Source organism: Pogona vitticeps, chromosome 14, assembly GCF_051106095.1.
Source record: "Pogona vitticeps strain Pit_001003342236 chromosome 14, PviZW2.1, whole genome shotgun sequence".
Lineage (NCBI taxonomy): Eukaryota > Metazoa > Chordata > Lepidosauria > Squamata > Agamidae > Pogona > Pogona vitticeps.
Window position 1 is genome coordinate 7,462,284 of NC_135796.1, and position 120,050 is coordinate 7,582,333.

The 120,050-nt window shown below is 41.8% G+C and overlaps 3 protein-coding genes and 1 long non-coding RNA gene across 16 annotated transcripts; 2 read left to right on the forward strand and 2 right to left on the reverse strand.

Annotated features, from left to right (window-relative positions):
• Positions 1–16,534: 16,534 nt before the first annotated feature.
• Positions 16,535–22,310, reverse strand: LOC144584747 (uncharacterized). Its single transcript, XR_013539179.1, has 2 exons — positions 19,662–22,310; positions 16,535–17,772 (listed from the first exon to the last, which is right to left on the reverse strand). It is a non-coding gene; the product is annotated as an uncharacterized LOC144584747 (long non-coding RNA).
• An 8,049-nt stretch (positions 22,311–30,359) lies between these two features.
• On the forward strand, positions 30,360–42,039 carry LOC144584734 (RIMS-binding protein 2-like). Its single transcript, XM_078381563.1, has 2 exons — positions 30,360–30,420; positions 36,432–42,039. Exons 1-2 carry the CDS (start codon positions 30,360–30,362, stop codon positions 41,675–41,677), a joined length of 5,307 nt encoding a protein of 1,768 aa, XP_078237689.1. The 3' UTR covers positions 41,678–42,039.
• A 6,647-nt stretch (positions 42,040–48,686) lies between these two features.
• Positions 48,687–58,320, reverse strand: SPRING1 (SREBF pathway regulator in golgi 1). The gene is made up of 5 exons (XM_078381643.1): positions 58,088–58,320; positions 55,194–55,350; positions 54,180–54,331; positions 52,133–52,246; positions 48,687–49,513 (listed from the first exon to the last, which is right to left on the reverse strand). Exons 1-5 carry the CDS (start codon positions 58,193–58,195, stop codon positions 49,430–49,432), a joined length of 615 nt encoding a protein of 204 aa, XP_078237769.1. The 5' UTR covers positions 58,196–58,320; the 3' UTR covers positions 48,687–49,429.
• Positions 58,321–58,773: 453 nt separating this feature from the next.
• On the forward strand, positions 58,774–117,199 carry RNFT2 (ring finger protein, transmembrane 2). Of its 13 annotated transcripts, XM_020813605.3 has the most exons (11): positions 58,774–58,864; positions 59,869–59,948; positions 60,381–60,438; positions 62,643–63,142; positions 66,925–67,001; positions 68,284–68,384; positions 70,953–71,106; positions 88,105–88,254; positions 96,989–97,054; positions 99,494–99,595; positions 115,270–117,199. In XM_020813605.3, the coding sequence occupies exons 3-11, from the start codon at positions 60,392–60,394 to the stop codon at positions 115,402–115,404; spliced, it is 1,332 nt and encodes a 443-aa protein (XP_020669264.1). In that variant the 5' UTR covers positions 58,774–58,864; positions 59,869–59,948; positions 60,381–60,391; the 3' UTR covers positions 115,405–117,199. The 13 variants fall into 13 exon arrangements, with proteins under 13 accessions (XP_020669264.1, XP_078237761.1, XP_078237765.1 ...); XM_078381635.1 differs by having other exon boundaries at positions 59,869–60,438; XM_078381639.1 differs by lacking the exon at positions 88,105–88,254.
• The last annotated feature ends 2,851 nt before the right edge of the window (positions 117,200–120,050 follow it).

Here is a 120,050-nt window from a genome sequence, read left to right on the forward strand (position 1 = left end):
GGAAGGAAGGAAGAAAAAAGAAGGAAAGGAAAGAAAGAAGGAAGGAAGGAAAGAAAGAAGAAAGAAAGAAGGAAAAGAAAGAAAAAGAAAGAAAGAAAGGAAAGAAAGAAAGAAAGAAAGAAAGAAAGAAAGAAAGAAGAAAGAAGGAAAGAAGGAAAGAAAGAAAGAAAGAAAGAAGGAAAGAAGGAAAGAAGGAAAGAAAGAAAGAAAGAGGGAAACAAAGAAAGAATGAAAGAAGGAAGGAAAGAAAGAAAGAAAGAAAGAAAGAAAGAAAGAAAGAAAGAAAGAAAGAAAGAAAGAAGAAAGAAAGAAAGATAGAAAGGACGGAAGGAAGAAAGAAAGAAGGAAAGAAAGAAGGAAAGAAAGAATGAGGGAAAGAAAGAAGGAAAGAAAGAAGGAAAGAAAGGAAGGAAGGAAGGAAAGTAAGTAAGAAAGAAAGAAAGAAAGAAAGAAAGAAAGAAAGAAAGAAAGAAAGAAAGAAAGAAAGAAGGAAAGAAAGAAAGAAGGAAAGAAAGAAAGAAAGAAAGAAAGAAAGAAGGAAAGAAGGAAAGAAAGAAGGGAAAAAAGAATGAGGGAAAGAAAGAAAGAAGGATAGAAAGAAAGAAGGAAGGAAGGAAAGAAAGAAAGGAAAGAAAGAAAGAAAGAAAGAAAGAAAGAAAGAAAGAAAGAAAGAAAGAAAGAAAGAAAGAAAGAAGGAAGGAAGGAAAGAAAGAAGGGAAGAAAGAATGAGGGAAAGAAAAAAAGAAGGAAAGAAAGAAAGAAGGAGGAAAGAAAGAAAGAAAGAAGGAAAAAGGAAAGAAAAGAAGGAAAGAAAGAAAGAAAGAGAGAAAGAAAGAAAGAAGGAAAGAAAGAAGGAAAGAAAGAAAGAAAGAAGGGAAGAAAGAATGAGGGGAAGAAAGAAAGAAGGAAAGAAAGGAAGAAGGAATGAAGGAAAAAAGAAGGAAAGAAAGAAAGAAAGAAAGAAAGAAAGAAAGAAAGAAAGAAAGAAAGAAAGAAAGAAAGAAAGAAAGAAAGAAAGAAAGAAGGAAAGGAAGGAAGGAAAGGAAGAAAGAAGGAAAGGAGGAAAGAAGGAAAGAAAGAAAAAAAGAAAGAAGGAAAGAAAGGAAGGAAGGAAGGAAGGAAGGAAGGAAGGAAGGAAGGAAGGAAGGAAGAAGGATAGAAAGAAAGAAGGAAAGAAAGAAAGAAGGAAAGAAAGAAAGAAAGAAAGTAAGAAAGAAAGAAAGAAAGAAGGAAAGAAAGAAGGAAAAAGAAAGAAGGAAAGAAAGGAGAGAAAGAAGGAAAGAAAGAAGGAAAAAAGGAAAGAAGGAAAGAAAGAAGGAAAGAAGGAAAGAAAGAAAGAAAGAACGGAAGAAAGGAAGAAAGAAGGAAGGAAAGACAGAAAGAAAGAAAGAAGGAAAGAAAGAAGGGAAGAAAGAATGAGGGAAAGAAAGAAAGAAGGAGAGAAAGAAAGAAAGAAAGAAAGAAAGAAAGAAAGAAAGAAAGAAAGAATGAGGGAATGAAAGAAGGAAAGAAAGAAAGAAAGAAAGAAAGAAAGAAAGAAAGAAAGAAAAGAAAGAAAGAAAGAAAGAATAATGGAAGAAAGGAAGAAAGGAAGGAAGGAAGGAAGGAAGGAAGGAAGGAAGGAAGGAAGGAAGGAAGAAGGGATGAAAGAAAGAAAGAAAGAAAGAAAGAAAGAAAGAAAGAAAAAAGGAAAAAGAAAGAAGGAAAGAAAGGAGAGAAAGAAGGAAAGAAAGAAGGAAAGAAGGAAAGAAAGAAAATAAGAAGGAAAAAAGGAAAGAAAGAAGGAAAGAAAGAAGGGAAGAAAGGAAGAAAGAAGGAAGGAAAGAGAGAAAGAAAGAAAGAAAGAAAGAAAGAAAGAAAGAAAGAAAGAAAGAAAGAAGGAAGGAAAGAAAGAAAGAAAGAAAGAAAGAAAGAAAGAAAGAAAGAAAGAAAGAAAGAAAGAAAGAAAGAAAGAAAGAAAGAAGGAAGGAAGGAAAGAAAGAAGGGAAGAAAGAATGAGGGAAAGAAAGAAAGGAGGAAGGACTAAAAGAACTGGGCATGTAAGCCTTGAGAACAGAAGACTAAGGGGAGAGATGATAGTAATTTTCAAATATCTGAAAGTAGCAATGTGACAATGGAACTAATTACCTTGGGAGGTGGTGAGCACTTCAAGGCTGGAGGCAGTTTAAAAAAGCTGGACAAACCACCTGTCAAATCTGCTTTTATTTGAATTCCTGCACTGAGCAGGGTATTAGCTTCAATAGTCTTATAGGCCCTTTCCAACTCAATTATTCTACCCTGCTTTCCCGAAAATAAGCCCTAACCCGAAAACAAGCCCCAGTATGATTTTTCAGGATGCTCATAATATAAGCCCTACCCCACAATGGTGCCCGCCCTCCACAATTGTACAGCAACCAGAAAAAGATGGCATGACTGTATTTGAATAAATGTAGATGATTGTACATGCAAAAAATAAAACATTACAGTACTTGAAAATAAGCCCTAATGCATTTTGGAGCATAAATTAATATAACACCTTGTCTTATTTTTGGGGAAACATAGTATGATTCCTCAGACTCTAAGCTGGTAGAAATTATTAATTCTTCTTGCGAGGCTGGGCCTTTATGTCTCTGTAGCAAGGTTTGAAATTTCTACACCCTCATTCCAAAAGGCTGTGTATTACCCTGTGATCACCCTGCACACACGCACACACTGCGTCCTTTAAAAAAAGTCACTTTCCCTGTCTGGGTAGGGAAAGTCAACACAAAGACTAAGCAGTTTTCAGCAGAAGCCAGGACCCACAATTTGGTTCATTTGCCACGTAGAAATAGCCAATTGTGAAAAATTGAAAGTCAGATTAATCTTTTAATGTAGTGAGCATAAATTCATACTCTGTTTATCTCTAGTTGATATCTAACAGTATGTTTTGCTAATGAGTGAAGTCACATTTATGATCTTAGGGAGAAGATTTCTATGACATTTCACATTTTCTCCGCAGCCTACATTTGAACCCATAAGCAAGTTCAAACATGCTTATGAATAATCTGGCCTTTCTCACCAGATTACTTAGAAATGTGTTCAAACCCACCCACAAGCTCAAACATTGGTTGCAGGAAAAAAATATAACATGTCATAGAAATCCTTTGCCTAGTGGGTCTTAAAAGATTTATAAATTACTGACTAGCCCATTGATCTCTACATGGCATATGCATATATTCTACAGTCATACCAAATGGCATTTAAACAATTAAAATGAGCGGGCAAAGTGCAGTACAGAATTAAAGTGATATAAACCTCAATCTCAATGAATTCCATGCATCTTTATTGTGCAACAGAGTCTATTGAAGCAGAATGGTAGCATAGATACTTTTTTGCTTCTTTTTTATGTATACCCAGGAAACAGGCAGCAAATACAGTAACTTAGTTTGAATTCAAGTAAAATCCAGTAAACGAAACAACTGCATCTTCCAGTTTTTTCTTTCAAATTGTTTTTTCCCTTTCCCTGTATCGCTCATTCATTTTACTTCCCCCTCCTTATTTTTCTAAACCTATATGCAAGACTTCTTATTCTGCCCTTCCATGTGTTATAAATATATACATACTTGGCATCAGATGCAGTCGCTCTTCAGTTACACAAAAACAGAAAACTTGAATTGTTCAAAGAGAGGAAGGATATGAAGGTTTAAATGGTCCTAGCTTCAACTAAACCAGGGGTCTCAAACTTGTGGCCCGGGAGCCATTTGCGGCCCACCAGATGATAGTTTGTGGCCCCTCCTTGCCTGCCCCCCCCCCGAAGCACCCATGTGTCCTCTGCTGTCAAGAGTCAAAAAAAAGCCTCACATCGCTTGTCGGCTCTCTCCCAAGACAGCGCCTCTTGCACCCTCCATCCGGAACTGCTGCCTGCCAGCCAGCCCGCCTGTCTGCCAGCTGGTAGGCTGCAGTTCCGGATGGAGGGTGCAAGAGACACTGTCTTGGGAGAGAGCAAGCGAGCAAGGCGTACTGCCGACCCTTTTCCCCAAGTGCCCAAGCCACCGCCGCACAAAGTTTGCTCCTCTGTCATGGTGGGGGTAGCTGCTGCTTTTTTAAGGGGGGCCCTCAGAGGAAGGTTGCTGGACCTTCGTGTGCGTGCGTACGCGCGCACACCTGTGGGCCTCCATCCCATTCTGTTTAATTTCGCTGTATCCTTTGGCAAGGCGAACTCTGTGAGGGTTATTTTTTTAATTTTATGTCGTGCCCTCCCCCCAGCTAGGCGGTTGCCGGCACCCGCTCCCTACTCCACTTCTTCCTCCTCCTCCTGCTGGTGGTGGTGGTAGTGAAGAAGGAGACGGAGGGGGTCGTGGCCGGCGACAATGGCTCGCCCCCCCCTTGCTCCTTGGAGCCCCAGCCGGGCTAAGGAAACTCCTGGGTGGCTTCCTCGGGCTCTTGGTCTGCTTGGCAGAAAATCTGATGCAGCCCAGCCTCACCCAGACTCTGCCTCCAGCGGTCCCCAGGTAAACTGAGTTTGAACCCCTGAACCATTACAACCCAATCTCAAGCTTACATGGTCTTGACAAGAACATTGAGAAGAATTTTATTTATTTCTTAATCCTGAAGAATCTAGTATCTGTAACCTAATGACTCAAACACTAGGGTTGGGACTACAGACTGAGGGTGTGACCTGTTTGAGTTTTACCTACCTACCTACCTACCTACCTACCTACCTACCTACCTACCTACCTACCTACCTACCTACCTACCTACCTACCTACCTACCTACCTAATATTCTACTCAGTAGTATGATGCACACTTTCTGGGCAGTTAACTACCAAAACATATAACCTACAGATAATAAAATACCAATTATAAACATTGACAAACAATATATTAAAAGTAAATACACTGGTGCCTTGACTTATGAAAGCCCTGACCTACGAACATTTTGAGTTACAAACAGCTCCGTTCACATAATTTTGCTTTGACTTGTGAACAGAGCTTTGACTTATGAACACAAAAAGGAACGGGGAAAGGGTGGGAAATTCAAATAGCTAGCTGTAGGTGGCGAAGAGGCTGCTTCTTTGTAGCTCTTTCATCCTGGCAGTTAGAGAGTGTGCGATCCGAGGAGGCTGCCTACTAAGGTAAGGTGCTGCTTTATACTTTTTAAAAACTGTTCTGAGTATTTTTGCACCTGGTTTTTGGCTGGGGGGGCAATGTTTCTGTGCTGTGATGGGTCTTGGGGGAGTTCGTTTGTTTTTTGGTTCCCCCCCCACCTCTGATGGGTTGGTTGCTTTTTGGAGTGTTTTTGCCCATTTCTGATGGGTCTTTGGGGTTTGTTTAGTTTTTTATTTTTTTCCCATTTTCGATGTGTCTTGCATGCTTCCCTTGATTTCTTGCTTCATTCTCTTTGCATTTCTGATCTGCTCCGTTTGTTTTCTGTGCTTTTGCAATGGTTCCTGCATGCTTCCCTTGCAAATCGGAAAAGTTTTGGCTTGGTTTAAAATGGGTTGGTGTAAAATGTGTGGGTTTAAAATGTGTGGGTTTAGCATGTGTTTTAGACTCCAAACTCTCTCCCTCCCCGATTGTCTTCTCTCTGTCTGTCTCTCTCCTTTCCTGCCCTTTTTTAAACCTAAGTCATCTTAGGTTAAAAAAAAGTTCTCCCCCAAGTGATAGAGGGCGGAGTAACTGGTCTGACTTACAAACTGTGCCTTGACGTACTGTATGAACAAAAACAGCCGGAATGAATTAATTGGGTTTCAATGCATTCCTATGGGAAATGCTGATTCGACTTACGAACGTTTTGACTTACGAACACCATTCTGGAATGGATTAAGTTTTTAAGTCAAGGCACCACTGTATGCTTAATTTTTTCTTACGAACACCATTCTGGAATGCATTAAGTTTGTAAGTCAAGGCACCACTGTACGCTTAATTTTTTCTAACGAACACCATTCTGGAATGGATTAAGTTTGTAAGTCAAGGCACCACTGTACGCTTATTTTTTTTCCAGAAAAAAAGGAATGCCTTGCAGTTATTCACATTCATCCATATATAACTGAAATGTCAGTTCTGCATACACTAAATATTAAAAGGAAAAAGGGGAGTCTAGTACATATTTGCAACTTCACATGCAATCTGTAGTTTGTGTGACTGTGAGGGTGAGGGTTGGTTCTCAGGTTGTCTCCCCTTCTCACTAACATCAACATAATCAGACATGGACATCATTTGTGGCTGTAACGGCTGAACATTTATTTGTGAACTATTGAATGAACAATTATAGTCAACTTGAACATAGTCTTTCTCTCTTCCCTCCAACAGGGTGGGAAGGGGTTTCCACTCTTCTAGAACAAAAGGGTTTCCAAAATTCAAATTCCAAGGGTCCAGCTGCTTGGTAGGTAACCAATCTTTTTGTTGTGTTCTTAAGATCAACTTCACTGTTGTCCTTTCCAGGTTTTAGTAGCAGCCTGGTGGTTGGGACAGCAGCTGTTGTGGATAACTTTCCCTCCCCCCAATTAGCATAGACACTGAGTAATTAGGGAGGGTTGGAAACCCCTAAATGAGGGGCGGGGTTTTTTATACATGTGTGTGTGTGTGTGTGTGCGTGTGCGTGTGTGTGTGTGTGTGTGTGTGTGTGTGTGTGTGTGTGTGTGTGTGTTCAGTGTTTTCAGTAAATTGTGTGGAATTACTACTGTGTCGTGGCTCTTATTTGGCATCGAACCCCACTATTTAACAGTGGCGACGAGGATGGGATGTCCTTGAGCTCCAGCTATCGGAAGGCTGTTGAGATAAGCCACCATTGGTAAGAGATGGCGACTAAGAGATTTTTGCCACCATTTAATCTGAAAATCCCCGAGCTGTGGGACTCTTGGGCAGATGGCTTTGCTTACTATCTAGCGTATCAGGAGATCACAGAGGAGGAGAAGAAGAAGGCCTTACTTGTCAGTTCATGCGGGGCGGAAGTCCTGGACTTAGTGAAGGATTTGATTCAGCCAAAGCAGCTAACAGAAGCCACCTGCCAGGAATTTATACAGGCTTTAGCAGATTAATTTATGCCACAACCATCTCAGTTGGTGCACCGTTGGGACTTTCGTAAGCGCTTACAGAATGTTGGGGAGTCTGCAGTGGAATATTTGACCGCCTTGCATCGTCTCACTCGCAGGTGTGGGTTCGAGAAATTGAATGAGGTACTCCTGGATCAGTTTATTTTTGGCCTGCAGAGTGAGAAGCTTTGCAGTAAGATATTTGTACTTCCCCAATGCGATCTCGCTAAGGCGGTAGATTTCGCTACTGGCTGGGGAAAGGGTCACCGTGGTGTTGCCCAGCGACCATCCTGCCACCTGGGGGCTAACCAGACTGCTCAAGAGAGGAGTACAAGTGACTCAGAGGGAGATGAAGTCTTACAAATGTGCCAGGCCCCGAAAGGGAAGAGCAACCGCCCAATATGGGCTCAGAATTGCCGGTTTGAAGGCGCGGCCAGCTGTGCTGGTTGTGGGGAGGAGCATGAGCGTCGTTTTTGCCATTTTCGTGGTGTTTCCTGCCATAAATGTGGGGAAAGGGGCCACCTCGCCCACATCTGTCGCTCCAAGCCTATTGAAAGAAGTACAGGAAGCCGCAAATCAGCACACTCGGCGCAGGTGGAATTGCATTCCCTTTTGACAAGTCCACTCCAGGTGTTATGCCTTCCCAAACCTTCCAGTTCAGCTAAGATAAGGATGAAAGTCGTTATAGAGGGCGTTCCTTGTGAAATGGAGTTAGACACTGGGTCTGCAGTTTCTATCATCTGGGTGGAGACTCTTCAAAGAATTTGTCCTGGGGAGGATCTAAGCTTCAAGACCCCAGCTACACCTTAATTGACTTCCAGAGAAATGCTGTGCCTATTTTGGGACAAGGCAAATTTAGAGTCCGATGTGGCGATTTTAATGGCAAATTAGATCTCCTGGTTGTTAAAGGGCGATGCACAAGCCTTCTGGGTCTGGCGTGGTTTGAGCCCCTGGGAATCAGGATAGAGGGGGTTAATAAGACTGCTGATATGGACTTTAATCCAGTTTGTGGCGAGTTTCCATCTGTCTTTGATGGCAGATTAGATTGTTACAAGGGCCCCCCATTCTCCCTTCTGTTGGACCCACAGGTCCGTCCGGTGGGGCTTAAGGCACGGAGGGTTCCCTTTGCCCTCAAACCAAAGATAGAAGAGGAGCTGAATCGGTTAGTAGAGCAGGGGGTTTTGGAACCAGTTCCCCACACTTTGTGGGAAACCCCGATAGTTACTCCAGTGAAATCAAATGGGGATGTGTGCATCTGCGGGGACTATAAGTGTACAATTAATAAGGCTTTGCAAGACCATGCTTACCCAGTGCCAGTGGTGAGCCATGTACTAGCTACACTTGCAGGGGCTAAGGTTTTTGGAAAGCTGGACTTGGCCCAGGCGTACCAACAATTGCCTGTAGACGATGGTACAGCGGAAGCACAGACCATTGTCACTCATAAGGGCGCCTTTTGGTTTAAATGTTTACAGTTTGGGGTGAGCATAGTCCCTGGACTATTTCAGAATTTAATGGATTCCCTTCTAAAAGGGCTTCCAGGGGTCACGCCATTTTTTGACGATGTGTTAATTGCTGCCTCTACTAAGGAGGAATTTGCCGACTGCCTTCGTTCTGTGTTAAAGCATTTTGAGACTGCCGGCCTTAAGGTCAAGTGGGGAAAATGCCTGTTGGGGGTCAATCAGGTGGAATTCCTAGGGTTTTCCATAGATGCGGTAGGAATCCACCCTTCTGAAGATAAGCAAAAGGTGATTCAGGATGCTCCTGCCCCTACAAATAAGCAGGAGCTTCAGGCATTTCTGGGCCTCTTGAATTTTTATCATGCTTTCCTCCCACATAAGGCAGCAATAGCAGAGCCCCTACATCACCTTTAAAAAAAATATTCCCTGGGCTTGGGGCCCTCACCAGGCTTCCACTTTTCAAGCAGTTAAAGAATTGTTGGTTTCGAACTCAGTACTGGCACATTTTGATGAAAATTTACCTGTTGTGTTAGCTTGTGATGCTTCTTCTTATGGCATTGGTGCTGTCCTGGGCCATCTGCTCCCCGATGGGAAAGAAGTTCCTGTTGCTTATTACTCACAGACTCTTTCCCCAGCGGAGCAAAACTGTGCACAAATTTATAAGGAGGATCTGGCGATTGTGGCAGGAGTGAAGAAATTTCACAACTACCTGTATGGACGGCCTTTTACGATCTTGACCGACCATAAGCCATTTCCGGGGTTTGTTTGCACCCCATCGCCAGACACTACAGGTTCTTTCCCCTAGGGTCCTCTGTTGGTCCATCTTTTTGGCAGTATATCAGTATGCTCTCCAGCATCGCTCCGGAAAGGCAATGGGACATGCTGATGCACTTAGCCACTTACCATTGTCAGAGATAGATCCAGATCTGGCACCTGCTCACCAAATTATGTTGATGGAGGAGCCACCTGATCGGCCTCTCCATGCGGCAGATGTGGCAAAGAGGACTGCCCGGGACCCTGTCCTCTCCCGTGTTTTGGATTGGATGGGGAGGGGGTGGCCTAAGGTTCAGAAGGGTCAGGATTTTAAGCCCTTTCCCTTCTCTGTGGCTCCACGTTCTCCTTCTTCTCTCAGTCGTCTTCTCCACTCTCTCGCCTCAGCTTCTCCCCAGTATGACAGTTTAGGGGGAATCACAGCTCTTCTTCTATGATCGTATTCTTCCCTGAGCACCTTTAACCTCTCCCACCTATGGGTCCAAGGATCTTGTAGCCAGATCCACTCCCAACCAGGTGGTAAGGCTCCTTCCCTCCTTATCTCCAACCCCTCTCCCACTTCTATCTCCTCCTCCTCTTCTCCTTTCCCACCTTTTCTAACTAGTCTTTTAGCTCTCTGTGACAAGGTCCTTCTCTGGCCGGGGGTGCACTAGTGGTATATATACCCAATTAATATACCCTCCACGCAACTACTGAACTTCCTTCTACGATGTGTTCTTTTACAGAGGACGGCACACTTTTCTCCACTCCTTTACACTCTCCTATCCCCCTGAGGCTCTTTCGCCCCCTTCCTCTTTCACCCTCTCGAGGGAATCCTCTGTGGTTTCTCTGGAGGAACTGCCAGTCCATAGTCCCCTTCACTCTCAGAATCCTTTGTGGGAATCGGCGAGAGGTGCCACCATCTCACCTTCTGGCTCACAGTGACTGGAAGGGACTTTTCTGGGTTGGAATGATTGTCTATCCACCGCTAACCAATTGTTCCTTCCAGTTTTTGAATTCAAAGTAGCCTGCCTCTTTGCTAAGTGTTCTTTTCCCTCTCTTTCCAGAGTTGGTGGCAGTCAGCAATCAGCTCTTCTAAAGGAATGCTTGATCGTTCAGACAGAGAGTAATTAGAAGTCTGTGCACCCTTCTTCAGCTAGGTCGAGTCCTGATAACCTCAGCCAAGGCCTGCCAGAAACCTCTGCTTACAAGTCGACCCTAAAAAGAATACTTATGCAACCTTAGGAAAATTCAAAAAAGGAAAACACATGAGATTTGTAGTCATTAGACTCACTGTGCTCAACAAGGTAGGACTCAGTAGCATAAATGTGGCCTAAATTTCCCTTCAGGGTAATGCTAAGACAGCTCCACTGTTCAGGAGACCAAATGATTTTTATATTTATTATTTTATTAAAAAAAGATAGAAAGATTTACAAAATAAAGTCAGTTTAATGCATAAGCAAGCATATTACCATTTTCAAGGCTTGTTACAAAATAGAAATGAAACAATAATTCCATTTAAATACAAAAACACTAAAAATCCTAAAAAATATCTAAAAAGCTATTTTAGGGTAGGCAAAAGGCACAAGCCCCCCTTTCTTCCTAGTCTCCCTACATCTTTCCCAGTCCTTTACCTGCATTGAGCAGCAGGCAAACAGACCTAGAAAAACTATGATAGAAAAATAGTCCAAGAAGGTAGAACAAGGTAATGGAAAAGAAAGGAATAATGTCCATAGTAAAAGTTCCTTTTTCAAGCTTTGCTGGAACCACCCTTCTCCTCCGTCTCTCACACTGTCATCCAATCATGGCACGAGGTCAGGTAAACAATCCCTCCTTATCTGCTTTCTTCTCTGCTTTGTTCTCTTCCCATGTGAAACAGGTGTTGTTTTTCTTAGCACATCTGCATCCACACCACAACAAATGCCCAGTCTTCTAATCTAGGAATGTCCTCCTCAGGCCTACAGGAAAACATTCCCACAACCTTCTGGAAAATACATTGTCAGCAAGCAGAAATCATTTATACAGAGAACCAATATGGAATCCTTTTTTACATTGCTCACTACTACATATCCCAATCTCAGTACAAGATTTAAGTCACATAAACCAATCCATGACAGTGGCAGTTGTTTATTAGTAAATAAGTAAACCAAATAAACAGCTGCCACCATTTTGGGAAAGAGAGAGGGGAAGCATGTCTGCAGTAAAGAAAACAGTATGCATACATGTAATTTCAAGCAATTGGGACTTTTTAAAAGAGAAAGGCAGGATTGATTGATTGATTGATTGATTGATTGATTGATTGATTGATTGATTGATTGAATAAATAAATAAATAAATAAATAAATAAATAAATAAATAAATAAATAAATAAATAAATAAATAAATGTTTTTATTCTCCTATAAATGTCTCAGAGTAAGTTACTGAGACTTTAAGTACCAGTTAAGGAAAAATGGGTGGACTCCAGGGAACTTTTAGCTAATCTCTTCTGTGAGTCACTGTACTTCTTTGTTGTATAGTCGTTGAGTCGTGTCCGACTCTTCATGACCCCATGGACCAGAGCACGCCAGGCCGTCCTGTCTTCCACTGCCTCCCGGAGCTGGGCCAAATTCATGTTGGTCGCTTCGATGACACTGTCCAACCACCTCATCCTCTGTCGTCCCCTTCTCCTCTCGCCCTCACACTTTCCTAACATCAGGGCCTTTTCCAGGGAGTCCTCTCTTCTCATGAGATGGCCAAAGTATTGGAGCCTCCGCTTCAGGATCCGTCCTTCCAGTGAGCACTCAGGCTTGATTTCCTTTAGAATGGATTGGTTTGTTCTCCTTGCAGTCCAGGGGACTCTCAAGAGTCTCCTCCAGCACCACAATTCAAAAGTGTCAATTCTTCGACGGTCAGCTTTCTTTATGGTCCAGCTCTCACTTCCGTACATCACTACAGGGAAAAACCATAGCTTTGACTATACTGACTTTTGTTGGCATGGTGATGTCTCTGCTTTTTAAGATGCTGTCAAGGTTTGTCATAGCTTTCCTCCCAAGAAGAAGGCGTCTTTTAAATTCAGGGCTGCTGTCACCATCTGCAGTGATCATGGAGCCCAAGAAAGTAAAATCTATCACTGCCTCCATATGTTCCCTTTCTATTTGCCAGGAGGTGATGGGACCAGTGGCCATGATCTTAGTTTTTTTGATGTTAAGCTTCAGACCATTTTTTGCGCTCTCCTCTTTAAGCCTCATTACAAGGTTCCTTAATTCCTCCTCACTTTCTGCCATTAGAGTGGTATCATCTGCATATCTGAGGTTGCTGATATTTCTTCCGGCAATCTTAATTCCGGCTTGGGATTCCTCCAGTCCTGCCTTTCACATGATGTATTCTGCATATAAGTTAAATAAGCAGGGGGACAATATACAGCCTTGTCATACTCCTTTCCCAATTTTGAACCAATCCGCTGTTCCATATCCAGTTCTAACTGTTGCTTCCTGTCCCACATATAGGTTTCTCAGGAGATAGATAAGGTGGTCAGGCACTCCCATTTCTTTAAGGACTTGCCATAGTTTGCTGTGGTCCACACAGTCAAAGGCTTTTTCATAGTCAAGAAGCAGAAGTAGATGTTTTTCTGGAACTCTCTGGCTTTCTCCATAATCCAGCGCATGTTAGCAATTTGGTCTCGAGTTCCTCTGCCCCTTTGAAATCCAGCTTGCACTTCTGGGAGTTCTCGGTCCACATACTGTTGAAGCCTACCTTGGAGGATTTTGAGCATAACCTTGCTAGCGTGTGAAATGAGTGCAATTGTACGGTAGTTGGAGCATTCTTTGGCACTGCCCTTCTTTGGGAATGGTATCTAGACTGATCTTTTCCAGTCCTCTGGCCACTGTTGAGTTTTCCAAACTTGCTGGCATATTGAATGTAGCACCTTAACAGCATCATCTTTTAAGATTTTAAATAGTTCCACTGGAATGCCATCACCCCCACTGGCCTTGTTGTTAGACAAGCTTTCTAAGGCCCACTTGACTTCACTCTCCAGGATGTGTGGCTCAAGGTCAGCAGCCACACTATCTGGTTTGTCCGGGATATCCAGATCTTTCTGGTATAGTTCCTCTGTGTATTCTTGCCACCTGTTCTAGATGTCTTCTGCTTCTGTGAGGTCTCTCCCATTTTTGTCCTTTATCATGTTCAGCCTTGTACAAAATGTTCCTTTAATATCTCAAATTCTCTTGAACAGATCTCTGGTTTTTCCTTTTCTATTCTTTTCCTCTATTTCTTTGCATTGTTCGTTTAAGAAGGCCCTCTTGTCTCTCCTTGCTATTCTTTGGAAGTCTGCATTCAATGTTCTGTAACTTTCCCTGTCTCCCTTGCAATTTGTTTCCCTTCTCTTCTCTGCTATTTGTAAGGCCTCGTTGGACAGACACTTTGCTTTCTTGCATTTCCTTTTCTTTGGGATGGTTTTTGTTGCTGCCTCCTGTACAATGTTACGAGCCTCTATCCAAATTTCTTCAGGCACTCTGTCCACCAAATCCAGTTCCTCAAATCTGTTCTTCACTTCCACTGTGTATTCATAAGGGATTTGGTTTAGATCAGTGGTTCTTAACGTGGGCGATAATGCCCCCCAGTGGGCGATTTCATTTTTCAGCGGGGTGGTAGAATGAAAAGGGGCAGCATGGGGGCACTGGAGCAGAAGGGGGCGGTAGGGGGGCGCTGGAGCAAGCCAAACCTGTGAAGATGGCTGCAGCCTTTTTACAGTGTGCATGAATATATATTTTCCTCCAATTTTAATTTAGTTTCAGACTTTTTGTCTTGAAATTTTTAGTTCCTGCATTTGTTTTTATGCCCTTTTTATATTTCTTTTTGAATGTGAAAATTCACTTGCAACTAAATCATTAAATGTTACTTTTTGGGGGGCATTTCATTTTCTTGGAATTTAATTTTGTTTTCAGGGGTTATTGGATTTAACTGTCTTAAATAAATAAATAAATAAATAAATAAATAAATAAATAAATAAATAAATAAAGAAAGAAAGAAAGAAAGAAAGAAAGAAAGAAAGAAAGAAAGAAAGAAAGAAAGCAAGAAAGAAAGAAAGAAAGAAAGAAAGAAAGAAAGAAAGATATCATCACCGGGGGGGGGGGCATGATAACTTCCTCAATGGCTCAAGGGGGCGTTTCTTTCAAAAAGGTTAAGAACCACTGGTTTAGATTATACCTGACTAGCCCAGTGGTTTTTCTTACTCTCTTCAGTTTAAGCTTGAGTTTTGCTATGAGAAGCTGATGACCAGAGCCACAATCAGCTCCAGGTCTTCTTTTTGCTGACTGTATAGAGCTTCTCCATCTTTGGCTGCAGAGAATATAATCAATCTGATTACGGTATTGCCCATCTGGTGATTTCCATGTGTAGAGTCGCCTCTTGTGTTGTTGGAAAAGAGTGTTTGTGATGGCCAGCTTGTTCTCTTGACAAAACTCTATTAGCCTTTGCCCTGCTTCATTTTGAAGTCCAAGGCCAAACTTCCCTGTTGTTCCTTTTATCTCTTGACTCCCTACTTTAGCATTCCAATCCCCTAGAATGAGAAGAACATCTTTGTCAGTTCTAGAAGGTGTTGTAAGTCTTCATAGAATTGTTCAGTTTCAGTCTCCTCAGCATTGGTGGTTGGTGCATAAACTTGGATTATTGTGATGTTGAAAGGTCTGCCTTGGATTCGTATTGACATCATTCTATCATTTTTGAGATTATATCCCATTACAGCTTTTCCCACTCTTTTGTTGACTATGAGGGCTACTCCATTCCTTCTACTGGATTCTTGCCCACAATAGTAGATATGGTAATCATCTGAATTCAATTCACCCATACCTGTCCATTTTAGTTCACTGACGCCCAGGATGTCAATGTTTATTCTTGTCATCTCCTGTTTGATCACATCCAGCTTACCAAGCTTCATAGATCTTACATTCCAGGCTCTTATGCAGTATTCTTCTTTGCAGCATCGGACTTTCCTTTCACTTCCAGGCACATCCACAGCTGAGTGTCCTTTTGGCTTTGGCCCAACCACTTCATTAGCTCTGGAGCTACTAGTACTTGTCCTCTGCTCTTCCTCAGTAGCATGTTGGATGCCTTCCGACCTGAGGGTCCCATCTTCCAGCATCATATCTGTAACAGCCACCTTATACCTCACAAAGGGGCCGTTACATCACACTCAATCACTCTTCGTTTCCACTGGCCACCAACCATTCCCTCAAATAAAGCTTCAGGCCAAAGTATGATTTCAAAATAAAAACTTAGGTTTATTGTGTACAAACAAAAGGAATGGTAAATCACTTGAACATAAATAATAAAGGAATCACTATAATAATATAACCATCACACACACACACTCACAGACCCTCACTATATAGCACAATTCTTATCTCACAGTATCTCCAAGCCCTATCTCCCTATCTCAACCCTATCTGGCCCTATCTGAATCACTCACACCATTCACTCCCCTTATAAACAACAGCTCCACCCCCTTATGTCCCACCCTCCATCACGCCATTGGCACATGACACACAGCTTCAGCAGTGACGGGCAGGTGATGTCATAGCTGTATGAAACAATATCTTTTAGCCCAGTGGTTCTTAACGTGGGCGATAATGCCCCCCAGTGGGCGATTTCATTTTTCAGGGGGGCGGTAGAATGAAAAGGGGCAGCATGGGGGCGCTGGAGCAGAAGGGGGCGGTAGGGGGGTGCTGGAGCAAGCCAAACCTGTGAAGATGGCTGCAGCCTTTTTACAGTGTGCATGAATATATATTTTCCTCCAATTTTAATTTAGTTTCAGACTTTTTGTCTTGAAATTTTTAGTTCCTGCATTTGTTTTTATGCCCTTTTTATATTTCTTTTTGCGTGTTAAAATTCACTTGCAACTAAATCATTAAATGTTACTTTTTGGGGGGCATTTCATTTTCTTGGAATTTAATTTTGTTTTCAGGGGTCATTGGATTTAACTGTCTTAAATCAATCAATCAATCAATCAATCAATCAATCAATCAATCAATCAATCAATCAAGAAAGAAAGAAAGAAAGAAAGAAAGAAAGAAAGAAAGAAAGAAAGAAAGAAAGAAAGAAAGAAAGATATCATCACCACGGGGAGGGGGCGATGATAACTTCCTCAATGGCTCAAGGGGGCGTTTCTTTCAAAAAGGTTAAGAACCACTGTTTTAGCCTTTTGTTTCTGATCATGGGGTTTTCTTGGCAAAGATATTGGAGTGGCTTGCCAGTTCCTGCTCCAGGTGGATTGCGTTTAGTCGGAACTCTCTGTGCGAGACCTGCTCGGGAAATGTGTGGGTGCTGTAAAATAATCACTCATGGACACAAGAAAAACTTTTGCTTAAGTTCTTTGTTAGTTCTTTACAGCATGGCCGGGGAAAAAGACTTTCTCTTTCTGTTTCCCTGTCTCTCATCCTCCCTCCAGCAGCTCTTTTTGTTAGCTAGGAAACAGACTGCATCTCTGTCTCTTAGCTTCTCTTTTCAGTGTCTCCTTTGTTCTCTCTCTGCATTCCTTCGTCCCCCCCTTCTCCACACACTGTCCGAGAGTGATTTATTGCCTCCATAAAACACCTCTCCAGCAGATTACAGCCTGTTACATGGTTTCTAGGCATATATATGCCTGCCTACTAACCTACATCACACAATACAAGAGGAAATGAGGAAATGTGCTTCTTCCTGTTGCCTCTTCGCTTACAGAGCAGGCTCACATGGCACATAGATATATGGAAAGTACATAGACTAAGGAAAAAATGAGACTAATTAATAATATGCTCTCTGTTCTGCCTACAGCAGAATCATTTCCCTACATTCCCTTCGTTTTTATTATATTTTGGATAAGCAAAATGCTGCCAGTAAGACTCCTGATGGCTTCTGAGTCCATGAAACCTCTTCAGTGACGGAGGGGAATGAATCTATGTCATCCAACCCATATCTAGTGCATCGGCCTCATCATAAAAATCCTCATCTACTCTATAAAGTAACACACGATATTAGATTGATACATTTGCTTAGCAGATAAAGACAGTGATTATACAGATTTTTGATAGCACTTAGCAAAAACATCAAGCAATGAAGGAATACATTATATAAAACAATACCAATTATCAGTAAAATAATACCATATGTTAGTAGTATGCAAAGCCATCCCATAGGGAAGTGTTAACATTATTGGTAATAATGGTATCACACAAATCAGCTAATTTATACTCAATAGAAAGCTGCAAATTATGGAAGCAAATAATACTTTGAGAACCTATTACAGTACAAAAGCCTGTATGAGTATGTGCAAGCAAATAGCAATGCTCTAACTGAAAGCTACTTTAACTGATCTACAGTATTTCACTCTGCAGATCTACCATAATTCATGTAGTAGCATTAACTGTTTTTTCCAGGCAACAAGTCAGACCCAAAATGCTATGCCTGTTCTTCTGCAGTAATGCCTGGATATGACCCTAGTGTGAGCACACCTGTAATAACATTTTGGTGCCCACTATTATTCCATCCTTAATATCTCCCAATGTGGAATGTTCCAGGCCACTGGGAATAAAGGAGGCAGTCAAATAACCAAACCTCCCCCTAGTCTTACCCCGGACCAATTTGCAGCATTTTTTAAATCCAAAGTGGAGGCCATCCGCCGGGATCTCGCTCCTTTTTTGAATACAGTGAGTCAAGTTGGGATGTCCAGCGCTCCGTCTTGCCCGGTGTCTTTGACTCTTTTCAGCCCGTATCGCCCGACACTGTGGCCAGGACGCTTGATCGCTGTCGTGCCACCACCTCCTCTTTGGACCCCTGCCCGGCCTGGCTAATCAAGGCAGCCAGGCCCTCAACAACGGAATGGGCTACTGTAATAATTAATGGGTCTTTCCTTGAGGGTAGATTTCCCTCTGCCCTCAAGGAAACACTCATTAGGCCCATAAGAAAGAAACCCAGTTTGGCGGCGGACGAAATTGGCAACTATAGGCCCGTCGCCAATGTTTCTTTCTTAAGCAAGGTAGTCGAGAGGGTGGTGGCCGATCAGCTCCAGGCGTTCCTGGATGAAACAGATGCCCTGGATCCATTCCAGTCGGGCTTCAGGCCGCGCCATGGGACAGAAACGGCATTGGTCGCCCTGTGTGATGACTTATTGAGGGAGGCCGACAGGGGCAAAGTGTCTCTGTTGGTACTCCTCGATATCTCAGCGGCCTTTGATACCATTGACCATGGTATCCTCCTGGGGAGGCTCGCCGAGTTGGGGATAGGTGGCCGGGCCTTTGCTTGGCTCCGTTCCTTCTTGGAGGACCGTCCCCAGAGAGTACAGCTTGGGGAGAATGTTTCGGCCCCGTGGTGCCTTAATTGTGGGGTCCCACAGGGGTCGATCATCTCCCCAATGCTGTTTAATATCTACATGAGGCCGCTGGGAGGGGTCATCAGGAGGTGTGGAGCGCAGTGCCATCAATATGCGGATGACACACAGCTCTACATCTCCTTTTTTCCAACTGCAAGAGATGCCGTTCTGTCCCTTCAGCGTTGCCTGGAGGCTGTACAGGAATGGATGCAGGAGAACGGGCTGAGGCTGAACCCGGACAAGACAGAGGTACTGAGGGTGGGCGCCCCCACACCTGGGGACATGGGAAACTCCCTCATTTTTGGGGGGGTGACCCTGCCCGCCAGGGATGGGGTCCGTAGCTTGGGTGTCCATCTTGACCCGGCGCTCACCATGGAGACCCAGGTGGCGTCCGTGGTCCGTTCTGCTTTTTTCCATCTCAGGCGGATAGCCCAGCTGCGGCCCTACCTTGATGTGGGGTCTCTCACCACTCTGGTGCATGCGCTTGTAGTCTCGAGATTAGACCACTGTAATGCGCTCTACGTGGGGCTACCTTTGAGATTGCTGCGGAAACTACAGGTGGTGCAGAATGCGGCGGCCAGACTACTCAGTGGGCTGAGAAGATACCAACATATATCCCCCACTCTGGCCGCATTGCATTGGCTGCCAATCCGATTCCGCATTGATTTCAAAGTGTTAACGCTTACTTACAAAGCCCTAAACGGTTTAGGACCTCGATACTTGGCGGAACGCCTTCTCCCATCTAGATCTACCCGTGTCACTCGCGCGAGCCAGGAGATAAGGCTGAGGAGCCTAACGCCGAGAGAGGCCCGAAAGGAAAAGACCAGAATCCGGGCCTTCTCGGCGGTGGCTCCTCGCCTTTGGAACAACTTGCCCCCTGAGATTCGCGCGGCTCCCTCGCTGGGCATTTTTAAGAAACAACTAAAAACATTGATGTATAGGCGGGCCTTCCCAACAGAAAACCCTTGACGATCTTTTTTCTTATTCTGTTCTTTATTATTATTTTTTTTATTATTTAAGTTTCTGCTGTAAAGTTTTAAAATTACATTGTTGTTTTTACTGTAAGCCGCCTAGAGTGGTCTAATATGATCAGATAGGCGGGATAGAAATAAAATAAATAAATAAATAAATAAACCTGCCTCCTTGTTGTGCTGAGAGCCAAAACTCATTGTCACATGCAGTATAATTCTTTAAAACTTTAAAACATTGTTCAGATGGAGTGAAACCTGGAATCTTGGCATTCCAGTTCTCTGTATGAGTACAACAGAAACACAAACCATGAATGTGGTGCGTAAACAGCTCCTAAGCATTAGTATAAACACTACAGCATTTCTTCATCCTATAAGATTTCTACTGGGCTTAACTTATACACCCCTATAATACCTAAATATAGAAAGATACATAGACATAGAAAACACCAGAATTAGCTAATAAGCTCTATGTTCTGTCCCATCAGCAGAACCATTTCCCAACATTTTCCCTCTGTTTTTAGTTTTGTTTTTTGTTTTTGAAACCACCCATCGCCAGTTATACACGTCAGAAAGTTCTGTATCTAGGGATCCACGTCGCTCAGTCATCAAGTGGCGGCAAAATCCATCTTTGCGCAATCAGCGAGTCATAAGCAGCATCTTCATGGAGGATATGATATTCAGCCTGATAACTGCTTAGGGCTAAGAGAATTAGATGACACAGTCCGATGACATAAGTATCACAGTGTAGATTAAAGAAAACGCAATATACATAACAAGAGTATATAATCATGTTCAGGAAAAGAAAACATATTGATCACTAATTAACTATTCCATTGCTAGGAGTGCATGATTAATAAACACAAACTCCGTTGCTTGAGATTTGCTTCTGCAAAAGAGAACTAAAAGTTAAATGTTCTCTTTCCACAATTGCTTGCCCTGTGGAATTAAAAGAAATCCCATGCAGTGTGATTCCCCACTGAACACACACACACACATCATGAATTTCTTGTATGAGACTTGATTGGAGAAATGCATATGGTAGATATGGATTGAGCAGTAGCTTCCATACATGTCCCAGGAAATGTACTTCTGGGCCACTAATTAAAAGGCAAGTAGCAGGTGTGCAGCTTGGCAAAAGAACAGCAAGTGTAGCCCCTAGAATCTGCCAGTCAAATCCTATAGCTGTTTTGTCTTTTATTCTGTACTGTGTTTTATGTTTATTTTGGGGGATGAGTAGGAAAAAAAGATAGAGGTGCTTGTTAGTGCCCTTTATATCTAAATTTAAATTAACTGTTGATGAATAACTGGTCTCATAATAAAAAGATACCTGTAAATATGTCCAGGTGGCATCATGGAGCTATGACCATAACACAGTCATATTCAGACTTGAATAGCCATCAGACTCAGAGCAAACTTACACCCATGCTGTCATGGCTCTTTGACAGCAATCTGAAATGATCATTAGCATATGTTGAATTGGCCCTAACAGTAGACACACTGACGCAGCTGCTTCAGGCAGAAAACTTTGGGAGCCATGGAAGGTTAAAAGTTGTTAAGTTATTTTGCTTCTTATTACCGTAAGAAATAGGAAAAATGCTTTTAGATTTTCTGCCTCATGTCCCTTATCTTGTGTATGTCCCTCAAGGGAATAATTTGATTCTCTGTCTCAGGCATAAACAGACAAAGTTTTCAAAGTTTTCAAGGAAAGCTTGTGACATATTTAGGAGAGAACCACAGTGAACTAAAAGTCTCTCCATCTACAACAAAAATAAATTCAACATTAGAAAAAAAGCTCAAAGGCTTTAAAAACTGCAGCTAATTCTGAGCATGAAAACGAAGCTCTGTGAAATTCAATACCCATTGCCCTTTAAGATCTGGCTAACTGATAATAGACAGAGGAAAGACATGTCAAGTGCTCTTATCAACATCACCCTGCAGAAAAGAAAACAAACAGTTAAATTTCTGTTCCTGACAATTTACAGCATCTGGAACAAGCATTCTGTCCCTCCTTTTCAGGAGTGTAGAGAAAAGCATTTAGCAGCCATGGAGTAGCCAAAATAGCACTTGAAAACCACAGCTTGCAGATGAAAAATCATGGAGAAATCAGTTGTAGCTCTCATTGATGAAGTGAGAGCATTACACAAAACCCATATTTTGCATGAGCTGTAAGAGTTGCCAGATGATTCTCTATTTAGATTGTCTGATACAATGGCATTCTGTAGGCAGAACGCCTGGAGTCACTGATAAACCTTGACACTGTTACTCCTGAAGGCAGAGACAGGAATGCAGGCTTGTATGACGTCCCATATGCTCAGCTACTCAGGAAACTCAGCAATGCAAGGTGTGATAGGATTTGTAGTTTTGTGAAGAACATGTACCGTCCAGGACATCATTTGGATCCCTTACAAGTGGCTTGAGAGTAAACAATGCTTTCTCCAGATTGGAAAGTTATGGGGGAAAACTTTAAGGAGCTGGTTCACCTCCTCCCACCCCAATATGCAGCATTAGTCTCTCTACTGGCCAGGTGGGGGGGGCAATCTTTCTCAGCTATGATATCAACTGTGATATCAGCACCTGTATCCACTAGGCTCTGGACTGGACGTCCTCCCATCTGGATGGTCAGGATCTGGATAACTGCCATGTCCAGCTGAGTAGGATTTTTCACCCAAACAGGATTAGCACATGGAAAAAGCAGTTCAAAACAAGCTTCATGTTGGGGTGTAGCAGCCACCCCCCTTAGATTCTCTTCCTCCTCCCCTTCCTTATATGATGTATCAAATGCTTGCAAAGCTGCTTTTGTACCCCAGCCCATGACATCAAAGAAATCCTGCAGATCCTCTATTATTTTCCCTGGGTCTGGGGGCGGCTCATAGTCCCATTTCTCTCGGATGGAAGTGGCTGTTGTTTCCAGGCCTGCCAGGGAGGGAGGCAGGCAGGCAGGTTGTGTTGCTGAATGGAATGTCTGCTGCAAAGCTTTTACAACTGGTTCTGCTGTTTGAGTTAGAGCTGCTGCCATGAAGCCTTGCTGAACAGCAGTAGCAAATGCAGCTCCTCCCATAAACATTAGCAAAGTTACAGCAACAGTATTAAATTCTGCTTGCTTAGTTAGGTAAATGACTCCTTCTGTTGGTAGAAAGGAATCTCTTATCAAGGCCTTGCAGTCATTAGGGACAAGCCATGGGGCAGATAAGGATTCCATCCCATTGTCCTTGCAACTGCTTTGCAATTCGCGGATGCCTTGAGCTGGGAAAAGTTCAGATCTGACAGGAACTGCTGTGGCAGATTTCTGTGCTACTGAGCTCCAAATGACAGAAGAAGAAATTACAGAGCCAGTTCCTAAAGCAGCACCAATCGTATCCATTAAAGGACTGTTAAAAATCTTGTTCTCAGCTGCCTGATGAACGGCAGAACTGGGAGGCAATGCTTTTAATTCATCTGGGGTGTTCAAGGAAGTCTTCCTAGGCTGGTCAGAATGAGACTGAGAGCGCAGCAGGAGAGCTAAGGAGGCTGGAGGAAGGGGAGGCAGAATTTGAGGAAGTTGTTTGAGCAGATCATTCTCAATTTCTGGATTGAAAAGAAGGTTACGTTGCATCGATGGGGCCATAATGTGTAGCTTACTTAGACCAACCTACTCACCCTGTGGGATCCTTTTTTAAAAAGGATGATTGGCGCGCCGAGCTCGTGCAGAGTGAGATGAGTAAAACAGAACACGGCTTTCTTTCTGTCGTTCTGTGGTCGTGAGCTGAAGATTTATGGCTGTTTATCACATTCTTCTATCACGTTCGATCACACGGAGCACCACTTGTCTGAGACCTGCTTGGGAAATGTGTGGGTGCTGTAAAATAATCACTCATGGACACAAGAAAAACTTTTGCTTAAATTCTTTGTTAGTTCTTTACAGCATGGCTGGGGAAAAAGACTTTCTCTTTCTGTCTCCCTGTCTCTCATCCTCCCTCCAGCAGCTCTTTTTGTTAGCTAGGAAATAGACTGCATCTCTGTCTCTTAGCTTCTCTTTTCAGTGTCTCCTTTGTTCTCTCTCTGCATTCCTTCGTCCTCCCCTTCTCCACACACTGTCCGAGAGCGATTTATTGCCTCCATAAGACGCCTCTCCAGCAGATTACAGCCTGTTACATGGTTTCTAGGCATACATATGCCCGCCTACTAACCTGCATCACACAATACAAGAGGAAATGAGGAAATGTGCTTCTTCCTGTTGCCTCTTCGCTTACAAAGCAGGCTCACATGGCACATAGATATATGGAAAGTACATAGACTAAGGAAAAAATGAGACTAATTAATAATATGTTCTCTGTTCTGCCTACAGCAGAATCATTTCCCTACAACTCTCCACTATGACCTGTCCGTCTTCGGTGTCCCTGCACGGCATAGCCCATAATTTCTCTGAATTACTCAAGCCCCTTCACCACGACAAGGCAGCAATCCATGAAGGGGCACTGTACTTCTACTTTGTAACAAAAGGGAATTTTACCAGAAATTGAATGCTCTGTAGTATGATCACATGGAGAGAAACGGTTGCTTTGCTAGCATAAATCACCCATTAAGTAACCTCTCAGTCTGTGCAAGAATCACTCCAGCCCAGCTTCAAAAAAGGGTAGTTATGTCAATAGACCAAAAAAGTTCAACTTCGACATGGAGCAGAGATAGGCTGGTTCACAATCTCCTATACTGTATGTAACATACAGCCCTGCTCTCACCTGTCCGTCACAGCTGGGCAATGGAACATCAGCCAATGAGGGGATGGAGGGTGGTGCAGAAGGGGGAGGAGCTGAAATATAAAAGAGGGTGTGTGAGGTGTGTGAGAGAGATGGAGAGATCGATAGATTGAGAGTTAGAGAGTTAGTGATTAGAATGTTTGAAGACCTGTGAGCCAAAATAGTCAGTGAGGAAAAATCTGTGTGATTTAATGAATGAGAAACAGTGATTTACAACTTGATTTACTACCTGTGATTTACTTATTTAATTTTGTTAAATCAATAAACAAGTTTTGTTTTGGAAGAAACACTTGTCCTTTTTGAATATTAAATATAAGTGGTGGTGGCAGTTGAAGAAGAGTAGTGAGCACTCCTGGAGGCCTGGGTTGGCAGAGGCTTCAGAGTGGCCTGCTACATATAATTGGTGTCCAGCATGTGGGATACAAGTGTGGTCCAGTAAAGCCTTGGACTGGAAAGGTGCCCAGAGCAGATCTTTAGTCAGGGAAGTCTGAGTGGACGAGTGGGTAACCTCCTAGGACTTGTCTCAAGGGGAGAAAGTCTAGTAGGAGGGCTCTGAAACTCAGATTGGGGGCTAAGATAGGGACTCTGGCTCTGTGGTAACCATTTCTGATGAGAGTTGCCCAAAGCAGAATCTGTGTCAGGTTGGCTAGCTTGTCCTGAGTTCAAGGGGAGAACTCTGAGGGGACAAAGCAGAGCCAAGGGCAGAGAAGCTGAGGGGACTCAAGTCAGCTAAACCTGGAATAGGGGAAGCTGGTAATTCAAGTGGTTTTGTTGCCTGAGGCAAAGAAAGAAGCTCTGTGGTGAAAGGCCTAGCTGGAGGCAGAGGCCTAGACACTGTAGCTAGCTTGCCAGTGGATGAGTGCTGGAAGCTAAGTTGTAACACAGACTCTCACTGACAGGAAAAAAGTGTACTTTTAAATTGAGGCTTGAAAGGTGAATCATAAGCTTAAGGAAAGGAAAATGCCTTTAACCAGGGGAAAGAAAGCTGAGCAAGTGCCTTGTGTAATGACAGTTGGGTCAGAGATAGAAAATGGGGATTCTGAGGAAGAATTTACCTCAGACCAAGAAAGGGAGACTTCCAGGGAGGATGACCCAATAGATTTCAGAAAGTGTAAATTGGAGCTAAAAATGAAGGCCAAAGCTGAGGAAAGAGCCTTAGAAATGGAGAAAGAAAGAATGAGACAGAGAGAAATGGATAGGAATGCAGAACTGGAAAGAGAAAAGATTGCCTTAGAAAAAGAGAGAATGGCATTTGAACTCAGAAGGCTAGAGCTGGCAGCTCAGGCCAATAATAACAATAACAACCATGGCAGTACTAACTCTGAGGGGAGACAGTTGTCAAAGGCAGATCTGAAAAGATTCCCAATTTTTAGAAAAGGAGATGATCCTGAATCATTTCTGGTGATGTTTGAGAGAGCATGTGAAGATTTTGAAGTGAGGGAATCTGAAAGAATGATAGTGTTGAGATCTCAAATTAGTGGAGGCCTGGCTGAGATCTATGCGGAGATGTCTATAGAATTAATTAAAAATTATGAGGAATATAAAAAATTAGTTTTTGCCCGGTATGGCATAAATTCAGAGCATCTGAGACAGAAATTCAGGGCTCTGACCAAGAAACCTGATGAGTCTTACTCTCAGTTAGGGGCAAACTTTACCAGATATCTGGACAAATGGCTTGTACAGGAGGGAGTCCAGACAGTACAGGATCTTAAAAACCTCATTGGTCTGGAGCAGTTTTATTCTCTCTTACCTGGAGAACTGAAGTATTTAGTCAGGGACAAGAAACCCAGAAATTTACAAGAGGCAGGGGAGGTTGCTGATTTTATTTCCCAGATTAGAAAACCAAGTGGTTATGAGGGAAAAGTTGTGAGGAAAGTGTGTGAGGACTCAAATAAGTATCCCAGAGGACAATTTAAGAACCAGCAGAAGGTTGGGGGCCATTTTGTGGGCAAGCCCTCAGATCAGAACCAGACCAGAAACCAAAATTTGAAGGGAAAAGGAGTTAAGGGTGCTGGGAATGATCAACTTAAGAACTTGTTTTCGGTGTGGTGAAAAGGGCCATATTGCGACCCAGTGTGGTAAAAATAGAGAATTTAGGCCACAGAAAGGAAATTTAAGTAAGCCTAAGGCTGTATACTGTGTGCAGCAGGAACAGGTTAATCCACCAAGGGAGGAGTTAGTCACCATGGCAACACAAGCTGAGCTCTCTACACAGGCTGATAATAGTGAACCTGATCTTCCTTTGGCAGAAGTTAGACATTGCTTTTTAATTAAAACAGACCAGGAGTTATTTAAAACAGCTGGAGACAATATTTATGTCTTAAATAATAAATACATGGCTCTGAAGGACTCGTGCTCACAAGTAACCCTATGTCACCCTGATATAGTACCTCAGAAATACATTTTAAAAGGGGAAAACATGTCTGTTAAGGGAATTGGAGAAGAAACTGTCATTTTGCCTGTGGTTGAATTACCCATTCGATATCAGGGATGGGAAGGACATTGGAGAACAGGAATTTCTTCACAGTTGCCAGCAGCGGTTTTGATTGGAACTGACCTCTCTGAGCATGTGGAGAGGGTTTTAGTTCTAACACGTTCCCAACAAGAGAAAGCAGGGACAGCTGAGGAAGGGAATGAAAGTCAGAGGAAGGGAATGCCTGACTGTAATGATTCAGCCAAGATAATTCGACTTAATATTTCCCAAAGCAATACGTTCACTCAGGAACAACAAGCAGATTCCACGCTGAAACGCTGCTTTGAGAACGTTTCTGAATTAAAGTTAACCCCGAAAGACCTGAAAAGTTCCGCATTGAACAGGGCTTATTGTACAGAGAGTCTCTGGTGAACCCCAAGAAAGGAGGGGATAATCTTCAAAAACAGTTAGTGTTTCCTGTGAAATATTGCCAGAAAATATTAGAAAGGGGACACTCAGATGTATTTTCTGCTCATCTAGGCATTAATAAAACCAAACAAAGAATTTATTTATTTATTTATTTATTTAATTTATATTCCGCCTATCTGGTCAGGTCAGGACCACTCTAGGCGGCTAACAACATAAAATAATACAATAAATGTAAATAAAGACAATTTTTACATGACTAGAGCATTAAACACAATAGAAGAAACAATAAGAAAGGAAAGAGAAGGGCATCAGGAATTATCTGATGGGAAGGCCTGCTGAAACATCCAAGTTTTTAATTGATTCTTAATTGTACAAAACTAAGGTTAATTGGGTTACACTACATAGTAAACCAGGAGTCTATGGACATCCTGGCTTCAAGAAGCATGTTGGTACATGTTGTTCAATTCCTCCCGCAGTGAGAGCAACTAAATAAAATATGGGTTTTTCTGTATGCTTTGGTGATTCCATAAACAGTGGCTGCCCTGGCTTACTTCCCTTGACTAAAAAAAAAGTTTCTTTATCTGGCTTAATGGTGGCAGGAAGGGAGAGGTAAACCAGAGTGGCATTCATCTAGGCATTTCCAAAACCGAACAAAGAATATCACAGAATTTCTACTGGCCTGAGATGGGAAAGCAGATAAAAGATTTCTGTCAAAGATGTGATGTTTGTCAAAGGCAGGGTAATAGTAATGACAAAACTAAAGCGAAACTGTGCCCTTTACCAATAATTTCTATCCCATTCCAATGCATTGGTATGGCTATTATAGGACCATTGCCTAGAGTCACCCAAAGGGTGAACAGATTTATTCTGACCATTGTCGATCATGCCACACGATACCCAGGGGCCATTCCTCTGAGGAATATTGAGACTCATACTGTGGCTGATGCCTTGCTGAGTCATATGAGCCATATGGGCTTCACGTCAGAAATAGTAGCTGGCTTAGGAACATCCTTTACCTCAAAGCTCATGCAGAGACTGTGGCAAATATGTGGGATCAAACATCTAAATACTTCCCCATATCACCTGCAAACTAACGGCCTTACATAGAAATTTAATGGTACTCTGATGTGCATGATTAGGGCCTATTCTGCTGAGAATCCTTACAATTGGGATCAGAAATTACAACTTCTGTTATATGCATATAGGTCTGTACCCCAAGACATTACAAGATTTAGTCCTTTTGAGTTGCTGTTTGGGAGAAAATTGAGAGGACCTCTTGACTTACTTAGACAAAGTTGGGAGAAAATACAGGAATCTGATCCTGAGAACGTAATATCATATTTAGACAACCTAATGAACACTCCAAAAAGAAATTTAGAGCTGGCTGCTGAGAATTTACAAGGGCAGAAAAATAAGAAAAATTCTGGTATGACAGGAAAGCCAGAGAAAGAAGTTTTAATCTTGGAGATGAGGTGCTTGTGCTAAGACCTCTCAAAGGGAACAAATTACAACTAAATTGGGCAGGACCATTCAGAATTATTGCCAAAATGAACGAAATTAATTATATCATTAGGGAAGATGGAGAACCAGGCAGGAGGGTGTTCCATGTGAATATGATCAAACCATATTATAGGGAGGAGAACAGAGTGCTGTTTGCCATGAAGGAAGCTGACAATGTGAAACATGACTTACCCTATTGGGAAGGGAGGGGGAAAGCAAAATATAACCATGAAGATGTCAAGATTAGTCCTTTACTGTCCCAAGAGCAACAAAGTGAATTGAGGGTCTTGGTTACAAAGTACCAACAGGCTTTCTCAAGCAAACCAGGCTTAGCCAAGGGAGTGGTGCACAAGATTGATACAGGAGATGAACCCCCACAAGCAGTTACTCCATATAGAGTTACTGGGCCATATGTTGATAAGGTGCGCAAGGAGCTAGATGATGTTGAAAGAAAACATCATTGTTCCATCATCCAGCCCTTGGTCTGCTCCTATAGTCTTGGTTGACAAGCCAGATGGCAGTGTTCGGTTTTGTGTGGACTATAGAAAGCTGAACCACATAACCAAGCCGGATGCATACCCTATGCCCAGATTAGACAACCTGATAGAGACCATAGGGGAATGTCAATACATATCCTCCCTAGAGCTAACGAAAGGGTTTTGGCAAATGAGAATTGAACCCAAAGACCAGGAGAAGACAGCCTTTTGCAGTCCTTTTGGTTTATACGAGTTCCATGTCCTGAGTTTTGGGTTAAGAAACTCACCAGCTACTTTCCAAAGACTTATGGACAAAACTTTACAAGGGCTTAGCGACTTCACAGTGGCTTACATTGACAATATAGGGATCTTTAGTCACACCTGGAAAGATCACCTTTGTCACTTAGAGATAGTACTGCAAAGAGTGAAAGCAGCTGGGCTAACAGTGAAAGTGTGCAAATGTCAGCTGGGTAGCCCAGAATTGAAGTATTTAGGTCATGTAGTAGGGGGAGGTAGGATCAAACCCCTAGAAGCCAAAGTGGAAGCTATTAGTAACTGGCCTAGACCCAAAACCAAGAAAAAGGTCAGATATTTTCTTGGGCTGGTAGGCTATTATAGAAGGTTTATTCCTAGATTCAGTGAGATAGTAGCTCCATTGACTGACTTAACACGCAAGAAGAGTGCTGACAGTATCCAGTGGTCCAGCAGTTGTGAGGAGGTATTCAGGAAGCTGAAGGAGGCATTGATAACCAACCCAGTCTTAAGAGCTCCGGATTTCCAGCGCGAGTTTACCATCTTCACAGATGCTTCCAACTCCAGGTTAGGAGCCGTGCTGTGCCAGAGTGACGACGGCAGAAATCTTCATCCAGTGGCGTACCTGAGCAAGAAGCTGCAGGGAGGTGAGAGACACCTGTCCACCACTGAAAAAGGAGTGTCTTGCTATTGTGTGTGCGGTTCAGAAACTTAAGCCATATATTTGGGGAAGACATTTTGTCTTGTGTACTGACCATTCCCCACTATTGTGGTTAAGGACTATCAAAGCCAAGAACAGCAAGCTGATGAGATGGGCTTTGATCCTGCAGGACTTTGATTTTGAGGTTTGAGTAATTAAAGGGACTCAGAACGGTGCTGCAGATGCCCTCTCTAGAAGACCAGAAGACTAAAGAAGAAAAGAATGGACTCTTAGAATGGTGAAAGTAATAAAAGTTTGATGTACATGTACCCATTGATAATGTTATTTGTTATGTAAGCAAAAGTAATTGTATGTAAGTATTTTTAAATGTTATAGTTTATTATTAAGTATATGCCTGAATGAGCATTGGAAGTGGTAAAGTATGGCAACTAGAGTGTAAGATTGAAATGGAAAATGCAGGTAAGATGATTAATTCATGTTTATGTAAATGTTTGTTAAATGTAATGGTGTTATTGGAATAATGTAATGTTGTTTTGCTCCTCGTTGTTCATGAGAGAAAAGCACTTTAGCTTTTCCTCCATGAAACAACTTGATAAGGGGGGAGGTATTGTAACATACAGCCCTTCTTTCACCTGTCCATCACAGCTGGGCAGTGGAACATCAGCCAATGAGGGGACGGAGGGTGGTGCAGAAGGGGGAGGAGCTGAAATATAAAAGAGGGTGTGTGAGGTGTGTGAGAGAGATGGAGAGATCGATAGATTGAGAGTTAGAGAGTTAGTGATTAGCATGTTTGAAGGCCTGTGAGCCAAAATAGTCAGTAAGGAAAAGTCTGTGTGATTTAATAAATGAGAAACAGTGATTTACAACTTGATTTACTACCTGTGATTTACTTATTTAATTTTGTTAAATCAATAAACAAGTTTTGTTTTGGAAGAAACACTTGTCCTTTTTGAATATTAAATATAAGTGGTGGCAGCAGTTGAAGAAGAGTAGTGAGCACTCCTGGAGGCCTGGGTTGGCAGAGGCTTCAGAGTGGCCCGCTACACTGTACATTGCCTGATTGTCAGAAAATAGCTTGCATTCTTTTGTGCCATAAACAATCCAAAATATGAACTATTACTCTGTCTGATTGCACCCTGACTTTAATTAATTAAAAGGGGCAAACTGAAGGGGAGGGAACATGTGCTGGTGCAAAAGCAGGGTAATTTTCTTAACAAGTGGATGAATAATTTGGTGGCACTACATGCTCAGATGGCATTTGGAGAAGAGAACAAATCATGAAAGTAAGCAAGGAGAGATAGATTTGTAGGCCTGATGGAAGGAACTGTCATAGATCACATTTTGAAAGCTACGCTTGGAGCCTATTTGGCTAAAAAAAGATGCAACTGCATTCATTCATTCATTTATTCAATCAATCAATCAATAATAAATTAAAAATAAAGGAGCAGCAACTCCAGAAGAGCTCTCTGGAAAAACTGGAACCCTCCAGTCCAGGCTCCCCCTTTTGAAATGGGGATCGAAGGAGAGTCTAGAAGAAGTCTCTCTGAGGCAGATGTGAGCGGCAGAAGGAGAAGAATGGGAGGCAGACCCGGACTTTTTTCTTCTGAAGAAATCACCATGCACGGACTGGAGCGGGTGCCATTTTTGGCACTGAGCCGCGAGGAACCCTTTACTGGGGGAGAGGAGAGCAATCAATATAAACTAATAATATATAACAAGTAAGTAAGCCGAAGCCTCTGATTTATGAAACAGCCTCATTAAGCTGAAATAAGAATGAAAATATTTGGCTGAAAGAAAACAAGCGGCGGCGGGTTTATCTTATCAGTCTGACTCAAAAGCGAAACCAAAGCTTCTCCAAGTGAACTCTTAAAACACCAGGCTGATTCTAAAGCCGAGAGTCTGAGAAGAATCCCAGATAGTTACACCATCTGACTGGATTTAAGGGACTTGAGGGTGGTGAATGCAGTTTGGCTGGGATACGTCTCTCTTCGCTTTTCCCTGGATTTTGTGAACTGTAAATAATAGAACTTGGTTCTCGGGAGAAGAAGGGAGCTGACGTGGTCGACTGGACTAAGGAGTATCGAGGGGTTAATGAAGATCGCAAGACGGGCTTCAAAGACAACTACTGGACAGTTTGAGACTTGGTGATTGTTGTTTTGTTTGTCGGATTGCGGACTGCGTGTGAGACTGATAATAGAACTTGCTGAACTCAGGAGAAGAAGGAAAAAAACTGTGCCATGGTTCTATTTGACTCTGTATTTGCTGGGTTAAAAGTTAATTTCACATTATAATATTTGGATAAAGATTGGAGGGAGATCTAAGGGGAGGTATATGATGAGGGGTTTGGATTGTTGATAAAATTGTGGAAACGGTGGAAGGATATTTAAGGGGTGATTATTGCAGTTAAGGGTATGTTACTGTCTATACAAACCCCAAAGCCTGAGATGGAACCCAGAAATTCAAGAGAACAAATGGAGACTGGCTCTGTTCAATCCCAAAGTTTCGGAACAGTGGTACAAGAAATAGAAGAGGAATGGCAGATTAACATTCATAGGATAATAAAAAAAGGGTTTCAGCAAGTGAATGAAAATCTTAGCAAAATAGAAAATTTGATGAAAGGCATGAAAGAGGGGACAGTAGATGCCAAACAAAACTTAAATGAAGCTGTACAAACTTTAGAACCGTCTGTATTAGGCATGACTCCAAGTAACATATTTATTTATTTTATTTATTTATTTTATTTATATCCCGCCTATCTGGTCGTGTGAGGACCACTCTAGGCGGCTATAAATGGTATAGAGAGTTACCCAGTGACCTATGCAGCTTCCAAAATTAAAAAGCACTACAGTGGTGCCTCGCATAACAATGTTAATTGGTTCCAAAAAAACGTTATGCGAAAAAATCGTTATGTGAAACACCATTTCCCATAGGAATGCATTGGAAACCGGTTAATCCGTTCCAATAGGCACGGATTGCCGTCCTTAAGCAAAAAAAACCATAAATTAACGAAAGGTCAGATCAAAGCCAAATCAGGTTTGCACACGATTTAGGGGGTCCTCTAACGAACCCAAGCATTTAGAACAGTTGCTGAGGCTTCCTTAATTTACGGTGAATTGTCAAAATCTGACAGTTCCATTGGTTCCTATGGGGGGGGAACAATTCACCGTTCGTTATTTTATGGTGAATTTTTTTCTCCCCCATAGGAAAGCATGGAGCTGTCAGATTTTGACAGCTGTCAAAAGTTGGGGGGAAAAATTCACAAAAAATTAACGAAAAGTCAGATCAAAGCCAAATTAACTTTTGCATCCGTTTTAGAGGGTGCAGAAGCTAATCCAAGCATTTAAAACCATTTTGACCCTTTTATGACACAATTAAATTTGCAAAAATTGACTTCGCAAAGCCATTGAAATGCATTGAGTCGGCTTCAATACATTCCAATGGAGGAAACATTGTATCGTTTAACGATGTTTCCTATGTTCGTGTGCAAACCTGATTTGGCTTTGATCTGACCTTTCGTTAATTTATGGTGAATTTTTTCTTCCGGCCCATAGGATCCAATGGAGCTGTCAAAATCTGACAGCTGTCAAAAGGTGGGGGAAAACAATTCACCAAAAATTAACGATGGCTCAGAACAAAGCCAAACTAAGTCAGCACAGGTTTTAGAAGGTCCTCTAACGAACCCAAGCATTTAGAACAGTTGCTGAGGCTTCCGTAATTTACGGTGAATTGTTTTTCCCCCCCATAGGAACCAATGGAACTGTCAGATCACATTGCAAAACGACCTTTAAATACCCATTCAATCAATGCAGATTGCAAAACGACCTAAAAAAAAACATTCAAACAATGCACATTCCCCGAGCTGTCAGAATCATCGCAAAGTGAAACGGGGACCTAAAACGTTATGTGAAGCATGGTCCCAAAATCGCTATGCGAAAATCGCCCATAGGGAAAATCGTTATACGAAGCACAATCCGACTCTGAAAAAATAAACGTTAAGCGAAAAAATCGCTAAACAAAGCAATCGTTATGCGAGGCACCACTGTATTTTAAAAATCTTAAGAAAGCAGAGATACTGAAACCAGAGAATCTTATGGTGAAAATATGGGAAGTCAAAAAAAGGGATATTTTGTCAGACTGTTTAATTCAAAAGGAAACTGAACAATGGGATCTATGGTATAAATGGCAGCAGCTACCAGACAGTGTTGGAGTAACATAGAATAAAACTAAAATTAAATGATAAGATAAAAGCAGGACAGTAATCAAACAGTGGAAAAGCAAAAAGTTGATTTGTATCTGTAATATGAATTAATTGGATGATGGTATATTTTATGTTCTCCTATCCCCCAAAACCTTTTGCCCTTTTCCCTATGCCCCCCTTATTTTCTGTACTTTCCATCCCTGTTCTTAAACAAATACTTAAAATGAAAATAATAATAATAATAAATTAAAAATAATGAAAACACACTGTGAGAGGATCACCCTAGCACCCTGAGTGAGCTGTCTGAGGCCACATGTCCCAAGCCTCTAGTAGGCAAGCAAGAGGGAGGGATGACAGGTGCTGGTGAGGGAGCTGGCTGATGAGGGTCACCTGAGAGAGGGAAAGGGCAAGCAAGAGGCTGGGTTAAATGAGAAAGACTGAGGGGACTTGAGGGTTTCCTTCAGGAATAAGGAGGCAGAGTTGGGGATTTCAGAGGAGGATGAGATGTGGAAAAAACCTTGATGTTAGGAAGGTGTGATGGCAAGAGGAGAAGGGGACGACCGAGGATGAGATGGCTGGACAGTGTCTGCGAAGCAACCAACATGAACCTGACACAACTCCGGGAGGCAGTAGAAGACAGGAGGGCCTGGCGTGCTCTGGTCCATGGGGTCACGAAGAGTCGGACACGACTAAACGACTAAACACACACTGAGATGTGAGGAGAGGCTGTTGAAGCTTGGGATCCCCAGTTCTGGGCCTTGGCTAAGTTGGAGAGTGGGAAGAGGAGCCCTAGGCGGAAGTCCCCAATCCCCACCTGTTGGGTAGAGGAAGGGGTCATGGATGTGGGATCCTAGGGCCAGGACTCCAGGAGCCTTCTGCACCTCCAACGATACCTTGGTACCCACATCATCTAACAGGAGCAATGGTACCCACTCTGACCCAGCTGCATTGTTGGTGACCAAAGTGCTAGTGCAAGAGACAGAGGAGTTTCCAGGGGGAGCAGGCACCAGTATCCCATCTAGCTCTACTGAGTGGCCATGCTTGAAAATCTTAAACCAGGGCTGGAACTTACTTTCCTCTCCTGCTTCCAGAGACCAAAATTCTCAGGGTACCCTTTAGCTTTAAGGCAGTGATTCCTAAACTTGGGTCCCCAGATATTCCAAGACTAGAACTCCCAGAAATCCTAGCTAGCAGAGCTAGTGGTGATTTCAGGAAGTTTTAGTCCACAACATGTGGAGATCCAAAGTTGGGAACCACTGCTTTAAGGGGACATTCTTGGAAGAACATTCCCTGAGAAAATAGTACAAGGGAGTTCCCAAAGAGAGTTGTGAGCAGTGTTCCTATCCCTGTTGGTTGCAATAAGGTCTGTTCCTAGTTATTCTCACAACCTGGAGCCCATAGAATGATTTCCAGACTTGTCCATTGCCAGCACCCCCAGAGGTGGGTTCAGCAACACTCATAAACTGAAAGTAATTATTTAATTTGTTTTTAACTGGCAGTGTTGGGAACAGATGCTTGGCAGGTTTCCTGCCTCACCTGCCAGTCTGCTCTTAAGTAATACATGAACTTAGGTGGGCAGTTTGGGAACTATTTTAAACAAAAGTAGCAGCTCCGTTAGCCCGTCTCAGAAGTTTGGCAAAAATAAAGTAGAAATGGGGAAAGGGAAGGGGAATCTCTTAGTTTTTAGGTGCCACAATCCTTTGCCTTTTCTCCCCCACCCCACTTGTTGCCAACAAAAAAGAGAATTCCACTGTAACATCAGCCCAGGATGATTTTTGGGATTGCTCTCTCTCCCCCCTCCTCCCCCCTCAAGCTATATGATAACCAACCAGATGAAGAATCCTGTGACATACAAAATCTAGCCTGTTTGTCAGAGTGCAGACGTCTAAAAAAGACATTGCGCTGTACCCACCCTCGTTTGCGGGCGGGCGGACGGGCGGGGGTGGGGGGAAGGGGTTGTGGAGCTTTGCCTCATGCAACCAAAAATGGGGCGCACCGGGTGACTAGTTTATTCTTTCCAATTCGCCTGCAAGGAGGGAGCACGCTCGGTCCGGAACGGGCAGAACACCCTTCAGGTAACAATGGGGGGGGGGGAGGGGCACTGGCGTGGGGGCGTTCGGACGTTCCATGAGGCAACGACAGGCGCCTAGGTGTGGGCAGGTGGCGGATTATTTTGCCCGCCCGTTCCTTCTGCCACGTCCCCCCCCCCGCACCATGACCAAAGACAGTCCCTCAGGAGGGGGCCCTCCTCCTCCTCCTCCTCCTCCTCCAGGCGCCCCCCGCCCCCCGCCCCGCAAAGCCCCCTCGCAACCAGTTGGCCCCGGCGTGGCTGCGGGTCACAGTCATGCCAGCGCCGGCGGCTGCCCCCCGCCTTCCTCCCCATTCCATGAGGACCACCGCCGGGAACTGGAAGCGCTGCGGTCGGAGCTGGAAGCCGAGCGTTTAAGGTCGCAAGAAGCCCGGCGCCGATTTGCCTTGGAGGCTCGCGAGCTCCGCCAAGCGGCCGAACGGGACCGCCAGCTGCTGGCCGACCAGCTCCGCTCCAAATGGGAGCAACAGCGAGCCCGCGAGCTCCGCCAGCTGCGGGAGGCCAGCCTCAGGCAGCGCGAAGTCGAGATCCGGCAACTGCTGCGTTGGAAGGAGGCAGAACTGCGCGAAGCCCAGGAGCTCCTGCAGCGGGAGCGCGACGCCGCCATGCGGCAGGCCAGGGACCTGCAACGCCAGCTGGCAGAGGAGCTGGTGGGCCGGGGCAGTAAAGGCACAGGGGTGTGTGTCGCGGCTGGCGGCGGATCGGGGGCAGCGGTGAGCACCGAGAGTCGGGCCAAACTCCAAGAAGTCCTGGGCAAGCTGCGCTGGGAGGTGGATGGCGAGCAAGCAGCGCGTATTCGGCACCTGAAAGCCGAGCTGGAACTGGAGCGGAGCCTCTTTCTAAAGTACATCCTAGAGCGCTTTGAAGGGGAACACGCTCTGCAGAGATACAGACCGGCCTCCTTCCAGCAACAGCTGCCACAACCACCGGCCAAACTGGAAAAGACCAGACCTCGCTCCTTAGAGAGTCTGGTCCCTGCCCGTGACTCCCCTCCAGCCGAACCAGCCTCGAAATCTCGCTCCCTGTACAACAACCTAAGTCTTTCCCAGTCTTCCCACCACCATCATCGGTATGACTTTCTGGATGGACAGATCCCAAAGGACAGCAGCCATTGCCTACTGCAGCCACAGAAGATGCTTGGTGATGCTTTCCAAAGAGATACGTTGGAGCCAGTCCCCAAGACAGATGAGACTGTGGATATCCCTCTGGAGGGAAAAGGGAGCAGCTGGGGGCCTGTAGAAGGAGCCCCCATAGCAGCTGGACAGCAGCCAGAGTCACAAGGCTGGCTGGCGGCCGGTAGTTTTGATCAGCTAGTGAAGCAGAATGAGGCACTGTTGAAAGTGTTGGCAGAACTAGAGCAACAATGCACCCTGCTCCGGGAAGAAAATACTCTGTTGAGGAAAAGTAATTTCCCAAAGATGGAAGAGAAAGTGAAGAAGCTGAAGAAGAAGAACACAGAGCTGATTGGGATTGCCAGGCGACTGGAGGAAAGAGCAAAAACACTCCAGGAATCCAGCCTCAAGGTGGGCAACACACCTGTAACACTGAGCCTGAGTTGCCAAGACATGGACCTCTATAAGACCTCATTGGCTTGGCAGCAGGCAGAAGAACTGAGTGCACAGGCTGGGGAGGCCCTGGGCAAAGGTCAGCATTTACCTTCACAGAGGGAACGTTGGGAGCTTCAGACCAAACGGGCCACAGGTATGAAGAGCCCTTGTTTGTTTAAGATAATTGATTTTGATTGCTTGCTTCGAGAGTCTCAGAGGGAAGTGTTACGATTACAAAGACAGCTCATGCTTAAGAACCAGAAGAAATCTCCTCAGCACTCTAAAATTAGTTCAAATGATGCTGCTTCATCAGTTATGATAAAAAACACATCATCAAATCTAGTTTCATGTTTAGAGGACTCATCCTTGCCAAAGAAGACAGCAAAAGCCTTGAACACATCAGTGGAAGATGTAGAATCCAAAGCATTCTCAGCAAAAAATGGTTCCAAGAACAATGAAAACAGCACTTTTGAAACAGATTCAGATACGGAACATCAATTGCAGATTTTGAAAGAGAAGCTTTCTGAAAAAGTTAGAGACTATGAAACCCTTAAACATGAAGTGGAGAAAAACCGGAAGAAATATCATGATTTGGAATTGCAACTTAATGAAACTCTGACTGAAAAAATCAGGATTGCTGAGCAGAACTTTCAACTCCATAAGAAAAATGAATGCAGAGAAAAGACTGAAAATGAAAATGAAGAGATAAAGGTGAAACTAACAATTGATGATCACAATTCTGTAATTCAGTTGGCTAGGGAACTTGAAATCAAAGTGGAAAATTTAGAACAAGTAATTAGGGACATGAAAGAGACAGTGGGGAAACAACAGCAGTTAGAATCTGAACATAAGGAAACATTGTTAGTGCTGCAAAAAAGAGAAGAAGAAATAAAACAAATGCAGCAAATACAGACAGAAATTAAAAGAGATTATAAAAAAGCAGTACAGCTACTTGAAGCTCAAGTGAAAAAGTCAGAAAACAATTGCCAGAGTCAGACTGAACAGTTTTACTTTCTAGAATCTGTGCAACTACAAATCAAAAAATCTGAACTCATAGAATCAAAATTACCATATACAATCTGCAGCTCCACAGCTGTATTATCTCCAGAAAAATGGGAGGAAAATAACTGTCATATTCTTCACTGTAGTGAGAACATAAATTTTAAAGATGCAGCATCAATAAATTCTTCAGGACTGTTTGGAAAAGCAAAGGAGTTAGAATCTCACTCAAATTCATCTGAAAAGGAATCCGTCCAGAACAGCTCTAAATCTTGTTCTAATCCAGAAAAAGATACAGCAGGTGAACTAGGAGAAATGGAGACAGATAACGTTTCTATAAACCTTATGCTAAAAAACCAGTGTTCTTCAAAACTTCGTGTCTTTTTAGCACGACACAGCTATGATCCTTTTGATGGCCCAAATAAAAATCCTAAAGCAGAGCTTCCGCTAACAGCTGGGGAATATGTTTATGTCTATGGGGAAATGGATGAAGATGGCTTCTATGAAGGAGAGTTGATGGATGGTAGGAGAGGAATGGTGCCTTCAAATTTGATAGAAGAGGTTTCAGATAATGATCTAATAAGTTTTGTTCCTACAGAGCCAAGTGAAATTTCATCACATTCATATAACGAAATGGGGTTTCCTTGCCACAGCACTAGCAGTGAAGAAAACAGTGACGGTGCTGAAGCGTTGTGTGCCGATGTGCTGACTAGCGGACTGCGAAGAGAACTGTATGGTGATCAGACAGCTGTGCCCTGTCCTCAGAATCTGACTCTCATCAAACAGTTTGCTAGATCTATCCTCATAGGCTGGGATCCACCACATATTCAAGATAACTGGGAGAAAGTGCACAGCTATAATATTTATGTTAACACAGATTTATATAATAATGTGAAACCCAGTAGTCATATGAAAGCGCTGATTGAGAACCTGGATTTAGAGTCATATACTTACCAGATCTCAGTGCAGAGCCTAACAGATAAAGGAAACTCTGATAAGATGCAATGCACTTTTCTTGTAGGAAAGAGTTTTTCTGCTGCCCCAGAATTCTTGAGGCTAAGGAGCCTAACAGCAACATTAGCAGAAATCACTTGGTTGCCAAGCAACAGTAACTATACTCATGCAGTATATCTTAATGGGGAGAAATACGATGAAACCAATACAGGCACCTATTGGTATACTTTCCAAAACCTCAAACCCAACAGCCAATACAATGTAGAAGTGGAAGCTCACCCCCCTAATGATGTGCCATTTCAGGGTAATTTGAAGAAGAAATCAACAGCCATTACATTTACTACCCCATCAGCAGGACCACCTAATCCTCCCCTTGATGTCCAGGTTCAACCTAGTTCTGTGGGATATCTAGCTATTCACTGGCTGCCAGCGACAATTGACTCTGCAGGATCATCCAATGGGGTAAAAGTCACAGGGTATTCTGTTTATGTTAATGGACAGAAAGTAACAGAAATTATGTCTCCAACAGCTGGCAGTGTCTCATTATCAGTTTCTCATTTATTGATTTTCCAAGAATCCTGGAAGGTTTCTGTTAGAACAATGTCAGCCTTTGGTGAATCGGAGGATTCTGTGCCAGCTTTAATTCCACCTCATCTCGTGAGCATTTCTGGTTCTTTACTGGCAAAGTCTGTTGCCTGCACCATGGCTCCCGATTTGACTTTCAAAGAATCTTTAGAGTGTAAAGCTACAACAATGAATACATCTTCATCTATTTGCACCCATGTCTTCCATGGTGATACCATTCACTTCACTTCTGAGTGCAAAGAGTCTACTGATCTTCCAGCTGTGACCGCGTCCTGGAATCATATGTTCCCTTCTGTAATGGCTTCTCACAATGCAAGAAATGAAAATGGGGGTGATTCTCGTCTACATTTATCTGCCTGGAAGAAATCATCAGAACATGCTTTTCCAGAGGCAACCTGTGGAGGATCAGCCAGTTCCATTCAAGTAGCATCAAAATCCAGTTGCATAAAAAAAGTAGCAAAAACATTTGCTAAAGACATGCAAAGAGAAGAATGTTTTCTATCTAAAAATATTGCATGTAAAAACCAATCAAATAACAGCAAGATTAAAGTGAATACAGTGAGCCAGTATACTAATATGATTGTAGAAGACAACTCTTTGCAATACCATGTTGAGGATTTGGATGCAAACCACTTGAGTCATGAGCCCAACATTTCTTCACCAGAGTTTCTGTTGAATAAGAGCAGTTACAGGAATATGACAACCCATAATGCCCATCTCTGGAAAGAATGTGATGGTTTCTTTGGAGATAATCACATAAAGCAGTTATGCAAAAAACTCTCTAATCTGAGTCTGTGTAACAATGAACCAGAAGAAATGCAAGTATCAAGAACTGTAAGGCATGATCCTCTTGGTGCCCACAATCATACTTCTGATCTCTTAGATACGGAGGAAGAGGAGGAGTACATTATGAGCACTTCTGGCAAAGATGATTTTACACCACAGAAGCAGCAGATATCTCTTTCAGAAGAGACAAATGATAAAGTTATATCCATGATGTTGAAATCTCAGCAAGCAACTCCTTCAGTACCTCATTCAGGTTCTCAAATAGGCTTTGATTCTGGAGATAAAGATAGCTCAGAAAGATTATTTGTAGCTCTTTTTGACTATGATCCTGTAACTGTGCCACACAATACCAAACAAGCTCGGGAAGAATTATCTTTTAAAGTGGGGCAAATTCTAAAGGTGACGAGTGACAAAGATGCCCATGGTTTTTATAAGGGTGAATGTGAAGGGAAAAAAGGGTATATCCCATGCAATACTGTATCTGAAATGTACATAGAGAGCAAAGAAGTGAGAGACCATCTATTAAAGAAAAGTTTCATGCAGGACGAAACCTTGTGAACAGGTTAGTGTACTTAGATGCACAATATAACAACCAGTCCACTATTTTGTCAACAATGCAGTAAAACTAAGCACTTATTTAATGTTATGGAATTATCATAATCCAAAAAACAACAACTGGAGAAGACATTGCAGAATATGGGTGTGGAAAATTAACTTTCATGAACAACAGGAAATATTATGGTGCACAGATAAGGAGTAATGTACTGGGATTAGTTAAAAGGTCTGGCTGGTACTTCTTTATGGAAACTGTTACACAGAATAAAAAATATATAGGCATCCTTTTGAACAGTTTTAAACTGGATGAAGATGAATGATAGACATAAACTTTGCAATGTTGCAACCTTCTGCAGTGAACAAAATGGGCCATTGGAAAAATATCCCTCTGTAGAGACATTTGATGTTTGTTTAGTTATATGTGATGAGGTGTGGGTGAAAAATATGCTGATACCATCTATTTTTATAGAATGGGTATCATCAATGGGACATAATGTTCAAGTGAGCAAATGTGGGCCTAATTTATACATATACAGCAGAGCCCTCCGTTTTAAAGATTCAAATAAGTGTGCAGAGCTCTGGTTAGGATCCACAAGTCTGGGCAAGAGAGGTTTAAATACTGCCCACCTGTTTCCCAAAACCCAACCCCTGTGTGGAGCTAAACAAGTGATAACCCTGAAGTATCTTTGGGGAACCATTGATTCTCCAAATGTTCCAGTCTACAACCCATTAATTTGTATTCCTGTATCGAGCAGGAGGTTAGGCCTTATAGGCCCCTTCCAACTTCACACTACAGTGGTGCCCCGCATAATGGGCGCCCCGTTTAACAACGAGTCTGCATAGCAATTAAGTTTTTGCGATCACAAAAGCGATCGCATTGCAATGTTTAAAATGGTAAAACATCGCTTTGCGATGATCGGTAAGCTGTTTCGCTTACCAATTTTCGCATGGCGATGTTTTTAGAACAGCTGATCGGCAGTTCCAAAATGGCCGCTGGGTAAAAAAAATGGCTGCCCGCTGTGTTTTCGCACCCATTCCTCGCTTACCGGGCAGCGAAAATGGCGGCCATATGGAGGATTTTTGCATAACGGTGAGTTTTTTGCGCATAGGAACGTATTAAACATGTTTTAATGCATTCCTATGGGCTTTTTTGTTCCCTATAGCGACAAATCCACATAGCGATTATTTTTCCGGAGTGGATTATCGTCGCTGTGCGGGGCACCACTGTATTCTGTGATTACCTGTAGCCATGTTGGCTGTGGTTTTTGGGACTTGGGGGCATGTTAAACCTCTCCATGCACATTCACATCTATAAATCTCAGTCAAAACCAGAGCTCCACTGTAATTAATGTATGTGCATTTTAATTCTTACAGAGCAATGCTGTGCACTTATCTGAAACACAAAGCAACTCTGTGCACTTATCTAAGGGTGCTGTGGTTCAGCAGGGTATATCTAGCAAATAGATTTCAGTCTCACAATTAATGAAAAGGATAGTGGCACCTTAAGACAAATTGTTTTAGGCATGAGCTTTTGTGGACTGCAAACTACATCAGAGGGTGCAACTATTATAATCTTGGAATTATAGTCCTATATCATGGTCCCAAATACTAACACATAGTAGTGCTACTGATTTATGTGTAACATATGGAAAGCAAATATTCTGTCTCAATATTGGTTTGATTGTAGGCTGTATTCAAACAACTGATACATGGAAGACACAACCTGTATTGGATTTTCCCCCAAAATAACACTATAGCTCTTACGATGTCTATTTTAGTCTGCTGCTAGAAAAAAAAAAAGATTCCATGATTACTTGTGGAGTCTGTAGCAGCTCCTGAGTTAAGATGTGACTGAAGTGAACACTTTTCCTAGAAAAGATCAGAAAAAAATTCTGAACGCGTGTCTGTCTTTCTATACACCTCTCTGACTTTTCAGACTTTTCAGTTTTTTTCTAGCTATATGAGAACTATTTCTCACTCTATATACTCTTTTGCCCTGAGGTTTGATTTAAAGGCATACAGTCCAGAAGTATTTTAATAATAATAATAATAATAATAATAATAATAATAATAATAATAATAATAATAATAATAATAATAATAATAATAATAATAATAATAATAATCACCATCATCATCATCATCATCATCATCATCATCATCATCATCATCATCATCATAATTTATTGTCATTGTAAGTATATACACAGTATACCCATACAACGAAATTCACAGACACCCAGAGACCAGACACATGCACACACATAAAATTCCCCAAACACTCCCCACCCACTAAAAGTCCCCCACTAAAAATACAAACATCTACACCGCAGGCTAAGTAACACAGTCCAACTAATTATTCACTACTGGTGGTCTTTAAGCTCATTATTAATTGCAATTATAGCTCTGGGATAAAAACTATTAAGAAAACGTGTGGTCCGAGTCTTAATTGTTCTATATCTTCTGCCAGACGGTAACAGTTCAAAAAAGTTATAAGCAGGATGGGAAGAGTCTCTCAGGATGCTGTGTGACTTCCTCGGACAGCGGGATGTGAAGATGTCATCCAGGGTTGGTAGCTGGAGGCCGATGATATTCTGGGCAATTTTAATGGTTCTCTGTAGAGCTTTTTTGTCAGCTACAGAGCTACTCCCAAACCATGCCAGAATGCCATAGGTTAGGACACTCTCAATGGTGCTACGATAGTATGACAGAAGTAAATGCTGAGATAAATTTAACTTGCTGAGCATTCTCAGGAAATACAGCCTCTTCTGTGCCTTCTTCATCAGCATGTTGGCATTTATAGTCCATGAGAGGTCCTCTGAGATGTAAGTACCCAGAAATTTAAAACTACCAACTCTCTCCACTTCCTCACTGTTTATGTACAGTGGTAAATGTACATTTCTCTTCCTTCTAAAATCAATTATGAGTTCTTTAGTTTTTTTGATGTTAAGTGTGAGATGATTTTCTTTACACCAAAGTATCAACCTTTGTACTTCCTTTCTATAAGCAGACTCATTGTTCTTATTTATGAGCCCCACCACTGTTGTATCATCCGCAAATTTAATAATTGCATTGGTGTTAAAATGATAAATTATGAGACATTTGGTTAGGAAATACAGCTCTCGCTACCTAAGGGATACATAAAGATGGTAAAATGACAACATAGTGTTGTATCAAGCAATTTATTTCACAATGTTTGCTCTAGAATCCTGTTTGTTCTGTGGAGTGCCGGTACTTTGTTAACAGTTGGTTTCTAGTTTTCAGAACTGGAATTCCAAAGTGAAGAGAATTGGTCTTAACAAAGCATATGTTTTAACTATGTATGTCCATGGAGGTTTATCCTCTTCTTTTCATTAAAATGTTAAAATCCTGTCCGATTTCAGTTTCCTACTAAGTTTATTAGAAGTTGCAAAACAACTGTATCTTATTTCATTTGTTACAGGAGAGAACTACATCCAGATATATGATTTTCTGACATTCCCTATTTTAATTTTTCCCTACAATTTAGATATCTACTGGATTCTGAAAAATAAACTACTGCTGCTTGGATCAAAGCCATACTAAAAGACAGCAATAGAAGCTACAATTTAAATATATTTTGTAATGTTTTTATTAAAACATCTTATTTATTAAACTCTTTCTGAAATGTGCATCTCACACTCGTTTCATCTGGACTGTGATATTGTAGGTTTTTCAGAGTATACTATTTTCACAAGAGGTTTACTATTGCCACTAGGTATGGGCATTCACTGGACTCTAAATCCCAGAATTCTCCATTCTTGGAGTTCCACCTGCCAGCCAGAGAGACATCTACATTGTACTCACCTGGAAGAAGGATGAGCTAAAAGACTTTGTGGGCCAGGATTGGGCCTCATTCGCTGATGGAAAAAGAAGCTGCCCCTGGTAGCTGGTGAAACATGGGCACGACATTGTTGCTACAATTAATTTATAACACTGTTAATTTTTGGCATAACAAATAAGTTTGTATGTTAATTTTTTTGTTACTTTGTGGGTTCTAAAATGCTTGCTTTGGACAGTTTTGAGGTCCCCTCCAAATTTTAAACCACTTTCTTTTCACATGGATTAACAACAAAATGCAAAAGAATGCAATGTTACTAATCTTTAAACCAAGGGTGTGTGTGTGTGTGTGTGTGCGTGCGCGCGTTGGTGCGTGCGTGCGTGTGCGCGCAATATTTCAAATTAACTTTCTAAACTCACTGGACATTGGAGAGGTGTTAACAATACTAAACTTCCCAGACCTGCTGCCCTTCAGAAGCTATTACTCTCCCTATTAGGGACCATGTTCCCTCCCTATCAGGTTGTCAACAAAAAGGAAAATGACAAAATAATTTACTAATTTGAAAACTTGCAATGAGCTTTCGTGGATTAAACGCCACTTCCTCAGACACAGGAATACAACTACATTTTCTTGAGTTTCTAGACAATAGGTAGAGACAATGGTTCATTAACACGGGAATGAGACTATCAAATTCTTAATTACTTTAGTTAGCAGATCCTGGCCAGTGTAATAACTGTAGGTCACATAGGACGTAGCTGTCAAAGGAATGCTAAGAAATGATTCGGGGACAGAATCTCTGGTCAGAATCTGTATGTCAATGGAGACCACTGTTTTATATTCATAAGGTATTAACAGAAAGCTGGGTTATTGCTATATGTAATGAGTAAAGAAGCCTACTGAGGCCCTTTCAGGTACAGTACACTGAAGATTGCTTATGTAGCCAATTTCTGTGTTTTTTTCCTTTCAAGCTTTCCTTTGTAATTTTTTTTCTACAACCACTTTGAGATTCACAAAAGATTGTCTTAGGAAGCTGAAGTCTTCTGAAACTTAATTTGTCTGTTTTACCATTCCTGATCTGTGTCCATTTTGCACAGAAACTCTTGTTTTTCTTATATAGAAAACAGAGATTCACCGCTGCAAGAAGACAGCACAAATAAACTTAGAGAATAAAAAATAGACCTCTGAAGTTGTGGCTGATGTTGCTAGGACTCTCAATGATGCTGCTAGATATGAGGGCACAATTGGCATCTATTGTAGGTCTATGACAGTGGTGGCGAACCTTTTTGGGCTCACGGGGTGGGGGGAACCAGTGGGCAGTGTGCCGCCACTGCGGCAGCGGATCCAGAAGTGATGGCAGCGGCGGACCGGAAATGGTGGCGGAAAGGGGAATCCCGTCACAAAGCAAAAAAAACAGTATTTTCACAGCCTAAATGAGCTACAACTGGTTACTTTATTTTTTAAAATACTCCCAAGTAAACCAGGTAAATGTACTCATGAGTAAACCAGCTAAACATACTAATGAGTACACCAGGTAAACTTACTTATGAGTACACCAGGTAAAACTTGCTTTGAGATCATCCACAGTAACAAAGCAAAAACCTAGTAATTTCACAGCTGTTGAATATTATCTATTTTTAATATACAGTGTTTTTAAATATTTTCACAGGGTGGAGTTAAAAAGACTTGGCCAATATGCTTTCTTTCATATTGAATGCTAAGGTTAAACATGACAGACTTCTGCCCTACCTAGTTGCCTGACTGACTCTAGACACATTCTAAGTGGTCCAAATTCTATGCTGTGTAAATAGTTGTCCTTTAGAATGTTCAAAGTTATAAAAATGCCAGCAATTTCAGAGCTTTTCAGGCTTCAAAAGCAGAAACTGAAAAGTGTGATTTAGAGCAGAGGTCCCCAAGCCCTGGTCCGCGGCCTGGTGCCAGTCTGTGGTCTGAGCTGGACCCGGCCCCAGAGACAGACCTCCCCACCCCACTCCACACACACTCCCAACTGCACAGCCCGCTTGCGCCTGCACGAGTGGTGCCTGCCCGCATGAGCACTGTGCCACCCTTTGCACAGGCGCACAAGCATGTGCACCCCACACAAGCACCACTGCTCCTTTGCACATGAGCACAAGCACGTGAATGAGAGAGTGCATGCTCCTTCGTACATGTGCACAAGCGCAGGAGGGTGCCCCGCCTTCCCCAGCCAGTCTGTGGGGCTAAAAAGCTTGGGGACCACTGATTTAGAGCCATGAATGGCTCAATTATTGCGACTGGGAAAAAAGTTTATCTTAGCAACGTATTTCATCTGTTCTTAATCAGCTGGAACTCTAGATCTAAATCAGCTGGTACAGTGTTATTTTTTTAAAAAATCACAATTCAAAAATCCTTTGCCCAAATGTCTCCAAACTTGGCACAGAGCGAGAGCGGACTTTCTGCTACATCCATGTCAAATTTGGTGCTGATCTGAGGTCTAGTTTCATAATTATGGTTTTTTGTTTGTTTGTTTGAGACATCCCTAGAAATAGAAAGGCCTGGGGAAATAACAGAAAAACTAGGGAAAAACAGTTTTTTTTCCAAAGCCATTTTTTGGTTTTGTCTAGAAAAATCGAAAAAAATATAGTGTGGAATATGTTCTTTTACAGTGGTAAATAATATGTCTATGGCATGATATTCAAAATGTATAACATGAAGATCTTAATGACAGACTTCTGAGACTTTATTCAACATTAATTTTTCCAGTTCTTTTGAAAAAAACAACAAAAAAGGCTTTTAACAATGGGGGAGGGGACAGTTTTTCAATTTCTTTTCCCCAGGCCTTCCAAACTCTAGGCATCCACATTTTTTCATTTGTCTTATGGAATCCTGTATGATGCTTTACCTGTAAACACAGCAGATCACTGTTCCCCAATCAGATTAAGAGTACAGTATCACAGCCAGGGAGATTTCATTAGCTATTTTAAAATCCCTGGCAGTTTCAGCTTCAGTAAAACAGGAGAAGGAAATGGTGGCATCACCAAATATTTAGTTGTGTCCCAATCACCTTTTGTCACTGGAGGGAGTAAAATAAATCTCAAATAACCCAAGGGTTGCCCTGCACAGCTGGTGTTACAAAATCATGCTGAATTGAAAGCCAGTGGAAGTATCTTCTACTGAAGATACTGAATGCATTTACAGACCAGATATTCTAGGAATATATTCCCCAACAACAAAAGAGCCAGTAATTACATTTAATGATGACATCTTCATTTGTGTGCTTGCAGAAATCCCTTTTTCCTAGTACTGTGAAGCTTCCTTAACAGAAAACAATCAGCATTGTATGAAAGAATGAAATCCATACATTGTGGAAAAGGTGAATCAGTACATGTAGGAAAATTAATTCCAGAAAAAAATGCCTTCCATGAACTCTTCCTTAGATCAAAATCACCTTTCTTCTCACACCAGCTTCAAAAATCATCAAATACATCTCAAACCAAGCAACAAAACCCTGCCCATATGAATTGCAATAAATAAATCTTATTTATACAGAACAATTTGCATCAAGGATGCAAGGTATCTTCTCTACCTCCACTATGCTCCACCATGAGTTTGGCATTCTCTCATCTAATGGGTTCACTGTCTTTTCCTCTTAGCTCCATTTATCTATCTTTCTGAGAAAGGTCATAAGGTACAGGGATGTATATATACATTTCACATAATTCAGAAAGAGGTTTGGCCAAATGTGAGGCCTACATATCGTCCTCTGGTCTCATCATTGGAAACGTTTCTCAGTGGTCCATTTTCCAAAAGCAGGAAAGATGTAAGCAAGCTAACAATCCAAGGTAGGTTCTTCCATGAGGTTAAGTTGGACCCTGCAGTAGAAGGCAGGTCAAATGGGTCAGCACAAGCAATGCCGCTCTATTTATCAAGACAACATTGATCCAGTTTCTGCTGTATCAGCACCAGTTTCCTTGTAGCTTTCAATTAGCTAGGAGGTCCGGGGGGTACTCGCCATAGCAATACTTGGCGACTGGGTTGCGGTAGGTATTTTCATGTTGCACACTCTGGAAGAGGACAGAAAGCTTATTAGCAAAAATGAATCACACAGATTATCAGAGAATCTATGGGGAAGGACTATTCACATGCTTTGCAACACAGAAGGTCTGCAATCTCCATTTAAGGATCAGGTAGCAGTTGATGGAACATACCCTCCTCTGCCTGAAAACCTGGAGAGAAGTTGGCAATCAAAGAAATTCCCTTGGTTCATTCTCCTCTCACCAGCTAAGGGGAGGTGCAATAGAACAGATGGGAAAATTATGCAAGTCTCAAGGCAGCGACAAGCAGCTTGTATTTATTTATTTAAAATATTTTTATCCCACCTTTCTTCCAAAAGGACCCAAGGCGGCACAGGCATTTTCATTTGGACTCTAAATCCTAGAATTCTCAAATTCTTCCATCTTCCAGACACCTAAATCGTGCTCATATAGAAGAAGGCTGAGCTGGTAGACCTCATGGCCCAGGAGAGGCTGAGCTTGGGTCTAATTTGCTGTAAGTAAATAAAAGAAGTGGTTGTTGTGGGTTTTCGGGCTCTTTGGCCGTGTTCTGAAGGTTGTTCTTCCTAACGTTTCACCATCTTCAGGCCACAGAGATACCGGCTACAGAGACTTAGGAAGAACAACCTTCAGAACACGGCCAAAGAGCCAAAAAAAACACAACAACCATTAGATCCCAGCCGTGAAAGCCTTCGTGAATATATTAAATTAAAGAAGCTTCCCTTTGTGGTTGCTGGAAACATGTTGGGCCACGAAGCCTACCAGCCCAGCCTTTGTCCCACATGTACCCAATTTATGTGTCTGTCGGGAAGACAGTCCCAGAATGGACAATGATAGAATTTAGAATCCAAACAAAAATGAATCCATATGCCTAGTTGTGGCCCTCCAGATGTTGCTAAACTACAATGTCTATCAGCTCTATCCATTACAAAGACTGAGAGATGATAGGAGTTTGAGTCCAACAACATCTGGAAGACCATACATAAACTGTACATTTCTCTAGAACAGGTATCTCTTTCACTCTCCTGCAGTACTGATAGTTATATGATCTGAAATGTGGATGGAATAAGGTGGACTTAAACTGAGACTCATACAGATGAAAAACAGACTGAACTATTTCTAAGCACAATACAGTGGTGGCCCGCATAGCGATGATAATCCGTGCCAAAAAAATCATCGCTATCCGGATTCGTTGCTATGTGGGGCAAAAAAGCCCATAGGAACGCATTAAAACACATTTAATGCGCTCCTATGGGGAAAAAACTCATCTTTAAGCGAAAATCCTCCATGCGGCCGCCATTTTCGCTGCCCGGTAAGCCAGGAAAGGGCGCAAAAACGCTGCGGGCAGCCATTTTTTCTGGCAGCCATTTTGGAACTGTCGATCAGCTGTTTAAAAAACATCGTTATGTGATAATTGGTAAGCGAAACGCTTACTGATCATCACAAAGCAATGTTTTGCCATATAAAACATCGCAATGTGATCGCTTTTGCGATCGCAAAAAAGCCATTGCTATGCGGATTCGTCGTTAAACGAATCGCTCGTTATGCGGGACACCACTGTATCTATCCCAAATGTCATTGTTTGTGGCTGTTAGGAAGCTTGTTGCCTTGCTTTCTCTGTACATTAAGCTCACCACATCTTACCTGTTGATGCTTCTTTACTATCTGCATAAGAGCAAAGGTAGAAAGACAGATATGAATATGTCTCACTATCAAATGAATAACTCCTTAGCTTGTATGCTCTGGCAGCCTCCCAAATACCTGTCTTTATACACAAACCTGCTTCTTGGTGGCACTCAGCAGATCTTTCCAAATTTCTCAGATATGCAACTCAAATACTGAAGACCACAGGAATGTTCTTTAAATTATAAATGGGAAGGTAAACTCTCCAGGATGGCCCAGGAACTCGTCACCCACTGGGACCATATCCTGCTGCCACACTACCATATTTATCAGTGGGATATGGCAAAGGAACCACAGTTCCTTTTGAAATCAAATGTGCATGCTCGAAAATTCAGCCGCAGCTATAAAAACAACAGAGGCTGCATGTGGTTACGTATTATATGTATCTTTCAAGACACAAACTTGTGACATTTTATTTTTGTGGAGGCTGACCAAAGGTTTTCAAGACAGTCCTTGTGGCACAAGTGGTTAAACTGCAGTACTGCAGTCAAGACTCTGCTCATAAGCGGAGTTCAATCAGCTCAGGTAATCAGCTCAAGGTAGACTCAACCTTCCATCCTTCCAAGGTTGGTGAAGTGCCTTCTCAGCTTGCTAGAGGTGGGGACTATGTGTAGCATGCATAACTAAGTTGCAAACCATCCAGAGAGAGCTTTAAACAATAGGGGCCAATAAATAAGCAGCACACTTTGCTTTTGCAAGAACACTGACAACTTTTACATTGATCAAACTAGCATTGATGTTTTCTTGATTTTCTTGCACTTTATTTCAGGCCTTTTCCTAGTTTTAGTTTGTTCTATACATTGTTTTATTTTGATTTAAATAAATTGGTTATTCCTTTTGAATGTTGATTCTTGTATTCGCGATAAACATTACATGTTCTGTCCTAGCTAATCTACCATGATGACCTAACCACAGAGAACCCCACCTCACCAAGCTGTCTCCTCTTACCTGTGATGACGTCCTGCATTTTGCCAGACACAACTCAAAGTGATCTTCCACAGCCATAAAAAGGTTTTGGAAGGCCACTGCCGCTCGGTTCAGAAAATCTTCCAAGAGTTGTTGCTGAAAAAAGGATGAGTGGGGGGGGGGGGACATGAGTTTTCAGATATAGGAAATATATAATGGGGAGAAATTGCCAACACATATGGTCTTCAAATATTTTGAGTCATTAGAGTTCTGGATTAGAGATGGAAGTATTCGTATACAAATATCCCCCCATAGGTGCAGATAACGAGGGTCTGGCCCCCTGGGGCCAGACTGACCACTCATCATTCTGCCACTGTCACGGGCCCTGCACTCCCTTCCTATCGTGCCGGAGCATGCAGTAGATTAGCCACTCTTTAACCTCGCAGAGAGGCCCGTCATCCCACCTCCTCCCAGGAGTGGCTAATCCATCGTGAGCTCCAGAGTGATAGGAAGGGAGTGTTGAGCCCGCAACAGCGGCAGAATGGTGAGTGGTTGGTCTGGCCCTAGGGGCTGGCCCTTCATTATTTGCAATTTCTATTCTGGATCAAAAGCAAGTATACAATTCAATTGCAAGTCTGCTGGTGGCATAAACTAGGAAAAAATGAAATCTTTGAAGAACACAATCAATATAAAAATATTACAGGGCGTAAAAATTACACCACCCATGAAGATTACTGCTTTTTATTTGGCATAAGTTTTTGTAGCTCTGGCAAATCCGACAAACAAGATCTCAAATAGGCTTTCAGCTACCATAAAGTTCTTTGGTGTTTTTGCTGCAATAGACTAACACAGCTCTATGCCATAAAAACATGTTATAATGGTAAACCAGGCTAGGAATAAATAAATTTAACGAGGAAAAAATGTATATGGGAATTCTCATGGTGCATGGGGATGATGGGACCTGTACTTAAATGGAATATCAGACACGGGCTCAAAGCAGAGCCAAAGATGACTGAGAAAGTACAATGCTATGTGTGTGATACAAAACTTGTCAACATTAGTGGTAATTGTAGTGATATGTTGTGTGAACATTACAGAGAAAGCTCACATATCTTATCAAGCCAGATGGGCATCCCTGGTCTATCAGACATAATTCCCTAAAATAAGAGTTGCCCGAGGCTACCTTACCCCTTACAGAAGGCCAACATCCAACAGGCTAACAATGCTTTTTGTACTCTTAAGCCAGTCTCTCTTCCAGAAACCACTGGCAATTTGGAGCAGGAAGTGTGAGCTAATAAGAATTGATACCGGCCCTCCCCATCAGGAACAGCCTAGTCTCTCAGGAGAAGGTAGTGGGCTCCTTTATCAGCAAGCCTGGAAATGATGTCATTATACAGCATAACACAAGGATGGTCCAGCTAAAAGAATTAACAGATTTTGATTTCTAAAAGCGAATATAACCCCAAATAAATTAAACTGATCAGTAATATCAGGGATATATAATCCACATTTTTGGCCAATTTCCACATTTATTAGACAGGAGAAATGGTCCCTTCCTGAGACAGGTTGGGAGGAGGAAAAATAACATTGCTAGGATAGACTCCCTGGAACAGCCCCTGATGTTGGGAAAGTGTGAAGGCAAGAGGAGAAGGGGATGACAGAGGATGAGATGGATGGACAGGGTCATTGAAGCAACCAACATGAATTTGACCGAACTCCTGGAGGCAGTGGAGGACAGGAGGGCCTGCCGTGCTCTGGTCCATGGTGTCACGAAGAGTCAGACATGGCTTAATGACTAAACAACAAAGGACAGAACCACCACTCACACATTATGAAAGTATTTGTACTAAGAATGACATTAGAAAATATTACCAACTGTATAATCAGGCATGCCTTTTTAAAGTCAAATCAAAATATTTTAAGATTAATTTATGTAAAAGATCAATTAATGTGATGTTGCCCACCACAGCACACAGAAGATAGAATGCTTGGCTGGCATCCTTGAACAGGAAAATTTCTGTTAGGAATTGAGAACGATATTGTATTTGCAGACAGCACTTGCTCAACACTGACACCAAGGTCTCCTTACTTTATTAGGCTGCAGGCAACAAGAAACACAGGCCTCATACACACTGCAGCATCCACTGGGCAAGCAAGTGTCACAGCTGAACTGCTTTGCACTGGGCGCTTCAATGTTGCAACAACCATTTGTAAGCACATCCTTTCTTTCACAGATGTAACCTAAAACAAAAGACCAAGAGTGACTTGACAGCAGACTGAGAAAAATCTTGTTTTTCAAGCACCAAAATTAGCAGGTTGTTCAGTACTGTACTGGGACTTTTTCAGTGGAGACAATATTGTGTCATTCATTGCCCCCTTAGCCTTTCTTTTCCTCTCTCTGAATACAGCTAGAATCTTTATTTTTCACCAAAAAAATCTGATGTGTATAAAGATATCCAAAATTTCAAACACAAGGAAATAATTCAGCATTGCCTTACAATATAATTTCCCTTCCAGGAGGGACCCTATTGTCTCTCCACAACTTACAAGTCGGCCTCTTCCATGGTAACCTGCTCTCTGCTTAGGGTGTAACTACCATTTCACTTTTTGTAACTGTTTTGTTTTTTTCTTCTCCCTTTAATAAAATACATAAAATCCTTTCCCGCTGTTGATTGGATTTTGGAGTATAGAGGAAGTCTGGGTACTGAAGCCTGGGCTTTGAGCTTGCTATATTGCCAATGAGCTAGTAAATGGTAAATAGGTATGGTGGCACTGCTACTTTTTGAGTTAAATGCCCTGGAAGCACAGGCAGACTAGGAAAAGCTGGCAACTGGGAGGGAAAAAGTAGTTACCATTTAAACTCAACAGAATCTCACCCTTACTACTCACTCAGATGCTGCCCCCATCTTAAGACACAGAACAGTTGAATAGCTGAAAGGCTATGAGGAGGAACTGAACATCAGAACCATGACAAGTAGTCAAGATGGTCTACATAGGATCCCCTCTTATGCTCACTACCATTCACAAACAGACAACAACAGGCTGGAGGGAGACTGATCTAACAATTCTATCACACTGGCTGGCCTTGGATGAGGGTCCTTACCCAATTCATCTGTAATCAACAGTTTCCCTTGAACGGAGTTTCGACATTGGTTACTTGACTGGCTGTTGTTTCCTAGGCTAAACTGTACTTTCCATGCAATTGGATGATCTTCATCTTGCATTTGGGGGACATTCCAACCTCGGAGCACTCTTTCTTCCTGAAAGCAAAGAGAAATCATGTGACATGAACAGAAACCCTGCTCATCTGACCACAGTGCAATAGAAAGAGGGGCGGGGAAAGGAATTCAAAAGGACAGCTCTCATGTTATATTTAGCAAGTGAATTCCAGTCAGTTATGCCCCTACATTCAGCTCTGAACTTTAAAAATGCCAACACATGTAGCAATTAACCAGAAATGTGAAACATTACTTTTTTAATACTAGAACTCTTAGTATCCCACAACCAGCATGGACACTCCCATCTCTCCAAGAGATACACAGACCTTGCTTACTGCTGCATGTGTGTGCTAGGACTACAATGAATCTCATGAGCAGATTAATACAGCTTCACAAATTGCATTTCCAACCCAGCTGTATACCTTCTCCAAACTGGCATCTCTAGGTGTATATCCTCCAAGTGTATTGGGGTGCAATTCCCATCATCCTCTGTCACCAGACACTAATTTGAGGAAGAATGTTCCACACAGGTTCCTGTTATGGCATATGCTTTAAAAGATTAGTTCTCTTTTTTAGATTCTGCCTTTGAAAGAGCTACAGCAGGGATCAATGAAATGCAGCTTTACCAACGTTGGACCACAAACAGCTCTAGCCAACATAGCCAATAGTGAGGAACGTATGGCGCCCCAGTCCAACAACATCCGGAGGACCACACACTACTCATCCCTGACCTACACTGTGGTAATAAATTATAGGGTTGTTGTGTCTCTGGGTAAATGTGAACTGCTATTGAACTATGTGAAGCCTTATTTTCTATGTTATATATTACATGCATTTATGACCCACCTTATGGGATAATACAGTATCCAGCATGCTCATTAGAGAGAAGCCCTAACTCAGTGTGACAGCATTACAGATGGTTCCAGATTCAATCTTTCCCCCGAAAGGATCAGAGAGCAGAATGACTTTTTCTGGCTCAGAAGCCTGGAGATTCAATGCTGGTAGGATAGACCAACCTTTATCAACATGGCCACTGGCTATGCTGCCTAGGAATTATTGGGATTATGGTCCAAAACAACTAGAAGGCACCAAACTGGTGGAAGCTAGAAAAAACAACTATTGGCCTGACCAAGAAACAGTCTGGAATAAGACATATTGCTTTGTTTGTAAGCTTATTACATTTATATCTTGTCTTTTCTCCAGTGAGAAACACGGTTTTTCTTCTCACCACTTCTCCCTCATAACAAGCTTGTGAAATACTTCAACCTCAGAAAAAGTGACTCATCTAAGATCACACAGTGTTGCATTGCCAAGCAAAGATCTCAACCTGAATGCCCCAATTCAATGATCTAACCCTAATACCGTAGGGGCCATGCTCCAAGTGAGCCTTATGTGAAAGCACAGTGCCTCCAGATCCTGCTGGATTGAAAGGAATTGCTGTCCAACAATGTCTGGAGGACCACAATGTCTGCCACTGCTATTTAAACATAATAGAAAAAAACATAATCATAAAATATCAGCTAGGTTAGTATCCTACCCAAGAATATAGGTCATTTCCAAAACAAGTGAAGCCAAGTCTACAGCCATGGCAGAGTGCCTTCCTTTTCAAAAGAGGACTTTCAGCCAAAACTTTCATGCTTGGGATTCGAGAGGTGAAAGGGAAGAGATATACTGTAGTTCAAATTATTAAGATCAACTACCTTCTTAAATAAAGGGTGGTGCTGTGAGCTAAACCACAGAAGCCTGTGCTGCAGGGTCAGAAGACCAAGCAGTCGTAAGATCGAATCCACGCGACGGAGTGAGCGCCCGTCGCTTGTCCCAGCTCCCGCCAACCTAGCAGTTTGAAAGCATGCAAATGCGAATAGATTAATAGGGACCACCTCGGTGGGAAGGTAACAGCGTTCCGTGTCTAAGTCGCACTGGCCATGTGACCACGGAAGACTGTCTTCGGACAAAACGCTGGCTCTATGGCTTGGAAACGGGGATGAGCACCGCCCCCTAGAGTCGAACACGACCGCACAAAAATTGTCAAGGGGAACCTTTACCTTCTTAAATGAATTGGATCAACAGCTAAAGAAACAGCCAAGAAGAAAATGAGTGGAGCAGCTACTGTATAATACAGGAATATGGTACTTGGTGTTGCAAATTATAACTCCCATCTGTTTGATATAGCTAATGATCAAAATGGTAGTCCAAAACATCTGGAGGATTCTGGACGACTTGTAAGTCTACTAAGTATTAAAGTATTAATGAACTGCAAAATACAGTACTGTAACTGCATTCAAATCTACATTCAGTAATGAAACAGTTGTGGTCTCTTTGGGACAGTCACCATGTCTTAGCCTAACTTGCTTCCCAAGACCGCTGTGAAGATGAAAAGGCAAAGAAACAGATTAAGCATCTGGGACTTGACTCTTCCAAGTTCAAATTGCCACTGAGGTTCTTCTATGGGTTAATTATTCAAATATAACATTTAATGATTACAAGACTGTTGTGAGGATAAATGCGGGAGGAGCAGAACCATATGCACTACCATTTAAACAGATTTAAATATAAATAATTTAAAAAACTGGTAGGCTGCTATAAGATAGCAAAAAGAGTAACACACTTTATTATAGCCAAATAAACGGCAATGTGAAAATATATAATGCAGCGTGCCTCTGAGTAGCAAAAGCAACAATCATGGCGAGGCCCCTTTATTAAGAAGCATCAATAATTCGTCACCACCACCAAAGATAACAAAGAGGACACCGGCCGAGAGGGGATCCCAGGCTCTCACCTGCTTGAAGGTGCTGCTGAGAAAGCAGACCAGGGAGAGGCCGAAGACCACCGCCAGCACCCAGCGTTTGCGCAGCAGCCTCCGCCACACCAGGGCCAGGAGCTGCATGGGCGGAGCGGGTCCCAATCGCGGTCACGCGGCGGCGGAGAAGCAACGACCTCGACGGCGAGGAGGCCCGAAAGGCTGCCCGGGGGTGGGGGGTGTTCGGGCCCCGGCGCGGCCTTGCTCGCTAGTCTGGGGGAAGCGAGGGGGACGGACGACCCCCCCTCCCCACACACCATATCCCAGGACAGGCCTTGAGGAAGGAGGAGTGGGGCGAGGAGGGACAGGCCCAGGCAGGCAGGAGTGCGTCAGGTGGAGCCCCCCGTAGGAAACGGCATCTTGCACCGCGCCTCCTGTTCTCCGAGACGGGGCTGGGGGGGGGGAGAAGGTCTAACGCGGCAAATGCCGCCTCCGCCGCCGCCGCCGCCCTCCCCGCTCTAATTAATGCGGGGGGGGGGGTCCGCGTTAAAGCGAAAGGGGCAAGAGAGAGAGAGAGAGAGAGAGAGAGAGACACCTTCCCTTCCCGCTTCGGCGAGACCCGCTTCCGCCAATCAGAGGAAGCGGACGGTGACTCCTCCTCAGCGGGCAAACCCTGGGGAAGGGGGGGCGGGGCGGGGGCGCCAACCCGGAAGTCACGTGGGGGCCCGGTCCGGAAGAGGAGGGACGCCGGCTGTTTGCTGAGGGCCCCGGGGCAGTCGCTGTGGCCGGCGGGAGCGTCCTTTGCCGCTCGTTCGGGTCTGTGGCTGTTTTTATTACCTCACTGGGCATGCAGAGCGAATTTCTATTATTTCCTCAATAATAATAATAATAATAGGAGTAAAAAAAGTGGAGGAGGGATTGGTTTATGAATATGTTTAAAAGCTGTGTCATTAGTGGCTGAAGTCTAATCTGGTCTACTCTAGTTACTACTTACTCTTAGTAAGTAGTAACTAGAGTAGGCCCATTGAGTCGGTGGGGATCTGGTGAGTCTTCTAAATTCCTCAGATTATTCACTGGGCCTTCTCTGGTTTGCAACTTACTGTTGGATTTCAGCCAGTATCAGTTTTGACCCCCCAGAAGAAATGTTTTATACAGTACAGTAGTCTGAGATTAAGGGCCTAGTTCTCACCGAAGTTGTCAGCCTATGTTTTGGCTGTGTCCCTTTAAACAGCGGGCGAAGAGCCTTGTCAAATGCAGTGTTTCTGCATACCATATACTGTAGATTGATAGCTGTTCCTAGCTGTAGAAGAACAACGTCTTCGGGCTAAGCTCAAATAATGTCCCATGACATGCCAGTTTTCTTTATTGATAGAATATATATGTATTTGTTTTGTCTAACCTTTCCCTTCAGGCAGACCATCCAAAACCATTATTAACTTTTATGTAACTTAATTGTTGTAAAAGCTTTTGAATCATTGCTAGAAAATATTTTTAATACTTTAAAAAATAGTGATAGAAATTCAGTTATCTGCTCCTTCCTTCTCAATCACTACATCCAAGGCCAAAAGAAGTATCATTGTCCATGAATTGATCTAATCTCTTTGTACAAACATTGGGATTTAAGGTAATCAGACCATAACAAATTCCATGATTTAACTGTGAGGAAATATCCTTTTTTTTTTTTTTTGGTCTGTCTCTCATCTCCCCTTAAATTTCATTGGCTGAGTCTTGATTATAGTATTATGGGAGAGAGAGTGATAGCAAAACCTTTTAGTTTATATTCTCCAAACCTTGAATAACTTTGTTAACATCTCTTTTAGGATGATAAAATCAACAGAAGGACAATTCAAAAGAAAAAATGAAAACCTGAATGTGATTGGCTACAGTTATGCTGAATAAGGTTATTTGCTTTCTAGATTTGCTTTAGTTTGTTTTAAATTCTTCTTTTTAAAAAAAGTCCTTGGGCTCGTGAACTTTCTCAGGAGTGGAAGATCTGGAGAACACGCAATTCTTTGGTTCTAATGGTCTCCATTGTAGCCCTCCTCTCTGTTGCTTTCCACTGTAACTCTCAGTGAGACTTATTGTAACATTGATACTGAAGATCAAAAGTTTTCTTGGAGATCAGTTTCAGCTGGATGCTGCTGTCTTGTGAAGTTGTGAAGGTTTCCTTTCATTGACTTGTGGCATTGTCTTTGGCTGGTCTTCCAAGACAAATTTTGTGTCGTGTGTCCCTGAGTGAATGGCTGCGTGCATACACATTTGATTGCCTGAAATCTGACCACTGGGTCCTGGCGACTGGCAACATTAATGTTCAGTGTGCTGTGTTTTAAAGTGTTAAAGAAGATGCAAAGACGACATAGCAGCATCACTGACGGTCCTCCTCCTGAACGGTAAGTTTCTTTAATGGAATGCAGGTAAGAACTTGCCAGGCCAGCTGTAGTTGTGCCATTTTACACAGTGAGGGAGCTGTCTGTTGCTGTTGTGCTATCAAGTCAGTACTAATGTATAATATATAGGGTTTTCAAGGTAAGCAAGGCATTTAGGGAGTGGTTTAGCTGGCTGGAGAGCTTAGTGAGTTAGATATCTAAGTGCGAAGCTGAGAGTTCAGTTCCTCACTAGGCATCCCATCCTGTGTGGCCTTGAGCAAGCTGCACAGCCCCAGGGTGCTCCCAGATGAAGGGAATGATAAACTACTTCTGAGTATTTTCTACCTAGAAAATCCAAGGACCACCGTAAGTCAGAACTGATTTGATGACACACAATTATTGTTTACCAGTTCTGCTCCACCACTGAGTTTTTGTGGTAGAGTGGGGGAACTTCACCTCTTGAATCCTGGTCCATTACTCTAGCTGTCTTTTATGAAATCCAAAAGCAAAAGGGCAGCAAATGGCTAGATGTTTGCTTTATTGTTAGCACAAAAAAGTGTGTCACCTTTTGAGTGTAACTTTTTTTAACAGAATGAGTTATGCTGGGCATTCTGATAAAGTGGGTTGTGTATTTACAAAAGCTCATGGTATGTTAAAGTCTAAAAGCTGACATCATTCTGTTTTCCCTGCCAAGGGGGAAGGTGCTTATGCATTTTTTGGGGGGGGGCTCACGGAGCAGCATTCTGACAAGGCTGGATGATGTTTACCTCTAGTTCTGAGGCAGCAGAATGCCTTGCCCCTGCATAGGGCCACAGTAGGTGAACAGGAATTTCTCGGAGGAGGGATTGGATCACTACTGCGCCTGCGTAGTTTCCATTTGAGATATGGAGGAATGAATATTCCTTCCTCTGTGAGCAATGCATTGATGGGAGAGGGGTAGATGACCCCATTCTTCCACCACTAATCTCACTGGTAAAGAACCAGTCCGCCTCCAAAGAAAGTGAATACTCTGCTGTCTTTTAACTGTATATAAGGAAGCAGTCCTTGGACCCCCAACTTAGTCCTTTCAAATGTGTTGAATTGTAAAAATGCCATCACCTGTAATCAGAATTTTTCTTATGACTAGGCATTATGAAGGTTTTAACAAAATAGAGATCAGTGGTTGGGAAAGACAGAAATGCATGGTTGGGAAAGGCTGAAATTATGAAGTCAGAACCAACATATGGAATTTCTTTTGAAGTGTGTTTTGCCAGCTATATATTTTTGTTTCATCTTATTTTAAAATTGAAATCTGCCATCTTGGATGAAGATTGGAATTCTGCTTCATCCTTTGGTTATACTGTATGGATTTTAGCAAAAAGCAAGGTAAAAGTGTCATAAGCCTAAAGTATGTTCATCTTGCTATAAAGCACACAGTTGCCTTGTTTTAGTGAGTTGAACCATTGAGGAATATGACCCAGTCTGACTAGCACTGGATCTCCAGTATTTTAATCAAAACTCTTTCTCAGCCCTTCAATTAAAATCTCCCCTGAATATTCTAACATTCCAAATCTATTATAGTTATAATTAGAGATGGGCACTTTGGATCCGTATCTCAGAGACATGAATATGAACTGCAGTATCACAGGTGCTGCACGGCCCCAATTCCCTCCCCCAGAACTGGCTGGCCTGCTCCCTGGGCTCTGTGCAGCACTGCAGTCTTCCTGCAGCACAGCACACTAATCCCAGCAGGAGCCTGGCCAGCCCTTCCCCACCCCCTCGTGCAGCCGACCATTTTGGTGTGGAAGCGACACAGGGAATCTCCCTACTCAGCCAATGAGTATTTGGCTGGGATGAGGGGAGGGCTGGGAAAGTTCCTGCTGAGATTAGTGCACCACCACCGAAGGAGGACCACAACATCATGTAGAGCCTGGTGAGTGGGTTGGCTGGTTCTGGGGGGAGGGAAGGGCTCACACAGCACCTCTGGTGCCAAGGATTGTATTTGTATCCCCCATATAAAACAAAATTACAGGCTAGTTCAGAGGTGGGTAACTAGTGGCCTGCCAATGTTGGTAGACTACAGCTCCTTTGATTCCTCATTACTGGCTAAGCTGACTGTGGTTGATGGCAATTGTAGCCCAACAACATCTGGAGGACCACAACTTCCCCTTAACTGACCTAGATCCAACAGCAGTAGTTGCTTTCAGCTTTGCTGCTCATTTGTTTATTTCTCTCTTTCTGCGTTCCAGAAGTCGGAGTCAAACTATCACTTCAGAGACGAGCATGGATGAGAGTGGTGTTTTTGAAGGCCTCAAAACAGAGCCACCCTCTTCTCAGCAGCTTTTCCCAGGATTGGGGGGCATCCAATCAGCCCTGGGGAGCATCCCATCAGGAACCATCACAGCCACACCTTTTCAGTCCAGCTTGGTTCTGGGGTCCACAGCAGGAGGAGGGGAGGTATTTATCCAGATGCCTACCCCACGGGAGGAAGGGACTATCCATACAGAAGGAGGTTCCTATCACCATCGCCAGCAGCCTCATCATTACCATCACAGCCACCAGCGAGGGGCTTCCTTACTACATGTGGCAGGTGGGGACCGCCATGGCCATACCGAGGAGGGCTCTGAGGAACAGCCGGGAACACCAGCCCCTGCCCTTTCCGAGCTGAAAGCTGTAATGTCCTGGTTGCAGAAGGGGCTTCCATTCATCATGATCCTCCTAGCAAAAGTCTGCTTCCAGCATAAGCTCGGTAAGGTTATTAATTTAAGAACATAGGAATAACCTTGATTGACAGAACTAAAATCAGGCTATCCAGAACACTCCTTGCAAGCAGAGGTCAGGTGAATGTCCCAAAGAGACTGCTGAACAAGGTCTGTCAAGGTCTGCGACTAAACATTTTAAGAAGAAACAATAATTTGAGATAGTTATGTGTGTCCATCCCACCTTCTTGTAACAGAGTATCAATTGAAATTAACTTTAATTTTCCAATTGACTAATGTATGTCAATGTCTTTTAGAACCATTTAGTTAGTCAGTGTATACATTTTGTGTAATGATAATTCATGTCACCTAGGCAAAAAATTTTGTAAAAAAATGGTGATAAGAGTTTCCTTTGTGCTACATCATTTGAACTAATCAGCATATAGCTGCTGTCAAAAATACATCCCATCTTTCTGTTGTTGCTTAGAATCATAGAAAAGTGAAGTTGGAAGGTGCCTACAAGGCCATCAAGTCCAACCCCCTGCTCAGTGCAGGAATACAATCAGAGCATATCTGCCAGGTGATTATCTTAAGTTTTTTGCCCCCAGTGTTGGAGCACTCACCAACTCCTGAGGTAACTGGTTCCACTGTCGTATTGCTCTAACAGTTAGGCGGTTTTTCCTGATATTCAACCGAAATCTGGCTTCCATTAACTTGAGCGCATTGTTGTGTGTCCTGCACTCTGGGATGATCGAGAACGGATCTTGCCCTTCCTCTGTATCACAGCCTTTCAAATATTTGAAAAGAGCTATCATATCACCCTCAGTCTTCTTTTCTCAAGCTAAACATGTCCAGTTCTTTAAGCCTTTCCTCATAAGATTTTGTTTCCAGCCCCCGTATAATCCTTGTCAGCCTCCTCTGAACTTGTTCCAGTTTGTTAGAATCCTTCTTGAAGTGTCGTGTCCAGAACTGGATACAATACTCAAGGTGAGGCCAAACTTGTGCTGAATGGAGGGGGACTAGCACCTTGCGGGATTTGGAAACTATACTTCTATTAATGCAGCCTAAAATAGTCTTTGCCTTTTTTGTAGCTACATCACACTGTTGGCTCATATTTAGTTTGTGATCTACAATTCTAACAGCTTCCCCGCTTGTAATTTTGTTGACCTAGGTATCCCCCATCTTGTAACTGTGCAATTGGTTTCTTTTTCCGAGTTGGAGTACTTTGCACTTCTCTCTGTTGAATTTCATTCTGTTGTTTTTGGCCCAGTGCTCCATCCTATCAAGGTCATTTTGAATTTTCTTTCTGTCTTCTAGGATGTTAGCTATTCTGCCCAATCTGGTATCATCTGTAGAGTTGACAAGCATTCCCTGCACACCCTCATCCAAGTCATTAATAAAATAAAATACTGAAGAGTACCTGGCCCAGGACTGAACACTGGAGTACCCCACTAGTTACCTCCTCCCAGTTAGAGACGGACCCATTAATCATCACCCTCTGAGTATGATTAAGTAACCAATTGTGTATTCACCTGACACTTGATCTATCCAGCCCACACCTAGTTAGCTTGCTAATCAGGAGATCATGGGGTACTTTCCCAGAAGCTTTGCTGAAGTCAAAACATACTGCGTCTACAGCATTCCCTCTGTCTATCAGGGAGGTTACCTGATCAAAAAATGAGATCAAATTACTGTAGTTTGGCAGGATTTGTTCTTGACAAATCTTTGTTGGTTTCTAGTTATTACTGCATTGTTTTCTAGGTGCTTGCACAATGGCTGCTTTATGATCTGTCCCAGAATTTTGCCTGGGATTGATGTCAGGCTGACTGGCCTGTACCTAGTTCCCAGGTTCCTCTTTTGCCCTTTTTGAAGATAGGGACAACATTGGCCCTCCTCCAATCCTCTGGGACCTCATTTGTTTCCCATGATTTCATTAAAATAATGGATAGCGGTTCTGAGAGTTCTTCCGCCAGTTCCTTCAGTACTTTTGGATGCAGTTCATCCAGCCCGTGAGATTTGAACTCATTCAAGGTGGTAAGGTATTCCTTGAATATTTGTTTATCAATCTCCAGATGCAATCCTGTCCTCCCGCACCCCAACCCCGTGCACTTTCAATTTGTTTGGAAGTTCATAGTCTGCCTTATGGGAAAAGACTAAACTAAAATAGGAATTGAGCACCTTTGCCTTTTCTTTGTTCTCTGTTATCATTTTTCCTTCTCTATTTCGGAGCTTTGCCACCATGTCTTTTGTTTGTCTTTTACTACTCACATATCTGAAGCATGCTTTTTAAATTGCTTTTAGTGTCTCTACCCTGTTTCCCCTAAAGTAAGACCTAACCTGAAAATGAGCCCTAGTATGATTTTTCAAGATGCTCGTAATATAAGCTGTACCCCAAAAATAAGCCCTAGTTAAGTGAAACCCCGCTCTCCACCATTGTGCAGCAGCCAGAAGAAAATGACATTGATATATTTGAATAAACATAGATTGTTATACGTGAAAAAAATAAAGCATCCCCTGAAAATAAGCTCTAATGTTTTTTGGAGCAAAAATTAATATAAAACCCTCTCTTATTTTCACAGAAACAGGGTAGCTAACCTCAGCTCTTTCTCAGCTTTTGACCTCCTAATGCCATCCTTGCATTTCCTTGCTACTTGTCTGTATTCTTCCTTGGTGGCTTGGCCTCCTTTCCATTTCCTGTACATGTCTTTTTTGTTTTTTAGGTTCTCCCTAGACTTTTGGTGAAGCCACACTGGCCTTTTTTGGTGGCACCTCCTTTTTCTTCTTGTTGGAATTGTTTGTAGTTGTGCCTTTAGAAGCTCCCACCCTTCTTGGACTCCTTCTTTTCTTAGGATCTCCTGCTATGGGACCTTACTTATCCTTGTTCTGAGATTATTAAAATTGGCTTTTTAAAAATCCAGCAGATCTGTGTTGCTACACTCTGCTTTGTTTTCCTTTGAAATCAAGACTTCTAGAAGGACAAGGCCACTCTCACTTAGAGTTCCCCTTACTGCCACTTTCCCCCACCAAGTCATCTTTGTTGGTCAGAATTATGTCAAGGATAGCAAATCCTCTAGTTTCTTTCTCCACTTTTTGTAGGAGAAAATTATCAGCCACATAAGCCAGGGATTTCTTGGAAGGCCATGCTTGGCAGAATTTGCCTCCTCACATATATTTGGATAATTGAAATCACCCATCACAACTACATCATGTCTCTTTGAAAACCCTGCAATTTCTTTCAATATTCAAGAGCACGGAACAGGCCCTCTCCTGCATCCCAGCTAAACACGTGGGATTCCTAACTGCGTCTATTACTTTCTTGTCCTGATCAAGTTTTGTTTTGTTAGCTGTCCACTGTATTGCCTATCTCAAGGCTTTAATTCAGAACACATTAGCTTCTCTGAAATCAAGTGGGAAGAAGAAATAGACTCCTGAATATTTTAAGAACTGGAATATCAGTGGCACAGTACAATTACTGGTTATGTGTCAACCCAGTTCAATACATGGGGAAGGTCCCCAGATCGGGAATAGCTGACATAGTCATTGCTCTTATTAAGGAGCAATGACTATGTCAGCTATTCCCGATCTGGGGACCTTCCTATGTATTGAACTGGAATCCCCATCATCATTAGCCAGTGAGTTAAAAGTTGTAGTCAGACAAATCCAGTGGGTTGGGGAATATGTAGATATGTAGACCGTGAATACTTTCATTTCACAAACATGTACAAATGATACTTAGCACTGAAGATTCTTTGGAACCCTGCTCTGCAAGTATAGGATGTTGCTATTGACCTCCTAATACTTGACATAAACATCTTACCCCCTCTCTTTTTAGGAATTGCTTTGTGTATAGGCATGGCCAGCACATTTGCATATGCAAACTCCATTCTCCGAGAACAAGTTTCCTTGAAGGTGAGTGAAGAGTAGCAAAGCTAGCTCCAGAGAACAAGCTGCAGAAAATGTCCAGGGTGTAGGTACTCATGTAGCAGAACAGGCTGAGAGAAGTTCCTTTCATAAGATGGGATTGAAAGCAACTGGCATACCTTCCAAATACATAAAGGCATTTTAAAGCCAACAGTATAAGGCCCATCCACAGGGCTTGAAAATTTTTAGAATGTCTCGCCAGTCAGTCAAATATTTCACCAGTCAGCACCACTGATTGTAAATAGCCTTGCAATTTATTGGGATTGGGAATCACTGATTTATACCCTCAGACTTGGGTTGCTTTATTACCTGTGTGCCTGTGGGGTCATGAAGCTTGTATTTTGAATGCCTTTCTTTTGCATGTCTCCAGCAAAAATAAAACTGAAAGCATAAGCACCCGGCCTCTTAAGGAGCCATGGTTCCCTCCCACCCCAGGATGTGTCCTTGTTCGGTTGAAATTGGGAACAGGGACTACTCTACATTCTCTTGCAGAACTATATCTCTGTGTACCACTTGAACTCTCTTCTCACGAGAAGACTGCAGTTTTCCTTTTGCAATGGGAGGGGGGAAGGGAGGACTGTAGGATTAGCAAGAAGGAGACAGACAGAGAGGAAGGAGGGAGGGAGGGAGCTGTGACTCATTGAGCAGCATTTTTCACTTGTCACAGATGAGTGGACAAGTGCATTTTTCAAGCCCTGCCCATCCAAGTAGCACTGCTATAGGTGTATGGTTTCCTTACTTCCTTACTAACTTATTAGTATTAGTATTATGAGCTTCTGCAGAATGAAGTCCAGGTTTCTGCTTTGTGGTGTTTACAGTCTAAAACTGGGTATATGTGGGGAGGAATTAAAGGCAGGAATGAACATTTTCTGTAATTTTAGATTTCATTTTTGGAAAAAAGCAAGTTGTTAGCCCCCATGGCTCCAGAGTTGTATTGAAATCTTATTTATTTGTTTCAGGCATAAGTCACCTTTCTCTTGGTGAGGGGACCCAAGACAGTTCACAATGTTAAAATAAGTCACACAAAAGAATAAATTACAAGGTTGAAAAAAAAATTAAGCATACAAAAATTTAAATTTGATAAATTTAACTATGTAATAATAATTTTAAAACATTAAAAAAAGTAAAACACACTTAGAGGAATAAAAACCCAGCATCCAAGGATTCAATTGTGATTTTTTTAAAAAGCCAGCCTGAAGAGATAGGCCTTTAGTTGAAGAAGCAAGTCTTACAGACCACAAAGTTGAATGCATTGGCCTTTTCTTTCCAGGAAAAGAGGTCAGTACTGGTGGTGTTCTGGATCGTGGCCTTTCTTGGAGGGAATACCCTGTACTTGCTCCACTCCTTTAGTTCTCAACAGTTGTACAACAGGTGGGTACACAACTGGCATTCCTGGGAGAAACAGGCAACTCAAAAGATCAGTAGTGCTCATGGCTGCTATTTTCTAGAGTGAACGTTGAGGTGACCAGTGATAGTGGGTGGACTTGTTCTGCTAGAGAAAAGCCAGTGTAATAGAAGAAGACCAGATGGAGTAATAATGCTACTTGCAGGATTTTTACTCTAAATGTATACATTTCTGCCTTCTACTAGGAGCAAGCATTGGTGCAAATCATATTTCTGCAGCCTTGCAAATAATCCCTTTTTTCCATAGGTTCTAACCAGTTCATTTTTCTTGCAGTTTTCTGGTGGTTTCCATTTTGTTTCTTTCCATTCTCATCAAATGTGTGTTCTCATTTTAGTTTATTTCTGTTTGTTTATTTTTAGGATTTAATTTTACCCGTTCTATGCATATATTGTGAGTACTTATGTTTCAATTTTTCTTTCTACCCTTGCTTATTAATTTGCTTTGGCATGATTACCTACTAACACTTACAGTGAGCATGGAGGAATCTCCTACAGTTGGTACATCTGGAACCATATCTAGCACTTATTATTATTTTCATTTATATGCCATTCTACTCTCCAAAGAGATGCAGAATAGTGCACAACACATAAATAGGATGCACAGCAATAGAAGACTTTATATAAAAATTAAAATACCATTACACTTAGCAATGAATATTTTTTATACAAAGTAATGGTTATAAAATATCTAGTAAAGGTTCCATGGTTAGGAATAAGACTAAAAAGTTTAAGGTTTTAGCTTCTAGTATTCTGTTTGCCAAGCCCACCTTGTATTGGACAGTGACACCAAATATAGAGGGATGGGAGGAGTGCATGAGACATGGGCAAGGTTCCCGCTAAGCTGGGCATGTGTGCGTGCAACTTCGCTTCCCTCTGTGCAGCTCTCTTCTCTGTGTAGTGATGGAACCCAGCGCACGGGGGGGGGGGAATTGTGTGTGCATGCAGGGACAAAGCCACATGTGTGAAAGGCAGAACCCCACCCAGTGGGGCTAAAAATTAGAACGTATGTTGGCTATGGGGTTGCCTTGATTTATTTTTGTCATGATAAACCTGCATCTCTTGAGACATCATAGTGTATTTATTAGGTACATTCAGATACTGAAAGGATTTGTTTTTTAAACTACTACTGTTAACATGCCCCAGTCAGTATAGCTATGCTGGCTGAAGAATTCTGGGAATTCCAGTCCAAAAAATTAAACATTTCAATCTCTGGAAATTTGCCACATCATGACGAGCAAATACTTTCATATGCCAAGTCATTGTGTTGACCATCATTTGTTGTTTCAGCCAATTATTAGATTGAAAGCAACTAAAGAAAACCACGTCTGTCTTATTTCTGAATTGTTTGTCTCCCAACCTTTTTGTCAGCTCTTCTTCTAGGCTATTTTTTGGGCAGGAAGCCAGGGACAAGCTTCAGGTGCTATTTCAGACATAATGACAAACCATTGTTTAAACAAGCTGGAGTTTGTAAGGCAATAAAAGACCTTAAGTTTGTGGCTGATAAGAAACTAGCTTGTTAGCAGAGGCAGGTTCACACCTGCAAACCAGATTTCAAGCAACTTGGTAATGGTAATTTGATCTGATCTTTGTGAACTGTACATTTATGAAAATTGATTTTTTTTCTCTCTCTTTCTAAGAAACATGGACAGTGAAAGATTTTCTGTTTCCCAAAAATTTCTTTTAGTATCACCAATTCTGTCTCTTTGGCAGATATAAAGTTCGGAAGAGCCCAGATGTCCAGTTGTTAGATGTCATGAAATAAATCTACACTACTGCTCTCTACCACTTTGATACTAATTTAACAGCCAGGGAACTATGCTATGGATTCCTGGCAAGGTTCCCTCTAAGCTGGGTGTGCGCAGCTCCATCTTCCTCTGCATAGCTCTCTTCCTCCTCCATTCAACCCCTTTGGTTTCAGTCATGATGGAACCCAGCACACGGGGGTGGGGATGGAGTTGTGTGTTCACATGGGGTGAAGTCCCACGCAAGAGAGACGAAGTGGGAAGGGCTGAAAATTACAGTGATTTCTGGATTTCTAGCTTGTTAGAAGCATTGTTCTTCTGTCAAGTAAGGCAACCTGATGCATTTGAGATGTCTTGCATATGGTTTAAATAAATAATAGAATGTTCAACTATAGTTACGTGTCTCAACAAACTACAAATCCAAGGATTTCATAAGATAGAACCTTGACAGCTAAAGTGCTATCAAACTGACAAAAGTGTGTTCCACAGATATATTTATAGTTAATGGCACTGGTTTTCTGAGCTTCCAGAGGTTTATTTGTTTTCATAACCAAGCAACAGCACCGGGAAAGTAAGCCTACACCACTGCTATGCCACTTTGATACTACTGTACTTTAATAGCCAAGAATCCTTAGGTGTACTTTGAACCCAATGCTTGATTCTGATAGGCCATCAGATGTCTTTGAGCATGATTGGTGTGCATAGTTTTTTTTGGGGGGGGGATTTACAAGTGGTATGGCCAGTCTGATTAATACTAGTCAGATTAACAATGTGCAGACCTTGCTTTTTCCAGCCTTATATTTCTGAAACCCAACCTTGAAAAGCTGGATTTCTTTGATCTGATGTGGATTGTGGGAATCACTGACTTTGTACTCAAATATCTCACCATTGCTTTGAAATGCCTTGTGGTTGCTCTACCGAAAATCATCCTTGCTGTTAAATCAAAGGTAAGAAAATATCAAATTTACATCCCTCCCTTTTTGCTAATGAGTGAATTTTATTTTTATTTTTCCTCCATAATGTGTACAGAATTGAATGAAAGGGAAAGACCACGGATAGTGCTTTGAATAAGGCTGGACCTCTGTCCTTTGGATAAGCTTATTTTTAATGGTGACAGCAACTATCTGTCATGGGGTGGGCGTGGCGATGAGAGAGATGTGCTCTTGTCTGTTTCTGATGTTGTCCTGTAAGCATTGTTCTCCTTCGTGGCCTCTGTGAATCATACCCGGAGTGATCCGTGCCTGCACGGAGCCTCATTGGAAAGTTCTAGAGGTTCTGCAGTAGCAAAAAACATATTAGAATAAGGCCCCTCCCCCTTCGTATAAGTACCTTGGCGCCAAGGCTCCCCTTTCAGTTTCTTTCAACCGCCACATTGAGAGCCTCTTAGTTCTGTTTCTTTGAGTAAAAGAGAAAGAGAGGTTATTCTTGATACCTTCCTGTTATCAATCTTTTCATTAAAACTTTTGGATCAAATTCATTATCATCAGAGATTCTTTTTTCTTTTCTACTTCATTCAGCCTCTGGCCGCAGCACAAACCCCCAATCATCGTTTTTTCTCCCCAAAACGTGTCTTTTCTGCTTGGGAGAGGCACACCAGATGTCCTCCTACCCACATTGTAAGAACTTCAAGCGCGAGTCCTCCGTTCTTGCTTATCCAGATTAAAACTCCATCTTATTTATTTATTTATTTATTCAATTTATTTATTAAAACTCCATCTTTGGGAACAATCCCTTCAGCAAACCAAAATGGCCCAACTGCCTTGTAAAGCCACCTCTCAAACTAAAGCAATGGAGAAGGCTCTTTCTGAAGCCTCAAAAAAAAGTCCATCGACCACGCCATCCCACTCCGATGTTCTGTCCACTTCGTCTAAAACTTCAAAAACCCATAAATCAAAGCGCTCAATACTGAAATCCTCAATATCGAAGCCTTCCACTAAACGTCAAATGTCCACCGAAGCCTCTTCGGTTCTAGAGCCTTCTGCACCTAAAAGATCTAAACAGCATAAATCTAAAGCTGTAGTTATTTCTCAGCAGCCTCAAAAAATGCCAAAACAATCTCTATTGGTTTGCCTTCTGATGATAACGGAAGCCCCTCTCATCCTCAACACTATTCTTTCAAGCAACCCTTCCATAGTTGTTTCACCTCACAGGGTCGACTCCAAACAACAACTAGAGACCATACCTTATTCAGTAACATCTGATCGTCCACTACAACCTCCTCAGAGACATGGGCCCCAACAGTCCCTGGAGTCGTCTATTTCATCACGCTTGGCTCAGACCTGCCGTGTTCAGCACTCTCACCGGGTTGCCATTTGCCCTGACCAATGCTCAACCGGACAAACCACAACCGCCAATCAGCCAGTTGCTCTATCCAGCTCAGCCATACCTTCTCATGGTGGGCCTTGATCTCAACAGCCATCGGTGTTGAAACGGCCATATCACCGTGACCCACATCAACTCCAACCTGCTCCCTACCTGTCACCTAAAAGACCCAGGACGGTTGAGCAATTTTCTTCTACACGCAAGACTTTTACAGCTCCAGCATCCTGATATTTTCCTGCTAATCCAGACAAGGGAAATCATTCCTCTCGCTCGGCATCTCCAGCCTCTATATATTCCACTGCTTTACCAGCACATCAACAACCTCCTTTTCAACATCACCAAGATACAGGCTCTGATATCAATGATCTTCTATATCCATCCTGGTCCATGGACACTCATTCTGTCCCTCTATTGATGGACGATTTCCGTCGCTCAGTAGAACCAACCCATCGAACTCGATATCACTATGAACCCGATTTCAACACCGACGTTCAACCATATTAAATGACTTCCACGGACACTCGGATGACATCTCTTGATATCGAAAATCCTTGACACCGACAAACGTCCATGGACATGCCGCCTCCATCAACATTGAGCCACAAACGTCAATACTATGACACTCAACCTATTGACACTGAAGTCGATCAACAATCCGTCTACTCCCAACACAATCCCGATTATTCCAATCACGGATCCAGACCTCAGACGCCATCAGTATTACTTACCTCATCAGAATCTGACCTTGTTGATGCCGACCCACCATCACCGGCAGAAGACTTCCAAACTTAGGCCCAATTTATGATCCGTATGGCTAAGTCTCTCAATCTCCAAATCCACCATCCTTCGACAGAACCGGCCGTTCATCTATTTCGTCTCTACTCAGCACTGCTCAATAATCCTGGAGAAAACCAGGCTCTTCCCATACCATGTCTAAACAAATTGATAACCTCTACAGAGCCCATGATCCTGGAGCTCTATTTCTTCAAAAACAACCAGCTCCAAACTCTATTTTTGTCGAAGCCTCACAATGCAGATCTCGACATCGACAAACCCTCATATCACAAAATAAAGACAGTAGAAGGATTGACTCAATGGGAAGATGGCTTTATTCATCAGCAGCGTTCACCATGCGTGTCGCTAATTACCAGGGAGCCATGGGTGCATATCAACATTTCCTTTGTTTTTGTGAAGACAGATAGAAAGCCCTGTGTGAAATCTGCCCACTAGTATTATTCACTCAAATCTCAAATTTGAAGCGAGGGAGAAAGTTTGGGTAGGGAGGTGTAGCTGGACAGGTTTGTTCCTGCACATGAGGTACTCAGAAGACTTATTAATTTGTTGCTGGCGGTAGTCCAAGGATTTTTCTCCCCCTTTTATGCCAGCTATCTTTATTATTTTATTTGAGGAGATTAATGATCCAGGTCACAGCATAATCCAACTGGGAGAGAGGAAAAACAATAACCCAGAACTAAGTGATGCAAATAGTCAGCTCCAGATAAATTGCAGAGTTGGATGAGGTGCACAGCCTTTGCTTTCCTGTTGAACAGCTATCCCAGGTTCTCATTAATCCTTGTCCAAAAGAAGAAAGAGATGATGCCTGAATTTTCCAACAACACCAGGAGGCTGGTACGGATGCATCTGTTCAGAGCCCTCTAATTTCTCACAGCACAGATGCCTCAATCTGAATTATTACTTCTTTGTTGGGGAGCTGATGATCTTGAGTTACACTTCTTTTGTAGGGGACGCTGACCTTGGAAACAAAGATGTGGTGGTGCTAAGTTGTAAACTTGAGTTAAAAATCTGGAATGGGTTATTGTGTTATGTACTGGCTTTGATTTCTTCCAAATCTCAGCTCCCTATGTTTTTAAACCCCCTTTTTAAAAAAAGGACACATTTTAGATCTCTTGGTTGCTCAGAAAAATCTCTGACAATTCACAGGTTATATCGGGCAACAGACTAAATCTATGTGTAGGAAAAATGTATGTAGGAAATGCATAGGTAGGGAAAATGGTACTGTCCCTGAAAACAAGAGAATTTGTAATAAATTTAAGGCAGGGGATGTCATTGGCCAGTACATGAAACAAAAATAAAATATACTTTTATATTCATGAGGCCCTGGTGAGTGTTTCATCATTCTTTGGGAAGCATGAAGAATGGAAATCCCAGCCTTCAGCTTGGTAGTTGGACGTATGATTTGGATTTGCTCTGCAGTAGCATTATGCTTTGGAAGCTTAGGGAAAGCATTTAGAAGATATTTCTATCCCCAACTAAAATGAAATGACCTGAGAATTAGAATGCCGTTCAACATCAAAACCATCCCATGTTCCTGTCCTCAATTCTGGACTGAGAGGGATGGAAGTAGTTCAGGGGTAGGAAATGGGGGGGGGGGGCACATGTGACTTCTAGGAGCTTTTTTTGATTAGTGGTTAAGAGCATGATTCATAAGTAAATTCAGTTCTTCAGAAAACCCCTCATGTATGAATATGGAATATTGTGCTTCTGTATCCAGAATTAAAAATACCAAGAAGTGGCCTGATATTGCTACGCAATTTCATTCCAATGTTGCTAGCAGGAAAAAGGACACAAAACGTTACATAGCAAAAAAAAAAAAAAAAAAACAGCTTGCATGTTGACAAACACCAGTGGCAGTAGTCAGGATGGTCCACAGGATACTTTTTTTGTACAGTGGTGCCTCGCATTACGACGTTAATCCGTTCCAGCGAAATCGCTGTAGAATGAAAACATCGTAATGCGAAAATAAAAAACCCATTGAAACGCATTTAAACCCGTTTAATGCGTTCCAGTGGGCTAAAAACTCACCATCCAGCGAAGATCCTCCATAGGGCGGCCATATTCAGTGGCTGTCTTGCGAGGAATCCATCCCAGAAAACAGCAGGGAGCCATTTTATTTACCCAGCGGCCATTTATGAAACCATCAATCAGCTGTAGGAAAATCGTCGTTTTGCAAAGAATCGGTTCCTGAAGCAGGGAACCGATCATCGCAAAGTGAAAAAAGCCTATTCAGACCATCGTTTTGCAATCGCAAAAACGTCGTCATAATGCAGTCTCGTCGCAATGCGGGGCAATTGTAAAGCGGGGCACGACTGTATTTACTACCATTCACAAAGCAACATCAAGCAAGGGAAAATCCCAGAACCTGACTCCTTTTTTCATCAGTTAACAACTTCACACCCAAATGCAGAATTAAATAGAAGTTTAATGTGGCTACAGTCTCAGTGCTAAAATATTTTAAAGAACTTCATGAAATGGTGAAACAAAAGTATGAGTGAGTTCAACACATACAACAGAGAATAGGAAGAAAGAATGACCTAACATGAGATGCTGTGGGTTTGCAAGATCTGAGCAGAGCTATTAATGACAGGACGCTTTGGAGGTCATTGACCCATATAGTCATCACGTGTCAGAAGTGATTTGATGGCACATAACATTTTTGGTTTGTTTAATTACCAAGCGATTATATAGTGACAAGATGGGAGAATGGAGACTTTGACAGGATGTAGGCACCAAATCTCTGCTAAACTCAAATGAGATTATCACAGCCACAAAGCAAAACAGCAGTAAGTGCAAAGCCTAAATGAGTGAGTTTCTCAATATTTGTTTTGTATTTTAAATTGTTTTTTAAAAATATTTTCAATATCTGTGCTTTTAAAAGTTTTGAGCATTATTTTTGTGTCTCAATTTTTAAAACCAGACACAGAATCCCCTTATAAACATGATTAAGACATAAGACATAAGACATAAGAAATTTATTTGTCATTGCGCTCACAAGTGGGTGCAACGAAATGAGGTGCTCTTCCCCAAGGTAAAACTGGACAACACTACAAAAAAAAAAGTTAAAATATACACAACTTTCACCATCCAAATATAGATACCCCGTTTTCTCTCAGCAATTAAAAAGTCCATATATAAACATATATAAACACATATAAACACATCTCTCCAACGCTGGCCACATTGCATTGGCTGCCCATCTGTTTCCGTGTCAACTTCAAAGTTTGAATGCTTACTTATAAGGCCCTAAACGGTTTAGGACCTCGATATTTGGCGGAACGCCTCCTCCCACCAAGGTCTACCCGGATCACCCGCGCGAATCAGGAGGTGAGGCTGAGGAGCCCAACGCCAAGAGAGGCCCGGAAGGAGAAGACACGAAACTGGGCCTTCTCGGCGGTGGCTCCTCGCCTCTGGAACAATCTCCCTCCGGCGATTCGCGCGGCCCCCACGCTGGGCACCTTTAAAACCCAATTAAAAACATGGCTGTTTATTCAGGCCTTCCCTCCAGCCAACTCTTGATTTTTTTCTTATTTTTCTTTTTTATCTTTACTGCTGTTCTTGTTTGATTATTATGTATTTGTCTATGTTTTATTATTTGATTTTATATTTGGAAGCCGCCTAGAGTGGTCCGGTGGGCCAGATAGGCGGGGTATTAAATAAATAAATAAATAAATAAATAAATAAATAAATAAATAAATAAATAAATAAATAAATAAATAAATAAATAAATAAATAAATAAATAAATAAATAAATAAATTAGCCTGTTTGACCAGCAGGAGTTAAAAGGTTAGCTAAGAGTCAGCTAATTGCATCCTGAAAATTTCCCCCAGACCTGGAGCTGATTATGTAAGGAGACTTTGGTTTCAGAAATTCTGAGATAATGTTTTCTTAAATAATTCTTCCATCCCACTTACAGATGGACACAATGTTTTATTTTGCAGAGCTCCTGCTGGCAAGTGTATACCACACATGCTCAGTTTTATAACAAAGTGACTGTTTTCTTTTTTTGAAAGGCCTTTTTTTGGGATTCATATTTCAGCCCCTGCAACCTGGATTCTTTCCAAATAAAGAAGTGGGAGGGGAACGCCATTCTCTTTCAAGATAAGCAAGATCAATCTTTTTAATTTATATAGCCTATTTTAAATTCGGGGACATTTAGAGTCACCTAGGAATGGTAGACCACTTCTCAGTATTCTCTCCCTGGAAAACCCTGAAAAATGGTCACTAAAGTCAGAATTCACTTGATGGCACATGATGATGATTTCTCTACCGTGGTAAAACAGTTTTACTTTTTTTAAATGCATAACTCAAAAACCCTTTGCCACAACATCCCCAGACTTGTCGCAGAAGAAGAGCAGACTAGACTGTCTGCTACAACTGTGCTTGATCTGAAGCTCAATTCAGAAGTTATAATTTTTTGTTTGAGCTGCGCATATATTTTAGAATTACCTTATAGTAGTAGTCCTCACCCTTGGGTACCTAAATGTTATTGGGCTACAACTGCCAGAAATCCTGGCCAGCTACAGTTGTGTTCAAAATTATTCAACCCCCACTGAAATTGAATGTTTTGGCCATTTTGACATTGATTTTGATCATTCAGTCATCTTGCTTACATTTACATGAAAGAGGCACTTGTAGGTCAGAGAAATATAACCTTAAGTTTATAATGAAATAACCACAAATGTCTTTTCTGTGCTCACATCATTATTAGTTTTTATTCAACCCCCAAGTGACATTCAATCTTAGTACTTAGTACAACATCCTTTTACAGTTATAACAGCTTTTAAACGTGAAGCATAGCTTGACACAAGTGTCTTGCAGCGATCTACGGGTATCTTCGCCCATTCTTCATGGGCAAAAGCCTCCAGTTCAGTCAAATTCTTAGGCTTGCGCACTGCAACTGCTTTCTTTAAGTCCCACCAGAGGTTCTCAATCGGATTTAAGTCTGGTGACTGCGATGGCCACTCCAAAATGTTCCAGCCTTTCCTCTGCAACCATGCTCTAGTGGACTTGGAGGTATGCTTGGGATCATTGTCCTGTTGAAAGGTCCAACGTCTCCCAAGCCTCAGGTGTGTGACGGACTGCATCACATTTTCATCCAATATCTCCTGGTACTGAAGAGAATTCATGGTACCTTGTACACGCTGAAGCTTCCCTGTACCTGCAGAAGCAAAACAGCCCCAAAGCATTATTGACCCTCCGCCATGCTTCACAGTAGGCAAGGTGTTCTTTTCGTCATATGCCTTGTTCTTCCTCCTCCAAACATAGCGTTGATCCATGGGCCCAAACAGTTCTAATTTTGTTTCATCAGTCCACAGAACACTATCCCACACCTTTTGTGGTTTGCCCACATGACTTTTGGCATACTGCAGTCGACTCTTCTTATTCTTGGGAGACAGCAAGGGGGTGCGCCTGGGGGTTCTGGCATGGAGACCTTCATTACGCAGTGTGTGCCTTATTGTCTGAGCTGAAACTTCTATACCCACATCTGACAAATCTTTTTTCAGTTCCTCAGCAGTCACACGGGGACTTTTCACCACTCTACGCTTTAGGTAGCGCACAGCAGTCGAAGTCAGCATCTTCTTTCTTCCACGACCAGGTAGCATTTCAACAGTGCCCTTTGCCTTGAATTTGTGAATGATGCTTCCTATGGTGTCTCTTGGTATGTTTAACTTCTTTGCAATCTTCTTATAGCCATTGCCCTTCCTGTGAAGACAAATCACCTCTTCTCTTGTCTTCCTGGACCATTCTCTTGACTTCACCATGTTTGTAACCACACCAGTAAATGTCTAGAAGGAGCTGAGTATCACAGTCATTTTAAAGCTGCCTAATTGGTGCTTATTATGCTTGATTGGTGCTCGGTGACATCCACAGGTGTTTTCAATACCTGTTCGAAAACACCTGAATGAACCTCTCTTCTTCAGAGTGGTAGTCTTTAAGGGGTTGAATAATTGTGGCAATGAAGAAACCACAAAAGAAACATTTACTACTGTATTACATAAACAACTGATGTTATTTTAGTTGCATTTGGTTCTTTAAAACGTCCTTGTAGGATTTCATTCTGAATACAATTCCAAATGTACACTATAGTCCCTAAACCCCTTTACAGCATTGGGGGTTGAATAATTTTGAACACAACTGTATTAGTGGCCCTGTAGCTATTGGTGAAGGTCTCTGGGAGTTTTAGTTCAAGAACACCTGGATTGAGAACCACAGAGTTATAGAATGCTGATTTGCTATGCCAACACAGGATCATTTGCTGCACTCTCATGTAGCAATCATAGAATCGGAAAAAAGAAGTTGGAAGGTGCCTACAAGGCCATCAAGCCCAACCTCCTGCTCAGTGCAGGAATCCAATGAAGGCATATATGCCAGGTGATTATCTTAAGTTTTTCTTGAATGCCTCCAGTGTTGGAGCACTCACCAACTCCCGGGATAACTGGATCCACTGTCGTATTGATCTAACAGTCAGGAGGTTTTTCCTGATATTCAATCCGCTTCCTTTAACTTGAGCCTTTTGTTGCCTGTCCTGTACTCTGGGATGATTGAGAACATATCCTGCTCCTCCTGAAAAGTGCTATCATATCACTCCTCGGTCTTCTTTTCTCAAGACTAAACATGCCCAGTTCTTTAAGCCTTTTCTGATAAGGCTTGGTTTCCATCCCCCTGTTCATCCTCTTCACTGTCTGAACCTGTTCCAGTTCGTTAGCATTTTTCTTGAAGTGTGGTGTCCAGAACTGGACTCAATACTCAAGGTGAGGCCTAACCAGTGCTGAATAGAGGGGGACTAGCACCTTGCGGGATTTGGAAACTATACTTCTATTAATGTAGCCTAAAATAGCCTTTGCCTTTTTTGTAGCTACATCACACTGTTGGCTTATATTTAGCTTGTGATCTACGACAATTCCAAGAGCCTCTCCGCTTGTAATTTTGTTGAGCCAGGTATTCCCCATCTTGTAACTGTGCAAATAGTTTCTTTTTCTGATGTGGAGTACTTTGCACTTCTCTCTGTTGAATTTCCTTCTGTTATTTTTGTCCCAGTGCTCCATCCTATCAAGGTCATTTTGAATTTTGTTTCTGTCTTCTAGGATATTAGCTATTCCACCCAATCTGGTATCATCTGCAGAGTTGACAAGCATTCCCTGCACACCCTCATCCAAGTCATTAATACAATAAGTACCAAGAGTACCAAGCCCAGGACTGAACATTGGAGTACCCCACTAATTACCTCCTCCCAGTTAGAGAAGGATCCCATTAATCATCACGCTCTGAGTACGATACTGTAGTCAATTGTGCATCTACCTGGCACTTGATCTATCCAACCCTCATGGGGCAATGTCAAAAGCTTTGCTGAAGTCAAGATATATTACGTCTACAGCATTCCCTCTGTCTATCAGGGAGGTGACCTGATCAAAAATGAGATCAAATTAGTTTGGCAGGATTTGTTCTTGACAAATCCATGTTGGCTTCTGGTTATTTGCTGCATTGTTTTCTAGGTGCTTGCTCAATTGCCACTTTATGATCTGTTCCAGAATTTTGCTTGGGATTGATGTCAGGCTGCCTGGCCTGTAGTTCCCAGGTTCCTCTTTTTTGCCCTTTTTTTGAAGATAGGGACAACATTAGGAATGCCTACTCACTTTGTGTTTTTTCCTTAAAACAAGGTGCAATGCTCTCTGCATCTTTTAAAAATATCCTCCCTCATAAAGAAGTATTTACAATACCAGGTGTGAAACTAATGGTTTTATGTGTTTTGTTACAGGGCCACTAATAACTGGCAGAATTATGTGTTTTGTGTTGTTTTAGTTTCTGGTAATCAAGTCCAGGATGCTGAAAACTGCTGTTATATTTTCCTGGGCTTTGAATGTCTGGATGAACACCTCTTAAGCTGAGCAGAATGATCAGCATGTTTCCTTCCATTTTTTCTCTTTAGCACCAGAGCTGGAGCTAGATATCTCAGGATGTTGACAAAGAAAACAGAGAATGTTGGCAATGGAGGGAAATTTTGTTCAGTCTATATTTTAAGGTGAACCAACATAAATCCTGGATTAGAGTGCCTAGTGGAACACCATTATTCTTCAAAATACATGGTGCTTTAAATACTCTGATGTACTTCTGTACTCAAAATGCAGTAACAGTTTGTATTTTGGAAGAAAACTGGTACAAAAGGTGCATATTTTATTGTGGAAATATATCCAGTTTAAACAGAAGTTTATACAGGGAAGCAGCCATTTGTGGCCCTCCCTGAAACATATAGTCATGCAGTGTGAAATTCACAGGACACCTGGGTAATATGTTTCCTACATAAATTTGTCCTCCATGGACGACTGTTATAGGAAATGGCTCTTACATTACTCTTGAATTTAGCAAGAACTATTTAAAAGTTTGCATGCTTCTGATGGAGAAGAAGAGGAAATCTGGTATTTTCCTACATTTCCTCTAAGGATAGGTGTTACCTCCTCTCCCCCACTTTCAATTTTTTTTTCCAGCTCCACACCCTTCAAGCTGTTACTCTTTAGTTAAGTAAATGAGAGCCTCCTATTTGCCAGGCAGACAACAATGGGCATCCATCTACTGGAGCCACATGGCTTGGGCAGTTTTAATTTACTTTTTCGTATTGAACAAATGGTAGCTGTTTGTCATTTGCTTGTAATGGAGGACAATCACAGCAAAGCACAGCTGTTCAGCAGCATTCCAGTGCTGTTTGTCTGGCCTCCTTGGGACATTTTAGGTTAGGAAAAGTGGCCTTTCTGACAGGGAGGAGGGAGGGGCGGGGTAATAGCATGGAGCTAACAAACGAGCACTTTTTATGCCCCTTTGCCACTATTCTTCATTTGGCAGATGGCAGATAAATGATAGACTAATGGAACTGTAGAGTTATTTTTAAAAAGTGGCCCATGCCCCAGAAATCCACAAATAGAGCATCTCTGATAGATAGCCATCCAACCTCTGTTATACCTTTCCAGTGAGAAACAATCTATTCCATTGACAGTGCATATAGATATTCTGTACTTAGTTGTAATTTGAATCCGTTAGTTCTATCCTTTAGAGCAGCAGAAACCAAACTTGCTCCACAAGCTATGTGATGGCTCTTTGAATATATGAAGATAGCTATTGTATCACTTCTAGATCTTTTCCAGGCTACGCATATCCAGTCCATGACTGTGGACCATGCTTTTGGGGGCTTATGGGAATTGTAATTTCCCATAAAATTGCATGTCAGAAGACATGAAAGGCACCTTGTCATCTGAGCTTCTTTGGGCATTCACTTTCCATTGTTCATACAATATTTGAGAGAATGAGCAGTCGTTTAAACCAAGGGACAAAATAAAGACAAGGATATGATTCTAAGCATAATTAACTCAGGGAGCACTACCATGACTTTTTGATTATTGCACTCCTGTTAATTAAATATTTTCTGTTTACAACAAAATAAATATAAATATTAGAAGCATAAAATAATTGTGCCATGTGATCATAAGAAACCCAGTGTGGTGTAGTGGATAGAGTAACAGACTTGGACTCTGGAGACCAGGGTTGAAATCCCTGGTAAGCCTTGGAAACTAACTGGGAGAGTGGAGCTAGTAAAACCACTCCTTAAATATCTCCTTTATCTTGAGCCCTGTTAGGGATACTGTAAGCCGCCTAGAGTGGTCTGGTAGTCCAGATAGGCGGGGTATAAATCAAATAAATAAATAAATAAATAAATAAATAAATAAATAAATAAATAAATAAATAAATAAATAAATAAATAAATGTCATTTCGAACTTGACAGCATGTAACAATAACGCGTGATAAAAAATATGGAATTACTATTACTTCACACGTTAAAAGCATTATTAAAAGTAACTGGGCCTGCTACAGAATGCTGCAATAAATTCCCATGTATCCATGCTTTTTTTTTTTTTTTGCCTCCAGACAGCCCACATCTATGTTTGGTCCCTCAAGCATCTCCTGTTAAAATGATCAAGTAGTAGATGATTAAAAAAATCTTTTTCCCGACCAAGAACCTGTAGAGTTGCTGCCAGTCAGGAACAAATAGACAAATCACTATGAAGTGAATTAACTGCAAGGATAATAAATACTTAATGCATCTGATGAGGGAGATTCTAATTCATTACAGTTTCATCACAATTTCTGTCATACATTTTTAAGATTTCACCTCCTCCCCATTTCAAACAAAGCCTTTGGAGACTTAAATGTTTTGGGAAAATATGTAATACACTGATTTGAAAACATTTATATTGGATGACACAGCATGAGTAGCCCAGCATTCAATTTACACAGTGGCCATCTTGTTTTTTATTTGAATTCCATAAATAACAGTGTCAGGCTCTCCTTCATTTTTTAAACTTTTGATGGGTAAGCTAAACTGCCAGTCACAGTTTAAATGTAGTTTTCCCGTATGGTCAGAGGAGTTGTCTTAGATGATCCAGAGGATCTCTTCCAACTCTTACACTTTTATGAAACAACTGGAACCACATGAAAAATGTGAGCCTTTGTAGACTTTAAGCATCATAGAGCATATACTTCAAAAAACTGATCAACATTTTGAGGACCAAAACACATTCATTCCATTCATACCCTGATTCACTTTTACTCCCTCTACCTCATGTTTATTTCAGTTCAGCATATTTTACAACAAGAAGAAAATCTTTGTCGTTTCTTTTGTTGAAAATAATTAGGACTCTGAGACTCTTCCCAATCTACCGCATATCATCCAGAGAGCCACCAATAGGTCCCGCTTTTCCTTCTGTCCCCTCCAATGAAGGGGAACCCAATGAGTTTTTGGCTGCTGCAGGATTTAAACCCATGTCTTCTAAACTCAGTTCCACCACTGCATCCTCCATACCAGTTGTTCCTATCTGGTGGTTGCATACCGTCAGAAGGGCACAGATGCAATCTAGGTGGGATTCTATTTTCATTAAGAATTTGTTGTCCCTCAACCTTCATTTCCTCCCACAAATGTGTGATCTCTCCCACTTGCCACAGATTATCCTTCTATGAGTACTGGGCATAATAGTAGTAACTTCGAGACATTTAGTGCCCCTCCTAACTCCATGCCTCTTGCCTTCCTTGAAGGATCACTGATGTGTCACTTCCTGCTATTATTGGAATTATTTTTATGTGCATGTTTACTACCAACAGTGCAACCACAATTTTTATTTGTTCTTAAAAATGTAACAATATAATGCCTATAAAAATAGGAATACAGCCCTTCTTTTCTATCCTGGTGGGACTCCGTTTCTTTGACAGAGTTATACAAACAGTGAAAAACCACTGCTCTCTGAACAATGCACACATATTCTAGGTAAAGGTAAAGGTAAAGGTTGCCCTTGACATTTAGTCCAGTCGTGTCCAACTCAAGGGGGCGGTGATCATCTCATATAACATATGCTATATGAGGATATTACAAAAACTGCAGTGCATGTTGATTAAGAGGGACTTGACAGTGGATAGTCAAAGACGTTAAGGGCTGGTTTGACTCTGCAATGCTTGTGGGTCCGTCCTGGCTTTCAGTAGGAACATGGTGAAAGGGAGGGAACATTTAAAAAAACTGGTGACATTCCTGTCATTAGCAAAATGCCTCTCCTCCAGCAGACTGACATTGCTCACTGCTCCAATGCCCAGCATATCCCAACTAATCTGTTAAATGGCTTGCCTTTGGGACCCCAGATTTGTGGCCATTACAGATATATGGACATATCCCCATTTTAAGAGGAGGAGGAGGAGGAGGAGGGAGAGCTCAGATCCTTAAGTAAGTGCTGGCATGACCTCACTTGGTATGAGATCATGAAAATGTGAAAGCTCTCCATGGGCTTCAGTTTTTCTCTCTACATGCAAGGACATTTGCCAAGTGATCTAATTGAGGGTGGGGGGCCCTGGAGAGAGCAGGAGGTGTGTGCTCCTCTCCTTGAGGACCCTAATTATGGCTATTATCTGATTGCACTTTGCTAGCAAGGAAGCAGTGCTGAAGAACGTACACAGTCAACAGCATAAACAGTGTGTATTTAATGCACTTTTCTATTTGCATACTCTCTGCTTTTAACACTACACCAAATTCTTATGAAGCAAAGTAACATCTTTTAGGTTTAAAGGGGCAGCAGAGCTTGAAATAATTATTTCATTGAGCTACAACTGTTAGAACCCTGCAGTCAGCAGGTCATGAGTTGTCGTTCCAGAGGGTAAGGTAAAGGTAAAGGTTCCCCTTGACATTTAGTCCAGTCGTGTCTGTCTCTACGGTGCGGTGCTCATCCCCGTTTCCAGGCTGTAGAGCCAGTGTTTGTCCGGAGACGGTTTCCATGGTTACATGGCCAGTGCAACTAGACACAGAACGCCGTTACCTTCCCAGCGTGGTGGTACCTATTTATCTACAGTGGTGCCTTGCTAGACAATAATAATCCGTTCCACTGAAATCACTGTTTAGCGAAATCATTGTCTAGCGAAAAGCATTTCCCCATTGGAATGCATTGAAACCCGTTTAGGGAGAAGAATCGTCCTCTAGCGAAGATCGGCCATAGGAAAGCCGCTTTGCGAACCACCAATTAGCTGTTTAAATCACTGTCTTGCGAAGCTTAGGTTCCAAAAACACCTGTTTTGTGAGCACAGAGGAAGCTGTCAAAATTGTCTAGCGAAAATCAGTTTGCTAGTAAGGGGCCAAACATTGTCCAGCGAAATTCCCCCATAGGAATCACTGTTTTGCGAATCGCTATAGTGATCACAAAAAGTCAATGTCCAGTGAAAAAACTGTCATGCGGGGTAACTGTCTAGCGAGGCACCACTGTACTTGCATTTTTACATGCTTTCAAACTGCTAGGTTGGCAGGAGCTGGGACAAGTGGCAGGAGCCCACTCCATCATGTGGATTCAGTCTTATGACTGCAGGTCTTCCAACCTTGCAGCACAGAGGCTTCTGCAGTTTAACCCGCAGTGCCACCACATCCCAAGGGTAACTTACCCAAATTGATCATGGTACATAAGCTTCACGGCTTGGGGATTCCAGATATTGTAGGGTTTTTAAAAGCCTTCCAAGTGCTGTGGGTCAGTTCCCTCCTTTATGTTGGCTCACATGACACACATGCCTTGCACCCATGTAGTAGTACCCGTGGGAATGTGCATCCTACAGATTGCCCCAGAGACCAATCAGGTATATATGGATCAGTTTCCTACCCATCTCTGCCTTAAAGGTCAGTAAGAAAAGCACTTGGAAATAAGCCTGAGAATCTGTAAGTGGGGCAGGAGGACAGATGCTAGGACAGCGATGGTGAACCTATGGCATGCACACCACAGCTGGTACACAGAGCCCTCTCTATGGACATGCGAGCCATAAGTCATTGGATTGCTACCCCCAGCAGCCCAATCTGAGGAGGAGGCTGCAGCTGCGGTGCTAGCACCCCAACAGGCAGCGGGCCAGGATCCAAAGCAGCTGGCGCTGCTGCTGGTGGGCCAGCTGAGCTATAGGCAGTGGTGGGATTGGACACAACTGGAGGCGGATCCAGTGAGGTCTGTAGGCACCTCCATGCCCTGGATTCCCCCTTCTGCCCACGGCCCACTGGGGTGCCCCCCCCCGTTTCGGCACTCGGGCTCAAAAAGGTTCACCATCACAGCACTAGGACAAAACACAATATATCTTAGAAGTGGAAGATAGCAATGGCTGTATTTGACAGGCTGTCTTTCTTCCACCCATAAGTATACTCAGCCAGGAGGTAAACATTGAGCAAAATTGTTCTTGGTAGCATGCTCAGTTAAGCTGAGTTGTTTTAGGAATAAAAGCATATGTACAGAACCTGATTTTATTCTATAAAGAACCGGTGTCTTCTACTATATTCCTTAGGTCTTTTGAAAGACTAGAACTATTTGAAATGAAAAAGATATCTGTTGGAAAAAGAAACAGTACACAAAATGCTGAACTACTTCATTCTCCTTGTCATTATCTTAATAACCATTATTACTATCCTAATCATCCTTACCAAACTCCGAGAGGCAGTGGAAGACAAGAGGGCCTGGCATGCTCTGGTCCATGGGGTCATGAAGAGTCGGACACGACTTAACAACAGTCATCATTATGATATTTCCTTTCATCCAGTTACGTATCTCAACAGAGACATGAATCTCTTCTTGCCTACTTTATCCTCACAGCAATCTGTTTGCTGGTCATGCCTGGAGTTATTGGCCCGAGCTCACCTAATGAGTTAAAGGATGACTGAATATAGATTTTCCTTCTTAATGTGTTTAATTGTTAACCATCCCTTCCAGATACCTTGGAAGAGGCAGAAGAAAATTCCAAAGATTTTAAGTTTATAACACCATGTAAGCAAGGATTATATTCGAGTGGGCAATCTTACAAATATTAATTCCAGTTGACTAACACAGATACAGACACAGATTGATCATCTAACTAAGAAGTGGGAGGGGATCTTGAATTTGCTGTGCGTATTTACTCTAGAGTCTGCCCATAATCTTCAGGTGGCTGACTCTAGTAAATGTTCTTAGAGTTGCAGTGTAAGTCCCTCAAACATAACTCCTCCTCAAAGCTGTAGTAGCTAGGTGTATAATTATTATGTTTTGTTTTTTAATCATTTTAATTATTCTACCTTTTATTCTGTGAACTCAAGATGACATGTATGGTTCTCCTTGTCCCCTCATTATTTTTACAACCACAACCTTGTAAAGTAGCTCAGGCTGAGAGAGTAAGTTAGTGGCTCAAGACCATTTAGCGATTTCATTTTTGAATAAGAAGTAACGCAAGGAACCTCTCAGTCTCATTGCTGCCCTTCAGCATCTACATCACCTTGTCTCAGTTTTAGATTCTCCTTTTTATCTTTTATAGGGCAAGTTCTACCTGGTAATTGAAGAACTGAGTCAGCTCTTCCGGTCTCTGGTCCCTATCCAGCTGTGGTACAAATATATCATGGGAGACGATCCATCCAGCAGCTATTTCCTTGGAGGAGTTCTCCTGATCCTGTACAGCCTCTGCAAAGTAAATTGAATTCCTGAGGGTTTTTTTTTTTACAGCATGTCCCCCACAGCTTTAAACATTTCATACTTGCCAAGACCTATGTCCCTGTGTGTGTTTAGTCGTTTAGTCGTGTCCGACTCTTCGTGACCCCATGGACCAGAGCACGCCAGGCCCTCCTGTCCTCCACTGCCTCCCGGAGTTGTGTCAGGTTCATGTTGGTTGCTTCGCAGACACTGTCCAGCCATCTCATCCTCGGTCGTCCCCTTCTCCTCTTGCCATCACACCTTCCTAACATCAAGGTTTTTTCCAAGGACTCTTTTCTTCTCATGAGATGGCCAAAGTACTGGAGCCTCAGCTTCAGGATCTGTCCTTCAAGTGAGCATTCAGGGTTGATTTCCTTTAGAACTGATAGGTTTGTTCTCCTTGCAGTCCAGGGGATTCTCAAGAGCCTCCTCCAGCACCACAATTCAAAGGCATCAATTCTTCGGCGGTCTGCTTTCTTTATGGTCCAGCTCTCACTTCCATACATCACGACAGGAAAAACCATAGCTTTGACTATTCGGACTTTTGTTGGCAAGGTGATGTCTCTGCTTTTCAAGATGCTGTCAAGATTTGTCATCGCTTTCCTCCCAAGAAGAAGGCGCCTTTTAATTTCAGGGCTGCTGTCTCCATCTGCAGTGATCATGGAGCCCAGGAAGATAAAATTTGACACTGCCTCCATATCTTCCCCTTCTATTTCCCAGGAGGTGATGGGACCAGTGGCCATGATCTTAGTTTTTTTGATGTTGAGTTTCAGACCGTTTTTTGCACTCTCCTCTTTCACTCTCATTACAAGGTTCTTTAATTCCTCCTCACTTTCTGCCATCAGAGTGGTATCATCTGCATATCGGAGGTTGTTGATATTTCTTCCGGCAATCTTAATTCCGGCTTGGGTTTCTTCCAGTCCAGCCTTCCGCATGATGTATTCTGCATATAAGTTAAATAAGCTGGGGGACAATATACAGCCTTGCCGTACTCCTTTCCCAATTTTGAACCACTCAGTTGTTCCATGACCAGTTCTAACTGTTGCCTCCTGTCCCACATATAGGTTTCTCAGGAGACAGATAAAGTGGTCAGGCACTCCCATTTCTTTAAGAACTTGCCATAGTTTGCTGTGGTCCACACAGTCAAAGGCTTTCGCATAGTCAATGAAGCAGAAGTAGATATTTTTCTGGAACTCTCTGGCTTTCTCCATAATCCAGCGCAAGTTAGCAATTTGGTCTCGAGTTCCTCTGCCTCTTCGGAATCCAGCTTGTACTTCTGGGAGTTCTCGGTCCACATACTGCTGAAGCCTACCTTGGAGGATTTTGAGCATAACCTTGCTAGCGTGCGAAATGAGTGCAATTGTACGGTAGTTGGAGCATTCTTTGGCACTGCCTTTCTTTGGGATTGGGATGTAGACTGATCTTTTCCAATCCTCTGGCCACTGTTGAGTTTTCCAAACTTGCTGGCATATTGAATGTAGCACCTTAACAGCATCATCTTTCAAGATTTTAAATAGTTCAACTGGAATGCCATCACCTCCACTGGCCTTGTTGTTAGCCAGGCTTTCTAAGGCCCACTTGACTTCGCTCTCCAGGATGTCTGGCTCAAGGTCAGCAACTACATTGTCTGGGTTGTCCGGGATATCCAAATCTTTCTGATATAATTCCTCTGTGTATTCTTGCCACCTCGTCTTGACGTCTTCTGCTTCTGTTAGGTCCTTCCCATTTTTGTCTTTTATCATGTTCATCTTTGCGCAAAATGTTCCTCTAATATGTCCAATTTTCCTGAACAGATCTCTGGTCTTTCCTTTTCTGTTATCTTCCTCTATTTCTTTGCATTGTTCATTTAAGAAGGCCCTCTTGTCTCTCCTTGCTATTCTTTGGAAGTCTGCATTCAACTTTCTGTAGCTTTCCCTATCTCCCTTGCATTTTGCTTCCCTTCTCTTCTCTGCTATTTCTAAGGCCTCGTTGGACAGCCACTTTGCTTTCTTGCATTTCCTTTTCTTTGGGATGGTTTTCGTTGCTGCCTCCTGGACAATGTTACGAGCCTCTATCCAAAGTTCTTCAGGCACTCTGTCCACCAAATCTAGTTCCTTAAATCTGTTCTTTACTTCCACTGTGTATTCATAAGGGATTTGGTTTAGATTATACCTGAGTGGCCCAGTGGTTTTTCCTAATCTCTTCAGTCTAAGCTTGAATTTTGCTATGAGAAGCTGATGATCAGAACCGCAGTCAGCTCCAGGTCTTGTTTTTGCTGACTGTATAGAGCTTCTCCATCTTTGGCTGCAGAGAATATAATCAATCTGATTTCGATATTGCCCATCTGGTGATTTCCATGTATAGAGTCGCCTCTTGTGTTGTTGGAAAAGAGTGTTTGTGATGACCAGCTTATTCTCTTGACAAAACTCTATTAGCCTTTGTCCTGCTTCATTCTGAACTCCAAGGCCAAACTTCCCTGTTGTTCCTTTTATCTCTTGGCTCCCTACTTTAGCATTCCAGTCCCCTAGAATGAGAAGAACATCTTTCTTTGGTGTCAGTTCTAGAAGGTGTTGTAAATCTTCATAGAATTGTTCAATTTCAGTCTCCTCAGCTATGCTGGTTGGTGCATAAACTTGGATTATTGTGATGTTGAATGGTCTGCCTTGGATTCGTATTGACATCATTCTATCATTTTTGAGATTGTATCCCATTACAGCTTTTCCCACTCTTTTGTTGACTATGAGGGCTACTCCATTCCTTCTACGGGATTCTTGCCCACAATAGTAGATATGATAATCATCTGAGCTGAATTCGCCCATTCCTGTCCATTTTAGTTCACTGATGCCCAGGATGTCGATGTTTATTCTTGCCATCTCCTGTTTGACCACCTCCAGCTTCCCAACGTTCATAGATCTTACATTCCAGGTTCCTATGCAGTATTCTTCTTTGTAGCATTGGATTTTCCTTTCACTTCCAGGCACGTCCACAGCTGAGCGTCCTTTCGGCTTTGGCCCAACCACTTCATTAGCTCTGGAGCTACTTGTACTTGTCCTCCACTCTTCCTCAGTAGCATGTTGGACGCCTTCCGACCTGAGGGGCCCATCTTCCAGCGTCATATCTTTTAGCCTTTTGTTTCTGATCATGGGCCGTTCTTGGCAAAGATACTGGAGTGGCTTGCCATTTCCTACTCCAGGTGGATTGCGTTTAGTCGGAACTCTCCACTATGTCCTGTCCGTCTTGGGTGTCCCTGCACGGCATAGCCCATAGCTTCTCTGAGTTACTCAAGCCCCTTCGCCACGACAAGGCAGCAATCCATGAAGGAGCCTATGTCCCTAGCATCTCACAATTAGAAGATGAGGTAGTGGGCAACCAATAAGACTTTTTCTTTTTGTCTGAGTGCCTAGACAGTCTGTATTAGCCGCTGTAGATACTCTTAGGCAAGGTCAGAAGCAATCGACTGTGGACCTCTTGGTTTGGTCAGCGTGGAAGTCCAAGTAGCTGTCATCAGCAGGGATGCTGCTGTGACATGCAGTCCAACAATATCTGAAGGGCCATATGTCCAGCTCTGAGCTTTGTGGAAAAAATACTCTGATGTGGTGTAAAGTGGTCTTCTTTATACCATCATGTGCAAATCTATCCCCTCTTCTTCTGTACTAATGTTCTTTTTAAAAAATTATTTTATTTAAATTTTAATATATTACATATAACACAAAAATGAAACAAAATATAACAAACAACATTTACTCAAAATTAAAAATATATAAAACATAGTGTACCCTGTCACTGGCACCAATATGGACATTATCAATATAATCATTATTTGTCAGCCCCCTATTCCCTCGGCTTCTATATTTAGATCCAGTATTACATTTATACTGGAAGGACAGATCCTGAAGCTCAGGCTCCAATACTTTGGCCATCTGATGAGAAGAGAAGACTCCCTGGAGAAGACCCTGATGTTGGGAAAGTGTGAGGGCAAGAGAAGGGGATGACAGAGGACGAGATGGTTGGATAATGTCATTGAAGCTACCCACATGAATTTGACCAAACTCTGGGAGGCAGTGGTGTGCTCTGGTCCAGGGGGTCATGAAGAGTCGGACACAACTAAATGACTAAACAACAACAACAAAAAGGATTCCACAGTAAAATATTGTTTCAAAATGGATTGCATTCAAGTTAGTATTTCTTCATTGACCTCCAAATCTTTACTTTTGATCTAAATCAGTAGGGTAATATATTTTGATTTCCTTGATTTACTGCTTATATTGCTTTGGTCCATGGTGTCATGAAGAGTCAGACATTACTTAATGACTAAACAACAACAATTACATTTATCTAATTAAAACCAAGCTTCCAAAATTTTAACACCACTGCACATTCCCACCACATATGCATTTGCCTACCCATAATTTGATTACATTGCCAGCAAAGTTTACAGTATTTATTATACATGCAGTATAATGTTTATTTAAAATATTCTGCGAATCCTTCAAGTTGTGATCTAAAAAAAATATTGGTAACATAATCAATAAAAAGTTAACTTGAGTAATATTTTTATTCTACACAATGCAATTCTTCCAAACCATGATAATTTTAGTTTTCCATATTTTTCTATTTTATTAATAATTTCGTGTTTAACCCATCATAATTTCTTTTTTATATAGCTTCTAATTTTTATTATATTTACACCTAGGTACTTAATAGCTTTAGTTATTTAAGATCATTTTAGCATCTCTTCTGTTTTATCACAATTAAACAATATAATCTCAGATTTATTCCACTTTACACTCAATCCTGTTAACTTCCTCAAATCCTGCTCCATAGCCTTTGCTGGGTTTTCTATAATTAATATCTGTCCATTTTAATTTCAGTTCGTGCACCCCAACTTTTTTATCTGTTTATTGTAGAATATCTGCTTTGTCCTTGCTTATCATAGATGTAATTATTTTCTTTTTGACAATATTCCCCAGACCTTTTCCATTTAACGTTAACATTCTTTAATTTTTTTTAACATTTTGGATGAATCAAGTATCTTATTATTGGTTCCCAATTATGCTATGCATAAACAACATGAACTTACCAATAAAATCTACTCTAACCCTTTCACCCCACCCTCCCTGTTTAACTCCCTTCCTCCACCCAAGTTCCATTACCCTGATCTCTGCTTGTCTCCAAACTTGGGGGTGGAGGAGAATACTCCTCTTCCCTCACCAAATTAGCTTAAAGCATCCCATGCCTCTATTAATATTTTCCTGCCTTTGCTACCTAGTATTTCATTAGCTTCTTTTATTGCTGCAACTGCAGTTTCTCAGCTAACAATTCACTTGAACATATGGAGTTCCTACGGAAGAGTTAGAAATAAAGATTATGAAAGAGACTCAAACTTCTAGAAACTTATTTACCAGTTCAGTTTTATTTCTACATCATATCCTTAATAACAAAGACCTCCCCTAGCCTGGACTTATTCTGTAAATGGATAGAGTCAATAGACAATGTATGAAGAGCATACATTGAAATGAGAACTTAAATCTGGAAGGCAGAAAATAGTAAAAAGAGTAATTTGAAATTTTGATAAGGCAATATGTATAGAATGGATGTTAGTATGATATTGTTTCTCCTCTTCCCTCTGAACCTCAATTCCCTTTTTCCTTTTTGTCACCCCTTGTTAAAAAAAAAATTAAAAAGACCTCCCCTAGCCTCACTATTATTTTAAAATATTGTGTACAATCCGTTTTACACTCTTACCTATAAATTTATCAATTTTATCAACCTGTGAAACCTATAAAGAAGGCTAGAGTAATAATAATATTTTTGTGGGATTTCCAGGTTGTTTGGCTGTGTTCTTAAGGTTTTTCTTCCTAATGTTTGACCAGTCTCTGTGGCTGGCATCTTCAGAGGACAGAAGTCAGAACTCTGTCTGTACTTCTGATTCCTGCCCTCCAAATATGCCAGCCATAGAGACTGGTGAAACAACCGGGAAAACCCACAACACTCATCGGATCCCGGCCATGAAAACCTTTGAGAATACAATAATAATACAAATTAAACTAAATTGATATGTATACAATTTAGGTATTACATTTATTAGATTTAGGTATCTTAATGTATATATCTTAAAGCTTTAACTCATACAAATAATATGATTTCTAAAAATAATGAAAGAAAATCATATTTGTAGAAACTTATTTTGCCAGTTGACATTTACTTCTATATCATATTCTCACATCAAAGATATCCTCTTGCCCCACTACTATATATAAAACTAACAGGAAAAAAATAAAAAGTGTAAGTTTGACAACCAATCAAACTTATAAAAACTTCTATTTCTACATAACATTCTTATAACAAAGACCTCCCCTAGCCCCACTACTATTTTAAAATATTTTGTGCAATTCCTACCAATATCCCTTAACCCTAATACTTCTATACATTTGTTTAGTGTTACTAAAATATTTCTGTCATGTTCTGCTAAAAACACTTAGTCCATTCTTTCTTCTCATGCTTTCTTCTTCATGTCTTTTTCATTTCTTCTTCTTAGCTCCTTGCTCAGCTGCAGCTGTTTCTGCTGAGGTACCACTCATCCCCATCACTCCTTCTGATTCCATTTCCCTTTGACTTGAAGCAGAGTCTATCTCTTCTGTTATCTTTATTTCCTGCTTCCACTGCTCCTCATTTACATATGATGTTCGTCTCACGTAACCGCTATAGTGATTCTAGTTGGTGATATTTTCCTCTGTAAAGCACTCTCAAGAAAACCCAGTATCTGCAGTTATATTTATTCTGATTTTTTGCCAGTATGGATGTTAATGTTTTTAGAGAAAATCACCATTTGATTGTTTCAAGACATAAATCTGGCAATATTTGAATCTGATTTCCTTCATACTCCTGCTGATCAACTTTTCGTCTCATCCCTTGTTGAAAGCTCTCTGTAATAAATGTGAACTCTAATAACAATGCCTCTTGAGAATGCTCTAGCTCCTCTTTTAGAGCCTATTTGATTAATTCTGTGTCTTCCTTTGACCAGTCCAGGTCAGGAGCCTTTTTAAAAATCCTTTTTAGAATACTGTATCTTTAGCTAACCTTTTTCCTTTTTCCCATTGATTTTGTAATGCCCCTGATCCGTAAATTGGGTCTCCTCTGTTTATCACATATTTCAATTACGGTAGTTGTTTCTGAATTTCCATCACTTTTGCTTCATGCCAATATAGCTTTGCAGTATTGTCTTTTGTCAGTTGTTCTGTTGCCCGCACTTTTAAATTCATCTCCTTTAACTGTCTCTCAATTCTTATTCCTGTCCTCCTTAAACCCTTGTAAAGTCTCTCCAATCCTTCTAAGCTCCCCCATCACCTCCTCGTTTGCCATACTTCGAGTTGTGGTCAAAGTTTCTTGTCCAGCTTCTTGCCCAGATTCTAAATGTGTTAGGCTACTCAGTGAGCAATCACTAGGTCTCATTCTCTTCTAGGATCTCCCCTGTCATTTAACTTTACATTTCGGCATTCAGTAATCTCAAAACCTTATTCTTATAGCATCTATAGGCAACAGCATGTGTAATTGAACTATTTTTAGTGTTAGCTGCAATATTGCACCAAGCCGCTGAAGGGAGTTTATTTATTTTGTACAGTTCCAAATTTTTGTTAGATCACCTTTCTATTTTAAAGTATTTTTTGTTTCTCCTCCAAAGTTTAAAGTTTCCCTTCTGGGCCTTTCTTATCTCACATTAAACTCCATACTAATAAAATCAGCTTACTTTATTTCATACAGATTTTAACTTCAGAGTGTTCAGGAAGGTTTAATCACATCCAAAAAAACTCAGTCTGGTTCTAAGGTTTTCATTCTAATCTAGTCTCCTTGATGGTAAGAACAACTTGATTTATTTTCACTGAAGCCTGTTAATTGATTAGCTTCTTTTTATCATATTATTATTTTCAAATAGCCCAAACAGAACAAAGGAGCTTTAAGCAAAGCAGCAGGGGAGGAATTTTCAGTTCAGTCCAGTGTTTCTCCTGCCATGTCCTTATTTTGTCTGATGGCAGCACAGAACGGCAATTCCAATCAAAGACTTTTATGGCTATAAGCTATCATAAATCTGATTTTCCTGATCCAGCTGCTACACAACATCAATTTCAAACTTATCAAACAAACAAATGTCTCGCCAATCATTTGGAAAATTCCAGGAACAAGGTATTATTTTCCAAAATCTTTCAGAGGCACTTGGACTGATAAATCCTTACCCTCTTATGGGGGAAGACTTGAAGCTGTCCTGCTAACATTCAGCTTTTATTACCAGTAGTGTTTCTACCCACCCACCCCATATGATAGGCCTAATTATTTTTTTAAAAATTCTCTTGAATACAAGAATATCACGACATACTGCATTAGATACAGCATGACAGGTGAGTCTGTGAATTCAATTTCAAATAGGTTCTTGGAGGCTGAATAAGATAAGGTGTGACCAAAGTAAATCAAAAGATTAGGACCCAAAGAACCCTCATATTTTAGCTTAAAAGCTTTTACTGCTAGTAATTGAGCCAGTGAGCGAAAACATATTCAAAAACTGGGAAGACACTAAATGATGGTGTCTTGGGGAGCTCCAGTCAGTCCCAAAAGAAAGCTATTGTCTGGAGAATTCTTGAGGACCGGACTGATACTAGGAGGGCTGGATTTAGCACAAGTACCTGATTTTTTCCCCTGAGCAGCAGAATGAGAATGAGCATGCTCCATTTATACTAAATATCTACACCTTGCCCTTCTAGTCTTTTGACATCTGTGGCCGTGTGGGAAGCTTGCGGAAAGCATTAAAGGTCCTTTGTACTTCCCAGGTAGGTCAGCAGCTGCTTTGCATTTAAGATATTAAGATAACTGCATGCTTACCAGTTTTCAGGGAAGGTCTTTTTCAGAGTGGGGGACTTGTGACTTTTGTGACTCACTGTCAAGTCAAACGTAAGTTGCGCTGGTAACTTGACTTGGGGTTTCTGGGACAACTTGTGACTCAATTTATGACTTAGAGCCATTTGTCCAAGTGGCATTGTCACCTTCTGCTGCCTCTGCCATCTTCAAATGTAGCACATCAGCGGATCAGAGGGCCTTTCATGGTGATGCTGTAGCCTGCCATAGTGAGGACAGGTGTTCCAATCTGCCTTTTCCTGTAAGTTGACCTGGTGACGCTCTAGCTTGCCATAGAGCGTCACCAGGGTGACTTGCAGGAAGAGGCAAATTGGAGGAACTGCCCTCAGAGAACAGCAGGCTAGAGCATCACTATGAAAGGCTCTCTGCCTTCCTCCTGCTTCAGAGGGCCTGCCTGTACTGGCTTATCAGGTGGTCAGCATATGTGTCCGGGGAGGCAGTGCCCAGGCTCCCAAATGAAGGTGGCGGCAGCAAGCAGGTCAATGGCAGTGTGAGTGGGCAGCAGAAGTCCAAGTTTTTGGTGCCAAGTCTTGAGTCCCAAGCCTCAGGTGCCGCAAGCAACTCATGATTCAGACTTGGAGCTTGGGACTTGATACCAAAGACTTGGACATGGACTTCAGACTTGGGTCCTGAGACTTACCAACATCCCTGATATTATTATTGGAGAGCTGGACAATTGCAATGAGGATCACTGTGGGTTGCTGTAGGTCCAAAGGGATTGACTCACATAACAGACTGGGTGATATTTTATTTAAAAGTCCTACTCAGTGGGTGTCCCTGGAAGATCTCATACAAGCTAGTCTAATGGTTCCTAATCTTGGGTCCGCATATGTTCTTGGGATCAAACTGACATAAGCCTTAACACTAGCTGGGCTAGCCTGGATTTCTGGAATTTGTAGTCCAAGAACATCTGGGGGGGGGGCAAAGGTTGGGAAGCACTGACTAGTCAAATCTAGCCCCCTTCAGATGTGATGGGCTGTTAATTCCCAGCATTCCCAATTTTGCAGATGTGCCAGGTTGTGCTAAGGAGAAAGGGTTGGCAGTGACTGACAGTAATCCCTTCCTAGTGCCATGCATCATGGCAAACCCCCAGCAATATGGCAGCTCTCAGATTCACAGGCATTTCTCTGCACTGAAGCCTGAATTTGGCCTCTCATGATGCTAGTTTAATATTTTAAAACCTTTAAACCTAAAAACATTATTCCCCCCTTCTAACATGCTCCATTCAGTAATTTTATTAGAATTTTTGAAATATTGCATTTATAAGCAATTTCTAAATTGAAGGGCAGAACTTTTATTTTCAATTGTCAGTTGCACATAAAGGCTAAGCTAAAAGCTCATAGGCTGATGCAATAATCTCTACATGCTAAGAGCAGTAGGTATAAATGTTTTCTGAATAATAATTATAATACTGAATTTTTTTTCAAATACACATTCATCTTCAGAAAGCCCTGGGGGCTCATGTTCCAGTAGCTGAAAATTGTCACACTAGTGATCAGTTATGTTACTTATTGCAGTACAATTTCAAGTTAGATTAGTTTGTTGGCCTTATTGTGGGGATTCTTAGACTTCAGGCAGAATATCTAAAGTTCTTTCTCAAAGCCTGTCATTCTCCTGAAGAATGATAGGCTCAAGAAACTCAAAATATTTGCTTTTTGGTTCTAGTGCAGGTATGAGAAGCCTTATACCCTTCAGATATGTTGCCTTGCACCTCCCATCAACCTCTCCTTGCATGACCAATGTTGATGGATAGTAGGGAAAAAGCAAAGTACGCTTAAAGCTCTGGGTGGTTTACAAGCTAATTATGCAGGCTACACATTGCCCCCCCCCCAAGCAAGCTGAGTACTCATTTTACCAACATTGGAAAGATGAGTGAACTTTGAACTGGCTAGCAGAGTTCGGCTGCAGTAGAGCAGTTTAGTCCCTGCGCCAAGAGGCTGAAGCTTTCTCATCTCCATTCTGTGGAAGATAAGAAAGGCCCTGATATGGTCCTTCATCTAGACGCCACATTTCTGTTGATACCCCCAGTACAAAATTTGGGTTGTTGTTGCTTTTAAGACCCTAGATCTTTTTCACAGGTACCACTTACAAGCCAGCTTTCACCCATCCTGAGAAATAGGTTTATCTCAGTGGTCAACAAGATGCTTGTGGGAAATTCACAAGCAAGGCATGAGCTCAATCAGTGTCTCCCTATCATTGCTCTCCAGCTACACATAGCTAGTGTATGTCACAGTTACGATTACTAGCCATTAATTTTTCTAATCTTTTAAAACTATATTCAGTTGCTGATAGCTATCAGTGTCTCTTGAGCGAGTGAGTTCTGTTGCTTTAGCAGTGTGCTTTCTCTTTGACAGAGCTATGGGATCCGTGCAACTAACCAACAGTGCAGTGAGGCAGGCGACATCTGTGCCATCTGTCAGGTGGAGTTCAGAGAACCTCTTATCCTCTTATGCCAGGTGATATTTCCTATATTTTTTCAAAACAAAGTAGCACGGAATAGCTTGGACAAATGGAAACCTGCTTACTAAACCTCCTGAATGTACCTGTGGGCATTAGGGATGGGGAATACAGGGCTCACTGTTGGAAAACAAACCAGTCTAGGAGTTGGTATTGTATGGCGCATAGACATCAAGCTGCCCATGATGCCTCCACAGTTCTCCAAGCAATGCCATTTCCAGATCTTTTGACAAAAATGAAGAATTGTACCTTCAGAGGCCTCTGGGCCACAGTTCCCAGTTGCTGGTGTCGTGTTCCCCAACCACATAATCAGAGAATCATAGATCTGTAGAGCTGGAAGAGACTGCAAGGGTAATTGAGTCCAGTCTCCTACTAGTGTAGGATATCCACGGTGAAAGCATCCCTGATAGGTGACTATCCAACCTCTGGTTAAAACTTTTATGTGAAGGAGAATTTACCTGTTCCCCCACCCCTTGAGACAGTTCCTTGTACTGTTGAATGGCTCTTGCTGTTGGGGAGAATTATGCTTTCCTTTTTTTTAGCTTGACTCTATTAATTTGGGTCCTATCCTCCTGAGCTACAAGAAGCAAGTCTACTCTATCTTCCATGTGACAGCCCTTCAAATTTGAAGATGTTTGTCATATCATCTCTTGGCCTTTTCTTCTCCACGCTAAACATGCAAGTTACCTCAACCTTTCCTCATAGGTGAGGGCAGGAGTTACGGCATTGGATATATTTAAAATATTTGATTGTGTGGAATGGCCACCATTAAAAGTAGTGACAGCTATAGTACGATTTGGGAAATCATTTTTAAAATATGATAAATCAACTTTATTCAGAGAATACTGCTATAGCACTAGTAAATGATGGACTAACAGATCAAATATTCCTAGGTAGAGGTACTAGACAGGTTGTCCTCTTTCCCCAATATTATTTGCTTTAGTTATAGAGATACTAGTGAATGCTACTAGGCAGGAGAGAGCAATAAAAGGTATAGGTATCAAAGATAAAATTAGCTTATTTGCGAATGATACAATAGAAGATCCACTGAGAGTTATGGATCAGGTTGAACAACATCTGAAAGAGTTTGAGTAGGTGACAGGTCTACAGATAAATTGGCAAAAGTCAGAGATGATATTATTTATTTATGCTAAAGATAAGGAAGAAAGAATTAAAAGGGAATTTGAGATTAAAATATGTAAGAGTATAAATCACTTGGTTATAAATATTATGAACAAATTATTATATTTAGGAAATGAAAATTTTGCTGAAGTAAGACATTAAAGATAAATTAAAGGAGTTAAGAAGAATAGAATTATTATGGTTTGGAAGGATAGCAATATGCAGAATGAAAATATTGGCGGCCAACATTATTTTTTTATTCGGGATGATACCAATAAAGCTGTTAGAGAAAGATTGGCAAAATGTAATTAACAACTTTTGTAATGGTGATTAAAAAGCAAAGTTTAATAAGAAGTACTGGTATAAACATCAAAAACTAGGAGGATTAGGTAAAGGTAAAGGTTGCCCTTGACATTTAGTCCAGTCGTGTCCAACTCTAGGGCGCAGTGCTTGTAAGCCATCTCCCTATCTACAAGGAGATTAAGGGGAAGCCGGAGAAGGAGAGATTTCAGAAAATTAGTCAGTCCTTGTGAGCTAAGACGAGCCCTAGATCTCAGCCAGGCCCTGCACTAATTTTCCTTCCTCAAGTCCATCCCCTTTGTTAAGTAGAAACAAGAAACACAGACAATTCATGAGTTTACACTCAGGCAAATCTGGGCTCTATATGGTAGCAAATACACATGGCCAATTAGATAGGTTAGTCTGTTCAAGAAACCAATGCATGCAATACCAAAACATTACTGCTTTATTAAGACATATGGTTCAGAAAAGAATTCAGATTATAGTAAAGCATTTCAGTTAGAAACATTTTCATATCAAGGCTGACAAATCACCCCCACCACTCCAGCTATGGACTTCACAGTCCATAGTCCAACAGGTAAGGTAAAATCCAGTTGTAATCCATTAGTCCATGTAGGCAAAAAGGCTCCATTCAAAAGTTATAATCCATTTTGGGAAAAAGCACATGCCTGTCCTTTCTCAGTCAAACTCCATCTTTTTTCAACTTCTACCAACTTCCTTCTTCTTCCCAGGATGCCTCATAAGGAACACCCCCTCCTGGGTCTTGTTGTCCCGCCTAACTTTCTCATGGGAGCTTGAGTTGTTATGTTTTGTAGCAGAATTATTATGACTACCAGGAATGTAACTCTCTGGCTCTCCTTAGCAACTAGATAACCAGAGAACGAAGCTTCTCTGAAACAGCCTGTAAAATTTTCCTACCACAGACACAGACATTAAATCAAGATAGATGCTATTGGGACAATTTTAGGACTACATTTCCCATTCTCATAACACATAAAAACACAAATCATCACAGTGCTCAACTCCTTTTCCAAGCCATAGAGTGAGCGTTTTGTCCAAAGGCAGTTTTCATGGTCACGTGGCCAGCACGACTAGACACGGACTGCCGTTACCTTCCCACCGAGGTGGTCCCTATTTATCTATTCGCATTTACATGCTTTCGAACTGCTAGGTTGGCGAGGAGCTGGGAGAAGTGACAGGAGCTCACTCTATCACGTGGATTTGATCTTACGACTGCTTGGTCTTCTGACCTTGCAGCACAGGGGCTTCTGCCACCAGGATTAGGTTTACTTAATATAAAATTATATTATATAGCTAATTAAATGAGAAACATGGTGGATATTTTAACACAATCCAATAAATTAATGTAATCAAGGTTGGAATTTCAAGAGATTGGTAACAACGCTACAATGGACTCAAGTTATTAGAAGCCAGATTTCAATTGAATATCAGGAAAAACTTTGTAACTACAGTATTAGAGCAGTAAGACAGTGGAACCAATTACCTTGAGAGGTGGTGACTGCTCCAATACTGAGGCATTTTTTAAAAAACTTAGACAACCACCTGGCATATATCCTTTGATTCTTCATATTGGCCTCTGTGAATGCACACAAATGGGTTTTACTCTGCGCCTGCGTGGGATATTCGGAAGATTCTAGAGCTTAGAAAAAGGAAACAATTCAGTTCCCCCCCCCCGGGTGCAAGCTCCACCTCCTCAACCTTCCTTTCAGTTCCTTTATTTCCATCATTGGGTTAGGACATGAGGAACAGTAGAGCATTAAGGAAAGTAAATTCAGCTTTGATAGAGAATCTACCTTGTTTTATTTTTTTCCTAATCATTTATTTTGTTTATTATTATTATTATTATTATTATTATTATTATTATTATTATTATTATTATTATTATTATTATTATTATTATTATTATTATTATTAGTATTAGTATTAGTATTAGTATTAGTATTAGTATTAGTATTATTAGTATTATTAGTATTATTAGTATTATTAGTATTAGTATTAGTATTAGTAGTAGTATTAGTATTAGTAGTATTAGTATTAGTATTAGTATTATTATTATTATTATTAGTAGTAGTAGTAGTAGTAGTAGTAGTAGTAGTAGTAGTAGTAGTAGTAGTAGTAGTAGTATTTCATAGCAATAGATCTCCGTTTCATCTTTTTTCGCTACTCTCCCGCCTTCCCCCTGCCTTTCCCCTGAATTCCCCTCCTTTTATTTATTTTTCTGCTTCCCCTTATTTTATGGCTTCTCGGGCTTTAAGAAGTGTTCCGTTTGTCTACAAAAAAATCCTGTTAACACATGATCTGTGCTTATTTTGCCTGGGGGAATCCCATCAGACCCAGTCGTGTGCTGCATGCAGAAACTTTTCCAAACTAGCGATTAAGGTGAGACTCCAGCGCTTACAGTCCTTTCTTTACCAAAAGACTCTGAACCCTGCCATGGAGGTGCAAACCCTGCCCTCTCCTAACCCTCCAGGACCTGAGGTTATTAAATCTGTCTCCAGTCCAGCTGCACAATCCTTATCCAGCACGGCTTCAGTACTTACCAAGTCCAAGGACTCTCTTAAGCTGGCCAAATTAGTCTCCACTAAGGCTCCACCATGGCCAGTTGATCCTGCAAAAAAGAAAAGAGACAAGATAAAATTAAGAAACAAAAGAAAATTGCCAAACCGGCTATCGCATCCCTTCCTTCGGCTCCATTACCATTGGAAGAATCCTCAAGACAAGATCTTGGGCTCTTAGATAGGGAGGAACGCGCCATTCCTCCAGCCGAAACACCTCATGTTATTCCTAACTTCTCTCCAAGTTCAGGCCATTGTAAGGCTGACGCACCTTCTAGCCCGGCCTTGGCCCATTCTAGCCCTTGATCCTCACGGCGGGCAGATATTGATATCGAATCTGAACAGAAGTCCACTATATGCCTTCCTAAAAAGAGAACCAAGAAGCACAAACATACTTCTCCATACCAACCTTATAGCCATGAGGAGCAATACTAACCTCCAGAGGGTCCACCACAGTACGGCTATCCTTACTTTGATCAATACCTCCCATATCCGTACCATGGCTATGGCTATCACAATGAATATAGGGGTCTTAATTATCCGCCACCACCTTGGTACCTTTCTGTGGCCCCACTGCCAGATGTCCCTTCTGAATGCCGAGGGAATGTTTCTGCTCGCTGAGTCGAACCACTTCAAAAAAGAAAGATGGTACCAGAGGTCTCTATACCAGCTAAACAACCTAAACACCACAGAGGCCATTCCTCAGTAGAAGCAACTGTGATGAGATGGGTTTTTGAGTTAAAATCTTTTAAGGCATATGGGTTTTGTAATTAAGAAATAAGCCAGAGAGGTTCCATCTTGTTTCTTTGTATAAAGTATCTTTGCTATGCTGACAAGTTGTTTTCTAGGCGAGCAGAGAGAATGTTATTCTGAAAGCCTGAGAAAGGACTCTGTGTGATTAGATGGGAATTGTTGTGACTCTTTGATAAAGTACAGTAACCCAAATAACATCTGGTGTGTATGAGAAAGAAGTCATGTGGTACAACAGGACTGTTTGCCTAGTAACGAACTCTGATTGGATGACATCGTGGGAAGGTGCGATAAGCCCTTGCCAGTTACTCTTGAAAAAGGAACTTTTTCACTATGGACATTGTCTTTCAAGACCGATCCTTCAGTCATTCGTGACACATGGGACTAACCTTTACTATACTGGATTACCTATGGACTTATGGGATTTTTCCCTAGGGACTATGCATGGACTATTTTCTATGGACTGTTCTATGGAATATTCTTTAGGGACTTCTTTTCTTGGAATACTCCATATGGACTATGCTCTTGTAATTTTGTAAGGACTATGGTACATTTACTGGATTTGACTTTTCTAAGGATAATGGGACTTTTACTGAATCTTTCTTTTTAGTACAGGATTCTTGTTCTACAGGATCACTGAGGACTATAGCGTTTTTATAACCTACTTGGTTTATTTTGTTTTTACTAATGATTTCCTGGACTGGAACTGTTTTTATTCTTTTTAATGGCTTTTTGTGTTTTTGTAAGGTTTTTGAACTCTTTTCTATTTTTCATGTTTTCTTTGCCTCACTACATCTTTGTAACTAATCAGCACAATGCTAGTTTATTTGCTTTGGTTTAATTTGGCTTTGATACTTAGTAACATGCTTATTCTTTAATAAAATAAAGATTATAAAACTCATTTGGTTTCCTGAACAGTACACTTGTCATAGGGTCATCTGAGAGTGCTGCCTCGGCCTAGCTTACTTAGAGTCCTGTCAGTGGTGCAAGTTAAGTCTAAGGACTACAAAGCCCACTTGACCTTTTCATAATAACACATGAGGGTACCAGGGTGTTCTTATGTGGGCAGACCTGTGAGAAGGAGTGTTGTATCATAGCTAGCTGAATTTGGACTCATTCAGCCCATTTTAGCATGTGCAAACTCCTGATTGCTCTCTGTCCAGGCTTACACGTGTTTTTGGACCCGTGTTTGCTGACAGCAACCACGCTTTACTCCAGCCAGGATACCGAGCCTTTCTCTGCATCTACGGATGCAGTCGGATGCTGACCCTCCTTCGAGGATACATTCAAGGGGTTTTCATCACTCGCCATTGAGGGCTTCTATCTCTTCTAATAAGGATGACTCATCATTGTCAGGTGTATCCGAGGCTCAACACCCCTCCGCTGATACCACAGACAGTCATCCCCTATCACCTGCGGATGACTATACATCTTACACCCAACTCATACTGCGCATGGCAAAGATCCTGCAACTTGATGCTCAAATATCGTCACAGGAGGAGAAAGACTTAGTATTGCATAATATGGACCAGGATAAGACGCTCCCACATAGTTTGAACCTTATCCCAGCACTTCTTAAGCTTGTTAAAGACTCATGGGATAAGCCACCCTCAACTCTTCAAATTCCACAAAGGGTTGAACATCTTTATAAGACGCGTGGATTGGAATCGGACTTCTTAGCCAAACACCCGATTCCTAATTCAATAGTGGTTGAAGCCACGCAATACAAGTCCCGCACTAGGTCTCTCACGACACCTGTGAATAGAGAGGGATGAAAAATTGACTCCTTCGGGAGAAGACTTTACTCGCTAGCAGCATTAATGATTAGGATCTCCAATTACCAGGCAGCAATGGGCACCTATCAGAGACATTTATGGGACAAAATCCTCCCTGCTCTGGAAGCAGCACCAGAGCCATCAAAGACAGAAATCCTGGACACCTATACAGAGGCTACCACCCTTGCAAAAGAGCAGAGGGTTGCGGAGAAACACTGCTGACACCACATCAAAGACCATTGTCAATGATACCAAGACTAAGATTGAGGACCTCCCTTTCGATGCTGTTGGGTTGTTCAATGCAAAAACTGATGACATAATGGAAAACATCCATAAGATGAGGAAAACGGCTAAATCATATGTTCCATGCCAACCATATAAATACCAGAGGCCTCCTTACAAAAGGCCTTTCTACCACCTGCAATATCAATCCCAGCCCTTTCGTCACAATAAGGAGCAACCGCAGGAAAGGATCTACCAACCACCACAGACTAACCCCCTGCAATTTAAACAGCAACAATACCAAGGCACCAGACAGCCTCTTCGTAAAACACGAGGGGTAAGCAATATGCCTTATCACTCTTATAGCCACACGAGACTCTCCCTGTTCCTCCCAGAATGGCAGAAAATTACAACTGATACAGTAAATGGGTTCTGGCTATTATCGAAAAGGGCTACCTCATAAAATTTGCAAAAATCCCTCCACCAAATTTCATTAAGAACACCTCCTTCGCAGTACTCTTACGACAGGAAATATCATCACTCCTCAGAAAGGGTGCTATAGTCAGAGTTCCATCTTCTGACTCTAATAATGGGTTCTTCTCCCGATACTTTGTAGTCCCTAAGAAGGATGGAGGTATTGGCCAATCATGGACCTTAGAGACCTCAACAAATTCATACTGTATAGAAAATTCCGTATGCTAACCCTTTATTGCATTCACCCTCTCCTATCCCAGGGAAACTGGTTCGTAATCATCAACCTCAAAGATGCATATTTTCATATATCAATACATCCTACTCACCAAAAGTTTCTCAGATTCCAGTTCGAGGATACAACATATCAATTCTCTGCTCTCCCTTTCAAGCTCTTGACAGCCCCCAGGGCATTCACCAAATGTATGATTCCCGTGGCAGCGTATCTCTGTATCAGGGAAGAAGCGGTCTTCAATGACTGGCTCCTGGTTGCCCAATCCTACCATGACGCTGTAAGAGCCACAAAACTCACACTGGACACTTTAGACAAACTGGGTCTAAAGAGAAACCGAGAGAAGTCTCATCTAGAACCATCCCAGCTGGTGAATTATATCGGAGACGAGCTCAACGCCCTAGAAGCAAAGACCTTCCTACCACTCCAAAGAATCATGAAAATTCAAAAGGCAGTGCACCGATTCTTGCCTTACAAGACTGTAACTGCCCATGGCGCACAACACCTATTCGGCCTCATGGCGTCCACAACATCAGTCGTCCTCCATGTCAGGTTGAAGCTGAGGACGCTCCAATCCTGGTTCCTCTCTCATTTCGACCCCATAACAGACAGCCCACTAAAGAAAATGCTTATACCACCAGATCTGGCAGACCAACTCACTTGGTGGTCATCCGTCCACAACTTATCAATGGACAGGTCCTTCGAACCACCTCACCTGTCCATACAGGTAACCACGGATGCAAGCCCCTCGGGATGGGGAGCACACTGCCAAGAACTCCAGGTCCACAGTTTGTGGACAAAAAGAGAGAACTTCACATAAATCAGTTGGAGATGATGGCTATCATGAACGCGTTTCAAGCCTTCCTACCACGCATCAAAGAGCAGTTCAACTTGTAATGGACAACACTACGGCCATCCATTACATAAACAGACAGGGAGGGACACGCTCTCTGTCTCTCCTCCACCTCACCATAAAATTTTGGGAATGGTGCCACAGTCACCATATTTTTCCTCAAGCCATCCATATTTCATCAGAGGACAACTGCCTTGCGGACCGCCTCAGCAGGCTTCCCGCGTGCATGCACGAATGATCTCTAAACGAGACGGTCTTCCAAGACATCTGCTTCAGATGGGGCCATCCAACAATAGACCTCTTTGCCCCCTGTTGCAATGCGAAGTGCTGCAGATACTGCTTGAAGGCAGGCGTAGACACCGAGTCACTCAGAGATGGTTTCATGACAAATTGGTCAGGAGAACTTGCCTACATTTCCCCTTCAATACCCATGTTACTCAGTACGGTCATTAGTATCATCCAGTACCGAGCGGATGTGCTACTCATCGCCCCATGGTGGCCTCGACAGCAATGGTTTGCCCACCTGAAAATAATAACAAAAGAGTTGTTTCACCTACCTGCAATACCATCTTAATCAACCTATCATACTACCAACATTATTTCCATCTCCAGCTTCACTGCTCGAGCACAAGCTTAATACGCTAGATGTGAAAAGAGCCCTGTCTTTCTGTCTAAATCAGAACTCTTTAGACGTTCACAGAGACTATTCATATGCTATGACGGTCCCAACAAAGGTACTCTGGCCTTTTCTCAGACGATATTGAGGTGAATAGTGCAAACCATCCAGTTAGCCTATCAACTTTTAGGCAAACCGGTACCAGACTATTTGAAGGCACATTCCACCCATGCAGTTTCCACATCAACTGCTCTGCACCGTGGCATACAGATACAAAATACCTGTCGAGCAGCTACCTGGTCCAACCCTCTGACGTCTGTGAAGAGCTATCGCCTTGATGTCAGAGCCAAAAATCATTTTGCATTTGGAAGGGTGATACTGACATCCTTACTACAGTGACGGCCCTCCACCCGATGAGTAAGCTTGCTAATCACCCATTTGTGTGCATTCACAGAGGCCACTACGAAGAATGTTAGGTTACCTACCTGTAACCATGGTTCTTCTAGTGGACCTCTGTGAATTCACACATCCCTTCCTTCTTCCCCTCTGTCCGTCACATTGCCTTTCTTCTCAATACCTACTTTTTGGTAACGGCAGACTAAGGGAAGTGAAAGGAAGGTTGAGGAGGCGGAGCTTGCACCCTGGGGGGGGACTAAATTGGCGCTGAGTAAAACCCATTTGTGTGAATTCACAGAGATCCACTAGAAGAACCATGGTTACAGGGAGCAGGGAGTTAGACTTGATGGCCTTATAGACCCCTTCCAACTTCACTGTTCTATGATTTTATGATAACCCAGAAAATATATTTTTCTACAAAATACAGTGGTGCCCCGCATAACGACCGATTTGTTTAACGATGAATCCGCATAGCGATTGACTTTTTGCAATCGCAAAAGCGATCGCATACCGATGTTTTTAATGGTAAAACATCAGTTGGGGTGATCGGTAAGCGTTTTGCTTACCGATTTTCGCATAGCGATGTTTTAAAAACAGCTGATCGGCGGTTCCAAAATGGCCACCGGGTAAAGAAACTGGCCGCCCGCAGTGTTTTGGCCCCCTTTCCTCGCTTACCGGGCAGCGAAAATGGCGGCCGCATGGAGGACTTTTGCAGAACGGTGAGTTTTTTGCCCATAGGAACGCATTAAACATGTTTTAATGCGTTCCTATGGGCTTTTTTGTTCCGCATAGCAATGAATCCGTATAGTGACAACTTTTTCGGAACGGATTATCATCGCTATGCGGGGCACCACTGTAATATTAGTATTGTAAGGATTGAAAATACCTTTTTAAAATGATACAAATCTGGCATAAGAAAAATATTTATCCCATTACACCCTGTAGCACTATTAGAGAAATTCCCAGGGAATTTGAAAAGATGTTTGGAAAAGATATTAAGGAGGAAACATGTTATTAGGATAAAAGACTGGATGGAGAGAATGGGTACTAAAAAGCAAATAATAGTGTTATGAAGGGAACAATTGTCATGGCTTGTTATCCAGTTGGAGTGTTGGACTAGAGCAGCGATGGTAAACCTATGGCACGCGGAGCCCTTGCTGCTGGCACACAAGCCACAGGTCACCAGATCGCTACTCCCCCCACCCCTGCGCCACCCCCACCCCCACGCAGCCAAACCTCAGGAGCTAGCTGCAGCCAGAGCTGGCACTTCGGCAGGCGGATCCGGTGCAACTGGTGCAGCGGAGGGGGCTTGAGGCACCTCCCTGCTGCGATCACCACTTCCTGGTCTGCCGCCACAATTCCCCCTTCCACCACCACTTCTGGTTCCGGTTTCCTGGGTCTGAGTCCAGGGAACCTGGGCACACCACCCGCTGTCCCACCCCCACCCCAGTTTGGGCACACAAGCCCAGAAAGGTTCACCACCACTGGACTAGAGAATGGGTAAGAAGAAATGGTAAATGTATGGAGCTTACCAAATTTGAAGAAAATGTGTTATAGATTGAAAAGGAAAATGGGCATAAAAGAATGAAGGGAATGATAAGTAAAATTTATAGTGTTAACAGAAGTAGAGGGTCAAGATGAGGTTTTAAAGATCCTATGGGCAACAGATTTGGGAGAGGAAATATGTACTCAGAAGTGGAAGAATATATGGAATAAAAGAAAAATGTATGTCTATAAGAATAAAAGAAAAATTTTATAAATCAGTTTGGAGATAATACTTAACACCAGTGAAACTGAATATATGGATAAAAGTACTCCAAAATATGTTGGAGGTGTAAGCAAGAAGTGGGAACCTGCTTCCATATGCAGTAGGAATGCGAATATATAATAATATATATTAAATTCTGGAAATTGGTTTTCAAAGAAATAAGTGAAATATTAAATTTATATCTAAAAATATGTCCAGAAATAGCACTTTATTTATTTATTTATTTATTTATTTATATATTTATATATAACTTATATGCCGCCCACACTACCCGAGGGGGAATAATGGTATTCAACAAAGAATTTATTATAAATTTAGTAACAGCAGCTAAATTAATAATAGCAAAGAACTGGAAGGTTATGTGTGGTCTCCAACTAAATGAATGGTAAAAAGAAGTGTGGAATATAGTTATTAATGATAAATTAACATGTGAAATTAGAGTAAGAACAGGAAAGGTAATTAAGAATGAGTTTGGAGATATATGGGGAGAATTTATCGATTTTATATAAATAAAGGGGAAGGATTGTATAGTCTATGTATTTTTGGAAGGGGAAATGGGGCTCCATAAAAGGAAGGAGTAGATTATCTCCACTGGTCCTAGTGAAGCGGAGCACAATAAGTGTATATCTAGGGATTTTTTTGTTTATTAATATATTTTTTAAAAAGAGTGCTCTATATTCATTCTTTATCAACATCTTATATGTTGCACTTATTATCCTCCTTCTATTTTTATTACTTTCCAACTTCTCCATTTTTTCTAGTAATTTTTTCAGATTTTATCATCATTCAACCCTTTCCTTTTTTCTCCATTAATTTATGCAGTCCTCTAACTGAATTATATTCAACCCTGTAATTCTTCTCCTAATAATTGTTTTATTTGCTATCTGTTATACATCTTTATCCAATAACTTCCAGTCCTATTAAAACCCTTTTAAACTTTCTCTTAAGATTTAAGGGAAGGAACTTAGTACTCCCCTATAGTTTTCTAATATTGTAATATATGATTTAAAAAGGGATTATCTATATTTCTAACAATAGCTTTAATATTTTATTTTAAAAGTATTTTCCATAATTCCTTAAACTCCTCTTCATTCCAGATTACATTTTTACTATTTACTATAATATCTGGAATGTGTCTCAGTTATTTTGCTATGTAATATAATATTTAGTAAACTTAAGCTTCACTCTCTTTATGATATGTACCATAATTTTTTTCTTTACCCTTGAACTTTTATTTCCACTGCAAAATATATTAATCATATTCTGTCATTCTTTTAATTCCTTATCACCTATCTTTATGGTACCATCCAAAATGAATAATAATAATAATTTAGGGATAATCTTCATTTTACATAGTGCTATTCTTCTATACCAACATAACTTTGATTTTTTATATTTCTTTATTTGCTCCTTAATTTTTTTTTACTTTATCAATTCTCAATTTTACAATGCCTTGCAGATACAAAGTACAGTGGTGCCTCGCTTAGCAATCGCTCCGTTCAACGATGAAATTGCTTAGCAATGGGGTTTTGGCCATCGCCAGAGCGATCGCTTAGCGATGGCCCCTATGGAGAAAAATCGCTTTGCGATGATCGGGGGGGAGTGATCACCGCAAAGCCCCCATTTTCCGCCAGCTGATCAGCGGTTTCAAACTGGCCGCCGGAAAACAAAATGGCTGCCCGCTGTGTTGCCTCGCTTTAGAGGCACCGAAAATGGCCGCCGCAATGGAGGATCTTCGCATAAAGCCCATAGGAACGTATTAAACAAGTTTTAATGCGTTTCTATGGGCTTTTAAAAATCGCTTAGTGATTAAATCGCTTAGCGACTTTTTTCCGGAACGGATTAATGTCGCTAAACAAGGCACCACTGTAATATTTATCCTTGAATGTAGTGGACAGTGCACTACTATATACATCCCAGTAAAACATTAGTCATTTCTTGGTTCTTCCTTTTGCTTTAAACATAGCTGAAACCCCCTTTTTGTTATATTTTGTATTTTTCAATATATTTTCATATTTTTATTATCGGGGTTTTTTGCTTCTCTTGCAATTCTGAGCTCATTTTGAGCTTTAGCCTTCTCTCCCTTCTAACTTCAAATGTACCACTTTTTACTCTTTACTGTTCATTTGCCTCTCTTTTTACTTGGTATATTTCAAAATAAAACAGCACTTTTAAAAAAAGAAAAATGAAGATATAAAAAGTACAGTAATGAACGTTTGTACACACACTTCAGTGTAAGGTGACTAAGTAGTATGCATATGAAATTGTCATCTATATAGAACCACTGTCAAATGTTGACCAAAGTGAAATACTCATTCCATTGAATAATAGAAAGTAGGCATTGTTTCTTCTTCGTGGTCTCTGTGAATGCACACTAATGGGTTTCATCTGTGCCTGCGCAGAGGTCTCCAGAATATTCCAAAGCTTTATGCTGTGCTCATGAAGGACCGCCCCCCTAGCCCACGAGGTCCACCCACCCTCACAGTTACCTCAGTTCCTTTTTACTGCCGCCACATGAGATCTCTCCTCCATCGAGCTCCTGCATTTGTTAGATTTTTCTATAAAAAAGGAATAATAGGACCATTTTTTTCTCAACTTTTGAACTCTTCTAATCAACATTTACCATAACATCATTAGATAAGTACATTATTTGGAATTTTTCCCCTTTCTCCCACCATTTATGGCACACACGCCCCCTTCAAAAAGTGCACGTCATGCTCTAATAAAATTCCCCTTACAGACGGCCACAATATCTGCCTGTTCTGTTTCGGGGAAGCCCACCAAACATCTTGCCAATTTTGTAAAAACCTTATAAACAAGCACAAAAATTAAGGCAACAAAGACTCATGTCTTTTCTCTGGGAAAAATCTTTTAAACCTCAGACAATGGATTTGCCTCATATAGCGCTACCCCCAGACAATCCCCGGTTCTCTCAACAGTATCTTCATCTGCCAAATCATCTACTAAAACTACCCAAAAAACGAAATCGAAATGACCGAATTTGGACACGTTGACACCAGTACTAAAGTCCCCTTCCATATCAGACACCTCTAAAAAACTAAGAAATGAAAGAAAGCATGCATAAACAAGCGCACACTCTCTCATGGGCGTGGCCACGCTCGTGCACACGCACAAACTGGCATGGTGTGTTCTGGGTGCACACATGCTCATGCGCAAACGGTGGCACAGTGCTCACATGGGCATCCTGGAGCGCACGCGCAGCAGCAAACAGGCTGTGTGGGGTGAGTGCGTGCGGGGGGAGCAGGAGGTCTGTCTTGGCAGCCCAGTCCGGTTCAGGCCACGGACCAGCACTGGGCAGTAGACCGGGGATTGGGGGCCTCTGCTCCAGAGGACATTCTGATACCGATTCAACTTGAGTCATCTGTTCTCGCTGTCTCTCCAACACCTCTGGTTAGTACCGCGGACGTTACAGTGACTCCAACATCACTGCTTTTCAGCCCTATATCGACAGTGTGATCAGTGTCGGCTCATGAATCCAACCATCATGATCAGGCACCCAATGTTTCTCCTCCCCACAAGAGGTTGAGGAAAGAACATCAAATTTCTCATCATCAGTACCATGGTGCCAATAGCATGAGACCCGTTTCTCCACCTGAGCCCTTCACGCCCGTTTGTCCTCCCTTCAAGCTTCCAGCTACCACATAGGAACACATCTCCTCTCTCAAAACAATTAATCTACCAACCTTTCTTCTGTACCCTACTGCTGATCTAGACAAATCACCACATGCATTAAACACCGAGGGGCCCAGGCCTTCTATACCTACAGGACGGCCCCATTCACAAAGTCTAACGACTGTTCATGTCAACATACCACCCACAAGGGGTTATTCGGATATCCTCACTGACAATATCCCGATGCATTATCTACACTATACATCTGACATAACAACTCGCCAAGCAACCTTTGCCTTAAGGCATTAAGGCTCATTCGGCGAGGATAACAGCCTCTTCCACAGCGCCCTTCTGCGGAGTCCCATTGATGGACATTTGCAAACTGCTACTTTGACAACACAGTGTTTGCCTCCCATTACAGGTTGGACGCAACAGCCAAAGTCGATGCTGCCTCCAGGAGAGCTGTGTTTTTCCAGTCCTTCCATGACATCCCTCCACCTGCAAGGTAAACCTGTTAGTCACCCATTAGTATGCATTCACAGAGACCACGAAGAAGAACAAGACGTTACATACCTGTAACTCCGGTTCTTCAAGTGGTCATCTGTGAATTCACACTTCCCGCCCGTCCTCCCCTCTGTCCATCACTCCTCTATCCTTTGATGCAGCGGCAGGCTGTGTTGGGAACTGAGATAACTGAGGGCGGGCGGACCTCGTGGGCTGGTGGGGCAGTGCTTCACGAGTGTAGCATAAAGCTTTGGAATATTCCGGAGACCTCTGCGCAGGTGCAGATGAAACCCATTAGTGTGAATTCACAGATGACCATTTGAAGAACAGGTAAGTAACCTCTTTTTATCATTTCAGTGTTACAATATATGTCTTCCTGCCTTCATACTTTTATGTGTGGTGGTGTTTTTTCAGTATACAAAGATGACACTGAATTCTATCCTTTGTCTCTACAGCATGTCTTTTGTGAAGAGTGTCTCTGTCTTTGGTTTGACAAGGAGAAAACCTGCCCACTCTGTCGCTCTGTGGCAGTGGAAACCGTGCGATGCTGGAAGGATGGCACCACTTCTGCTCATTTCCAGGTGTATTAATTTCTAAATTGTACCAGGAAGTAAGAGAGATGTGGAGAGACATGTTGTTTAAAAAGAGAAGAGGAGAAAGATGGAGGTAGGGTATTTGCCACTGCAGCTTCTCCAGGACTGTTCTGTTGAAAGTGTGTAATCAATTAACAGAACTCTGCCTCAATCTGGCCTTGGAACAGGATTGGGAAAATATCACAGATTCATCAGTGGCTATTAATAACATTGGTTAAATACAACCTCTATTCAAGAGCCATGTACTACAGATTATCTGTTGTCAATTATCAGCAGTGGCTGAGATGTATTAAATTTTTTACCTATAACCTCTTGGGAATATTCCAGGTATAACCCCATACTGGAGATTCTAGGAGTAATACTTTATAAAAGTAACTTGTCAAGGTCTGCTTCTCTTTGACTAATGTTGGAAATAAGATGCCGGACCAGATGGTTTAGTCTTGGTTCAAGCAGGGCTGTTCTGTGAGTTAGAAAAATCTGGGTGACAAGTGACTTCTTGCTGTTTAAAAACTGATCACTGGCCTATGTTTTATTCATGTTTGTATTGTCACTGTGTTGATGTTATATGCCCTCATCGGAGAAGTAGTTTCTCCCAAAGGCTGTTTGCATTGCATTAATCGGTTGTAAATCAAATGGAAGTGGGAACTGCTATTTAATTATATATTTCTTTTAACCCAGCACATATACTACATATTACGTAGAACTCCCAAGTCTACCAGACCTCATTTCATTGGATTTATAGATTGCCTTTTCTTCCAAATTTAAAACTCAAGCTGTTTACATTATGAAAAACAGGTACACTGAACAATAAGCTATTATAATATTAAATATTAACATAATATTATAACACTAAAACGTAATTAAATGGGCAATTATTAAAATACCAGCTATACTAAAAGCAGTTTTAAAAGTGTATCCGTTTAAGAAAGAGAAAGGAAAGAAACAGAAAATTCACATCTGGAATGAGCTGACTACTAAAGTATATTATACATCCGGGGTAGTATAGTGGTGAGTTTTGAACTAGTGACTTGAGAGAAGCAGATGCTAGTCCCCAGTGAGAACTCAGCGGACTTGGGTGACTTTGGATCAGTCTCTCACTCTCAGCCTGACCTGAGGGTTGTTTTGAGCATAAAAGAGGAAAGGGGGCAGACATGTATGCTGCTTGAGCTCAATTGAAGAAAGGCAGTATCTGAACATGGCAAATTAATAAAACCATCTCCTTGAATCGCAGCATAAATGATTCTGTGTGCCTGTGTTTCTGCCCACCATCTCATCACTTTGCATTACTGTATACTATCATGCTGGTCATGTTCAGTTGGTTTTGTTATACAGTTAGAATCTTGGCATCCAGCATTTCTTCACCAACCAACACTGGTTCTCCAGAACTTCATGCAGGTATTTATCCAGTTTTACTTGGAGTTGCTAAGGACTGAATGTGGGACTTCCTTTTGCAGAGGTGGTACAGTCTACCACTGAACCACAGATTCTCTCCTCCTCCCTTCCTTCTGTGGGATGCTGGCTTCAGAATTGTATGCCATGCTTTGTTTTCGTAGAATGGCATTTAAGTTAAATGTCAGTTGGTGCAAGTTCGGATCTTTATGCTAAAGCCAAAGAATAGGGCAAGGGTGGGTAAGAGAAGAGCAATGGTGAGTCACAGCTTCCTGAACCAGGTGAAGACGTGAACAACCTTATAAAGCTGGCTATTTTTTATTTAACTATATCTCTGCTTGCATGCTTATGCCTCTGCATGTAGAAACAACACGAAATAAAAACTGTGTCTCTGTAAAAAAAAGCTTCAGTTACCTTCGTTTTAAAAAGACTTTGAAAAGGCCACTGGTTATTGTTTAACAAAACCCCTTTCCTTCCACCTTATCTCTGCTTGTAGAAATAAAACAAAACCAATTATTATGTTAAAAGAAGTGTAACAGTTTCAGCTTTAAAAGGTGTGCCAATTATAAAAAAGCAAAATAAGTACAATGGTGCCTCGCATAGCGATCGCTCCGTTTAGTGACAAAATCGCTTTGCGATGAACATTTTGCGATCGCAAAAGTGATCGCTTTGCGATGTTCCCTATGGGGTATTTTCGCTTTGCAATGACTGATCATCGCAAAGTGACCATTTTCGCACAGCTGATCGGCGGTTTCAAAATGGCCGCCGGGAAAAACATGGCCGCCCGCTGTTTTCTGGGACAGATTCCTCATTTAAGAGCCACCAGAAATGGCCGCGCTATGGAGGATCTTCGCTGAACTGTGAGTTTTAAGCCCATAGGAACGCATTAATCGCGTTTTAATGCATTTGTATGGGCTTTTTTTATTTCGCATTGCGACATTTTCATTCTGCAGCGATTTTTGCGGAACGAATTAACGTCGCAATGTGAGGCACCACTGTAAATTGTATTCATATATCATTTGTTCTCTGTGCAAAGCATCTATGATATGGCAACTTCTATTTGGTAGTTTATTTTTTTGTAAATGCCATGTTATTTTATTTGTATTGTGTTTCAGATCTAAATGCCAGTAAGAACTGATTTGCAGATTTACACCAACATCCTTCCTGGAAGTATTTGAACATCTAGCTAGTGTCTAAAAGACTTGTAGTCCATGGAGGGAGAAGACTAGAGATGGGGGTCTTTGTATTCATATACGAATACCCCTGCACAGGTCGACATAATTAGGGTCCAGCCACCTGGGGCCAGACTGTCCACTCACCCGTCTGCTGCTGCAGCTGGCTCCACGCTCCCTTCCAATCGCTCTGGAGCTTGTGGTCAACCAGCCACTAGTCAGCCTGGCAGGGAGGCTCGTCTTCCCTCCTTCTGCAGCAATGGACAGGTGAGTACATGGTTTGGCCCCAGGGTGCCGGACCCTTGTTATGTCCACCTGTGTGGGGTTTTCTTATACAAATACCCCCCTCTCTAGAGAAGACACTGGCTCAGCCTAGCTTATTTCATAACTGTTTAATGAGAGAATAAAATGGAAACAGGAGCAAGTACACAGTCTTCAACTCATTTCAGATATCATGTAAAATAAAATGGTTTGGAGTACAACTGTACATTACAGTATATTTCACAGAAGCATAGATCTGTTGGAACAGGGACATGCATGTGTGAATGAGTACACATAGCTTTATACGTCTTGGTGGTCAAGGAATGGCTCTTTGGAATCAGCAGATGGAATGCTAGGTTGGGGTGGCACTGTAGCATAGGTGCGCTCTTTGTCTTACGGGACCTGGTCTGCTTGGTCTTGCAACTCTGACCATGGTACAAGAGGAAAGGCCCATGGTAGCTTGGTATCGGGAGCCCCATGAAAATGAAACATTTTGAACAAACAGAGAAAATAAAAGTTGGCAATCCTTGTTGCTTTGCTTTTTCTTTTAATAAGATCAGTATAGATATGTACAATGCCTCCAGCATAAGAAATTCTTTTTACAAAAATGTCGGGAAAATCCCCATCAAATTGCAAATGAAAATGATTTATTACACCCACAATGTACCCAAATGGAGTGTTGCAAGGGTGACTCCCAATTGAAGCTGATGTCCTGAGTTGTCAAAAGAAGAGTCAGCATCTCACATTTTACATCTTTCAGGACAGAGAACATCCGGACATATTGGCAATGTTGTGTGATTGGTCTTGAATATCTGATTTATTGATATAAGGGTAGAGCTATGGTGCATCCCAAACTTTCTTTTTGATGCCAGCTTGTGGGGGAAAGGTTACCCTTGTTACTTGGGATTCTAATTGCCATAGTTCCTGGCCATTGGTTATGTTGGTTGGGACTTATAGGAACTAGCTAGTCCAGCATATTTGAAGGCATTAAGTTGATAACCACATTCATAAGAAGACAGCAACCGTGTCTGGCATTGCTGGAATTTGTTGCTATGGAAATTACATCATGACTGGACTCTGCTGTTTCTCAGATGTATTATTGTATAATGTCCTTTTTTTTCTTAGCACAAGGTGTTTGTTGCAGCCTGTCCCAATGAAGTCTGTAAATCTCTCGACAGACAGACAGACAGACAGACACACACACACACACACACACACACACACATTCCCATTCATTTCCAAATGTTGATTGTATTTTCGTCTCTCATTTTGTCTGTAGTGTGAAAACTTTGAGAGTTGAACTGTATAAAAGCACAAACCTGCCCAGCCTAAAACAGAGGACTGAGTACACTACAAAAATGCATGTTGTAGACATCAACGAGAAAGGAAGTTGGTAGTTACTTATTTTTTAAAAAATGCAATCCTGTTTCCCAAAACCATAGGACTACAAGAATATTGATCATCCTAAAAAATATAAGTAACTAGCCCCTCAAAGGCAAATGACAGAATTCCTACAGTAAATGTGGACTATTCAGAGGACTCTTTGAGTTTTTTGGATAGCTAGATGCTGCAAATTCTGTTGTGCCCTTGAATACCAGGATTCCTAGGTGTGATTTTCTGTATTTAACAGAAGTCTGTTTAAGCCATATGTTGCCATGTAATACTAATGAAGAAGGATAAGAGGGGTTCTGTTTGTAGGGGAAAAGCAAGAGATAGGAAAGTCTGCAGATATCTTATGTCCCCCTCATACCTCACAAGGAGTTGAGACTAGAAAAGATTTCTTGTTTGCTTTGAATAACAAATTTATACCTGTAAGGCAGC

Coding starts and splice junctions, on each gene's coding strand:
- LOC144584734 (XM_078381563.1), top strand. CDS start 30,360: ATGAGCATTGGAAGTGGTAAAGTATGGCAACTAGAGTGTAAGATTGAA. Junction 30,421..36,431: donor GATTGAAATGGAAAATGCAG/GTAAGATGATTA, acceptor CTCCTCCTCCAG/GCGCCCCCCGCCCCCCGCCC.
- SPRING1 (XM_078381643.1), bottom strand. CDS start 58,195: ATGCAGCTCCTGGCCCTGGTGTGGCGGAGGCTGCTGCGCAAACGCTGG. Junction 52,247..54,179: donor GTTGCCTGCAGCCTAATAAA/GTAAGGAGACCT, acceptor TCCTTTTTTCAG/CAACAACTCTTGGAAGATTT. Junction 49,514..52,132: donor AATGCAGGACGTCATCACAG/GTAAGAGGAGAC, acceptor GTCCTCTTCCAG/AGTGTGCAACATGAAAATAC.
- RNFT2 (XM_072983365.2), top strand. CDS start 62,518: ATGGCAATTGTAGCCCAACAACATCTGGAGGACCACAACTTCCCCTTA. Junction 68,385..70,952: donor TCTCAACAGTTGTACAACAG/GTGGGTACACAA, acceptor TGCTTTTTCCAG/CCTTATATTTCTGAAACCCA. Junction 97,055..99,493: donor AGGTCCTTTGTACTTCCCAG/GTAGGTCAGCAG, acceptor TCTCTTTGACAG/AGCTATGGGATCCGTGCAAC.